Raw genomic sequence first — 144,179 nt, 5'->3', positions numbered from 1 at the left:
CTGGAGACCACTTAGGAGCTCCCCTTTCATAATAAAGGATCTGTCGTATTTACACATGTATGTACATTGCTTAAATATACCTCCTCCTGTTGTGTCAGAATCTAGGCTGAACTTCCCACATGAATAACAGTAAGTGATGTGATTCCCTCATAATTGAAATATCAATTCACGTCTTACTAAAAAATTAGTGTGATTCCTTAGCTCTGTGCCCATCTTTCTCCCTAAGAAAATCTTAGTGGTTCTGGGTGTTGGAGCAAAAGAATAACGGGGAAAGTATTTGTCTTGAACGTAGCCTTCCCAAGTTCAAACCCCAACATTCCCTGAGATGCCAGGAGTAAGTCATGAGTACAGAGCCAGGAGTACTTCTGAGCACCACTGGGTGTGGGTCCCCCACGAAAAAAGAAAATGTTAGAGGTTTATTATGGAGGAATAATGGGATGGTAGCTCAAAAGGCTAAGGGCATGCTTTGTATGATGGAGGCTGTGTTTTAATGCCTTGCATTGAAACTCTGAACATCAGAAGGAGCACCAAATCTCCCCTGTGCACTGCTAGGTAGAACCCCAAAGCCAAAAAACATGCATAAAAATAAATAAATAGAAAAATGGAGCATGAAAGTTTCAAAAATGTTGATGGATTGATAGTATTATTGTTTTGTGGAACTCCTTTTCTAAGGAAGAAAGTCAAGTAGAGAGGGGAGAGAGAGAGAGGGGGGGGGGAGGGAAGAATGGGAGGCATCTTCTTACTTGCCTGCCTACCTGCAAAAATGCAAAAATCTCCCTTCTTGCTGCTTTGGCAACAGAATGTGATGAGAGCTCTTGAGTGAACTCGATGCATGTTCACTACAACTTAGAAGCATAGATTGAAGTGCCTGTTTCTTGCAGGGACAAGACTATGGCCCAGAGGCATCTTTAAGAACTTTCATGGCCAAGAAAGAGGGCTGCAGTGGGAGAAGCCATTCTTCCAAGGCTTGTGGGGGCAATGATGTTTCTGGAAGAAAGATCCTCAGAGGAGGGGATTCCATTACACACCCCATAAGGAAGAGTCAAGAGAGACTCTCTCACAACAGAGAACGGACACCAGAAGTCCCTTACTGGGAAGGGAGAATTTTAGAGACCTGCACACCCACCCTAGTAAGACTAAGCCAGCCTTGGTCACTACCATGCACAGGGAATGAATCATTAACTCCTTGGCAATGTGGAGCAGGGCTTTCTGCTCCCTCCAACCCTGCAGACAGCCCAGAGACATCCTTGCAAAGGCATCAGCTCGAGTCCAGTTCCAGATCAGGGCAGGGGTCTTGGAGCAAGGTAAAGGAATGAGAAGCAGCACTGCCTAGATTTTTCTTTCCCTGCAAGTGTCTGAACCATAGTCAGAACCGAACTTAGAGAAGTGAGAAAATTTAAACTAGATATAAAAGGAAGTTTTTGTTTCCATCAGATGAAAGACATGTGCTGTGCTCAGGGATAACCCTTGGAGGTGTTTAGGAGACTATATGTGATGCCTGGGTTTACTACATGCAAAACACCTACCTTAGTTACTGAACTATCTCTGGCCCTCAAATACATGTGAGGGGGGGGCATTTGGGCCACACCCAGTGGCCCTCAGGGGTTAATCATGGATCTTCACTCAGAAATCACTCTTGGCAGGCTTGTGGGACCATATATGATGTCAGGGATCAAACCTGGGTAGGTTGTATACAAGGCAAACGCCCTACCTCCTGTGCTCTCTCTCCAGTCCCCAGTTAAAAACTTGTTGCTGTTACTTGTTTGAGTCACAACTGGTGGTTTTTGACACTCCTGGCTCAGTACTCGGGGATCACTTCTTTTTTTTATTAATATTTTTATTTAAAGACCATGATTACAAACATTTTGTAGTTGGATTTCAGTGATTAAAAAAAAAAAGAGAACCCCTTCACAAGTGCAACATTCCCACCACCAATGCCCCTTAACTCCCTCTTCCCCCACCCCCTGCGTGTATTCACGACAGGCATTCTGCTTCTCTCACTCACTACCATTGTGATGGTAGTTGTCAGTGTAGTTATTTCTCTAACCGCACTCACCACTCTTTGTGGAAAGCCTCTTATTGTGGGCTGGTCCTTCCAAACTGGGGACTATATGGAGTGCCGGTGACTGAATCTAGGTTGGCTCTAAGCAAGACAAATGCTCTCCCTGCTTGTACTGTCTCTCCATCCCCTCTAGTACATGTTAAAGTTTAGTCCATTTGATATATCCATTATATAAGCATTCAATATAAGCATTCAATATTGACTATGCTTACTTAAGGTGTAGGATTAGAATGTCACATGAATAGAGGACTATTTGCTTTTATTCATCCTTACTGTTTGCGTATTTTACAATAGAAAGCAATGCTAACAGGTGAGTTTTTCTAGGGTAGACCTAATGCACAGTTTGTAGCTGGACAAATTGAAGAAACACGTTTCCCTGGGGCATTTTTATCTTTCTCAGAATCCTTTCCTTCACTTTTCACTCAGTTAACTACCACTTACTTGGCCTAATCAGTAAAGACTGGGTGAAGTTCCCTGGCCATCTAGTTGGCCCCATGGGCATCAGAAGCTGGCATCTCTTCATTCAAGTGTGCATGAGAACAAATAGCACCAAAAGAAGCTCCAGGCAGTCAGTCTCCTAGAATCAGGAGTACCTCAGGCTTACAGTCCCTTTCTTAAGCTGGTAGGATGGCTGTCTGTGCTCCTGACAGGTGAACTATCAGAGTTTCTGGTATGAAGAAAACCAAGTCTAGAGAGAGCCCCATGTTTCAGCAATGCTCATTCACTCACCCATCTTTCATTCGATGCATTCTGGCACCTGCTCTGATGATGAATTAGTCTACCAGCCTAGACATAAAAAAATGTTGATCATGCCAAGGAGAGAGAAACTTTCTTACATGGCCTTTGTCCCTAAGGATTCTATTGTTGATACAATACTGGTCCTTTCATGTCATCACTGGTACATTTACTCTGTAATCTGGTCTTCACTCATCTCTGTGATAAAGTTATTCCTGCCTTCAGATTAGAATCTGAGAGCAAGTGTCTTCCGCTCACCTTGTGACTCCATCATTGAGATAGAGAAGGAATCCTACAAAGAGCATCTTCTAAGACAAGGACACAACTGAGGACCTCCAGCCTCAGAGCAACAAAAGCAAAAAACATGAGCACTTCTAAATATGCAAATCTGTTCTTCCTTTCCACAGAAAGTAAGTTTCTGTACCTCAAGATATTTACTCTTTTAGGAACAATTAATTAGAGAGCTATATTGTCCAGGCTCAGGGAGAAGCCATCTCTTCTCATGGGGACAGCTGAGAACATAGTGAAGAACATCAGACACAAAGGCTGCTTGGCTCCTATCATGGTGGATGCCATGGAAATTTTGCCTAATAGATGGGTAGGACCTAGTGACATATAAGCACTACTCTAGAGTCTCTAATGTCAGGGTCATTTCTGGCATCTGTCATTCAGTCATAAATCCAAGACAAGAGTGTCTTGGGGGGGGAGGGGTTGAGAGGCTTTTTTATGTGGGGGAGTATTGCTCAGTACTTACCCCCGGCTCTGAGCTCAGAAATCAATCCTGGTGGACTCTGAGGAGGTCGTTGAGGGATCACTCCTGCTGAACTCAGAGGAAGTCATATGGGCTACTGAGAGGTCAAATCCAAGGAATCCACATGCCAGACAAGTGCCCTGCCCACCTGTACTGTCTGTCTGGCTTGGAAGTTTCCATTTATTTTCAGGATGTTTGTGAAACTATTGGTACCTGCTTCTCTCCATGCTTCTCACGGTACACCCAGCATAAGACAAGAAAGATGCCAGAAAGTTGACCATAGAAGAGAAAGCCCAGTGAACAAATTGGGGGCATATCTAGAAGGAAGAAGGGGTTCAAAGGACAAGTTCAATTGCTTTATCTTGTTTACCTGAGTTATTACACATGATGAAATCTGTAAGGAAGTTTCTGAAGATAAGCATCCAGGCCCAGCAGTTGAGTCTAAGACATGGCACCATTTCAGGAGCTCCCTGGTTAAGCAAACTTGGGGTTTCAGAACCAGGAGCTCAAACATTTTCACCAATAAAATCCAAAGGGGAGATGCCCCAGTGCCTGGTAAAAAGGACTGAAAAGGCCTCGCCAACTGTACATTCTAAAAGAGAAACCTTTATCAAATTAAAAATCCAAGTCAGTGTGAGAATCAATGCCAAGGAGAGTCAGACATAAGAAAAATCAGGTTATGAGGCAAACATTAGGAATCAGGTCTGGCAGAAACCAAACTCATGGTCACATACTCAGTGGTAGACCCCTTAGTAAATGCAAGACAGACAGCAAAAGGACAGTGGTGAAGGAGTTCATGGAGGAAAGACTGTCTGGAAACCAATGTTTAAAAGAAAAGAATAGAGGCAAAAAACGTTGAAGCAGAGTCGACTTCTATTGAGTATTTGAAGCTGCTCCTTCAGTCAATCTAGCCTTACTCAATCTAAGAATTAAGATCTGCTGGGTTATGCCGAAGCGCTCCCCAGTCCCCCACCCCCACCCCTGGGCAGCTGTACTAGAGAGGTGGCTCATAGGATAATTAACCTGGATTTTGGAATTTGGGTATAAAGACAAAGGCAGATCCTAACATAGCTCTCTGGCTAGGATCATCACAAAGCTGCTGGGAAAGGAAGTTGCACAAGACTAAAATACAACAATTAATTAGCGATGCAAAAGAACATACTCTGAAAGGTAAGGACAGGAAGCACTCCGTAATCCTATAAATTATTCCTGTTTATTGAGTGCTAAAAGCACAAGTTCCAGACATATATAAATAATATATTTGTATAAATAATTGAAAACACAAGAAAATCACGTAAGCAGGAACCCAATCTAAATATAGCAAGGTCTGTGGCTTTAAGAAGCCTGTAAACTATGCTTCTCACAAAGTCTCATCACCTGAGCCAGGAGAAAAAAATAAAGATGAGAAATATTTTACTGTATTATATGAATCCAGCCATAGCATTTCCTTTGTTTGGTTTCTAGTTTCCATAACTGAATAAAAGGAAGAAAGAAAGAAAGAAAAAGGAAGGAAGGAAGGAAGGAAGGAAGGAAGGAAGGAAGGAAGGAAGGAAGGAAGGAAGGAAGGAAGGAAGGAAGGAAGGAAGGAAGGAAGGAAGGAAGGAAGGCAAGGAGTGGGGGAGGGGAGAGAGAGGAGTATAAATAAAAATGAGCTTTAAAATTCCTCCTAGCACTGACATCATATTATCTCTTGAAAAATTACCTGAATCTCATTAATTAGGATCCTGTTTATACCTCTGTTTCAGGATATAACTTGTCTGAGGCTGGATTTTTCTACTGCTATTGCAAAATTCCATACGGTAAATCTCTGAGTGTCCCAAACATCTCTGTTTTACGATTTATCTCTGAATTCCAACTTTACCATTTGTGATTTGACCTATCCTGAAGTAAGAACATTGGTTCTCTTGGTTTCATATCACTGAAGCTAACGTATTACTACTAGCTCTGTCCTAAAGAACATATGGTAACTGCAAACTTATTGCATGAATTGGCCAATTGTTTCTCCCTCCTTGGGACCTTAGCTTTCTTGTCTGTTTCCTCTAGAGAAAGGCTTTATGGTATGCCAAAAGCTCTGGTGTATATTAAATGAATGGGCTTTATTTTCTCTGTTATGCAAAATGCTGAATGATTTTGTGTTCCCTGGTCCTCGTTCCTCTGGTCTGATTGGTTACACTTGATGCCAGGGACAAGTTATCAAGCTACTACCAGTAGCCCTGGGTAATGAGAGAAGTCCAAGTTGGGTGCACACTGAATCAGCCAGGGTTCTTTCTCGTGTGGTTCTGTTTAGATTCAGATAGGATGGTTAAATCAGAACAAATATCATGTTTCACATAGCAACCATATGGCAGGTACATATCAGCATTTGGCAAAGTAATTATTAAATACTGGCACTTGATTAGTATAGCTATACATAGAGAGAGACTGTATATTGGTAACTATGCTATTAGATAGACTTTGAGCCTGAAAGTTTAAGTAGCTTTTCTATGGCCACATAAGAGACATCAACAAGACAAATCTGGGCCTCATCTTAATTCTTGTATTCTCACTCTATTTCTGAAATGCTTTTCAAGCAACATAGCATGGTAGTTGACCAGTCCTAAAAGAGAGTACCTGGACTTGAAATTTCTTTTATTTGAGGAATGTAGAGTTTTGCGGATTGAATGCTAAACCTCAGACTGCAAGGCATGCTCTACAACTGAGCTAGCTCACTACCCCTGAGTTCAAGCCCTTGACCTGGAATGTAATAGCTTTGAGCTCTTGTACAAGTTTCTTAACTTCTTTGAACCATTGCTTTTTCTTGTATAACAGTGCTTACTGCAAAAGGTCATGATCAAAATATTTTAATAAAAATAATAACATTTTAAGTATAACACATTTGAAGATTACCAAGGAATATATTTTGGAGCAGAAGTACCACATAAGATGTGTATAAGTGTGTGTGTGCAAGAGAGAGACAAAGATCTAGAGATGCCACATGTCTACTGTACAGTTCCAAAACTACCATGCTATCTTTTATATTTCAGGAGAAGTAACAATTTTCATTATAGTACATTCATCTTATAATGGAAAAACATAGATGAGCAGCAATAGTTCCATCCCAAACTCTTTAGAGATTAAAAAAAAAAATCAATGTTCACAGTTAAGTTTACTGTTAAACATTTCAGAGACAGATCCACAGTCTGAGCAAGACTGATCACTTCTAAACGTTATTACAATTGTTTTAGGCATTAGGAGTTAGGAAACTCTGGATAGAAAGCCGAGGAAGGCTTTCCATCAACTAATTCCATAACGTGAAACACAGTCTCCTCCCTCTGAAGAGCATGCCAGATCCTGCGGATGCAGAAGAGTGTGAGAAAAAGGACCCAAATACCTTCTCAGTGACTGGCCCCTCTTAGAAACGATCGCCCACTTCCTTTAAGTCTTTGCCTACTTGTTACCCTCTCTGATGAGGTCTTCTAATCACTCCACTTATTCCTGATTCCTTTTAACCTGCTATACTTCTTCATTTTTTATCTTATTTCATTTAATAATTAGACTTATTGTCAACTCACTAAGATGCAGATTCCTTAAGGGAAGATAAATATGTCCATTTTATTTATTTATGGTGTTGGGGCGAGGGGCTCACACCCAGTCGTACTCGGGATTTACTCTTGGCTCTGCACTCAGGAGTCATTCCTTGCAGGCTCTGAAGACAGTGTGGGATGCCAGTAATTTAACCCAGGTCAGTTGCATACAAAGAAAGTGCCCTAATCACTGTACTATATCTTTGGCTCTCATTTTGTACATTTTAAAAATTATTTAAAAAAAAACTTGACAGTAGGGGCCAGAGAGATAGCATGGAGGCAAGGTGTTCTTGCATGCAGAAGGATGGTGGTTTGAACGCCGGCATCCCATATGTTCCCCTGAGCCTGCCATGAGCAATTTCTGAGCGTAGAGCCAGAAGTGACCCCTGATCGGTGCCGGGTGTGACCCAAAAACCAAAAACCAAACAAACAAAAAGAAAACACCCTAACTTGACAGTAGAGAGTGGGGTGGGAAAAAAAACTTGACAGTAATAGTAGCTCAATAAATATTTATTGAATGATACTTTTGTTGATGGTATTGTTGACAATCTCATGATTTCTGCAGGCAAGACATTTCTTAATTCAGACAAGGATATAGCCATAAAACACAAAAAATTATCTTCAAAGGGTGAACCATTGCAGAAACATAATTCCATTGGGCAGGGACATGAATGAAAGATTACATTTATTGTATACATTTCTTGGTTGGGAGATTCTCACCTAGTGATTCAATCATAAGTCTGTTTGCATCTTCCTTATTTTCTTCTCTTCCCTGACCTTGATGGTTTTTAGTGTATTGACTTATTATCACACAAATGCCTGTTTGTATTATGCATCCACCCACCTGTGTTGCTCACTCAGAGTTATGCTTCTTTTGTTGCGGTGTTCAGCACACTCTGGCTTTAGTGCTCACTGGGGCTCCTGGGTTACTCACACACATGCTTTGCAAAGATTGTACTTCTTGGCCAGGGTCTTGTACCACAGGTATAATCTCCACTGGGCCCTTTTTAATCCCGCTCCCTTTAACTCCCTTAACATACTTGTCTGTAGTGCATCTAGAAATTGCCTATAGAACCAGGTCACAGATAGCAGAGCTGCCGGACACAAAGAGCAGAGCCATCAGAGCCATATTTAGTGAATTGGGAGATTGTGCAAGGTAAGCACTATAAGGCATAGGCAATCTAAACTATCCTGTGGGTGCCAAAGGTCTTTTCATGTTAAGTAACTGTTCAGCTAAATCACTTACATTCATCACTTCAAATCTTTCCCCTAAGAGTAACATCTCTTCACTTTGTGGTGCAGTAGTGTATGTAATATTCAGTGACTGTATCTGTCCTCAACTATAACACAACTCTTAAGGCTTGGTTGACTGGCATTTTCAATATGCCTCACTCACACAGATCCCTAATGTTTCATGTAAGGGGCAGTAATGCTGTTTCATACCAAGAGCACACCAAGTGCAACATGAAGTAGATGCTCCACTACCCATAATATTTTATGTTTATGTGGTATTTTTTGAGTCTAGCACCTTTCTTTCTTATTAAGGCCAAATTACTCATTTTACCCCATATAGCGGAAGTTCTAGTCAGCTATAATATTTTATTTATTTTTCAGAACACACTTAGAAATTTTCAGGCACTATTCCTGGTTCAGCCCTCAGGTATAACCTGTGGCAATGATTGGGCATCACAAATGGTGCCAGGAATTGAACTAAGGTCAACTGCAGTCAAATCAAGCACTTAATAGCTGTACTAATTCTCCAGTCCTATATAATAATGCCTCTAGGTTACAAGAAGGAAAAAGAGAGTAAAGAAGAAATCAAGTGTATTATAACCAGCAAAATTTTTACCCTGATTCATTCCTCCCTCTATAATTTTTTATAAACACATTCTCCTTAAATATTTTTAAATGGTTGAAGGTATAAGAACTAGAGATTTTGTGCACAATATAAAGTTTACCAGTTTAGGTGATGAAAGAGTGTATGGGAATGGTCTTTTTGGAACACTGGTATAAGAAAACAGGAACTATGGTGGTGGGTGTGGCATTAGAATGCTATAGGCATGAAAAGCATAATTAACCACATTATAAATAGTTATGCCTCAGTAAAATGATAAAAACTTTTAAATTTAATTAAATATTGAATAGTTTAAAATAAGTACAAATTAGGGCTGGAGAATTAGTACAGCTATTAAGTGCTTGACTTCACTGCAGTTGACCTTTAGTTCAATTCCTGGCACCATTTGTGATGCCCAATCATTGCCATAGGTTATACCTGAGGGCTGAACCAGGAATAGTGCCTGAAAATTTCTAAGTGTGTTCTGCAAAATAAGTAAAATAGTTATAAGTTAAGTGGCTAGCGAGATTATGCAATAGTTAAGTGCCTGACTTGGATGTGGCCCATTCTGATACTATCCCTGGAACCTCAATAGGGCCCCCCAAGCTTTACCAAGGGTATCTCCTGAGCACAGAGCCAGGAATATCCCCTGAGTACCATTGGGCATGAGCCCAAATCCTCCCTAAACAAAACATTTGCAGAATGTCATTGAATGGGAATAGTCACATATGCCCATCCAAGGAATGGATCTAAAAATCACTAGAAACACCAGAAAATATGGAGTGGTTATAAAAATAAGGAACCTTTTCCTTTGTGCAAAATCACTTATTGAATGGTGTGTTGCAAGGACCAAAATAATCACTAAAATCTCATGCAAAAGTTTCTGGTTAAAATGTATGATAAATGATATTTAGAGAAATAAATTCGCAGAAATAAAATAAAAATGCTCTGCTCCTAAAAAAAATATCCAATCCCTGCTGGCCATCATCTCTGTGATCTCCTGATCTATGACTTCTTTGTACCCAACTCCACGCTCTGACTGCAACTGTCACTGAGTCACACAGCCTGCTCTAGGCACAGAGCCAAGTTGATTACAACAACTGCTTGTGTGACAGAGAAAGGTGGTTTTCAGGGCCCGAGAAAATGGCTCACCCAACCTTCTGACTCTGGGGCATAAATTTTGTCCATCATTCACAAGATGAAAAATAAATATCCACCAAACCTAGTGTACTAAAAACCTGGAACATACATATGAATATAGAGTTCTATAATCAGGATACAGTAGAAATAGTCAGATTTCTCAGGCTCTAGCAACATGAGACAACCACATTCTTCAAAAACATAATTTCCATGAACCAAATGCACTTTCAAGCTTGTTCTTTCCCCTTCCAGAACACAATTGTGGTTTGCTCATTTTTAACTCGCAAATACCTAGTACATGTGCATTAAAAGAATTTCTTTAACTGAAGTAGCATGAAAATCATAGTAGAAATGAGAGGCAGAATTATCTATTAGGTGTTTCACTCACCCAAAAAGCTGATAACTGGGTGGGTGACATAGGAATGGTGCTGAGAAGGAGCTTTAAAATTAAAATTTCAGGCTTTAAAATTGTATTGGATCACTCAGTTTTAAATATGATTTGTTGTTGTTTTGATTTCAATTTCAAGGAAACAAAGTTGCTTATGAATTCTATTAGTCTACTCATTATATGTATTATATTATTGACACATATTATACATGTATTATATTTACTATACACTCACTATACACATATACAGATAATGTGTTATATAACACATGTATATTATTAATGTTATATGAGTTAATTTTTCTATGAATTATATGTATAATTACATGTATTATATGTATAATTCCATGAATTATAGTTAAGACATTAAAATCTTTTTATAAAGATGTGCTAATCACTTTACCCCTTGCTAATTAAGTTTCTTTTTCACTTTCCCTCGTACACCTAAAATATGATTCGGGCATTATAACTCTTCCAATCTTTAGGAAGAATTTATTCCAGGCCTTAGATGATAATACTTCTTCCCTGGTTGTTTCATCCACACAGTTCCCCTAATAAACGATTCCACTGAATGCATCGTTTGATACTTATGGGAGACTGACTGAAACAGAATTTACTGAAGCTACCAAGAAATGAATTTTCTTTACACTACACTCTGATGCTTTTCCTTTACATGTATTACCTGAACCAAACACGCCTAGCTCCCCTGTTCTCGTTCCCTCTTTACATATGAAGCTACAAAAGTCAAGTAATTCCCCAAAGCCATTACCTTATAACCTGAAAGATGAAGTGCAAAGCCAGACTCTAACCCTGTTGCTGTTCTTCCCCTTTCACAGAGGTGGAACCGCCCCCTCCAAAATAGGTGCATTTTCTTATTTAACCAGCAATTTGATGGCAAACTAAATGTACATGCCTGAAACCTGAGACTCATGCCTGAGTTTCATGCCTGAAACTCAAATGACTCTAAGGAAATCCAAAAGGAAATAGAAGATGACCTGGGCAGAAGGTGACTTTTTAGTAACCTAATGTGTAAACTATATGTGGAAGCAAAGTAGAACATGAAAAAGGAAATTCCAGGCCATAAAGAACCTGCAACTTTGAGTCATCCCCACACTTGCTCCTCCTAGAATATTCATCTCCCTGCTTTCTGTGTGTTGATGTTTTAAATCTGGGTGTTCCTTAGGACACTGTTTCCATACATTTCTGGCCACTGAAGAAACTTACCCTTCTTTTCTCTAACTTCGCTGAGATAAAGCTGAAGGTTTTCAAAAATTGGTCCCCTTAGAGATTTGTCTTCAGTTTAGTTCATTTATAGGTTTCAAATTTCTTTCTCTGTCTTAGTAGAGGATGAGGAGAGGGGACAGCTAAATTTTCTCTATACCTATTGGGCATATCCTGTTTCAGCATTATCATCAGCTCTTATAGAATAGAAAACTAAGCTTCTTGAAAATGAAATAATTTTTACAAGGCTTCTCAGTCAGTCAGAGACAAAGGTAAGTAGGATCTCTGATCAGGATCCTTCTTTTCTATTTATATCTAGCCTCTCCCACTTCGGAGGAACTTCATTTCCATCACCAAGTTCTTTCCATATCCTTTTTACCCCTTGGTTCTCCAATGGATAAAAAAATTCTCCCATAGATGAAGATAAAGTCGGTGAGAAGGTAGGAAACCTAAGATTGAGCCTTTGAGGTTATAAAATTAGAGAAAGAGAGAGAGAAGAGAGAGTGTTTGAGGGCTGCACACAGTAGTACTCAGGCTCTGTTTTCAGGGTCCACTGTCAATATTCAGGGACCATATGGAAAACCGAGGATCAAACCCCACATCAGCTGCATGTTAGGCAAGCATCCTACCTGCTGTAATCTCTCTTCAGCCCCATTTATTTTCCAGATAGCTGTGTAATCTGAAGGAACTGCCTTCACCTTCCTGGAGTGAAACTCCTTTATCTGTCAAATAAAGTTAGCAACTTTGGGTCAAGAACTAAACATGGTGATAACAGGATAAAATGAACAGAACAGTGCCTGACACAGAAAAATATGACATGATTGTGAATTTCTGTTATTAGGGAAGTTGCTGCATGAAAAGGAATAATAAATAAGGACTTTCACACTTTCTAAAACACAACATATGAGCAGTCACTGAGTGATTTGGGATAATAAAGATAAGCAGCAATGAATACCCATGGAGAATAGAGAAAATAATTATTTTAGAATTTTTAGTGTTAATATGTCGTATTGATCTTTGAGGTAAAGATTCATCTGGGAGAAAACAAATCCTGTTGTTAAAGAGAAGCTGAGGCATATTACATTTTTGTTTCTTTAGATCCTGGGCCACATTCAACTGTGTTCTGTCTCTCTACTCAATGATCACTTCCACGGGGCGGGGGGACATGTTGTGTCCAGGGGAATAGTTGTGGGGTCCAGGATCAAAACTGGTAAATTGTATGCAAGCCTTTCCTTGCTACAATATCTCCCTATTGATATTAGACCACCATATTAAAATGTTACGACTTTATTCGAAGGGCAAAAGTAGAAAACATGAACTCATGCATGAAGTCCTGGGTTTAATCCCTGGAAATGTTTTTAAATTTTTATTTCAGCAAAAGTCAAAACAAAAAGCCAGAAGTACTCAGGAATGTTCCACCCCAAGAGCTGGGGAAAAGACCTTTATAGAGACGAGGAAAGCAAAAAGGTTTGCTTTGAGTGGCTCTAGTTTAACCAAGGTTCTTATTTGGAAAAGCTATGTGAATTATTTGTGTCTGACAAACATTAGATTTTCATTCATTTTTTTGTTTGTTTTTGTTTTTGTTTTTGGGCCACATCCAGTGATGCTCGAGATTTACTCCTGCCTATGGGCTCAGAAATCACTCCTAACTTAGGGGACCATATGGGACTCCAGGGGTTTGAACCACGGTCCGTCCTAGGTTAGCGCATGCAAGACAAACACCCGACAGCTTGCACCACCACTCCAGCCCAAAGATTTCCATTCATAATGTTGAGGCATTTTAGTTTTAAGTTCTGGTTTGCTTCTATAGTTCCTACCTAAGGCATTCGGAGAGCCACTTCAGCCAACTGCTATTTGTTCAAATAATTTACACTCTGTAGATGATTTTCTTAGGATGCATATTTCTTTGGAAAAAAATGGGAACTATAGATGGACAATTATTTATGCTGGGACTGGACTAACCACCAGAGTTGATGGCTAAATGCTTTCTCTTTCCTCAGCCACCGCACATCATTCCAACACAGATATTATGAAAACTCAAAGAGAAGGCCAATCGCAAGTACCTATAGACTCAAATGTGAAACATTATCCCAAATGACTCATCTTCTTGGAAGAAAATGGTATTCTTTAATTTAGGAGGTATCTATTTCTGTATGTAGAGAGGATTACATAATTTGAAAGATTGAGGAAAAGACATTTTATAATGATGCCCATTTAAAGGAAACGCTTTTGAATAAAATAGTTTCAAATTGAGGCCTGTTTTCAGTGACCTAAAAGATTTTAAATGAGCCTTTTAAAAGCAGACTAATTGTTTGTGAGATAGACTGGCTAAGAAAAATTGTATTTTGACATAAGTCACACTCCTTTTAGCGAAATTAATACTTTTGCCATACCATACATTGAATTTGCATAAACTCAAACTTCTCTCTTACTATAAAGCTTGACATTTATCCTTAGAATAGTTTGTATGGGACCTGGAAGCTTTAGTATGTAATTGGGGTGTGTGTGTGTGAGGGGGCGTAAAATAGTGCTCCAAAGGAGTGCTCAAGGCTGTTAAGTGGCTCATCTTAGTCATACTCAGCCAACCAGATCAGACAGGTCAGAGCCAGGGCTGAGGACACAACACAGCACAGGCCCTGCATCTAGGGAGATCATGTGAGCCATACCTTTTGATGTTCAGAGGCCTCTTTGGCTAAACTCTGTGATGTTTAAGTTCCATACAGTACCTGGGACCAAACCTGGTTCTGAGCTCTGCATGTACACCTGAGAGCTGGCACTATTTCCTTAGCCCTGAAATTTCATCTTCACAACTTTCTCGGGCAATTGTACTGCACATCAAAATGTGTTTCCAAATTCTGGAAGCATGCATCTAGGTGACTGTTTAATAAAATATTAGGTAAACATAATAATATATGTGTATATATATGTATATATATATTGGTGTTTCCAGAGGAGCAGAGGCTTTACACATGCATTCAAGTCAAGTACTCAATCACTAAGTACAGAACTATTATTTAGTCATCTTGTTTCAAGCAATTCTCTCTCTCTCTCTCTCTCTCTCTCTCTCTCTCTCTCTCTCTCTCTCTCTCTCTCTCTCTCTCTCTCTCTCTCATTTGAGGAGATTTGTTTGTTCTTTGGTTTGGGACCACACCTGACAGTGCTTAGAGTCTACACTCTGCTTGGTGCTTGGGATGTTAGTTCCAGTGATGCTTGGGGCGCCATGATGTTCTGGGTATCAAATCCAGGGTTCCTGCATGTGAAACACACCCTGTGACCTACCTGCCTAGGTTTAATCTAAGTTTCCACCATTATAAAAGTATGCTGTGAGGCCGGAGCGGTGGCACAAGCAGTAAGACATCTGTCTTGTGCGCGCTAACCTAGGATTGATCACAGTTCTATCCCCTGGCGTCCCATATGGTCCCCCAAGCCTGGAGCGATTTCTGAGCGCATAGGCAGGAGTAACCCCTGAACGTCACCGGGTGTGGCCCAAAAAGAAAAAAAAATATATGCTGTGATGACCATCTTTGTAGTATGTATTTTACTTACAATGTCATTATGCTGCACATTTATTTCCATAAGATAAAATAATTTTTAAGATCGAAATGCATTTTGTCATATTTAAATAAACAGCTACATTTTGCTACCAATACTTTCTCTTTTTAAGCCGTTAAACTCACACTTTAGGATTTTTAACTTTATAATTTTTTATTGTGGGATTGGAGGGATTGATGGAAGTATAAATATTTATTCATGTTAGGGCTACAATGGCCTTTACAGCACCCACCAGTCAGTCCAGTGCCAATATCCTCCAGCATTTCCCCTCTACCTCACTCTTGGGTAACCTCCGATTTGACTATCCTTCAGACAGATTCTACAAAGGTCAATTTACAGAGATAAATTTTGTGTTAAGGTTTTTGTTGCCCACTGCCAGGATGACATTCCTGAATATTCATTCTGTGGCCAACAGTGGCTCATTCAAGAAACAGAGAAAAGATCCGGCACTTTGTCCTTCCTGGTACATCATATCTTTGCTGCTATTGTTGCTAAAAGTAGCGCTCCTGAGTGTTGGCTTCCAGGAATGCTAAGCCAGAATCCAGCCACAGGAACTCTCTCTCCCCCCTTTCTGGGAACTGACACATTTCACAGGCTGTCCCTTCAAGGGTCTGTCAAGGCATAGCTTAGTCCAGTTGTCAAGGGAACAAAGGGTAGTGGAAATGCTGCCTGCAAGATGTTTTCTCCGAGAGCAGTCAATCTGGAAACATTCTCTTCTCAAAATAAAAACGTTACTACTGACTTACATGCCCAGGTAGTGAGGAAAGAAAAGCAGGGTTGCAAAAAATGAGGCAATTCGCATATTGAAGTCATCTAAGGAGCAAAATTTATATGCTTTTCCCTCCCATTCCTCTCTCCTTAGAACAGTGGGAGATGTTTTGGCTACTAAATTAAAAAAAAAAAAAAAAAACGAAACAAAACATGGCAGCAACCCATGTGCTAGCACAGAGAGAAAAGGGTACCTTGTTTTTAAGAGAAATTAGTTGATTTAATGCATATAATTCAGTCATCTAGGATCTTGTACATATAATAAAATGTAGGGCTACTCATCTTTGAATAAAGCAAAATAAAACCATTTGCTATTATAAAAGTATATAATTTTGAAACATAGGTGGATTTTCTACTTCATTATCTCCTCTTATTTTAAGAATACAGTAAAAGTAAAAATTATAAATAATTCAATTAAGAATGTCTAGTCTTCACTATTATTTTACAAATTAAGAAACTAAGGCTGGGGCTAGAGCAGTGGTGCTAGAGGTAAGGCGTCTGTCTGCCTTGCAAGCGCTAGCCTACGACGGATTGCAGTTTGATCCCCTGGGTCCCATATTGTCTCCCCAAGCCAGAAGTGGTTTCTGAGTGCAAAGCCAGGAGTAATGCCTGAATGTCACCGAGTGTGGCCCAAAACAAGCAAGCAAACAAACAAAATAAGAAGAAGAAGAAGAAGAAGAAGAAGAAGAAGAAGAAGAAGAAGAAGAAGAAGAAGAAGAAGAAGAAGAAGAAGAAGAAGAAGAAGAAGAAGAAACTAAGGCAGAGAAGTTAAATTAACGTCATTAGGTCATTGGCTAGCAAATGGAAAGTGTAATGATGATGATATATCAAGAATAAATTTAGTGTCTACTCTTTTATTTTGTTTCCTTGTTTCCCAAAATTTACCAAATTATTTGAAATCTTTACAAATGAAGTTCCTCCCTCCAGGAAAAGTAATAAATGGGGCATTATAACACCTAGGTAAAGATGTTCATGTTTTCCTCTCCATTTACAATGTGCTTACTATATAGTGAAAACATTCCCAATTTTTTACAAAAGCCTTGTAATTAAGTGTATATCTCATGACTAGACGTCAAAAGCATTTGCTCTTATGGATTTTAGAAGTTAGTGTCATATCAACTAGCATGTAGGATGGGATGTTTTTATAGGTTTCAGTGAAGGTATTTAGGGGCAGTGATGAAAAGTACGATATTTAGAAGCAGATGATGAAACATAGGATTTCATGGTTCTAGTTACTGTTGTGAGCAACTTGAACATCTAGAATCAGGTTCGATTCACTCTGATGGCTCAGTAAAGGCCCATTGAATTAAAGATGATGAATCTTGAGAGGGAGAGATAATACTACAGGTAAAGTGCTTGACTTACATGTGGCTAATCTGGGTTCAATCCCCGGCATCGCATATGACTCCCCACACACCGTTAGGAGCAAATTCTGATTGCTGAGCCAGGAGTAACCCTTAAACATCAGTGGATGCAGCACCAAAATGAATGAATCTGATACTGAATACCTAAGATCTAGTTCTTACTTTTTCATTAGTCTTGGTCTACTCACTTTTGGAATTTTTTTTCATATTTTTTCATATTCTATTTTCATGTTCATATTCTGTTATAAGAAAAGTTAGGTCAGAGCATTTCTGTGCTAAACACAGATACTATCATCTGCAAAGCTGTTATTTAGTGGGAGACTTGCCCCCCATTTCAACTCTATCATCTCTATGATGACAACAGGGCCCCATTATGAATCGCCACATTTATAAATTCTAACGCTGCCCATGGACGATGCTTGTTCCAGACACAGGCATCTCCAAGTTAGGTCAAGATGCGTTTTTTCCAAGAAATCTCAGAAACTAGAAACAGAAAATATGAGACTTCTTTTGGTGGTTAACAGTGGCCATATATACACCCCACAACTAGTGAGTGGTAATCTTCCCAGTTTGAACTGAGCAGTGGAAATAGCCAATAGAAAGAAGGAAGAAGGCATATGAGAGTAGGAAAATAGTAACAACTTTTAAACCCACAAACCTTATCGAATTGAGGCCCAATGCATTCCTGTCCTGTGTATAACTAGATGCTGTAGATCCCTCATATGAAATGTTCCATTAAGAATTAAAATAACCACATGACTATTAAATAATCTATTAATGAAGATGAAAATGATTACAGCTAATCTAGCTGATACTTTTTAAAAATTTTTTCACCAAGGGCCACACATGTTCAGGGCTTATCTCCTGGCTCTGTGTTCAAGGCACTCTTGGCTGTCCTTGCAAGGAATTGAACTAAGGTTTGCTGTTTGCAAGACAAGTACTTGAACCCCTGTACTGACTGTATCTTCCTCTCTCCTTAATTTCTAAAAGTTGACCATTTAAAGGACTATGAAGGAGCCAGCAAGATAGCATGGAGGTTAGGCGTTTGCCTTCCATGCAGAAGGACAGTGGTTCGAATCCCGGCATCCCATATGGTCCCCCGTGCCTGCCAGGGGCGATTTCTGAGTGTAGAGCCAGGAGTAACCCCTGAGCACTGCCAGGTGTGACCCAAAAACCAAAAAAAGTAAAAATAAAAACAAAGGGCTATGAAGGCTACAGGATGGCCAGATAAGACTATCATACTTTGACAGAAAGCAATTTGCTGAACAGCCTTGAAAATATTACTTGTGCTAATGGAAGATTTCTTGGCAGGGAAGATCAAAAGAATATTTTTTTACTGGAGATATCAGAGTTAAATGATGAATCCTTTTACATATATGTAAAGGTAAGTTACACAGAAGCTGTAAAGAGTGAAAATGAATTCCCCTAATGCTATAGAAGTTAAAATATAGACAAACTCCTCTGTCATTATTCAAATTCAAATATTTGATAGTTTATCTACATAATCTTAGTAACAGGTCTAAAACTGAGTTCCATCTGCTCACAGGCTTGAAGCCAGGGAATTAGTAGGAATGAAACAGAAGAAAAAGTATAGAAACTTTAGGAACTTTCAAGTCAAACTAATAGTGACCAGTGGTCCTCAAACTATGGCCTGCAGGCCACATATTGTATTTGTATCTGTTTTGTTTCTTCATTGCAAAATAAGATATATGCAGTGTGCATAAGAATTCATTCATAAGTTTTGTTTTTACTATAGTCAGACCCTCCAATGGTCTGAGGAACAGTGAACTGGCCCCCTGTTTAAAAAGTTTGAGGACTAAACAGTAGTTTTAGAATTTGCGTTGAGATGTGATAGAAAAGTTTTTCTTTTTCTTTTTAGTTTTTGAGCCCACTGAGACACTCGAGGGTTACTCCTGGCTCTACATTCAGGAATCACCCCTAGAAGTCCTCTGAGAAGGATCACATGGGATGCCAGAGATCAAATCCAGCCAGGTTAGCTATGTGCAAGGCCAGTGCCCTTCCGGCTCTTAAATCTCTCTGGCTCAAAGTTTTACATTTTCTCTGGATGATCCAGTAATACTGAAGGATTACTATTAAAAAGAAGACCTATGAGGCCAAAGACGGTGGCACAGCGGTAGGTCCCCCAAACCAGGAGCAATGTCTGAGCGCAGAGCCAGGAGTAATACCAGGTATGGCCCACAAACCCCCCCAAAAAATTTAAATAGAATAAAAAGAAAACCCGGGGAGGAAATATATGTATATTTATTTACATCAATATTTATTTATTTTTACATATGTTTATATTTCCTTGGGACTTGCAAGAAAAAAATTCAGTCAGATAGCAGGAAGCTTCTGTTCTTGTTCTGCTGGACTCTGCCTTGCCACATTAAAATTTTATCTTAATGATAAAGAAAGAGGAAGAGTCCTCTTCCTTTCTTATTTTTTATGCACTACTCTCAAGGATAAGAGTTTTATCACAACTTCTGTTGTGTTACTTTTAGCTTTTAAATGCTGGTCTAGACTGGACTGGTATCTAACACTGATTTGATAAGAAGCTATTTCTAAGGGAGTCTTTAAAAATGGGTAGGTTTCCTTTTTGGATGCAAACAACGAAGACTTAACTCCATCATACTGGGGGTCTATAAAGACAATGAAAAATCCCAGGGATTATGTAAAATGATAACCCATTGAGATAAAGTGTTAGAACTTTCATTTTAACTTGTTTTTTATCTATAAAAGTTTGTTTTGGACTGTTTTACAATGGATGTTAATTTGTTTACTTTATTCATTTAATTTTTACATTGGCTTCCTTTGTGATTGTGATTTTTAAAATCACCAATAAGGAATATTCTTTTCTTTGATCTGAGGAATAAGGCTAATCAGGTCAACAAAAGCATATTGTATAAACAATGCTAGACTTAAAGATCATGAATTCATATTCTCAGTTTGGGGCAAATACTTTTACATTTTTTAGCCATTAATGTTCACACTTGATATATGGGTGTATCAGGCATACTTGGAAAAATATACAAAGGGTTGTATAGGATATCTGATACATAAATAAAAATTTGAATAGCAGGGCCAAGGAAAAAGTACAGGAGGAAGGTGCTTGTTATGTGTAAGGCAACCCTGATTTGACCTTTGGCATTGTGTATTGTTCCCCAAAATACTTAGGGGTAACCAGAGTGAGCACAGAGCCAGGAGTAAGCCTACACATTTAAATAGCAGGTAAATCTCAAATATATTATTAAGATCAAGCACCTCTTAGTATCTCTATTGATGTAATGTTATACTATATTTTAATAAACACATTTTTAAAAAATTCAAAAGTTTATAAAGTAAGTTTTCTTTCTTTTTATTTTTTGGGTTTTGGGCCACACCTGGCAGCACTCAGGAGTTACTCCTAGCTCTGCACTCCTAAATTACTCCTCGAAGGCTAGGAGAATCAGATGGGATACCGGGAATCAAACTCAGGTCTATCCCAGGTTGGTCATGTAAAAGGAAAATGCCCAACTGCTGTGCTATCACTCAGACCCCAAAAGTAAATTTTCTTTTCTTTTTTTTGTTTTTGGTCACACCTGGCAGTGCTCAGGGGTTACTCCTGGCTCTACGCTCAGAAATCGCTCCTGGCAGGCTCAGGGGATCTGATGGATTCGAACCACCATCCTTCTGCATGCAAGGCAAATGCCCCACCTCCATGCCCCAAAAGTAAAGAAGATTTCATTTAAGTATTCTGTCCAGTAGGATTACAATAATTCTTCAGGCAATTTTACAAAGTATACATTTTCTTTCTATAGTCCTGATCTGAGCAGTTTCATTTCAGTTCATTACTTTATAAAGAAACAGGCAAATAATATCAGTCACAAAATTCTTTTGCAAAATAGTCTATGAGCAAAGGTAGAAAATCCTGGCAAGAAATTATACCCAATTGTTTTGGCTTTATACAACTTTGGTTTAGTTTTCATGAATGGCTTGTCCATACGCCAGACAGGAAAGTGCTGGAAGAGAAAAGTAGAGTTTGGTTGCAGTTGTTTTTGTGTTTTTGTTAGGGCTCCAATTTCTCTACTTTTATAGACCTTTCATCTGTCCAGCATTGCTTTATCAGATAGGTGTTTTCAAGTTTGATGCTGTTAATATTTTGATGCAGATAGTTCCTTGTTTAGAACTGACTTGGTAATATCCCTGGCCTCCACTCTCTAAAGTGGATCCTGTGACATCACCTCTCACTCCTACCTCCACCTCCACCACTCCAAGGTTTGACAATTGAAAAGGTCTCAGAAGGACAAATTTGCCCCTAGTAACAACCACTGTCAGAATCAGCATCACTCTCTTCATACTGTGCTCAAGATGAAGTGAGTCTAGTGATTTAGGAAAACTTAAAATCCAAATAAAAATTTGCCATGTCCTTCTAATTATTAATGGCTCACTTAAAAAATATAAATGGCCCACTTTGCAAATCTCCACCCAACAGACTTCTATTATTGTCTGCAGGCACACATTAGACCAAGGAACCAAGGCCACTTTTTGTTTTTTGTAAAAATAAAGTGCAGGAGTTGGAGCGGTGGTGCAAGTGGTAGGGTGTTTTGCCTTGCATTCACTAACCTAGGACAGACTGCAGTTCGATCCCGCCCGGCTTTCCACACAATCCACCAAGCCAGGAGTGATTTCTGAGTGCAGAGCCAGGAGTAACCTCTGAGTGTCACCAGGTGTGGCCCCAAAACCATGTATGGCTGTGGGTGTGGGATGGGTGGCTAGGTCAAGCACTAGCTACTATGAATACCAAACTCACAGTGTCACTGCTGTTGAGCTAAGCAAGTCTCATTGAGGTGACTGCTGAGTTGGTGGTCTGAGAAGGGCCAAAGTTAGTTTCCCTCATTTCTTCCCTATTTTCTTCCTTTCTTTAAGTTTTTCTTTTTTGTATATATATTTTTTGGTTTTTTGGGCCACACCCATTTGATGCTAAGGGGTTACTCCTGGCTAAGCGCTCAGAAATTGCCCCTGGCTTTGGGGGGACCATATGGGACTCCAGGGGATCGAACCATGGTCCTTCCTTGGCTAGCACTTGCAAGGCAGACACCTTACCTCTAGCGCCATCTCTCCCGCCCTTCTTTAAGTTTTTCTTTATTTTTTTTTCTTTCCTCTTATTCCTTCTTTTCTTTTCTTATCTGTGTTCTACTTCCTACAGTTCCTTCCACTCTTTCAGTCAAACAGCAATATGGCTATGAATGGGGCCCTGGAGTCTAATGGCTTGAGTCAGATCTCTGCCATTTTCTTGCTCTGAAACCTGCCAAAGCAAATTATTAACCATACAGGCTTTTATTTCCTTACTATTAAACAGAAATATGGAGTTAGTATCTCTCACGATGAAATAGTGTTAACCATGAAAAGCCAATGGAGCAGTCTGGTAGGCAATAAATACTCATAAATGATTGATCATCTTCATGTCTTCCACCAGCAAAGACTAAGTACCATAATCTTACACAAAAGATTTCAGCCACTTTTGACTATTTGTATTTATTGAAAGGGTGCTTATTATTTTAGGGACCTAAGAAAGGACAGGCAGGTACCTGTCTCAGCACTTCTGAAAACAATGCTGATTTTACTGATCATCTTTGTGCTGGTTAACTATGCTGGGGGCAATACAATGTACTTTAGATAGTAACAGAGCTTAAGTAGTTCCATTGAATTTTTCTTAAATATGTGTCATTAACTGCTAGTCTGAACACACTATTTGTAGTGTTTCTGTATGCCTAGAGAAAAAATAACAACTTTTACATTGCTCAGGACTACTCTTAGTGTTTTACGTCAGGGTATTTCACTGGCGGGTACTTGGGGGACCATGTAGAACTGGGTATTGAATTTGAGCTTCCGGAATACAAAGCATGTACGCTTGCTCTGTGAGCTGTGCTTCTAGCCTGCCAGAAGAAGGAATTTTAAAAATTACATAAATAAAAGTAGAATATCAAATACAGAAAAGATAATCCTTAAAATCTTTTCTAAATAATTCTTTTGTTTGTTTGTTTGGGGGCAAAACTAACATGAGATACCAAGGATCAAATCAAGGTTGGCTGCAAATGCCCTGTCTGCTGTCCGATTACTACAGACCCCAATCATCACATTTTTGTCATGTTTTTGTTTATTTTTGGTCATACCTAATGATGCTCAGGGTTACTCCCAGCCTTGCACTAAGGAATTACTTCTGGTGGCTTTCAGAGGGATTATATGGAGTGTCAGGGATTGAATCTGGGCACATGCCAGGCATGTGTACCATACTATAACTCCGGCTCTTCTTTTTTTTTTTTTGGTCTTTGGGCCACACCTGGTAACCCCAAGGGTTACTCCTGGCTACATACTCAGAAACTGCTCCTGGCAATGGGGACCATATGGGACACTGGGGATCGAACCAGATTCATCCTGGACTGGAGCGTGCAAGGCAAACACCTTACCGCTGTGCTATTGTTCTGGCCCTGGCTCTTTATTTTTTAATCTATATTTTTATCTATTATTTTCTTAGAAAAGACAGTGAACCTCTGATAATTGCTTATTTAGTGTTTTCTCAATAATTTGCAGCTCAGGGCACAACTAAAGAAATTGAGGCCAAAGCTTAGTGAAAAATATGAATTCATAGAAGAGGAAGCATGAATAAATTTAAACTGATCAATCAGGGAAATAATAAAACAGTGAGATACTGTGTGGGGGAGGGGATTATACTGGCAAAACTTAAACAAGTTTATTCATCTCCAACCTTGGTGAAGATATAAAGGAAAGGGCACTGGTGAAGAGATTGGTGTTGGAACACTGTATGCCTGAAAATCATGTATTCATACATGATTGTATATGTCACTTTATAATTTACAGTGACACCATAAAAAATAATACAAATAAAACAAGAAAATAAGTCTTCCATGCCTACAAACAATTCATGCTTAGATATGAATTATTTTGTTATACTGAAATTATTTTCATTTTAAATATATATAACAAATTGCATTCATTTAATTATTTTTCTCTGTTCACTTTGTCATTGTTATCAAGGGGATGTTTCACTCTTGGTTGCTCATGGCTGACCCGGGATGGACCTGGGTTGGATCCCCAGCATTCCATAGAGTCCCCTGAGCATGCTAGGAGCGATTTCTGAGTGCAGAGCCAAGAGTAACACCTGAGTACCACTGGATGTGGCCCCAAATCAAAACAAAACAAAACAAAAAAACAAAAAACAACCCCCCAAACAAAGCATTGCTGCTGAAATAGATTTGGCATGTGGGGTAGTGCCAGGATCTAACTCATAACATTAATCATCAAAGAAGGCTCTACAACTGGGTTTTCCTGGACCCTAAACTTGTTGTTCTGAGTTACATATGATGTTTCACATGGTTTCCTTCAAATTTGGGAGAGGCAACAGGCAACTTCCATCAGTCAATGTTGTTGAGGGAACAAAAGTGGATGTTTTAGAAAGATAAAAGAAATGTAGAAAGCAGGGCCTTAGTTTTCTTACTTTGATGGTCAGAATCTATATGAGGAACCTAAGAAGCTTTATGGAATAAAACACTATATATACATATATATACATATACACATATATATCTCATGTAACAAAAGACATGTATGTATGTATGTATGTATGTATGTGTGTGTGTATATATATATAAAACGCAATGGGAGATCCAGCAAAAATTATGCTGGAATGGATGAGAATAAAAGCAGCAAAGATGGCCTTGAGCATACAAAAAAGCAAACGCAGAAATATCTTGAGCTAGAAATCAAAACAGTACATTCTGTAAAAGATTATTTTCCTTAGAGTATTTACATGCAAAAGGGACTTGCACAACAAATAAATGCCAAAAAGCATAATTGAAAACAAACCAACCAGTTACACAAGTATGCAATAGGTGTTGGTGAAAGAAATAATATATTTATATAGGCTGAGGGATGAGGATTGTCTGGGAGGGCTTCCCTATGAGGGGTTTCATTTTATTTTAGCCTTATTGTAAAAAAGTATACAACAAAAGAATTGATTCTCCTAGTGTTGTTAGTCTCTTCGGAGGTTGAATTCTTACAAATAAACATAATTGTTAGCACAGATTTTTTTCTATTTACACTCTTCTTGAACACATTAGTGAAGTGATTTTCTAGGGTGGTTTTTCTTTTCATTGTTCTTTTGTCTCACAATAATGTTTTATATTCACTTGCCTATTATCTATCAGAACTCTGTGAAGCAATACTCACTTTATTGTATAGCATTTGATGATTTTTTTTTATGTTTTTGGGTGACATCCCATGATTCTCCTAGCTCTGTGCTTGAGGATCATACTGGCAGTGTTTGGGGTACCATATGTAGTGGCAGGTACTGAACCCATGTTAGCCACATGCAAGGCAAGTACCTTACCCAGTGTACTATCTTGTGGTCACTCCTGTTTATAAGTCTTATCACAGCCATAGTAATTTACCAGTCTATACCTTCGTTAGACAATAAATTCCTTGAAGTCAATGAATCTTGAATCTGATTTAATCTTTAGTACTAACCAAATAATTATGTAAATACTATCTTCCTAGTACAATTTTTTTTTACAAACTTCTCAAATAAGGGGTTTTTTTGAGTGTTGACCCTAATGTGCTCTAATGAATTCTATTGGTATTTACTTGAAACTTTTTACCCTTTAATGAGTACTTGTTGTTGTTGTTGTTGTTATTGTTGATTTATTTCTGGCGACGCCTGTGGTAGGAAGAGGGAAATGCTATTCGATGTCAGGGGTTACTCCTGTGACCAAGTGTCCCCAGGAATCAAAGCTGGGATTCCAGCATGCAAAACTGAGCTCCAGTTTACTGATGTATTTTTTGACTCTTCATGACTACTTTTGGTCTTACAAAAGATCACTATCAGAAGTGAAAATAGAAGTGAAGAAATAAAACCCCTAAGATATGGTCATTATAGAAGTAAATCACTTCATTTGATTTCCAAAGCACTCTGATTTTACAAATACATAAAAAGTTAAAAAAAAAAGCAAATAATGCATAAGCTGAATTTATTATTTTTGGGGTGGCACGTTACTGATTTTTATTTATTTATTTTAATATCTTTATTTAAACATGTTTACAAACATGATTATAGTTGAATTTCAGTCATAAAAAGAACACCCTCCTTTCACCAGTGCAACATTCCCATCACTAATACCCCTATCTCCCTCCCCACCTTGGGAAAAATCTCTATCTTTAGATATCTGAATATTGAAGAGCTTCAGCAATACATTCAAAATGTAAATGAAGTTATATTTTTAGAGGAAGAAATAAATAACATTTGTTAAGTACCTATCATTCATTTCACCTTTCAAATTATTATATACGTGACTGAATTGAATTGAATTTCATAAACATTTGGAAACTATGGATAATTAATACACACTAAATAAATATATAGTTAATATAAGTTAATAAGAAGATAGCTCGGGGTCCTGTGACCAATACCTGGTTAGATACCCCTACTGCCATCACCACTTTATTCAACACCCCAGCACTGAGGCTGAAGCAACAGCACAGCAGGCAAGGGGCTTGCCTTGCACGCGGCCAGCCTGGCTTCGATCCCTGGTATCCCATATGGTCCCCTGAGCACACTAGAAGTGATTTCCTGAGCGCAGAGCCAGGAGCAACCCCTGACCGCCAACAGGTGTGGCCTATACGCAACAACGATGACCACAAAACACCCAGCATTGCCGGCGGCAGGCCTGGAGACCCTGGCCTGGAGTAACTGCCAGGGCTGTCTTGCTCCCAGTACTGCAGGCCCTAGCGATGAGCTGCATATCTGAATCTGAGAGAGAAGCCTTTGGGCCCCTGAGCACCATTTGGGAGGTATCCTCCACTGTCTCTACCCCGAAAGAATAGTGTTACGGAAAACGAAGAGTGACTAGGTCCTGAGAGAGAGTATCGGCAATTGCCTTGTCTTGCCTTGACGTGGCTGACCCACCTTAGATCCCCAGGTCCCTATGGTCCTCTGAGCAATGCGAGGAGTGATTCCGGAGTGCAGAGCCAGAAGTAACCCCTGTGTATTGCTGAGTGTGACCCGGTAAATAAAACAAACAAACAAACAAAAAGTTACTGTATTTTGAAGATGTAGATGAGCAAGGAATATAGGATTTAGAAAGCAATTTTATTGTTCCCCATCCATTCTAAAGAGCTACATGGAAAAAAACATGTTGAAAAAAGTAAGACAAGGAAGAGAGATGGAGCAAGTCCTTGAACAACAGCTTGTCTGAGACGCAGAAGGAAGCAGGCCTGGTATGATGCAATCAAGGAAGGACATTTTAAATAAACAAAGATTGGCTAAGACCCAAAAGACAGTGAGGGTGTGAAGTATTTTAGGGCTTTCTATTGAGGGTTATATTCAACTGTGTATAAAGGCAAGTTTGTGTGTAAGGATTTGATGTCTTAAGGAGGAAAAAAAAAATGCATTTCTTTCCAGTGATATACTGGCCTTTCTGGTGAGGACTGAGCTCTAAGTTTCAATGACTTAAACTATGGTTTTACTATTTAATTTTGAGACAACAGTTGTTTCATTTGAAGAAGGGGGACCCCCAGAGGGGAGAAATCTGGCGAAGCGAGGGGCTGAAAGTGGGGTTTGGGATGCAGGCCATGGAACCCAGAGTCTCTCACAGGCAAGAAAAGTGCTGGGCCACTGACTCCCTGGCCTTCAAACAGAATTAGTTTCCAAAGACATTCAAATGGACACATTTGGGGAATGCTAATAAAATTAGTAAAACAACAGCAGTTATTTTTATTACTTGTCAAGTAAATACTTGACAATGCATGCAACATCTTGTATTATCTAAATGTTTTCTTTTGGCTTTCTATGTCTCCCTATCAATACTATAAAGGGTTTTTGTTTTCTTTTGTTTTGGGGTGGGTGGGTGGGTGGGGGCAATGGGACTACCAGGTAGTGATCCTCAGGGATCACTCCTGCTGATGCTTGGGAAACCACATAGGTGTCAGGAATCAAACCAGATCAAACCTTGTGCGTCAGCCAGCCACATGCAAAGCAAGCACCCTACTCACTGTTCTATCTTTCTGGCCACTTAAACAGCCTTCTAATATCCATAGTTTTGTTTGTAAAATCATATACTACATCTAAAAAGACTTGAAAACTCGTAAAAAAAATAATAAAAGGACTTGAAAACTAAAGGAAATTTTTGTTTATTTTGGGGCAACACTCAGCAGCACTGCTGGCTCTGCACCCAGAAATGACCCCTAGCAGGCTAGGGGGACCATATAGTATGCCAGGGATTGAGTCCATCTCAGCTACACACAAGGCAAATGCTCTACCAGGTATAGTATCGCTCCAGACCCTAAAGAAAACATTTAAATAATACATGTTGTATATAAATGCTGGGTTATATATGTTGTTTGATTTTGAGGTCATGGTAAAGCAAACAGAAGTTTGAGCAAATGCACAATTTTAAAAATCCCTAAGTGGATTGTATATTTTTATAAATGCCTACTAAACTGTCATAAAGTCCAATGAAAGTGCTGCTTTGCAGAGTGGAGGGAAATAGAATCTTCAATAAGACAGTTGGAAGGAAGAAGAAATATTTTTAGGGAGGAAGGAAGATAATAGAAAGAAGAGGGGAAAAGGAAGGGGGAAGACATAGGGGTGGGGTGGGGTGGGGAGGAAAGTGATACCCTTGGCCCAGTCCTGGAAAATGATCCCAGGACTGCAAACAGTAGTAGGCTTTATGTAGAAATGGGCAGAAATGAAGTGCTGAGTGGTGAAAAGCAAAGACAGAAAAGGCAAAAAGGAAAAGGGAAGGTAAAGGACTAGCAATGATGGGAAGACCTATTTCTCTAGTCAGGGTTAGGAATGGTCCCTTGCTATGAATTCGAGAGAAAGAGATGATTTGCAGCAGAGCTTCTTAAACTTTAATACTCCAGTGAATCACTTGGGGATCTTGTTAAAGTGAAGATTCTAACTCAATAGAGCTGGGGCCAGCCCAGGCATCTGCATTCAGTCCCCAGGTGAAGCTATGCAGCTCTGATGAGCAAAGATTCACAGCATTAAACATGAGCACTTATCCTATTTCTATTAAACAAACAAATGAATTAGTGCTTCCCAATATAGATGACTTCTGTGGTTTTATCAAAGACATCAATGATTAAATTCGCCTCCTTTTCACCCTCTCAGCAATTTGAGAGCATGCCATTGGTAGACTTACATGAAGGACACGGCAACTCTTTCTGATGCTTATAGCAACGGATGCATGTTAAACTGCTCAAAAGAACTTTCTGATATCACTGAAATGCCCGATCTGGACAGTCTCAATGGTGACCACCAACCATCTGTGGCTGTAGAGCTCTTGAAATCTGACCAGCAGAAATGAGGGAGTAAATTTTTAACTAGTGGCTGTGATGATTATCAAAGTTGCTAGCCTCATTAAAAGACAATGAGATGCTTTTTGTCTCCTGATGAAAGTGCTCTCCCTGACAGGGCTCTGGAAATAACTGTCAATTTACAATAGAGGCTCAAGAGGTATCCAGATTATTCTAAGATCTCATGTCATAAGGTGCTTGCCATACCTGAGGCCTACAGAAAGTAACTGATAACAGTAAGTGTGGGGTTTCTGCCAACTCATCATCCATAGTAATCTCTCACAGCCCATATGGCAAAGTTCTATACAACAATAACACACACACACACACACACACACACACACATACCTTTGAAGCAGATTAGATATTAAACTCCAGTAATGTCCTCACTAATTTGTAAACTATGACAAGTCACCTAACCTCTCCAGCATTCAGTTCCTAATTTCTCAAAACTGGGGTTGATGGTAATACCAGGAGGGAAGATGTTAGGTTTCTAAAGGCATCATAAATTGTAGAGCCTACTACTATTATGCATCACTTAAAAAGAAATCAAGTTCTGCACTTCAAACAAAACCTAAGAAATCGTTTAGACTTTTTTTTTTGTTTTTGTTTTTTTGTTTTTGGGCCACACCCGGCAGTGCTCAGGGGTTACTCCTGGCTGTCTGCTCAGAAATAGCTCCTGGCAGGCATGGGGGACCATATGGGACACCGGGATTCGAACCAACCACCTTTGGTCCTGGATCAGCTGCTTGCAAGGCAAACGCCGCTGTGCTATCTCTCCGGGCCCTCGTTTAGACTTTTGGACTGAATTTATATTTCATGTTCATGGATTTGGATCTCTTTGGATTTAGATTTCAGTGATTTGTATTTGCTGTAAGGAAACATAATCTTCAAAAAAGAAGTATGTCAAAACCATTTGGTAGAAAAATGGTCAGGGCTAGGTGCTTTATTTAGTAGTTTGGGGGAGCTGGTAAGCATCCTCCCTGCTAAGATTATACTGAAAATAAAGGAAATGGCAGACTGCTCATTTCCCTTGTACTTGTTGTAATCTTGTGGAAACTTCCTGTAAAAGGCAGTTATAGCATTAAAAGTAAACTGATTTCACACTCACCGGATACTACCAGACCAACAATGGCAGTCCTCTGGGAGAAAAATAAAATCGCATACTTATCCTTTAGACTCTGTATTAGCTTAGAAGAACATGGAAATCCCAGAGTTGGAGCCCAGACTTCTGCCAGAGGCAAGGAAACTATTTAGAAACCTGGTTACCATTTAGTAGTTCCTCTGAGAGGCAGAGCTCATTAGCCAAGGGGCTGGTTGCACTCAAAACAAAACAAAACAAAAATCCATTAAAGTACAGCATGAAAAAATAGAGCCCCTTTTGATCTTTTCACAGATTAGTCACAGTTTCAAGATATATAATTTTTCATAAACCTCTGCTAAGGGGTAATGTTCAGATTCATTTTAGCCATAGAAGAGTGTCCATGGATTTTACATGCTATCAGAACTTCAATTATTATCATGGCTGTCTCCTCTTTGGGCTTTGCAAATACTTAGAAATACCTGTTGAGGGTTTATTAACATAGCAGCATGTATGAAATGCTGAACTGAGGTTGTGTTCAAGTCCCAACAGGAAAGGAAACTGGAGAGACCCGATTTCCATCACAATGTCAGTCATTACAGCTTCATTATTATATATGAGCACAAGGATCTGGGTAATATTTCACCCAAGAAGCTTCCATTACCGTCATTCTTTGAAGATATTGTGAATTTGGCTCCAAACCACTGTAATACAGTGAATATTGCAATAAATTGAGTCACATGACTTTTCTCTTTCCTGGTGCCTTTAAAAGTTGTTTAAACAATACTATAAGTCTATTAAGCATGGAGTAACCTTCTGTTAAAAAATGCACATAGCTTGGGGCTGGAATTATAGTATAGCTGGTAGGGTATTTGCCTTGCATGTGGCCAACCCAGATTTGATCCACAGTACCCTATACTGTCTTCCCAAGTCCACCAGGAGTGATCCCTAAACATCACCAGGTGTGGCAAAAAAAAAAAAAAAAAAAAAAAAAACTAAAACAAAATGAAACTTTATTTTTTGTTAAAAAATGTTAACCATCACTTGAGCCTTTCACAAATGATATGTGTTCCCCCCCCCCAGGAGGTTTTTTTAAAAAAATTAATGCAAAATCTGTTAAGTAAATTAAAAGCAAAGCACAAAAAATGAGGAATGCCTATGTTTACAACTGCTGCTTAAGAAAAGGACACCAAACTTAAAACATGATTTTAAGCTGCATCAAACTTAACTGGAAAAACAAAAATAAATCCACTAGAGGTTTATTAGCAAACAAACACTTAACTGAAGTACAAAATAGGAAAGTCAAAATTTTGCAAAAAGTGAGAGGATGAATTCTGAATTCATAATTTAGATCACTGTGGACTGAGTGGTTTAGAAAAAAAGGGTAAGCCTTGAGCTGATACGTTGAAGTAATGGCAGTTGGACTTGGACACGCCCCTTGGATACCCCCACTGTAATGACAGTTGAACCTAGGCACGCCCCCTTTCACGCTAGGTTTAAAACGAAAAACTTGGACAGTTGAGGGGGCAGGATAGTGACCAGAGCAACGCCTGCTGGCTTGCAAGGGGCCAGAGATAAAGCATCAGAGAGATGCTGCCTGCTTTGTGTCTATCCCTCTTTCTTTCTCTCTTGAATTTGGACATTCACTATGGGGTGTTCTTTGTGAGTTCAGGTCTGATCCCCACTTGGAGACCAGAAAAACACTCTTGGATCTTTTCAGCTCAGATGATACTGATGGCCCTTGATTTAATGGTGGTTTGACATGAGTTTCTGGGCTTTGTGATGGTGCAAAAATGGCATACGTCAGGTAAAACAACTTCAAATTTTGATCTTCTCCTGGGTAGTTTTTTTTTTTTTTTTTTTTAATGATGTGACCAGTGACCTAGAGTCCCTGCATCAGTATTTAGATTATAAGGATAAACAAATGATACTCAAGACTATTTTTTACTTTCAGTCAATAAGTCATGTGGCGTCTGATTTTGCCTACCATACGCTAATGAAAGTATTCTCGGGTAATTGAGGTTTAACTACTATGCCTAATAGGTTAGATGTATTTAAATGCTCTTTTAATGATACAACTTACAACAGGCTTATCAGGACATGGCCTGTCATAAACTGAGGAAGATCTGTATTGGCAATTACTTAGCAATAGTGTTTCTGGTCAAGACATGTTGTTAAACCACTCTGCTCAATTCCTAAATCAAAGGACAGTTTTATCAGCTATTGTGGCCAGTTTTCTTCTGGAAGAACCCCGAGAAAACACAACTGAGCAAATATAAGTGTCTCCTGCCCTGCTGACCCTGATGTAACCATAGGATCTATGTTGATTAGTACTTAGTGGCAGTTATCCTATGAAGTGGAGTTGGAATGCAAGCTGAAAATGTGAATTGTAATTTCCTTTTTACATAGACAATCAAAAAATCTGTTTGTTTGGCTTTGTTTTCGGACCAGACCTGCCTTGTGGTGCCTGGGGGGGTCAATCCTGGTGGTATTCAGGATACCTTGTGATACTAAGGATCAATTCAGGCCTCCCACACAGCAGAACATGTACTTTAAGTCATCTCCCCCATCTTAAATCTCACTGGATCCACCCTTGGCCATTACCTACCCAGAAACTAATTTTTTTTTTGTATTTGCAGTTACTTAGATTCCAATTAGAGAAGTGTTTGGAGAGATTATAGTCCCCGAGTGCAGTAGATCTAAATATTTTTATTATTGAATAATTAAAATGTATAAACAAGGTGGGGCCTGAGCAATAGCACAGCGGTAGGGTATTTGCCTTGCAGGCAGCTGACCCAGGACAGACCTGTCATTTATATAATATACTATATATTATATATACATATATTTTTATAAGTATATATACATATACATATATACACATATATTGTATATATGTGTATATATTATAATATGTATATTATTATACATATATAGTATATACATGAGGTAATATGTATATATTATCCATATATAGTATAGATATTAGATAAAGACTTTGCTCATTATTAATACACAACCAGTCTTGAGTCATCTGTATCCCCATGCACTCCTAAATGCTCCACAATCCACTGAATGATTTTGAATCAAACTTCAGGTATCATAGCATTTAAATTGCAAATAATTTATGATATATTTCTGTAAGATGAAGATCTAAGTGGGCCAGAAAGACAATACAGGGGGAAAGACACTTTGCCTTGCACACAGCTGGTTCTGCTTTGATCTTTAGCACCACATATGGTCCTGAGCCGAGTGATCCTTAAGCACAGAACCAGGAGGAAACTTAAGTACAGCTGATGTGCTCACAGCCCAACCCCTGCACAATAAAAAAAAAAAAAAAAAAGGGACCGGAGCGATAGCATAGCAGCAGGACGTTTGCCTTGCAAGCGGCCGACCGTGATGGACATGGGTTCAGTTCCGGGCATCCCATATGGTCCCCTGAGCCTGCCAAGATCTATTTCTGAGCGCCAGGAGTCACCCTTGAGCGTCACTGGGTGTGGTCCAAAAACCAAAACATAAATAAAACACTTAAACGCAATCATAACACCAATCCTTAAAAATACTATCATCAGTCTTCAGTTACTGCTGTTTCCTTACTCAAATTAAAAAATATTTGTTCAACTCGGGATCCAAATAATATTTTTTACATATTGCATTTGTTTGCTGAATCTTTTTCAGTTTTTTTTTATTTTTGTTGTTTGCATTTGTATCTTTTGTGTGCACAGAGCACTGTTTAGAAGTGAAGTCTGGAAGTGCTCAGTGGGCTGCGTGTGATAATGGAGATTTGAATCCAAGTTAGTCATGTACAAGGCCTTAACCCCTGTACTATCTCTTTGGCCCCTTTTCCTTTTGTTTTTAGGGGGTCTCCCAAGCAGTACTCCTTGCCTCCAAGTGATTCTCAGGTGTGAGGACAATGCTGTTCAGTCTCATGTGGTGCTGGGGACCACAACGGAGTTGGCTGCATGCAAGTTGTATGCTTTACCTCTGAACTATCTGACTCTCTGGGATCCTGTGATGGACTAGATAAGGTCTATCTGGAGGTCTGGCTAACTGTTTACACGCTAGAAGACTTTAGGACTGTAAGCTCCATTACAGGACCATTTCTGATTTTTCCAGAATAAATCCCTCACCAGAGCAAAGACAATTTTTAAAAATTAAAAAACTTTAAAATATCAAATTTTAAAATATTTAAAAATGTAAAACTCTTCCTTGTACTGGTGAGGCCTGCTATTCAATTCTGATCTGATAGTCACATGTCCTTGGACTTCAGAATGGCTGGATGTGGACTAAGTGTCACTGGCCAGGGTTATTTACTCACCAGATTTAAATTGTTAGGCCTTGACCACAGTAAGTAGATCCCAGGCTCCAGAGCAGAGCCGGAGAGACTCCTCCCCAAGAATGGGAAAGCTCAGGGAGAACTATTAATGCACACACAAAAAAGGAGGGGACAGAAGTTACCTGAGTCTTGCATGGGTCAAAGGTAATGAAAGCTTAGTTATGGACTTGGGAACAAACAAAAAACACTCATTTAGGTTGTTGATCATATCTTGTTTCTTGAGGTAAAAGCCATTTGTGTAACTGAGACTTGCAAGATGGCTCCCATATTTGTTCCCAAAGCCTGTAATTGATCGTTTTATTGTTTTGTTTTTTGGGGTCACACCCATTTGATGCTCAGGGGTTACTCCTGGCTATGCGATCAGAAATTGCCCTTGGCTTGAGGGGGACCATATGGGACGCTGGGAGATAGAACCGAGGTCTGTCCTAGGCTAGCGCTTGCAAGGCAGATGCCTTACCTCTAGCGCCACCTCCCCGGCCCTGTAATTGAAAACTGTACGGATGCACTTTAGCCTCAAAGAGAGGCAAATCTTCAAAAGGAAAAGTAGCCTTTGCAAGCTATCCAAGTTTCCTTTCTCTAGCTTAATCATAATTCTGAGAGCTATCACTTACTGATGTTTTCCTAAAGGCCAGGCCAGAGAATCTATTCTAGACACTTGTAAGTAAAATGAGTATGGCCAGAGCACAGCGAGTAGGGTACCTGCTTTCCATGCGGCTGACTGGTTGGCTCCCCAGCGTCCCCTATGGTTGCCCGAGCCTGCCCGCAGTGATTCCTGAGAACCACTGGGTGTGACCCCCAAGTCCAAAAATAATAAATAAATTAAAAAAAATGGCACATAAAATAAAGTTCTTTGTTAAATGGAGGATCCAGAGAAGACTACCACCTTGTCATGGAGTTTATGATCCTTTCCATTTTATGAAGCCAGTTAGAACTTGGATTTATTGTTATGAAACTTGTAAATTCATTCCCATAATATTGCAAATTGGTCTAGTCTAGTACACACACATCAAGAATAAGGGAACTTAAGGGCTGGAGAGAGAGAGCACAGCACAGCGGGAGGGCGTGTCTTGCCTGCAGCTGATCCAGGACAGTGGTTCAAATCCTGGCATCCCATATGGCGATTTCAGAGCGCAGAGCCAGGAGAGCCCCTGAGCACTGCTAGGTGTGACCCCCTTCCCCCACAAAAAGAATGAGGGAACTTGATTTAAATGTGAATAGCCAAGGCAGTGATAGGAGTATGGAAAGGCTGCCAGGACTCAGTTACAGGGTCACAGGTCTCGGGTAAGACCCAGTGCAGGTGCCCTCCTCTCTGGAAACTGCCCTCTCCCCTGAGTCAGGTCTGTGTGTGCTACCGGTGACAGGACTTAAGAATTAGGGAAAGGCAGAAGGGAAACTGGGAACACTGGTGGTAGCAATGTGCGGCGGTGAAGGGATGGTTGGGTACTGGACACAGTATGACTGAAACTTGAACGACTTTGTAATTGTGTGTATCTTGATGATTCAAGAAAAGAATTGACGGAGGGGCCAGAGAGAGAGCCCGGCGGTAGGGCGCTTGCCTTGCACACGGCCAATCCAGGGCGGACGGTGGCTGGAATGCCGGCGTCCCATAGGGTCGGTCCCTCGAGCCGGCCAGGGGTGATTTCTGAGTGCAGAGCCGTGAGTAACCCCTGAGCGCCACCGGGTGTACCCCCCCCCCCCAAGAGAGATGTCAAATGGAAATCTCGAAAACCGACAGGTGGGTTTTCTTTCTGTTTTGCAAGCGCACTCATTTCGCTCGACGATGTATCTGCTCAAGCGTTCGTAAGTCCATGTTGTGTGCACGTCGAGTCTAGTCCCGACATTCTGCCGCTTTCTGGAGACGCGCGGCGGCAGAGAAGTCGTGGCTTGCTCTTCCACTTGCCACCTCCCCTTCTCAGGGAGAGGGCGGGCGACCTTCGGTGCCGGGCATCCAACCCAGCTCGGCAGCCTGGAGGCGAGCGTCCGACGCGCGTTAGGGCTCGAGCCCGAGACGGTCCGCACGCCGGCTCGCTCCGTCCAACCTGAGGAGGAAGACGAGGACAGCGGGCGCAGAGCTTGGCAGACGCTGGAGGACACTTGGGAGCACGGCCCGACTGGCTGCGAGTTCGCGTCCTCGCCGGAGGCCGGAGAGTCGAAGGGGCAGAGCCAGAAGCGGCCCCGGCCCGAGACCCCGCTGGCCAGAGACCCGGCAGGTGCCCGCGGCCGGACAGGCTCCGACGCGGCGCCCACGCGACAGCTGCCGGGCGCCCGCCTGGCCCCTCCGCTGGCTTCGGCGCCTCGGATCCTCGCGCGGGGCCACGCAACTGGCTCGCTCGCTCGCAGCGGGAACCTCGAAGGGAGCCGGCTCCGTTCCCAAGCCCGCGGGCTCGCGGGGAACAAGGCCCCGCCGCGTCGCCCACCAGCGGCGGCAGCCCGGGCGTTCCGACGCTCGCTCGCACCACACGCACGCACCGCACCGCACCGCACCGCATCGCATCGCGCAGCCACCGAGCCTGCAGCCGGGGCCTGCGGCGGTGCGACTGCGGAGACGGCGGGCGGAGCTCTCCGGCGGTCTCCGTCGGCGCCCCACGGGGCCCAACGCCGGCTCCTGCCAGGCCCTTTCTTCGCCGTGCGGGGACACACACACAGACACACGCAGACACACACACAGACACACACAGACACACACAGACACGCAGACACACACACACACACACACACACACACACACACACAGTCCGCAGCGGTCTTAAGCTCTTGTCTCGCACAGAGCCCCTCGGAGCCTCCGTTCCAGAGACCCCGACGGCCCCCGGCCGGGAACGGCGCTGGGGGGAGTCGGGAATCGAACCCCGCAAACCCGCCACTCTGCAGCCTCCGCCCCCGTCCCGAGCCGAGCCCCAAGTCGGCCGCGCGCGCACGCGCAACGCACACGCGCGCACTCGCGCTCGCACAGACACACGCGCGTCCGGCCCGCCGTGCGTGCCGCGGCCGCGTATCCCTCCGCCCGCCCGTCCGTCGGTCCGTCCGCGCGCTTCGCCCACTCGGCGGCTGGACCCCGCGCGCCGGAGTCGGCCGGCCGGGGCCGGAGGGCGGGGCGAGGGCGGAGGGGCGTGCCGGGGCGTGGCCAGGCGGGGGGCGGGAGGAGAGGGCGGGACTACTTTCCCGAGGCTGGCTGTGCGGCGCCCTCGGCTCGCAGTGATCCGCCCGCCACGGAGGCCGCCGCGTCGGGTCGCCTCGCACCGTGTCCTCCGGGCTCGGCTCGTCCGGCCCCGTGTCGCCGGCGTCGGCCTTCGCGGCCCTCCCTGCCGCGGCCCCGCCGGTCGGGACTACTTCCCGCGGGCGCCCGGGCCGGGCCTTGGCGGCGGCGGCGGCGGAAGGAGCGAGCGGGCGGGCGGGCGGGCGGCGCGAGCGTTTCCGCCGCCCCCTCTCGCCTCGCCTCGCCTCGCCTCGCCTCGCCGCGCCGCGCCGCGCCGCGCCTCCCTGGCCTCGCCTCCTCCGGCGGCCTGAGACGGACCGCGGGGACCGAGGCTGACCCGGCGCGGCCGCGCTGCTCCGAGAGGCTCGCTCCGCGGTTCGGCCCTCTCGCCCCGAGGGCGTGCCTCCGCCGGACTGAGCGGCCCGCAGGCCGGGTCGGGCCGGCCCCGCGCGGGCCATGGTGGGCCGGGCGCCCGCGGGAGCGCGCCGCCGCGGACACACTCGCAGCCGCAGCCGCAGCCGCCCCGCCGCCTCGCCGCCGCGTCCCTGAGCCGAGGCCGACGCCGAGCCGGACCGTCGCCCGCGCCTTCGCCCCTGGAAGCCCGCGCGCCCCCGTCCCTGCGCTCCTCCGGCCGGCGAGGCGAGGCGAGGCGACGCGACGCGACTCTCCAGGACGCTGCCGTCGCCGCGGGCCCCGGGCCGGCGGGGCAGCCCGGCCGCCGGGGGGGCGCCGCTCCGGGGGAGGCCGCGGCCACCATGGTGAGGCCCCTGCGCCGCCGTCCTCGCGCCCCCCCCGGCCGCCGCCCGCGCCCTCCGCCGCTCGGCGCGCCCGCCGCCGCCGCCGCTCCGTCTCCGTGTCCGTCTCCCGCTCGCGTCGCCCTGAGCCGCGGGAAAGATGAGCGACGACGCGGCCGCTCCTGACAACGAGTAAGTCGGCCAGGGACCCCGCGCCCCGCATCGCGGCCCCGCTCTGCCGGACGCAGGACGGGCGGCCTCCGGCGAGCTCGCGCGGCTGCACAGCCGGGGCATCCTGGGCTCGCTCGAGCCGCGCTCTGCTCCAGCCCCGCGCCCCATCGCGGTGGGTGTCGGTGAGGCTGGGGTGCGAGGGCCGCGGCGTGCGCGCCCCGGAGACGGAGCCGCTGCGGCCGGCTCGGGAAGGAAGCGCTCGGCCTCCGCTGGCTCGCTTGTTTGTTTACGTCTTGCGCTCCGAGCGCCCGGGGCACCACACACCCGGGGTGCCGCCTCCTTCCTTCCTTCCGAGCCTTTCCTGCCCCGTCCGTCTCTCTGTCTCTGTCTCTGTGTGTGTCTCTTTCTCCCCCCAGCTCCGAGGGCGAGGGGGGCCCTCCCGCCGCAGCCGACCGCACTGGCATCCCGCCCCGATGAGTCAGGGCTCCGCAGCGCCCCCTTCCCACTGGGGACCCGCTCGGCGGCTGCCTTGGTCCTGGGGCTCGGGAGCGCTCGTGCTTCCAGCCTTCCGTCGTACGAGGCGCCCCCCGCCACACACACACACGCGCGCGCGCGCTTTCCTGGGGCGTGGGGCTGCCGAGCCGGACGCGGCCCCCTTCCCCGCTGCGAGCTCCCCCGGCCCGCTCTCGCCTCCCGCGGCCTCCATTCATGAGCCGGCGGCTTGGCGCGTGTGTGTGCGCGTATGCGCGCCGTCCTGCTTCGGGAGCGCGCCTCCACGTGACGGGCGCGCACGCAGAGAAGTGGAGGTTCCGTCCGTCCGTCCGCCCGTCCCGGGGTCCGAGAGGGAGCGCCGAGCGAGTGGGCTGCTTCGCCCCGGCCCGCACTCCTTGCCACGCCAGGATGTGGCGCTCCCCTCCGCGCCGCGCCGTTCTCCGAGCCGGACCCAGGGTCCGCGGCTCTGGGAGATGCCTCGGCCCGGCGCCCTGGGGAGCGGGTGTGGGAGAAGGCGAAGGAGGAGAAACAGAAGGCGAAGGCAGGCGGCCGGGCCGGGCCGGGCGGCGGCGGCAGTGGCGGTGCTGTGGGCCGCGGGGCCGCCATGTTCCTTCTCGGTTTTGTGAATCGCTCTCATTTGCATAGCGCACGCTCCATTCACAAAACGATAATTACGCCGCCCGTCACCTGGGCCGCGGCGGAAAGAGGCCGGGCGGGGGCGGGCCGAGCCGCTCCCCGGGCCCGGGTCCCCTCGGAGGGGAGGCCGGCCTCGCACGCCCAGGCGCGGCAGCACCCACAGCCGCGGCCCCCGCCGCCGCCGCCGCCGCCACCTCGGCCCGGCCGCCGCGAGCTGACACAGCCCTTGTGTGGGAAACTGCCGTCGGGAGGTGCCGGCGCCACGTGACCGCCTCCATTCATAAAATACCTGGCCGGCCATTCACAGGCGGCGCCACCGCCGCCGCCTCCCGCCTGCGCGAAGCTTCAGACCTCTCGCAGGGGGAGAAAGACCCAGAAGTAGCTCAGGTAACGCCGCCTTAGGGAGAAAACACGCTCCGTGAGGAAAGGCGCTCGAGGCAGAAGCCAGCCTCAACAGTCCTCAAAGAATCCAGTTCGAGGCTGAGCTCCTGGCCTGGATGGAGGAAGGCCGCGAGGAAGAAAAGCCAATGAGGGACTGGACTCCCACGAGGGAGGGGATCCTTTCCCAGTGGCCTGCTTGTGTTGTACTCCTGCGAGTTGGGGGGCTGCTGTCGCGCCAGTGGGTGATACAGCTGTTTGTTCCACGAATAGAAAAGAAAGTGACTGCGACCCGTATTTTAAGACCCCCCCCAAATAATTGATATTTGGAGCATTGAAGGATTATTTTTAAGCTTTATAAAAATAACAGTTGTCTTTTAAAAAAAAATTAGGGACAGCTCTGGGAAATTCTTTCCGCTCAGACTCAGAATTTCAAGATCACACATTTATCCTATTTCTAAGTTATTTTCTCGAACATTTCTTATGCTTATGTACGGCAAGAATAACAGCTTTTAATATAGACTTAGGAGCTGCTCACTCTTGAGGTTTTACTTAAACATTTTTTGAATATCAGAAAGTGATATTTTATCTGATATTGAAGTTTATTAGAACTAATGGTTCATTAACTAAATCACAGGGAATTTTCTGATGTTTTTATTCCAGTAATTTATATCTTTAAGAGGTAACATTTGGAAATGGCAATTTATTCTATAAATCATATATTAATGAGAAGCTAGTGATATATTATACTGGGCGTTCTTAAAACTTTAGCAGAGTGTAAAGCTGCCTTATAATAAAGACTTAATTTGACTATATGTTTTTTGGGTTTTGGGTCACACCCGGCGGTGCTCTGGGGTCACTCCTGGCTGTCTGCTCAGAAATAGCTCCTGGCAGGCATGGGGGACCATATGGGACACCGGGATTCGAACCAACCACCTTTGGTCCTGGAACGGCTGCTTGCAAGGCAAACGCCACTGTGCTATCTCTCCGGGCCCAATATATATTTTTGTGGGTATTTTTTTTTTATTGTTGTTTGTTTTACTTAAAAAGCCAATATATAGGATTTTATACTACAGACTTGTCACTTTTTTTTCCATCTCTTTAGACCTTTTAAAATAAAAGTAAAAATCACTGTATTGGGGGGGGTGTTTCTAAGTAGCTTTTTTGGTAAATTCTTGTAAAAGCTTCGGAAACCTCACTTTGAAATCCTCCTGTGTCATCTATTATGTGAAATTAAGAGTCCTGGGTTGATAAATACATGTGCGTGTATTTAATCAAGAATTATGCTTTTCTTCTTTCTTTTTTCTCCTTTCTTTTCTACTATCAGTAGAAACCACCCTACAAGTGTCCATGGAAAAAAAGTTCCTCCATCTACAAGTAATGAATGGTTCATTTCAGATAGTGTGCAAAATTGACTGAAGTAAATTAAATAACATGATTTGTATTTCTACTGCTTAGATAAAAAAAATCCTATATTTTATGTGTTATCAAACTTTTGCTATGATGTTGATGAATCCTCTTTATTAGTTTTTTTTTTTTTTTTTTTTTTTTTTGGTTTTTCGGGCCACACCTGTTTGATGCTCAGGGGTTACTCCTGGCTAAGTGCTCAGAAATCCCCTAGCTTGGGGGGACCAGATGGGACGCGGAGGGGGGGGTTATCTAACCGCGGTCCTTCCTTGGCTAGCGCTTGCAAGGCAGACAGACACCTTACCTCTAGCGCCACCTCGCCAGCTCCCTCTATTTAGGTTTTTATTGTGTGTTCATGTACTGTGGTAAATGCTTCTTTGCGCGTGTAGGAAAAAACATAGTTTATACTATGTGTATACATGTATTCCCAACAGACTGGAATTGCATAGTAATCACATCAGAGCTTAGTATATTGTTTCCTGAGTCATGCAGTGTAGAAGAGCATGCTTTTTAATCACATGGTTTTCAGTGTATAACATACTTTAAGGCTTATCAGTTGGATATTATTCTAAACTATGTTGCTTTTGTTCTGATCAATTTGATCTTTACCCAAATTTTTAATTTTTCTTGAGATACTCTCTAGGAGTGGATTTTAAGCTGAGGAATAGATAGATTGGAGTTCAAAGAGGTGCCAATTTTTTTTTGTCCCCCAATTCACAATACAGACCAGGCAAAGGGCCTGGGTTGAGGTGTATATGGGGTGCATTTACTATACCTCCTCTTTCTATACAGTCAGTGTAAAGAACAGCCTGTGGTAAGAATTGGGAGGCCTTATCTTTTCTTTATTTTTTTAAAATTTTTTATATATATATACATATATATATATATATATGTATGTATATATATAAAATCCTTCACTAGTGGAGGTGCCAATTTTAAGTTACGTTCTTTCTGCTAAATTGTCTTAGTGTATGAGAGTGCTTCTGCCTTAGATATCCAGTTCTCTGGGGAAAAGGTTTTACCAGTTGAGGCATATAAAATCCAAATTTTTAAAATCCAGATAAATTGATTTTCAGCAAAACAAATTGGTTGTTTCAGGCAAGGAGACTTAAAATAAAATTACAGTGATTCTTTTGCAGCCGATCTGTTTAATCTTACCAACTTTTATGGTAGAAGATAAAGAACATTGAACTTGGAATTAGGTGATGCGTTTTGCCCTAGTGCTTAGTGATTCTGTGATTTCAGGCATGTGGCTACTATCTCTTGGATCTCAGTTTGTTCACTTGTAAATCAAGAAATTGAGCTAAGGGGCCGGCAAGGTGGCGCTAGAGGTAAGGTGTCTGCCTTGCAAGCGCTAGTCAAGGAAAGCGGTTCGATCCCCAGGCGTCCCATATAGTCCCCCAAGCCAGGGGCGATTTCTGAGCGCTTAGCCGGAGTAACCCCTGAGCATCAAACGGGTGTGGCCCCAAAAACCAAAAAACAACAAAAAAAAGAAATTGTGCTAAACGTTGTTGTGGACCCTGTTCTGTTAATTACTCTAAAATAACTGTCATGGCATTTGCAACTTATTAGGTTTGCAGTATACATGTGTTAATTGATTACTGTATTGTAATAGATTGCCATTTCTGACATGTTTAAGGCACTGAAAGATTTGAGATCTTGTAGGATAAAGTAAAAACATGAATTTTGAATAAAACAAATTTGGAAATGGCACATTTATATCTAATTTTGGCCTAATAGATACATACCGTTGATAAATATATCACACAAAGGGACAACATTGTGTTACCCTTTTTTTGGGGGGGTGTCTTTAAGTCATCCGTGATGTTGCGCTGTTATTATGTAGTGCTACGAATCAGGCTGTGGCCTGCCATGTGCAAGGCAGGTGACTTAACCCTGTATGTACTAGGTATCTCTTTGGCCCTGTAAAAGGTCTTGAAAACAACTTAAACACCTAACAATAATAAATAAAACCTGGCCTCTGATTGGATGAATGAGCAAAAGATTATTGGTCCTACATGCCAAAACTTGCTTCGTTTTTAAAGAAATATACTAACAAGTTAATCCGTGCTTCATTTATTGGCTAAAAACAAGTACTTTTTATTTGGTTATTTATGCAAATCCTATACATCTTAACACTAGTGCATGATTAAACATTTAATTAAAAAGCTAATGATGCAGTTGGGGCCAGAGAGATAGCATGGAGGTAGGGCGTTTGCCTTGCATGCAGAAGGATGGTGGTTCGAATCCCTGCATCCCATATGGTTCCCCGAGCCTGCCAGGAGCGATTTCTGAGCGTACAGCCAGGAGTAACTCCTGAGCGCTGCCGGTTGTGACCCCAAAACAAAACAAAAAAAGTTAAAGCAGTTAATGACATCTTTCATTCAACATTTTGATTTCGGGCACTGTTTATACCTTTTATTTTTGTTTTCGGAGGTGCTCAGGGTTTACTCTGCACCCCTGGCAGACTCACGAGACCATTTGGGAATCTAACCAGGTCCATCCTGGGTTGGCCACGTGCAAGGCCAACACTCTACCGTTGTGCTATTGCTCCAGCCCCCTGCATTTCATTTTAAAGTTGTTACGTGTAGTGGTACTTAGAATAACAGCATATTATAGAAAACACCTTTGTTTAAATGGGGGGAGAGAGCATTTTAGGAACTAGGATATTAGTGAGGAGAAGGGAAGAAACTGAGTGGAAGAGGAGAAAGACAAATATGAAACGAAGGGGACTGGGCCAAGAGTTCGTTCCCAGGTGCATTGGTGGTGGTTAGAAAGGACAGAGCTAGGGGCTGGATTCATAGCCTCTACGGAGGATAGGGTTGTTTGCCTTGCGAGGGGCGGACCCAGGTTCGGTCCCAGTATCCCACGTGGTTCCTTGAGCACCATCAGGTGTGGCCCAAAGCAAAAACAAGAGCAACAAAACAACAGAACTAAATATCCAAGCAAAGTCAACAAGAATCAAATCATGAGACCCAAGCTTTGACAAACCAAAATTGGAAACAGGCCTGTTATGCTCTCAGGCGGAGGTGAGGTGAGGCTCTGGGAACATGGATGGAGGGAGGTTGACACTGATGGTGGGATTGGTCCTGAAACATTGTCCATCTAAAACCCAACTATGAATAACTTCGTAAATCACAGTGATTTAAATACATTTAATAAAAGTTTTCATATGTAGATATTAAAGGAAATAAGACCATTATATATATGCTCAAGAGGTATAATCTCTGCCCATAATATGAAATTAGAGTAAATGTTCACAATTTATAAGTTTACGGTAGAAGTTTCTTAAATACACTATTATTTCTGCTTCTTAGAGTTTTAGACTTCTTACATTTTCAAACAAAGCTATTGGTTGACTGACTGATGAAAGTTCTATATTCCTAAGGGCTCTCTTGATGCTTCTGAAATCCATTTATACTATACCATTTCTGTCACTCGTAAATAAATGTAGGATTGATTGGTAGAAATTATATGGTATTTGAGGAATTTTTGAATTATCTTGAAAGATGTTTTTCTATAGTTAGAATGCAAAGTATTTAGAGCAAGAGTAATTTGAATTAAAATTTAATTAAGGTTTCATAATTTCATTTCTAAATCTTATCTATATAACAGGTGTTATTACTATTATTAGTTTATAGGCACATCCAGCAGTGCTCACTACCTGGTTCTGCATTCTGGGATCATTTCTTGTTGTGCTAGGGGTAGGATGGGGGAGGTGACAGACATATGGGATGCTGGGGATTGAACCTTGGTTGTCCGTGTGCAAGGCAAGCACCCTGCCTGCTGTGGTTTTGTTCTCGCCCCCAATATAACAGGTATTGTTCAGAGATCATTCTGACTTGGAATAAATTGTCTTCCTGGTAACATTTACTATTTCAGTTGCTATTGCATATGATTAGCCATATCTAATAATGTGTATTTCACAAATAACAGGTTCTATTATTAGCTTCTCTGTTGTATCCTAGAATAAGGTTTATTAATGGTTTCTCTGAGTACCACTGGTATGGCCCCAAAACAACAGAAAAAGGTCAGCAATATAGAGGTTCGTCTTGTTAGGCTGATATCAAGAGTTGAGTAAGAACGAACCTGAGCCAGCACCAATGTATTGAAAGCAGATAAATGTGTAGTGAGTGATTTACAGTGGGAGTATGAATGTTGACGTCTATCTCTGTCTCTACAACAATGCAATTAAAGAACAGGTATAAAGGTTTTGGTATTAGAAGATAAAGAAGAGGTTGAGGGGAATCAGAAAAGGGCTTTCTTAGGAGGAGCTGAATACTTGAAATACATTGCGGATTTATCAGAGGCAAGGGATGATGTTAGGGATTAGGAAGCTGAAGAGAAGATAGACATGTGAGTAAATTACCCAGATTTGTATTTTATTGAAGACTTTCAAGTTTTATGAGAGGCTGCATTGGTCGGCTGATGCTGCAGGGTTTTATCAAAATAACTGTTTTATTTTTTGACAGGTTTATGTATTCTTTGAGTACTACAATTTATTGTAGCTAGAATGCCTTGTAAAATCAAAATTTATCAATTAATTTTCTGTAGTTACTCTGTGCCCACAATTAATATCCTACAGCTACTGCTATCTATAGCATTAAGTCTGGTAAGCCATGTGTCTGTCTTTGTGCTTGATTCTCGACTTGTAAAACCAGGAGAATGTGCCCCTACTTTACAGGATTTTTGAAATTAATGTACCCTCCTTTTTTCTTGGTAGCAGTTTTTGATTAGAGATAAGGGAATATTAAAAAGAATTTTGAGTCTTTGACATGAAAGGTACTATATTCATAAAGTCCAGCTCTTGTTTCATTTAGCGTGAAGATAGGGTTACTTTTTAAAAAGGATTATTGACAAAAGAAAATTTGGTTTTCGGTTAAAAGTCAAAAAGCATCTTTTCAGAAAAACTTAAACGTACATTTTACAGATCAGTATTTTGAACATCTTTGATGTTTAAGTTTAAAGACAAGAGAGTTACATAATCTGTAACATGTTGAGTTACTGAAGACTGAGACTTACTGAATTATTGTTTTGTTTAACTTCTATTATTATTTATGTACAAAAGCATATTCTCAGAGCTTATTAAAGCAATTTTAATCTGAGCACATTTTGGAAGTGCAAGTACATTTGACCCATTTCCTTCATTTCAAATCTTACATGAAATGCAAGCACCTACTTTGAGGGGTGTTCGCAACATCCAGCAGTGCCCAGGGCTTACTCCTGGCTCTATGCTCCATCATCACTGCTGGTGTTCCTCGGGTGATCTTGATGGTGCTGTGTTAAGGATTAAACTGAGATTGGCCAGTAAGGCAGGTGCCTTAACCCCTACAGTATCCTTGCTCTGTGGTAGAGGGGCTGTACTTCCTGCAAAGTATTCCCTTTAGCCTTTTGAACTATCTTTTGTTTGTTTGGGGACCACACCCACCTGTGGTCTGAGCTTACTCCTGGCCCTGTGCTCAAGCATCACTGTTTACAGAGGGCCCTGGAGTCATGTGGTGCATTATGCAAGGCAAGCACCATACCACTTGTACTACTTCCTCCTTATACCCCCACAAATCTTTCTTAAGATGATGTTGTCTGGGTTGGAATAAAAGTGATTTTTAAAAATAGTTAAAGGTATTTACATTCTGGAGCAATAGTACAGTGAGTAGGTGCTTGCCTTACACATGTTTGACTTGAGTTTCTATCCCTGACATCCCTTATGGTCCCTGAACTTGCCAGAAGTGATTCTTGAGTTCCTGGCCAGAAGTAACCCCTGAACACCACTACCCTATAAAAAAAAATTAAAGGTTTTTTTTTTATAGTAACTTAAAATAGAGTATAGTATTAATAACTAAAATGTATTAAGCATTTTGCTGTACATGAAATATAAATTATTGCATAATTTTTCTAAAGCAAATTACATTTAACACTCATTGCAAAAAGAAACAATCTTTGGTACACAGAACTCTACTGAATGTTATTTTGGTGCATACATTCAAATTGGTCTCTGGATAAACTTCTGTTCTTTTACTTAAACTTAACTTATTTATGTGCCAGACACTATTGTAAATCTTTGCATGAATTATGAAGTTAATTTACTTCTATAATCTTGTTAGTGTTACCACTAATATAAACAAGGGCAATAAGTTGTCTTGAAGTTAAGTTAGGAAATGACAAATTGGGAACTCAAACATAAGATTAGTTTAGTCTCTTAAATGATGTGTATATTTTTTTTTCCGGGTACTCATTTGCATATATGTCATTTTCCTGCTTCCAATCTCTTGATCATTATGAACTCTTGATCATTAAGTGTTGCCAATTATTTGTCTTCCTTTAAAAAGACACCGTATAAAACCTCAGTTTTCTCATCCTAGAATGAGGAAGGTAGCTTATTAGATCAGTATTTATCATGACTCTCTTCCCAGCCTTGTTTCCTTCCTTTGGCCCTCTTCACCTTCCAAGCCTACTGGTTGGCCCTCTCTGGTCTTATGCCATCATAGTCCCTCATTTACACAGCTATCACTGCTGGGCTCCTTGGAATATTCTTGGGACCCTTAGAGGACCCTATGGCCCCCAATTGACAAACACTGGCTTAGATCATTTTTAGCGTTTTGGGCATTTCATTGTATAAGTCTGTGTATTTTTAGGTAGACTATTTTAAATGTAGAATACTCTTGAGTGAACTTGAATTGTATACTTGTCTCCTTATGCTTGTGTGTATTTCTTTTGTTTGTTTTGGGGGCACTGCACTGAGCAGAGCTTAGGCTTAGGCTTGTTCCTGGCTCTGTGTTCAGGAAACAGTCCTGGTGCTGGGGAGGGGGTCTATATCTGGTTCTAGTCAGTGTCATGTGAATCAAGTACCTTATCTGCTGAACTATCTCTGTGCATACCTATACATCTTTTTTTGGGGGGGTGGGCATACTCTGCAATGCTCATGGCTTACTCCTCACAGGCTTGGGAACCATATGGCATGCTGAGATTGAACCCAGAACCTGGGTTGACCATGTGCAAGGCAAGCGCCCTACTCGCTGTGCTATCATTCTGGCCCCAGCCCCTGTACATCTTTAGAAAATAAATGATTTCTTTAACATGACTAGGTAATATGCTTGAAGAAGTTCTGTTTTACCTAAATTTGCTGTAATATAGCTCAGATGTTTTAGAAAAGGTACTATTTTTTTAAAGATAGTTATTTAAAAATTCTTGTGATAGGTGAGAATTATTTAATAATCACTGAATGATAGCACTAGGCACAGTAATAAATACCTAATTATTCATAGATCATTTCAAAGTAGGGTGTTATTTAAACCTCAAGTGTTTAAAAGTATTTACATCCTGTAAAGAGATTGTTTGAGTTTGTTTCACCAGGAAATGCCTCTTTAATACATAGTCATTATGTGTTTACTTTACTTTTTAGTGGTAGTTAAATCTTTTTGAGCAGTGGCCCAGAAGGATCAATCACACATGGCTTTGGAACAGTGTCTTGAGAAAAGCAGCCAAACACACGGGAGATCAGGATGTTGCAGCATCTCTTATTAGTCAGATTGGGTCCATTTCTGAATTTTATGTGGCTTTTAGCTTTGGCATAGTCATTGTTGATACCAAATGAAATAGTTACAACAAATATTATGTGCTAGAGAAAGCGAGAATTAATTTTATTAGCAATAATTTTTTTAAGTGGACCCATTCTTTTATTACTGTTGTGGTGGTGTATGTTGGTGATAACTTGGGTTTTCATACACATCGGTCATGTTCACCTTAGATGATATCACAGTTGTGATGCTCACTGAGGTCTGCGTTCCTTGATGCTTGCACTCATCCTCCTGGAGTTGGGTGACACACTCTTACCTGAAGCATGCATGGTTGTGGTGTTAACCCAGAATGGGGTTGCAGTGCTTGTACTGCTATGATTCTTGTGTGTCCTTTTATTTGTGCTTGGTGAGGTTGTCATGCTACCTTTCTATAGTGCTTACTCAGATCTACTCATAACGTAGCCAGTGTTCGGTTGCTAGGTGTAGAGTCAGGGATCACAGGTATGAGAGCTGCCTTGATGGCACTAGAGCATGTGGACACGGGGGATTTGCACTTGTGACAGAAGCTTGCAAGGCAGGAACCTATAACCCTCCCTGCCTAGTAGCAGATGGGTTCAAACCCAGACTAGATGTTTGGAATGAACCAGGGGTCTTAGAAATTTGATTCAGATGTCTAACCTGAGGATTTGGTGAACATGTATTCTTCACACCTTGCAGGAGCTTTTGAGTTCATTCTGCCTGGGCGTAAGAATTAAACTCTGTTACTAGTTTTGTGATTTTTTTTTTTTTTTAACTTTTGTTAAGGTCTGTAAAAGCAAAGATAATAGGAAGCTGGCAAGATAGTACAGTGCACATAAGGTATTTGCTTGCAGGCAACTGACCAGGGTCTTGCTTGTGGCCAATCAAAGGAGTTTGATCTCTGGCACCACATACAGTCAAAATAAAAAGAAGTTTTTACCTATTTTGGAAGATTATTTTTAGGATTAAGTGTAATTTATGTAAGCATTAAATTGTGTACATAGCAAGTCCTGAAGTGTCAGCCTCCTATTACTATTATTGTTCAGTCCATACTCTATTATTTCAGTATACTATACTGTATAATCATAAGCTATTCATGTATAAAGTAGTTATTCTCTGGAAAAAACATTAAGTGTTCTTGCCTTGGAGTAAACAGTGAGTAATATATTATATTCATGGTGAACTTCCTGGGATCGTTTTACAGGTATTAAATATTTCATGAAATAAAATGACTTTAGAATGGGAAAAACTTAAGTAGCTTCTTGATTCAATTTTTTTCAAATGAAGGTACTAAATTCTGGTTGAATTAAGCTATTTCCCTGGTTATGAGTTCCATTGTGTTGGTCTCAATGGGAACTTTGGCTTCACAACTGTTAATTCAGTGTTCTTCTCACTGCCAATATTTTTCCCACATTATGACCGTAGAAACCCAGTCTATGAAATAAAAACTGATCAGACACGAATACCAAACCCAAAGTCAACGACAAAAGAGTCGACACCCTGTCTACAACAAGCTGTACAAGGGGGGAACAGTTGCACTAGCATTACGGGAGTAAAGGGGGGAGATGTGGGTTGCTTGCTGGGAAGGAATAGAAGTGGAGGGAGGACAACACTGGTGGTGGGAATGTCCCTCACTCATTGTCACTATGGGCCTCAAATATTACTGTGAAAGATTTGTAATTCACTTTGATCACAATAAAAATTCACACACACACAAAAAAAAAAACACCCAAAGAAATCCAGTCTATATTAAGGAAAATTATATCCTCCCCCCCCCAAGAATCATACGTGCCAATAACCACTGATTTCTGAACTATTGCCAATATAATTTTGAAAAGAAATACCTAATTTGCTCTTCTTTAAAGGAGGTGAATGGAATAATAATGTCACTAAGTATATCTTAGGGTCCAATGGATTAGATAGTATGTATATGGTTAAGATACTTGTCTTGCAGGCTAACCTGGGATAGATCTCTGGCACCGTGTATGCAAGCACTAACAGGGATAGTAAAAGTCTTGAGCACAGCTGAATAGGCCCCTTCCTCAAATTAAAAATGCTTCCATTAATCTGAGCAGCAGGTTAATAAAACTTTATCTAAATGCATTATTCACATTTTCATTGTAGCCATAAAGGTCTTGGTAAGAGTTTTTCATCTGAGTAATTGGTTTGGTAAAATTCAATTAATTTTATTTTATTCACTCTTCGTTACTGTTGTAGAGATGTTTTTGTAGGTGATGCTTGACATCTGATTTGTGTTTGACATCGGGGGTTACAAGAGCTACGGTGGTGCTTCTCAGGGCATCACTTAATTGCTGGGGATTCTGTCTAGGGCCATGAACATGCAAGGCATAAGCTCTACTTCTAATAGCCACACTCCAGCTTCACAAAAGGTTTTAACTAAAATACAAGTTTCAGAGCTTTGTGTTTAAGTTTTACTTAATTTTTGTGAAGTGGATAAGATCTGGGACACTTTTACATTGTAGAAGTTCTGTTGTTTCGGCGCATTGTTTAGGACACTTAACTTTTGATCCATTATGTTCTTATATTATATAATTATATATATAATTCTTTTTTTTTTTTTTTTTTTGGTTTTTGGGCCACACCCGGCAGTGCTCAGGGGTTACTCCTGGCTGTCTGCTCAGAAATAGCTCCTGGCAGGCACAGGGGACCATATGGGACATCGGGATTCGAACCAACCACCTTAGGTCCTGCACCGGCTGCTTGCAGGGCAAACACCGCTGTGCTATCTCTCCGGCCCCTATTTGAGATGTTTGTTGCATTTTGTGTTGTCCCATTGAGCTCTTAGTCTGTTCTTTTGTTTATATTACTCTGATGGTTTTAATAATAGTAACTTTGAAATGGAGTAGTGTAATTTCTCCTGCCTCTATTTCTTTTTTCTTTCAGAGTAACTAACTGTAGAATTGGTGGGTAACATGAAGACTAGGTAGAGAGGGAAGAAGAGGGTTTTTTATTTGTTTTGAAAAACATGGATGTTGGAACTGTCATATATCATCTGAGTCTAATACTGATACTTTCTGTAAGTTTGCTTTTTGCATTTTGTTATACCTGCTGGTTTTTACTTGATAAACTAGGCAATGGTGTAGTTGATTAAAAATTTGCTATAAATAGGTAGATAAAATTTCTATAAATAAAATAAACTTTTAGTAATACTTATTAGTTAAGTGGAGAAAGTCGTATTTTCCTTCCAGTTTTATTGGTAATTGGTGAACATTGTTTATATTTGATGTTTCTGTGTAGATACACTTGTGAAGTAAAGTCTTGATCTAAAGAATAAATAGATCAGGAAAAACAGCGCCAGCTTTTTAAAATTAAGAATTAAAAAATAAGAATTTGTTAGCAAATTTCAAGCATATTATATATGATTATTAATTATAATCATACAGTTCTTGAACTTGTTTTTAGGTCTGAGTCTTTTGGTGAGCCCCTTGTCTCTGGTCTATAGCTCTTAAGTGTTTTTCCTTGCCACTCTCCACTAGGTGAGGCTGAAGATTGAAGGGCTGTAATTAGGTACTAACCTTTTCCAACACAAGTAAGGCCTCTGATAAAATCCCAGCTTATGTTCTGGTTAAAAAATTCTCTAGAGGACAAACTGTTTAAGGAAACAGTGCTCTATTATATTTCAAATTTTTCCTTTTCCTCTGATAATTGTTGTGAGAACTTCATAGAGTTTTCAGAGGTAAGGCTCACAAAAGTGTGAGACAATTTGATGACTAGGTTCCTTTGAAGTGTTTATTTCAAAAGTCATTCACACAGGGTAGCAAATGCTTTGTCAGTTCCTAGTTCCTAGTACCTTTTCTTACCCTGGCAGGAAATAATTCCTGCCCAGCTGTTTTCTGTTCTAACTAGTTTTGATTTCCTTTGTTGACATAACCTATCTCAACAATTTTGGGAACAGTAATTTGCTTTGTGACTTCTCTTACCATCAATGATAGAATTTTTTTAATGTTTCGGTTTATTCAGCTTTTACTTGTTAATGTGAATTGGTGACAACCAATTTTATTGCATGTTGATAGGGAAATAATTCTTATTTTTCCTCTTAAAAGTAATCCACGAGGAAAATGTTAATCAGTATTTGTACTAATTTTTTCTTTCCTTTTTCTTCAGTAAGTTTGCCGTGGTTTTGTTTTTGTTTGTTTACTCTTTAGTATTCCTGTCTAATTATACAGAAATACCTCAGTGTTTCACTTTGGGATGTGGTAATTATTGAGTTTCAAATAGAGATGACCAAGTTAAATATCTTTCTGGTATTTCTTTTTTAAGAATATTATTGCAAATTACCATTCAAGCTGATAGAGCTTTCCTAAACAGTATGGGCATTACTAATATAATTCCCTTTTAGTATTTGAATCTTCGTGGGTGTAAACTAGGTAAAAATATTGTACAATTTTGGGCCAGAGTGATAGCACTGCAGATAGGATGCTTACATTGCAGATGGATGACTCAGGTTCAATCCCTGGCATCCCATACAGTCCCCTAAGCCTGCCAACAGTAATATCTAAGTGCAGAGCCAGGCGTAATGCCTGATGCCAGTTGCGGCCCCCACGCCAAAAACCAAAAAAAAAAAAAAAAAAAGATCATTTTATTAAGTTTATTACGCACAAGGTTCAGCTTATCTATTCCATTTTTGCTCATAGTAACAGATCTTGATGGAAGCAGGAGTAAAAGACTACAACCCGTTGGACTGCTAGCCTATGTGCATCAACCTTTTGATCCCTGACACCACACATAATCCCCATGGCAGCCAGGTATAGTCCCTGATTGCCGAGCCAGGGAGCATAGCTGGGTGTTAACCAAAAAATTAAAACAAACCAAAAAACAGACCCTTATTATTGCTAATTGTATTGTCTAAACCAGAGGTTCTCAAATTTATTTGGCTTACCTCTCATTTACAGAAAAAAAAAGTCACTTAGCACTCTTCTGGAAATCAACCCTTTTAAGCTAACAAACAGAACCACCATCACCCCATCACACCTGAGGCCACTTGCACTCCCTCAATTAATTGGGAGGTGATAGTGGAGCACAATGATAAAATGTTGTGAACTTGTTTGTTTTGTTTTGTTTCCTCTGGGAGGGGGATCAAACCCAGCAGCGCTCAAGGATTACTGGCTCTGCGCACAGAAATCCCTCTAGCAGGCACCGGTTCACCATATGGAATGCTGAGATTCGAACTACTGTCCACCCTGATCTGCCGCGCGCGCAAGGCAGACATTCTACCATTGTGCTATCTCTCCGGCCCCTGTAGTAAACTTTTTAGAAAAGAAATGGGTAAACTTCTTTCTTTGTTTGTTTGGTTTTTTTTTTTTTCGGGCCACACCCGTTTGATGCTCAGGGGTTACTCCTGGCTAAGCGCTCAGAAATTGCCCCTGGCTTTGGGGGACCATATGGGATGCCAGGGGATCGAACCGCGGTCTCTATCTTTCCTTGGCTAGCGCTTGCAAGGCAGATACCTGACCTTTAGTGCCACCTCGCCGGCCCCAGAAATGGGTAAACTTCTTGAGAGAGATGACCTTTGCATAAAGTCTTCTTACATTAGAAAAAGTATTTGCCTTATTTTACTTTACTGCTTCTCTTTATTCAGCCTCTAGCTCTTTTATAATTCTAAGTGCATTTGTTTCCTGGAAGTACTTCAGATTCGAGATGTTCTTTGAAATTGAGAAAGGTTCCATTCCTTGGTTTTCTTTCTTGGATTATAAAATTCTCTTTGCTCTTGAATTGTCAAAACTGGTTTTTCCTTAGAGTTGCTTCTGTAGTCTCTTAATATTTCCCAACTAGACAGAATTATCTGACCAAATGCCTTTGTTGTAAAAGAAGAGAGGAAACAAGAGAATGAGAGTAGAGGGGGCTGGGAAATGGAAATGTCTTACTCTAATCTTGTTTCAAACCAAAATTGCATAAAACATTGAGTGTCCTTGTGAGAATCATAGATCAGGCATACTAATATGTTGAGAAGAATACTGAGGCATGTCTACTGTTACGTTTCTGCAGCTGTTTCATATGTATTGAAAGCAGTATCTCAGGCATCATTCTGCTTGATAATGTAGTGGCTATAAACTGGGTAAGATTCCTGCTCATTTGAAACAAATACTATTCATGAGAGATACTAGAAATCTATAGAACTGGAGCCGAGAGATAGCATGGAGGGAAGACGTTTGCCTTTCATGCAGAAGGTCATCAGTTTGAATCCCGGCGTCCATATGGTCCCTGTGCCTGCCAGGAGCAATTTCTGAGCATGGAGCCAGGAGGAACCCCTGAGCGCTGCCGGGGTGACCCAAAAACCACACATGCACATGCACACACACACGCACGCACGCAAAATCTATAGAACTAAGCAAATGATGTGTTTTAGGTAGTGGGCAAGAAAATCATGGAAAACTAAAGTGAGGAATACAATGTAAGCATGGAGGGAAGCTGGATTTTGGAGTTACTTGAGATACTTTGGAAAGAGGATTGGTTTAACTGATTCTAATAGTATGTCAGGAAAGATTCAAGCTAAGGAATCAGCAAGTGTTGAAACTTTGGAATGGAAATGAATTGTGTATTAGTGGAAAGATGCTGTTGTGATTACAGATAAGTATACTAGGAGAAGGTTGTCTTGTAAAGGAGAGAGATTGAACCTTTTTTGTGACGATTGTGTTTTTATGTTCTTGGTTTTTTTTTTTATGAAACTTAATCTTTAAAGTTATATGAAACACCTTCAATATGGAATAGAGTCCTCAGTTTTTTCTTAATTTTCATCACCCTGACACTTGTAAGAATGGTTCTGATTTGGAACATTTACAGTTTCTTCAATGAGGTTCTTTTTTTGTTCGTTAGTTTTGGTTTTGGTTTTTAGGTCACACCCAGTGATGCTGGGGGTGGGGGTTACTCCTAGCTATGTGCTCAGAATCGCCCCTTGCTTGGGGGGGGGGGGGTCGGGGACCATATGGGACACCCGGGGGATCTGTCCTAGGTTAGGGAGCGCAAGGCAAATGCATTACCACTTACGCCACCGCTCCTGCCCCTTCATGAGGTTCTTTTATTTTCTATGGGAATGCTGTTATTAAAAACTTGAAAAAGACATATGGCTCATATACATCTATTTGAACATTTCATGAAAGTGAAATATCTTTATAGATAAAAGACTCAACAATTTAAGCATGATATATTACAAATTTGGTCTTGTATCGATTAAATTTTAAAGTAGATCTTAAAATGATTCGGTGAATGAGATTCTTCAGAAATAAGTGTGGAGGTGCAACTGTTAAGGAATGATTTCTTAATAGTACAAGAAGATTAAGAGCTTTTTTCAAATTTGGAAAGTGTTAAGTTTCTATAGTGCCAATTCCTAGGAACTATTTTTTTATAGACTACAATTTTATCATCTGTTTCACACACTTTTATTTTATGAAAAACTCCCAGAGGAGGAAATTTCTGGAGTATTTCCCAGATAAGAACAGCTACATTCACTCTTACTTAAAAAATCTGCAAAGTTGTTTATAATATCTAGAGTCTGATGATTAAAGGAGCTTCATAATTGTTTCCTCCATATTCTAGTTAAGATCACTCAAATTCATAGCCATTACAGTAATGAAATTGATTTTTTGTACTGTAACTACCACTTTATAATTGTGCCCATGGTCATTGGGTTATTGCATTTTCCAGATAGTTTCCATTTGTCTTCATTATTCATATTTGCTGTGGGGATCTGTTGGGTTAAACTGGTGGTGTGGTATTCATTCAGTCAGTGGTGATGGTTGAGCCCTCCAAGCTCACTTTTTTAAAAACATTTTTTTTTAATTTAGTTAAAGAACCATGATTTACAAAAGTATTGGTAATTGTTTAGGCATATAATATTTCAACTCTAATTCTACCACTAGAGTCAACTCCCATCACTAATGCTCCCATGCTCCTTCATCCCTCACCCCTACCCAAACTTTGCCTGCCCTCTTGACGGATACATTACAAAGGTTGGTAATTGCAATTTAGAGTTTCAGTGTTGTTGGGTCTGTTCTTGGGGTTTATACAACTTTTTTTCCATCACCAATATAACAAAAGCCTTGACTCCTGTTCCCCCATTACTTCTTTTCTTACCTTCCTTCTTCCTTCCCACCTTGGTTTGCTTCCTTAACTGTTCTTCTCCTTAAGCTCTGGGATCAAGGACGATCTAGGCCTTGATCTTTCCTACGTTACATTTCTTCATCCAGTTATTTTATAGACCATAGATAAATGAAATTATTCTGTGTTTGTTTCTTTTTCTGGCTTACTTCACTTAACATGATATCTTGAATTTCCAACTAGGTTTTAGTAAATTGAGTGATTCCATCATTCCTTTCCAGTTGCATAGTATTCCATTGTGCACATATTCCACATCTTCATAATCCATTCATCTGTGGAGTTGGACATCGGGGTGGATTCCATATCTTAGCTATTGTATGAAGAGCAGCGATGAATAATGGCAGGCATAGGTCTTTTTGATTGGATTTTTTTTGTACTGGGGGAAAATACCCAAAAAGTGAAATTCTTATGTATAGAGTTATTACATCCCATTATCTCTGTCCCTTTGTTATCACTAGTCACTAGTTCATTCCACTCCTATTTCTTTATATTTAAGTTTTGTAATCTAAGGCCAGAGATTTCCATTATTCTTTTCCTTTGTTCTGTCTCCATTTCACAAATGATGAAAATTATGTTCTTTTTCCTCCTTTGACATATTTTGCTTAATACCATTCTATTTCTATCCATGATGTAGTGAACTGCATGATTTCATCTTAAGAGTGCATTGTATTCCACTGTATATGTGTGTGTGTGTGTATGTATATATATATATATATATACACACACACACCACATTTTTTCCTTCATCTGTTGTTGGACATTGGGTTATTGTTTCCATAACTTGTCTATTAAGTGCTGCAGTGAACATGGGTGTGCAATACTCTTTTAAAATTAATATTTTGAGAGTGAATGACAAGAGGTGGAATCATTGTGTTATGTGGAGTTTTACTTTTATTTTTCAGGAAATGTCCACACTTGAACATTGTATGACTGTAATTCAATCATGAACAACTTTATCCTTGGAAGATGATCAGGGATCATCAGTAACTCCCTAATGAATGCTATAAATGCTACATACATTTACTTAGGAGGAGAAAACATTATAGCCCCTAAAAGTCACTGTAAGAATTAAAGTGGTTTTGTTTTATTTGTTGGAGGGGCCTCCAATTCAGTCATTGAACTCAGAATTTTAAAATACCTGATAGCACAGTTGAGACCAGTATTCTGGTCTTGATTTTACTAAATGATTTTATAATTTTATATGATTTGTGATTCCTTATTTTACTATATTAAAAGACAATGGGAAACATGAGTAATTGATTGATTGCTATCTTAAAATTTTCCCCCCGACTCTGGGAATATGACTTAAGTGAGGTGCTGGGTTCTAACCTTAGCACCAAATACTCCTCTTCCCTGCCCTGTACTGTTGACTTTTCCTGACCAAAAGAGTAAGTTAGTGTCCATAAAACATTAGTATTATTGTTCACATTCTATATTCAATATTCTGACGTGATAGTAAAATTTATTTATAGTCAATTCTTCAAACAGAGCTAAAAACTTGAATGATGAAACCTTGGCATCAGTGCTGGTAATTAAGAAAAACATTGGGATTGACAGTGGTAATGCCAGAGGAAGCTGTCTAGCAACATATGGAATGGTTTGATTGAAAGGGGTAGCTCCTGTTTAGTTGTTCTCCTGATTGTATCTTTATTTCTTATTCTCCTTTGAAGAATTTCCCAAAATCTTTAATAAGTGCTTTTGAGGCCTAATGTATATATGATACAGTGCAGAGAGCTCTTACCTTAAATGTGGTTGGCCTGGATTTGATTCCAGTCACCCCATATTGGCACTACATGCCCTGTCAGGAGTGATTCCTGAGCACAGTTAATTGTGGAGGTCCCACCCAAATGCTTTAGTCCTATAAGGAGTAGGTAGAAGAACTGCTGATTCTTAGTTAAGGAGAGTAAATAATCACCACTAAAAATTCTAATAGGGAACTTTCTCCTAGGTTGTTTACAAAGCCATCATAAATTCAGAAAACAGATTTAGACAATTGGAGAATATAGAATTATAGAATTATATAGAATTGTATAATATAGGGGCCGGGCGGTGGCGCAAGAGGTAAGGTGCCTGCCTTGCCTGCACTAGCCTTGGACGGACCACAGTTCGATCCCCCGGCGACCCATATGGTCCCCCAAGCCAGGAGCAACTTCTGAGCGCATAGCCAGGAGTAACCCCTGAGCATTACCGGGTGTGGCCCAAAAACCAAAAAAGAAAAAAAAAAAAAGAATTGTATAATATAAAATTACAGCATCTTAATTTTAAGAGAGAGCAGACAGGCAGTTATCTAGCTGGGAGAGGACTGAGAATACATATGTTAAGAGAGTTTTATAAAAGGACTTTTACCAGGCTGCCCATTTGGGACATACTTAGTTGCTAGGGTGTTGGTGGGGCTGCATTCCTTCTGGAGGGTTTAGGGAAGAATTTATATACTTTTCCATTACTTAGAGGTTTCCTGTGCTCCTTATCTCATGACCCTCCCTTCCCACAGTGCTCAGGAGAATGGCAACCTCCCGCCATTCTCAGCCACTAACTAGCTGGCAGACTCTCTGTAAGGACCTGAGGATTCAGCTGTTTGAGCCAAGAGATCACTGAGGTGGTGCTAGAAGACCAGCTGGCACCAGAGATTGAGCTGGGGTTGGCCAATGCCAACCCTGAACATGGCCAAAGACATACGTGTAACCCCTTCGTAGATTCCCTCTGCTCCTCCCCATCTTTAAAACTAGGCTATAGAACATTCCTCTCCTCACTCCATTAATTCATCTTATACTGCATTTTTGGAATATTATTTAACATTTTATAACCTTTGTAATGTGTGATTTGACATATTTCAGTTCTATAAATGAAATAATTTTCTAATTTATTTGAGGTTTATGTAAACCACATGTAGCCAGAATTTAGGCAACTCATTTACAAGAACATACCATTTTAATATGTATAGATTGGATATGGATGTATCTTTTTTTTCAGTAGGGTGTTTAGAAGTTACCAGGACTACATCCAGCAGTACATGGGGTACAGGTTTATAACATGCTCGGCATGTGCACTTGAACTGTCTCCTCAATCCCTACGCTGGGATCAAAAGCTAAACGATACTGAGAAATGCAGTAAGTAACCTCAGGTCCCCTTCCAGAATTGATAATGTGCAGCTTTAATTTGAGGTGAGGGGATTAAAAGGTGGCCAGGGAAACAGACTGGAGAGCTATGCCTTTGGGAGTATGGGCTGCTGCTCTTTCTAGCACTTCAGGTCCCCTGAGCATCTCTTTAAAGAGTGACCCCAGAGTGCCAAGCTAAAACAGTTGTCCCTGACTGAGTTGAGTGTGGCCTACAAATTTAAAAAAATTACATGTAAGCAAAACAAATGCTCAGTGATCTCACTCTTGTAAATATAAACAAAACAGTAAAGTAACAGAAAAAAATTCAAAGTTAACCCTTAGATTAAGAAGACCACAGAACTGAGGTTACCGGAGCGGGGAATTGAAGGGTAGTGGCTTGGTTCGTGACAGTGGTAGAGGGATTTTTTTCCCCAGTGATGGTTTTCATGTTGTGACAACTTTAGAAGAGCTGTTGGGAAAAGTACTCCTAAAACATTTGAATGATATAAAATAGGTATGTGTGGGGTTTTACCCAAAAGTTACCGGCACAGATCATAACAGATAAAATCATGTATGGCCATGATTAAATGAAAAATGTTTATAGCGCATACGTCTGGCATAGCTACCAGTTAATATTAAAAAACTTTATGCTGATCAGCTAAAAGATGATAAATCTCCTTGAGCATTACAGTTGTGTGAAAAAATGAAACAGGCACTGGAGAGACACAGTAGACTTGGAATAACTGCAAAGGATATTAGAACCTACAAGAGTGCAGAGAAATTTCAAATGAAGGCCATTCATTTTAAGACAAGGATATATGGCATGTTAAGTTTTAATGCTGAGAAATATTTTTGCTTATATGAAGGTTTTAAAGTGAAAATGTAACCATTTGCTCACAATATGCAAAGTTAATTTTATAATTATTCTGTATTATATTTTAAAACTGCTCTACAGATACATGCTGTGATATGGCTGAGTTAAAGCTACTCTTTTATTCTCTTCCCTTTAATGTTAGTGAAACCCAGGTTGAAAAATATAAAGTTTATGGTAATTTAGGATTTCAAATAATTTAGGAGATTGTACAAGGATGTTTGTCTTGCACATGGCTGACCTGGGTTCACTTCCTGGCATCCATATAGTCTCCCGAGCATGCTGGAGTTACCCCTGAGTTTTGCTGGGTGTGGTACAAGCCACTCTCACACAGTTACGTAGTTTAGAACACTTGCTTCCAGGGCTGTGGCACTGGTAGATAAATGCTGCAGCTCCAACTCCCAGCTCCTCAGTTTTTTGACTCCAGGTTCCCAAAAGTTCTTCCGACTCCAACTCCTCAACTCCGACTCCACAGCCCTGCGTGCTGTATACTTCTGACCCATCAACCTCTTTCTTCATCCAGATTAGAAATCAGACTGTTTCAGGGTCAGAAATAGCACAGCGGTAGGGCATTTGCCTTGCATGCAGCCAACCCAGAAAGCACCTGGGTTTGATTCCCTTCATCCTATATGGCCCTCTGAGCCTGCCAGGAGTGCAGAGCCAAGTTACTCTGAGAGCCACTGGGTGTGACCCAAAAACAGAAAAAGGGGGGGGGGGAGGGGGAGGAGGAAAAGAAATGTCTGTTCCTCTCTGTTCATTATCATCACCTTACTCCAGTCTAACATTACATCTCATCTGATATTTCTGCTAGTTAATTCCTCTGAGTGAATTTATATGGTGGATATAATTGCTTAAATAACATAAAAAATAGGGAGTTAAGATGCAAGTAGATGTTGAGCAAACTTAAGGTAACCAGAGTATTTTAAATTCCATTAAAATGAAACTAGACCAAACATGTGTTTATTATGTCTTCCCTTCTCAAAGGGAAGTCATATAGATATTTAGTTTGAAGTATTTCATAAAATGATATTAGAAAGTTAATTATTGGAAGATAAGATTTTTGTTTTAGCTAAATAACTCTGAATAATTGCCTTTCATCTATGTATGTTAAAAGATACTCAGCTAAGTATATTAAAGAAATTGCTGAGTTTTTGACAGCAGAAATGTTGGCATGCATAGCTGTTTCCTCTGTGTGAGAGTGGTTTATTATTTTAAATAAAAAGCACGATTTTCCCCTTCACTTTAAAGTCCTTTTGTCCTATGAAGGTTTCTTGGCCATACCCAGCAGTGCTCAGGGCTTAGTCCTGGCTTTGCATTCACTCTTGTTTCTCGGGAGACCATCTGGCGTACTGTGTATGGACCTTGGGTTTGCCATAGACAAGGCAACTGCCCTACCTTCTATATACTATAGCACTAACCCCCCCCCCAAACTTTTTATATGGAATAAAGCTATAATATTAAAATGATAATTTTCTAATTAAAATTACTTTTATAAATATGAGCTACAAGATAATGATTTTAAAGCAGGGGTCTCAAACTCAATTTACCTGGGGACCGCAGGAGGCAAAGTCGGGGTGATCCTTGAGTGCAAAGTCAGTGGTAAGCCTTGAACATTGGGGTGTGTGACCCAAACAACTAAAACAAAACAAAAGAAAGATTCCTCTAGGGCAGGGCCACAAAATGTTGTACGTAGGGCTGCAAATGGCCCGTAGGCTCCTAGTTTGAGACCCCTGTTTTAAAGGGAGTTGTGAAGAAGAGTAGCTCAGGCCCCCTGAGTTCTATCATAGCACTGCATGACTCTGAGCACTGTTTAATGTGACCCTGGTGTTCTTCAGAATAGGCAATTAGTACAGCATTTCCAGACCTAACTATAGAACTGTCAAGCTAGATCTGCAGGACTTGTATTGCCAGAAGTGATCTTGAATTTGAACACTGCTGTGTACCTTTGTCTTACACCCTTCACCTGTAGCCCCCATAGCTATTGGGGCTTATATGTATTTTCTATCAATCTTACCTCTTTCAACCTAATATTTATAATCATGTGTACAGCTCCTGTGACAAAAATCTCAAGTTGAAGACTGGAAAAATTAGAAAGAATGAGTCTTTAAAGTAGTTACTATTATTTTACTTTTAAAATTATTTTAGGCATTGCGACTTAAAGTACTGTTAATGATAGGATTTATGCATAATACATTCCAGCACCATACCTTTCACGAGTGTCTGCTTTCATCACTGTCTTTGTGCCTCCTTTTCCCCATCCTATAATCGCCCACTTCCTAACCGGGTTGTAATCAAGAAACTTTTTTGCTTTTCTGATTCTACATGCTTTGAATGACCAGGATGACTTTTTTTTTTTTTTTTTTTTTTAAGTTTTTAGAATATATGTGACAGTAGCTTTCTCCTGGCTCTCTACTCAGGGATAACACCTATGGGTCTTGTAGGAGACCAAAGGGAGCGCTGAGGATTGAACCCTGGTTGGTTTTGCAAGACAAGCGCCCTACCACTGTACTCTAACCCCAGGAAGATGGTTTTTTTTTTTCTATTTTCTGTTTATTAAAGATTTCTACAATTTTCTCAAGGATACATCATCTGGTAAATTGCTTAGCTAAAAAAAAAAATCCAGCTGATGAAAGTTGGATTCTAGACTCCTGACTCAGCCACAGGATAGCTTTAAAAGTTCACAGTTCTAGGGGGCCGGGCGGTGGCGCTGGAGGTAAGGTGCCTGCCTTACCTGCGCTAGCCTAGGAGACAGACCGCGGTTCGATCCCCCGGCGTCCCATATGGTCCCCCAAGCCAGGAGCGACTTCTGAGCGCATATAGCCAGGAGTAACCCCTGACCGTCACCGGGTGTGGCCCAAAAACACACAAAAAAAAAAAAGAAAAGTTCACAGTTCTAACGGCCAGAGAGATAGCATGGAGGTAAGGCATTTGCCTTTCATGCAGAAGGTCGTTTGTTCGAATCCCAGCATCCCAAGCCTGCCAGGAGCGATTTCTGAGCAAGGAGCCAGGAGTAACTCCTGAGCGCTGCCGGGTGTGGGACCCCCCCCCCCCCAAAAAAAAAAAGTTCACAGTTCTGGGCCTGAAAGATGGTATAGCAGATAGGTGCTTGCCTTGCACAGGGCTGCCCCTTTTGTCAGGTCTATGACCACAATTAGGAGTAAGCACAACTAGGTGTTATCACCACCCTCCCAATTTATAGAGAAAAGTAGTTTATAAAACATGTATTAAGAAACTAAGTGACAGCTCAATAATTGAAATCTTGTGTCAGGAATACTTAAAAATGCAGAATTTATGACAAAAAATAGGATAATAAGTAATCAAAAGACCTGAAAAGAAAAGGACATAAAAATGATCAATAAGTCATAAAGATGATCAATATCTCTTCCCAGAGCAATGACTATTAAATCATGTTTGGTTACCTATGTATATTCATATGATTGCTAAACTATCAGTTGTATTCCTAGGTAACTAAGTGAAAACATCAGTTTATAAAGATCTTATACATGAATTATCTGTGTAACCTTGTTTCTTAAAAGGCAGGAACTAGAAGCATTATACATTCTACCCTTGTGGGAACAAAGTAAATATGATTTTGTTCAGTGAGAAAGGAATGAACTATTGCTGCAAGAAAGTAATGAGGAAAGAAGTTGGGCAAGCATGTACAAATCATACTAGATTTTTTTTCTTTGAAGTCCCATAATAGACAAAACATATTTATGTTAGAAATCAGACTTGTGGGGCCAGAGAGGATAGCACAGCGGTAAGACGTTTGCCTTAGACGCAGAAGGACGGTGGTTCGAATCTCGGCAAACCGTATGGTCCCCCGAGCCTGCCAGGAGCAATTTCTGAGCATAGAGCCAGAAGTAACCCCTGAGCACTGCCGGGTGTGACCCAACCCCCCCCCCCCCAAAAAAAAAAAGAAATCAGACTTGTTATTTAATGGGAAGAAAGCTTGAGGAAATTTTCTGGAATTCAGAAAATATGTTATTTATGCAGATGTATGCTACATTTGTCAAAGTTGCAAATTTTGCATAAAAATTTTTTTACCAAAATTAACAAGCTGATTTTCAAATACACTGTTATTGTATGAAATGTTCCTTTAATACTACAGTACAGACAAAGCAAGGGGGAGACTTTATGACAGCTGGTATTCTAACATAATATAAAAAGACACTTAACTATCACAGTTTAACATAGAACCTCAACTGATATCCAGAATAACCAAGATAAATTTGTTACCGATACTGTCTAAATTTCTAAGACATCAGCAAGACACACTACTTTAAAAAAAAAAAGAACATCACTAAGTATTTTCAGGTTTTAGAACTAAAGCTCTTAGAAGTCAGTTCTAGAATATACTAGTATCTGAATTATTTCACATATATTTATGGCTAATGTTGAGAAATGGTTCAGATTGCAAACAAGATATAGTTTCTTATAAATAGTGTGCAAAAAAGTCATGAAAGGTGCTTGTAGATCAATTTGGTAAGTTTTGAAGACAGTGTATTTGTAGTTCACATGATTCAGATTTCCAGTTTGTAAGAACAAAAACTGGAGTCTGAGAAAGCATGTTTATCTTAGCATTTTATTTATGTTTGAGAAGAGTTAGAACTAGAGGTTTCACACTTATATAGCAGTTATTTCTCCTATTTCTGTTGATGTATTTACATAAATTTGATGAGTATCCTATGTAGTTTGACATTGCTTATATTTAGTATGATTCATAACTTGTTTTATGACAGTCACACTGCTTGCTCTGTTTAAACAGCGAATTAAAAAATAAATTTTTGTCCTTTACAGTGAGATTAGCCTTTCAATTAGAAGTTAGCCTGTTAAAGTTAGTTAATGGTTTTTGACCACTTTCATGTAGGCTACTTTCTGTGGAAGTAGCAATTTAGTTACCACACATTAACTAATGTGGTCTGGTTTCTCAAATGAGATTGATGGCTTGCCTGGTTTTCGTTTATGGAAAACTAATTTGTAATCTATCTTTGCATCTATTTTAGTAATAGTTATGCACAAGTACGAGCTGTGGTGATGACTCGGGATGACTCAAGCGGTGGATGGTTACCACTTGGAGGGAGTGGACTAAGCTGTGTCACCGTCTTCAAAGTCCCCCCTCAGGAAGAGAATGGCTGTGCTGACTTTTATATCCGTGGAGAACGTCTCAGGGACAAAATGGTAAGGAATAATGCATTTATTGCTATAGTTTTCAGTTTTCTTTAAAATGAATTATCCATTCAAAATTATGATTACTGTATACTATTTAGAGAATTGATTTTTGTCCAGGAGCAGTTAGTGCTAGAGCTATTTTCTATATTAAATTAGTTAAAATGTGCTAGTTTCTTTGCAACTGAGATTGACATATATGGAGACATGCAAAAGAAGACTTTCCCAGTTAGATATAATATAAAAACATTCATGAATGCCCCCTTATTAAAGCAGGTATACTCTGCTTCTCCTCTTCCTACTATATCTTAGATTAAAGATTTTCAAACAACTTCACAAGCCAAATCCAGTCCAGACACTTGCATTTGTATGGGCCAAGAGTTGAGAATGCTTTTTACATCTTTTAATAGAAAAAAAGAATTTTGTGACATGTGAAAATTATTTCACATTCAAATTCAAATGATTTTTGACACATGAAAATTATTTGAAATTCAAATTAAAGTATTTGTATAAATTCAATTTTATTGGAACATTGCCAAACTCATTCATTTTTATTACTGCTTTTCATATTACAATGACAAAAATCGCAGTTGCAGTGGAGACCATGATCTTATTTGGCCACTTAAAGGAATCTTGTCCTAGACTCCTGTTTTCTTAAGTTCTTTCTCTTTATTTCCTATTATATAATCTAAACTCCTAATGCTGCCTCGTGTCTGTCTAGTTTAGTTTTTGTCAGATAAGATTTTACACATGCATATTTTAAAATTTGGATCTAACCTTTAATAATGTCAGGTGCGTTTTCCATATGAAGGCTTGTAGTCTATTTGTGAACTCAATTTCAACTCGCATATGTCTGAGAAGCAAAAAGGAACATATACTTAGAAGCAAAGTGAGAATTGAAGTGCCAACATTTCTAAGATGCTTAAACAGTTAAAATGTCCTTTAATATTTATTTTGTGAGCCTTTTTAGTATCTGTAATTTTATTTATATGGAAAGTAAGTTTTCAATTTAAAAATATTAGATTATTAACACTTAACCTTCCTTTAGCTCTTTTCTATGCTTCATCTTTCTTATTTATTTGTTTGCTTTAAACTAGTACCATTATGTTCTTTCATCATTGATTTGTACTGGCATATCTAAAAAAAAAACAGAAAAAAACAAAATTTGCGTCTTAATATTCCTTGAGTAGTTCAGTCATTTCTGCCAGACAGTTCCAGCTTGTATCTTAGGCTCATCAGCATTATTTTAGCTTACATCTTTGTCTCTTACTTGATTGTTATGTATTTCATAATACACTTTACATCCCCTTTCATTAAATTCTTAAGTAACCTGTAGCCACTCATACCTAAGTTCAATTTTTTCTCCAGTTATTGACTTCATTGGCTTTCTAAATATTTTTTCACAAATATTTGCTATATTGGAATTACATTATAAACTGAGCATACTATGCTTTTGACTGGTATTATTCTAATGAATCAACAGCTATTTGAGTGTTATCTATATGCTAGTAGACTTCATGTAAAAGTCTTATGCTGCCAAAACAAAACAGACTTTAGACTAAACAACAGAAATTTATTTTTACTCTTCTAGAGGCAGGGAAGTGTATGATTTAGATGCTGAGTGATAACGTTTTTGGATTTCATCTTGGATTGCAGAAAATTCCAATTCTGCTTCCTGTTGAATTCCATTTGTTTTATTTTTATGTGGATCTCATATTTTAAGATTATTTCAGTAGTATATATGGCTTAATATCTTCTATTGTTCATATCTAATTTGCTAAAGTCATTTTCTTCACTCTATTTTGGGGGGGCTAGATACAGTTTTTGCTCTTTGTTTCACATCTCTATAGACAATTTACCCTCATTTTCCTCATTTAGGTACATTCACTTAAATTTTTTCTTGCTTAACCGAAAAGATTTTTGTGACTCTTGAAAAATTTAATATTATCTTTATTTAAGCACCAGGATTACAAACGTATTTGTAGTTGGCTTTCAATCATAAAAAAAGAATACCTCCCATTACCAGTGCATCCTTCCCACCACCAGTGCCCCTCATCTCCTTCCTCCCCCACCTCCTGCCTGTATTCGAGACAGGCATTCTATTTCTATGAATCACTACCATTGTCATAATAGTTGTTAGTGCAGTTATTTCTCTAACTGCACTTACCACTTTTTGTGGTAAACTTTATGTTGTGGGATGATCCTTCTAGCCCTATTGTCTCTGGTTATTATTACAAGAATGTCTTTTATTTTTCTTAAATCTCACAGATGAGTGAGACTATTCTGTGTTTCTCTCCCTCTGATTTACTTCACTCAGCATAATAGTTTCCATGTCCATCCATGTATAAGAAAATTTTGACTTCATTTTTCCTGAAGGCTGCATAGTAAATATGTACACTCTGTTGTGTATATGTACGACAGTTTCTTTAGCCATTCATCTGCTGTTGGGCATCTGTGTTGTTTCCAGATTCTGGCAATTATAAATAGAGTTGCAATGCATATAGGCATGCAGAAGGCATTTTTGTATTATGTTTTTGTTTCCTAGGGATCATATGGGAGGGAGCTCAATTTCCAGGTTTTTTTTTTTTTTTGTTTGGTTTGTTTTTGTTTTGCTTTTGGGTCACACCTGGCAGTGCTCAGGGGTTACTCATGGCTCTACACTCAGAAATCGCTCCTGGAAAGCTTAGGGAACCATATGGGATGCCGGGATTTGAACCACCATCCTTCTGCATGGAAAGCAAATTCCCTACCTTCATGCTATCTCTCCGTCCCCACTTTTCAATTTTTTTGAGGACTCTCCACATTATTTTTATAAAGGCTGGACTAGACGGCATTCCCACCAGCCGTGAATGAGAATTTCTTTCTCCCCACATCCTGTCAGTATTGATTGTTCTTGTTCTTTATGACGTGCAGTCTGTGGTGTGAGAAAGGTATCTCATTGTTATTTCATTTGCAGCTGCCTTATGAGTAGTGACATGGAGCATTTTTACATGTGCCTTTGGCCATTTGTATTTTTTTCTTTGAGGAAAGTGTCTGTTCATTTCTTCTCCCCATTTTTGGATGGGGTTAGATATTTTTGTCTTGTCAAGTTTTCTTAATACCAGGCCCGGAGAGATAGCACAGCGGCGTTTGCCTTGCAAGCAGCCGATCCAGGACCAAAGGTGATTGGTTCGAATCCCAGTGTCCCATATGGTCCCCTGTGCCTGCCAGGAGCTATTTCTGAGCAGACAGCCAGGAGTAACTCCTAAGCAACGCCGGGTGTGGCCCAAAAACCAAAAGAAAAAAAAAGTTTTCTTAATACCTTGTATATCTTAGGTCAGAGGTGGCAAACACGCGGCTCTCAAGCAGCACTTGGCTCCGGGCCAAAATGAATGCGGCTCTTTTACCTCTTATCATTATTTTGTATACATTGGTTCTTTGCCAAGTTTGGATTTTGTTCTGCTGCTTCTGAGGAGGGACCTCTGAGGAGAGTTCTCCGAGCACATCATCCCATCTCCCATCCCTCAGAAACAACTTGAACAGGCCATCGAGCGGGGGACCCATGTGCCACATGTTGTGTCACATCTTGCCGTTAGTTCTTAATGTGGAAGACGCAGCACACCCTCACCATCACTGCAGGATTTTGAACCTCACTCAAAATGGCAAAATGCAATATGTGTTTAATATATTATTGTCAAAATTAGATGCTTTTGTGTGAGTGTTTGTCTGTTTTGGCAGGACACTGCATGGTGTGGCTCTCTGACTCTCACAGTTTAAAATTTTGGCTTTTTATGTCGAACTTGTTCGCCACCTTGTCTGATATATAATGGGTAAATAGTTGTTCCCATTTTGTCTGTGGCCTTTGTATCTTAGTCACTATTTCCGGAATATAGGTAAGGTATATAGATAAAGTATATAGAAGAACATGTAGGTAAAACACTTCATGACATTGAGACCAAAGGCATCTTTAAGGAGGAAACACCACTTCCAAAGAAGTGGAAGCAGAGATAAACAAATAGAAAAGAAGGTGTAGAAAGCCTGTATAGAGTACAGGCCAGTGTGTAACTTGGGATATTGGTAATGGGAATGTTGTTCTGGTGAAGGGTTTAAAAAAAAGTTAATTAAAAACAAACAAAAAACAATTGGGACTGTATTAAACTGAGAAGCTTCTGCACCTCAAAGGAAAAAATTTCTTTTTATTAAGATACTGTGATTTACAAACTAATTCATAGTTGTTTCAGGCATACAGTGTTCCGATATCAATTCCACCACATTTACATTCATCAATACCAGGGTTTCCCTTCTACTTCCCCCCATACCTGCTAGACAGGCAAAACGTTGTGGGGTAGGGTATAGCTAGCAATACTCAGTGATCATTTTTGGTGGGCTTTGAGGACTATATGAGGTGCTGGGGGTAGAACTGGTGTCAGCCACATGCAAGACTTACAACCTGCTTGGTAACTATTTCTGCATCCCCATATGGTCACTTTTGTTGTTTTGGGGCCACCCTCATTGGCGCTCAGGTTACTCCTGACTCTGCACTCAGAAATTACTTAGTGGGGGACCGTGTGGAATGCTGGAGATTGAACCCAGGTAAGCTGCATGTAAAGCAAGCACCCTACCCATTGTGCTATCTTTCTTGCCTCACATTTTTAAGTTTCAATTTTTTTTGTTATTTATAATTTTTATTTTGATCAAAGTGGCTTACATGTCTTTCAAAAATATGGAACACTTCACGAATTTGCGTGTCATCCTTGTGCAGGGGCCATGCTACTCTTCTCTGTATCGTTCCAATTTTAGTATATGTGCTGCCAAAGCGACCACCATATTTTTAAGTTTTTATGTTGGTATAGGATCTCATGCTGATAGTTTTACTCTGTGGTGTAGATATATACATATATCATACTGTACCATCAATGTCTGTTACTGATATCTTTTAGAGCTCGTTCATTCATTTTATGACACTAGTCAAAACTTGTAGAATAATATCAAATAATATTAATTCATTTATTTCTCTTTATTTTAACAGAAATTTGCAGATAAGATTTTAGTTGTCATTTTGAGATCTTTTATCATGTGTTCTTGGGACCCTTATATGTCCTTACCAGAATTTTATTTAGGAAGCCAAAGAGCAAGCCTGAACTTCATATGTGTCAAACATGCACTCTACCAGAAAGTTATAACCTCAGTTTGTATGCTTATTTTTCTGAAATTTGTTTTGCATGTTTCATAGTTGTTTATTTGTAATAAATGTAGCTAACTTATTAATTGGTATTATAAGGAATAATATAAAGAGATTTTTTTTTAACTTTTTCTTACATCTCAGTGGGTATAGTTCACAAAATTATAAAACAGGATGTTAGAGCTAAGAGAAGAGTACAGGGATCAAGGCTTTTATCATTTAAAGAAAAGGCTCTTTGGAACAGGCAGGGTGCTTCCCAACCTGGTTGAATCCCCAGCACCCCATGTGGTTCCAAAGCACAGCCAGGAGTAAGATTGAGTCCTGAGTTTGACCCCTCCCCCCAAAATAGGATATTGGAGTAATAAAAAACATTAGGTTTGTCTTTTTTGGTTCAACATAATTTTCTTGAGTTTAGCATTTACAATAGTTTAAAAGGAAACTTGGAAGTTCCTTAGAAATTAACCAGTATGTATGATGAATCTTGTTTCTGAGATTCTTGTCAGCTTTTTGAGTTGTAACTATTTTTTATTTCTGTTACTACTCTAGGTATGTAGTAAGGGTTTATTTTAGTTGTAATTTATAATTCCTTAATACTAAAAGATGTTGAATATCTTCCTGGGCTTGTTTGTACCTTCTTTTATGTGTAAATTCTCTCTCTTTGCTTTTTGGGGTTTTTTGTTTGTTTGTTTTGGTTACTTTTTTGAGATTCCTTCTTCTCAGAATGAGTTTGTAAATATTTCCCCAGTTTGTAGAATCTTTTTTTGTCCCCTTCATAGGAAACAAACTGAACAAAAGGTACAAGTTTTGATAGTAAAATTATCTTTTATGGATTACAGTTGGTGTTATGTGCAATAATTCATTAGCTTTAGGTTCTTAATACACTTTTTATATCCTGAACATATTAATTTAAAAGTATCTTTATAAAGAACAGATCCAGCAGTGCTTAGAGGACCATATGGTGCCAGAGATGGAACTCTGTGCCTAACACATGCTTTGCCATGTGCTCTGCCACACATCACATCCTTGATTATGTCCTGAAAGTATTATAGTTCTATATATTTACATATGTGGTCCATCTATTTTGAGTTGATTATTACATAAGTGCTTAATTTCACCTATGAGTGTTTTCTGGCATCATTTGTTAAAAAAGAAAACTTGGATTTTTCAGTAGACTACTTGTGAAGTCGATGTAGTTCTTGTGAAAAGTCAGTTGAACCAATTTGTCAGTCCTCCATTTTCAGTTTGTATTTTTGTTCACATTATATCCAGTGAAATCCTTCATTCCTAAAATTGGTGGTTTATATCATCTATTGTTGTTGCAGTGATGCAAGAGGTAGGTGTGATGGTACTGGTGTTCCCATATATGTCACATTAGGGATTCAGTAATGCAGGGCTTGCGTATCATGGATTGAACTTGGCCTTATATGTGCATTATAGCACTCTACTACTGAGCCATATTTCTGGGTCCTAGTTCGTAACTTTTAATAATAGCACTCTTCATAGAGATTGATTAGTTTAATTTGTTTTTTGTTTCACTTTCTCTCAACCTCTTTAATTTTTGGATTGCTGTTTCTTCTTTCCCCTTACTTTGTGTTGATTTTGCTATTTCTCTAGTTTCTTGAGATAGAAACTTTATTCATTTGAGATTTTCCTCACTCTGTTGTCCATAGCCTGCAGAGCTTCAATTTACCATAATTTGAACTTAAGGTTTAACCTTATATATTAAATTCAAACCATTACTTTGGTTTACTTAAATCAAAGGCATAAGATCTCCAGCTATCATTATTTTAGGATTTTTTTTATTTTAGAATATTTTTGTGTTTTCAAGTGGTTATAGTATGTGTAAATATTGCTCTGTAAATCGACTAATATTTCATGGTTGTTATATCCTTAGGTCATTGAAATTGGTTTCCTCAAAATTAAAAGAACCCCCTTTTCCATGTTACTTAGTCCCAAATGAAGCAAAAGAGAATTTTTTTAAGTCAATGTAGACTTGAATTTATGGGGAGTTTGTTTGTTTCTTTTTCTTTCTTTCTTTCTCTCCTTTCTTTCTCTCCTTTCTTTCTTTCTTTCTTTCTTTCTTTCTTTCTTTCTTTCTTTCTTTCTTTCTTTCTTTCTTTCTTTCTTTCTTTCTTTCTTTCTTTCTTTCTTTCTTTCTTTCTTTCTTTCTTTCTTTCTTTCTTTCTTTCTTTTTCTCTCTTTCTTTCTTTCTTTTTCTCTCTTTCTTTTCCTTCCTTCCTTCCTTCCTTCCTTCCTCCCTCCCTCCCTCCCTCCCTCCCCCCTCCCCCCTTCCTTCCTTCCTCCCTCCCTCCCTCTTCCCTCCCCCCTCCCCCCCTCCCTCCCCCTTCCTCCCCCTCCCTCCCTCCCTCCCTCCCTCCCTCCCTCCCTCCCTTCCTTCCTTCCTTCCTTCCTTCCTTCCTTCCTTCCTTCCTTCCTTCCTTCCTTCCTTCCTTCCTTCCTTCCTTCCTTTTTGGTTTTGGGTCACACCTGTCAGTGCTCAGGGGTTACTCCTGGCTCTATGCTCAGAAATCACCCCTGGAAGGTACAGGGAACCATATGCGATGTTGGGATTCGAACCACCATCCTTCTGCATGAAAGGCAAATGCTTTACCTCCATGCTATCTCTCCAGCCACTTATGGGAACTTTCTTTTATGACTACACATCTCTAATGTTTTTCTATTTTCAATCAATTGTGGTAAGTTATATAATTTTTCTTAAAACATCAGCAGTTTAACTTAGGTTTTTTAATATATAATAATAATTTTATTTAAACACCACAATTACAAACATGTTTGTAGTTGGGTTTAGTTATAAAATAAGAACATCCCTTCACCAGTGCAACATTCCCACCATCAATGCCCCCATCTCTCCTCCCCCATCCCCCTGTCTGTATTCAAGACGGACATTCTGTTTCTCTCACTCATTACCATTGTCATGATGGTTGTTAGCGTAGTTATTTCTCTAACTGCACTCACCACTCTTTGTGGTAAGCTTCATATCATGGGCTGGTCTTTCCAGTTTTTATTTTTTAATTAACCATTTTATTGTATTTCTTTTATCACTTCAGTTAGGTCTACAGTTTTGACCCTCTTTGATTTTATTTCATTCTTTTTTACTTTAAAAAAAATCATAGGTCTTTGCTAAGAACCTGTTTGAAGCAATAGTAAAGAAATTCTGCCTGATTTTCTCCAGGTTTACTAAAACTTAGTATATTTTATTAGTCTCCATTCCCCGATGAACACGCACATACTCATCTTGCACACTTGCACAAACATTTGTTTTTGAACAATTAGAAAGTAGTTGCCTTCTTCTTACTTTATATTCCTTAATATGTTGGTGTATTTATTTTAAAAATAGGATATTTTCTTACATCATTGATGTATAATTATTCTACCTATATATACATTTTAACATTTCAGTACTTTTATAGTTCATATCTCAGAATTGTCAGCTGTCTTACAGACTAGAATGTCTTTCGTTTTTATCAGTATAAGATCATACAACATTTACCTGTCTCTTTTGTATTTTATTGTGATGCTGGAGATCAAACACAGAGACTGACACATGCAAGGTGGTGTGTGACCGACCACCAAGTGGCAGGCAAAACCATACCCTCTTTTTATATGTTGTATTCTGAAGTAGTTGCTCAGCATAAATGTATTTAGAGAATCTTGATTCCTTTTCTCCCTCTTTTCTTTTTTGTCTAAACAGCTATAAATTGAGGATCACTTCCATTTCCATTCTGTTCGGGAAGGGCTTCCAAACAGTCTTGGGGGGACCCAAGGACCATTCCCTGCGAAAAGAGCCACTATTCAGTGCCAGGACTCGGTAGTGCTAGGGACCACCAAGACTACTGTGATGGTGCTTAGATGTCTCAGGCAGCCATACCATGCATGAAGATTGACTGAGGTCGCAGTGGTCCTCAAACTATGGCCTGCGGGCCACATATTGTCTTTGTATCTGTTTTGTTTCTTCATTGCAAAATAAGATATATGCAGTGTGCATAAGAATTCGTTCATAAGTTTTTTTTTTTACTATAGTCAGACCCTCCAATGGTCTGAGGGACAGTGAACTGGCCCCCTGTTGAAAAAGTTGGAGGACCTCTGGTAGAGCATGCCATGCTTGTGCTCTAGTCCTTTTGAATTATTCCATAATTTCTCGGGTTACTTTAAAAAAATCCTAAAATCATTCAGCTCAGAGCGCAGTACTAAATAGAAAATTTTATTTTATTAATGAACATTAAGATAGACATATAACATCGCAATAAAAAACAGGTGTGTTTAATAACAATACATTTGGGAGGGGACTTGATCCCTGGCAGTCATGGCTGCTAATTCTCAGGCAACTGGACTGGGACTATTTGAATGCTTAGACCCTTTGGTGCTAGTAGCTACTACCAGCAGTGCTGGTTGGGTGAGGAGATTCCATGCATGCCAGGGATCCAACCAAGAGTCCATGTAGTAAGTTCATGTATGTACCATCTCTAGCCAGACTATCAGTATAATTTTATGTTTTTTATAGGATATCTTTCCTTTATTAAAAAAAAAACTACCAGCTTTTATATTGTTCAGAAATTTGTTTATTCATCTATTGGTTTTGGGCTCACACCTGGCAGTGCTAAGTGGTTACTCCTGGCTTAGGAATTATCTTGGTGGGGCTTGGAGGGACTATATGACCTTTGCACCTCGGTTGGCTGTGTGCAAAGCAAGCACCTTACTTGCTTGCTTTACTATCACTTCAGCCTCTGAGCTATAATTTTATTTTTAATTATCAAAGGCTACATTTTTACTTAAAGAGATCATCAAAAATTTTTTTTTCAAGTCCCAAGTTTCCCGTTTCTTTCTTTCTTTCTTTCTTTCTTTCTTTCTTTCTTTCTTTCTTTCTTTCTTTCTTTCTTTCTTTCTTTCTTTCTTTCTTTCTTTCTTTCTTTCTTTCTCTCTCTCTCTCTCTCTCTCTCTCTCTCTCTCTCTCTCTCTCTCTCTCTCTCTCTCTCTCTCTCTCTCTCTTTCTTTCTATTTATGGTTTTTGGGTTTTTTTTGGGCCACACCCGATGGTGCTCAGGGGTTACTCCTGGCTGTTTGCTCAGAAATAGCTCCTGGCAGGCACAGGGGACCATATGGGACACCGGGATTCGAACCAACCACCTTTGGTCCTGGATTGGCTGCTTGCAAGGCAAATGCCGCTGTGCTATCTTTCCGGGCCCTCCCATTTATTTCTTACGTGACTTTGGACAACTTTTTAACCTACGAAGAAATTATTTTTATTGCAGTTGAAGAAAAGATGAATTTCACAGTTTTGTCTTTCTCAAACTTTCTTTTTTTTTTTTATTTAAACAACTTTATTACATACATAATTCCATATAAATTTGAAATAATATAGTCAGGAGTCACTTTGGACTTTCATATTTTTGGGGGTATAAAAACTTATTTATTGATTTAATATTTCCTTCATTATTTCTTATTGTATTTAGTTGGTTTCTGTAGTATCTTTCTTTAGAGAATATTTGATTAATGACTTTTTAATTACCCTGGAGATTGCATAAGGTATCCTAAGGTTTTAACAACTTAATTATACTGTACAACTTACGTTTAATCTAATGAAAGAACTCTGCCATAGTTACTCATTTTGTTATTAATGTAATAAATTACATTTAAATATTGTATACTTTGGAGATGTAGATTTATAGATACATTATAGACTTAGTATTTTTATGGTTTATCTTTAAATATTATGATTTAAAAAAGTGAAGTTACCAGACAAAATCAAAATATAATTTTGAACTCTGGAGATCATATGGTAAGAAAGGCACTTTTCTTGCACAAAACTGACCTAAGTTTGATCCCCAATACCACTGAGCACGGCCAAGGGGAATCTCTGCAGACAGAGCTAGGAATACACTGAAAACCTTCGAGTGTGTCCTCTGAACTAAATTATGGTGATGATAATAGCAGTACTGATAATAAGAGCTTGTACATTTTCCCATTTATTGCATATAAATTTCTCATTTTATGAGAGGTTGTTTTTGTTTTTTTGGGGGGGGGGGTTTTGGGTCACACCGGCAGTGCTCAGGAATCACTCCTGGGGTACTCAGGGTACCAAATGGGATGCCGGGATTCGAACCAATGGCCTTCTGCATGAAAGGCAAACACCTTACCTCCATGCTTCTCTCCGGCCCCATGAGAGATCTTTCTAACTTGATATGGCATATATGGCATTGAGTTACCATTTAGTAGGCTTTCATTTCAAACTAAAGCATTTTTTGTTTTGTTTTGCTTTGGGGCCACACTCGGCAGTGCTCAGGACTTAGTTCTAGTTTAAAGCTCAAGATCACTCCTGTCAAGCTTGGAAGCCCTTACAGGGTGCTAGGGATTGGACCTGGGTCAGCCCCATGCAAGGTAGATGCTCTGCCTGCTGTATAATTGGTCTGACACCACTCCAGCAATTTTTTAGTCTTAGTTTGAATTACCTTTCTCAGCATTTAGTATTTTGTTTGAAAAAAATCTTAATTTATAGCATGTTTTTTGAGAAAGATCTCTTTATTGTGGAGGTAGTGACACCTTCATACGTAAGATGAATGAAGCTAAACTAAAATGCCACAGAACTGTAAATTTATTTTTCGATAGCTATATCATAGTAAGTTTGTAAGTTTAAAAAATAATACCTTGAATAGTACTATATTAAAAATTAGGATTAATATGAAATAGATAAATTCTTTAAGTATAGACTTTAGTAAGTGAGCAGAGGAAAATTGAGAAAATCTATATGGGTATGCATTTATCTTAAAATATAGAATTAGTATAGTGAAAATTGCTGAGGGACTAAACATGGGTCTGACATTGTTGAGGAGCATGGGAAGGAGGGAAGCAGCATAGAACTTAATAATTTATAAGAATTCTTTAATAATTTTTTGTTCTCTGGATTGGGTATGTGGCTTGGTAGTAGAGCACTTTCCTTGTTTTGTATGCTATCCTGGGTTTGATTCCCATTACCTCTACGCAAGATTACTTTTGCTTTTAAGGAATTCTGATTTAGTTATTGACATAGTGGGCCAAAGTCTTCTTATGTTTTTATTGAGATATCATGATTTGTAGTACTGTTAATTACATTTTCATGTATATCTTGTTCCAACACTCCTCTGCTCAAAGCCCACACCATTGTTTGTAGGACCCTTCCTAGTTCCTCTCTCAGGTAATAAGCTCAGTTGTGAAACAATATCCAGTTGTGATGCCTTTGGCCTTTGTTGTTCCCTTGCTATGTTTCTTTCGTGTCCCACGTATGAGATAATTTTTCATGGGGGAGAAAGGGGTGCCTTACTCTACGGGCTCTGACTTAGGGATCAGTCCTGGTGGGATTCAAGGGACTAAATATGCCACCAGGGATCAAACCCAGGTCAGCCACATAAAGGCAAAAGCCCTACTTGCTGTACTATTGTACTGGCCTGAATATCACTTAAAAAAAAAAATTATGGATGGGGTCGGCGAGGTGGCGCTAGAGGTAAGGTGTCTGCCTTGCAAGCACTAGCCAAGGAAAGGACCATGGTTCAATCCCCTGGCGTCCCATATGGTCCCCCCTGAGCATCAAATGGGTGTGGCCTGAAAAAACAAAAACAAACAAAGAAAAAAAAGATTCTGGAGTGGTGACCTGACCACTGACCACAGAAATTATGAATAAAGTTAAACTGAAATTCTACAAAATCATTAAGTTGATTTAAATACACACACACACACACACACACACACACACACACACACACACACACACACACACACGTCTTTTGGGGTCTACACCAGCGGTGATAAGGGGTCACTCCTGACTCTGTGCTCAGAAATTGCTTCTGGCTTGGGGGACCATATAGGATTCTGTGAATCAAACCTTCGCCCGTCCTGGGTCAGCCACGTGCAAGGCAAATGCCCTATCATTGTATCATTGTGCTACCACTCCGGCCCCTAAAAGTATTTTTCAAAAACTGCTTCCTTCCTTTCTCCTTTCCTTCTTCCCTCCCTCTCTGTCTCCCTTCCTTTCTTTTTCTTTCATTAGTTTTCTTCTTTTTTTCTTTTAAACTATCTTTCTCTTAATATAAGTATGTAAAATCTTAAGTGGTAAGCATAATGATCCAAATGCACTAAAATATTATGAAGGCAATTTTTCACATAAATAATTTTATAGGTGTGAAAAGTTTTTTTTTTAACTGAATGAAAATTAAGGAAAATCTGAATAGGCCTAAAGTGGTTTTTTTGTTTTTGTTTTTTTTTTAATATGAAACACTTCACGAATTTGCGTGTCATCCTTGTGCAGGGGCCATGCTAATCTTCTCTGTATCGTTCAATTTTAGTATATGTGTTGCCGAAGCGAGCACGAGTGTTGTTGTTTTTTTTTTATATATGTCCTAAAAAGACAGTGTTGCCTTTATGTTAGAAAATATTATATTGTAGTAATAGACAATGTGAAAGATGTGCTTCACATACTACTGACTCTTACTATCTGGTACCTCATATAGTCTCCCAAGTACTTCCAGGAGAAGTAATCTTGAGTGAGAGTCAGGAGTAAACCTAGAATTTATTCCAAAACAAAAGTAAAATTAGTGTACTAATTACAAAACAAAACTAACTTAAAGTAAAATCAGTATACTAATGATATTTTTATGTAATACCAGGCATAGAACTCAATTCTGTTTTGTCTTTCCCCATTTCTATTTCATTTGTTTGTTTGTTTGTTTTTATTGTGGTCACCCTTGATGTTGGTGCTTTGACTCAGTAGTACCAGGCATGGGTTTATTGTGATACTGGGAATTGAACTCCAGGCACCACCCTCACATGGTAGGCATATGCTTCACTACTTTGCTATCTTTCTGACTCTCTTCAAACTTTTTTAAAAGAAGTTGATAGATTAGAATTGTTATCCAGGGCCCGGAGAGATAGCACAGCGGTGTTTGCCTTGCAAGCAGCCGATCCAGGACCAAAGGTGGTTGGTTCGAATCCCGGTGTCCCATATGGTCCCCCGTGCCTGCCAGGAGCTATTTCTGAGCAGACAGCCAGGAGTAACCCCTGAGCACTGCCGGGTGTGACCCAAAAACAAAAAAAAAAAAACTAAAAAAAAAAAAAAAAAAAAAAGAATTGTTATCCAAAATACATATTATTTTTTTCACTTTATATAGATGTTAAAAAGACTGTGATAATCTGTAGTACCAATTTTAACTTAACTGATCTTTTAAATTTAATTGTAACCATATAAAAATGGGAGCCAGAGAGATAGCATGAGGTAGGGCGTTTGCCTTTCATGCAGAAGGTCATTGGTTCAAATCCCGGCATCTCATATGGTCCCTAGTGCTGCCGGGTGTGACCCAAAAACCAAAAAAAAAAAAACAAACATAAAAATGATTGTTTTGAGAGGCCAGCGCACTGACCCAGAGCGTAAGGCATTTGCCTTGCCCACGCTAGCTTAGGATGGACCTGCGGTTCAATCGCCCTGCAAGTCCCATATGGTCCCCTAAGCCAGGAGCGATTTTTGAGCGCATAGCCAGGAGTAAACCCTGAGTGTCACCGGGTGTGGCCCAAAAACAAACAAAATGATTCTTTTAACAAATCGTTCATTTGTGAAAGTGTTGTAGCTATGTATTAGTTTATAAAAGCCTTAAATACATGCTAATTCTATGTGTAGTATCATCAAAGAACTGATAAGATCTTTTTGGGCAATTTAGCAGTCAGTCCTGCTAAATTAGCCACTTGATTGAAATAAGTTTACTTATTTCAGAATGAACAGGACTGTCAAAATTCATTATATTCAATAATGCTGGTTAAATTTTAATAGCTCTTGGGAAGAGGGGTTACAAAGAGTGATTATTTGTAGCCTCCACATATTTCTACCATGACTGATTGCAATTTTTATGTCATGTTTGTATATGAAAATAGGAAGAAGAGAGCAGTAGTAATTAATCATTATTTAGTATTTCCAGCATATTATTGATAGACAAGGAACCCATGAGAAAGAGAGTTACTTTTCAATAAAATAATTAAGAATTGATTAGTGATGGAGGGGAGTGTCCTCTTGGATGACTGAAACCCAACTACAATCATATTTGTAACCAAGGTGTTTAAATAAAATATTATTTAAAAAAAGAATTGATGTTTACAATATTCTTTTGTTTGTAACTTATCAGATGATAAGATTATATAATTTAGTGGGGATTTTTTGTTTTTGTTTTGTTTTTTGCTTTTCGGCCACACCTGGTGATACTCAGGACTTCTATCTGGTCTGCGCTCAGATACCGCTTTTGGCTTGGGGGACCATATGGGATGCTGGGGGATTGAATTTGGTCCATCCTAGGTTAGCGCATACAAGGCAAACTCCCTACCACTTGAGCCATCACTTCGGCCCCAATAATTTGGTTTTTATAAAATGATTGGCAGTTAAAATGTTATAAATGCTGTGAAACAAAATTTCTAGATTGAGGAAAATAGATTGAAGATTTCTTTAGTATTACCCCAAATTCACAAAACTTGAATGCCTGTCTCGAATATAGGCAAGGAGTGGGGGAGAAAGAAGATGGGGGGAATTAGTGGTGGAAAGATTGCACTGGTGGGGCCGGGCGGTGGCGCTAAAGGTAAGGTGCCTGCCTTGCCTGCGCTAACCTTGGATGGACCGTGGTTTGATCCCCCGGCGTCCCATATGGTCCCTCAAGCCAGGAGCAACTTCTGAGCACATAGCCAGGAGTAACCCCTGAGTGTTACCAGGTGTGGCCCAAAAACCAAAAAAAAAAAAAAAAAGATTGCACTGGTGAAGGAGGTGTTCTTTTTATGACTAAAACCCAACTGCAAATATGTTTGTAATCATGATGCTTAAAAAACCAGTTCACTACTTTTATGTAATTTATAGTGCATAATGCAACTTTTTTGGCTGTATTACTGTCTTGCAGTTTTTTGCTACTGTTATTTTAAGGTTTCTATTGCAGGCTATATTACAATATCACATTAGGTTTTTTAAATTCCTAGGGCCACACCTAGAAGTAGTAGGAACTGCCATGTGGTTGGTCAGGGATTAATTAAGTACTTACTGGGCATTTACTCTACTTTTAAGCTGTCTATCTCCCTAAATCCAAGTTTTGTCTTTTCTTTTTTCTTTCTTTTTTTAAATATGGGATGCTTCACGAATTTGCATGTCATCCTTGCGCAGGGACCATGCTAATCTTCTCTGTATTGTTCCAATTTTAGTATATTGCTGCCAAAGCGATCATGGTTTTGTCTTTTCTATTGCAGTTTTTTCCTTTTCACATTACTGTTTTTGTTTTGTTCCAGCTTTATTTTCACTTTCTTTGGAGTAGCTTAAGACCTCTTTAAAGTGTTTAGCGTTAGGTATTTCTTTCAGTGGCCAGTGCTTTATCTTTTGATATTCAGTTGAACACTGTATTTGAACCGTATAATGTGTTAACTCTGAAATGTAGATTTTTTTTATTTCCAGAGCTTGTGAATCTTTTTTATTTGTTTCCTATTGTTGTAGACTGTCTATGCCAGTGAACTGCCCGAATTGTAAACTTTAATCTTTTTTTTTGACCCTTCCTCTGGGCTTGTATAGTCTCTTGCTAATTGACCCTTTGTAAGTAGTTGGCTTTTGTTTTATTTTTGTTTTGTAACCAGAGCTGGCTATGTTCACGGATCACTCCTGTCAGGGTTTGGGGCGCCATATTGGTATGCCTGTTATCAAACCCAAATTGATGGCATGCAAGACAAGATGGCACTATGCTATGTACTGACTACCCAGCCCCTGTAGTTACTCTTTTATGATCTGACATTTCATGTCTTTTCCCCCAAAAAAAGGTGAATGGCCCATTAATATTTTGAAGATTACTTTATTCTCATGAAAATCTTAAAACGGGTGTAGGTACAGCAATGACTGCCTTCCTCTTTGTCTTTTCCTTTGTAGTCAGAGATAGCATGGATCAGAGGACAGCTCCCAAATATATCAACCATAACTCCATTAAAAGCTGTGTTAAGGTTTAATGTGGTACAGCTATTTGCCAAAGTGCCTGGGAATATGGGATGGTAGCTATGCTTTGCTAATAGTTAAAATTGACTGAAATTAACCCCAATTTGCTGTAGTGTCTTTCTGTGGAAGTTACAAGCCTTTCATAACTTCAGAATTTCAATATAGTTTAGGTTTATACAAATACTGGTAGTGTACTTGTTTTCTGGGCGAAAAGAGGTTGTAAGAGAGACATTTCTGGTATTTTTTTTCTACCATCTTCCCAGAGTCCCCTATATTCCATTTTAGTTTTTATGTTGAATGCTTAAATGATATATACTTAAATAACAGTATTTCCTCATTATGCGGAGATCTTGCTACTTCATAAAAGCATTCAACAGAAAAACTAAAGTGGAATCTTGAGGCCCTAACTTAGACCCTTCTTTTCAAAAGAAAAAATTTACATAATATCTATTTTCTAATCTATTTAGTAGCAACAATAGAATGTATGTGATTTATGTATAGTTATTTTTGATTTTTAACCTTTGGCAGGTGGTTTTGGAATGTATGCTTAAAATAGACCTCATTTACAATAAGGTCACTCCAACATTTCACCACTGGAAGATTGGTGACAAGAAATTTGGCCTTACCTTTCAAAGTCCTGCAGATGCTAGGGCTTTTGATAGAGGTATTCGAAGAGCTATGGAGGACCTTTCTCAAGGTAGGATTTTTTTTATTATTCTTAATTTGTTTTTCAGTTATATATAGTGAATTGAGACAAACCAGCTTTTATAGTTAAACCTTGACAGTTCACTGTTGATGAAGATAAAATAATGGACTTTGGGGTCTATTCTGTTTGCCCACATCACAGTCTGTACCAAGTCCATACTGTCTATACTGTCCTTTAGGTCCGTCAACAGTACCTTAAGATAATTCAGATGGGACTAGAGTGGTAGCACAGCAGGTAGGATGCTTGCTTGCCTTACATGAAGCAAACTTTAGTTCAATCCCTGGCATCCCGCCTGGTCTCTGAGCCAGCCAGGAATAATCCCTGAGCACTACTGGATATGTCCCCAAAAGGAATGATGATAATTCAGACATTATTTTAAAAAGAGTTGGGAGATGTGGGGAGCAATCAAATCCCAATAAGAGATGATGTGCATGTGCGTGTCTTAAAGCAATTATACATCTTTCATAATGATAGAAAATTTTCAGAGCAAGTAAATTCTAATTAATCTGTCACAGCACTCTTAATCTCATCTGATTGTATTTTTGAATATTAGTAGACAACCCCAATCACATTTTTAGATCTTGTCAGTTAAGATTATAAACATTAAATATTATATATAATTATATATGCTTATTATTTTATATGTAATTATATGACATATAATATTATAAATATGTAGATTCTAAGGGAAGAAAATATTCATATGTAAGACTGCTCCTAATCAAGTAACTAAAAATATATCATGTTAAAATGTATTTGAACTGGGGCAGGAGTAATATCACAGCAATAGGGCGTTTGCCTTGCACGCGACCAACCTGGGATGGACCTTGGGTTGATTCTCGGCATCCCATATGGTCACTGGGAGCGATTTCTGAGGGCAGAGCCAGGAATAATCCTTGGGTGCCAGGTTTGGCCAAAAATTAAAAAATCTTTGGAACTTTTCTCTCTCTCTCTCTCTCTCTCTTTTTTTTTAATTCTTTTTCTTTCTTAAGGGGTTTGATTCCACTTAGCTGTGCTCAGGGATCTTTGCTCAGGCACCACTCCTGTTGGGCTCAGGGGACCATATGTATTTATGAGGATCGAACCAGGTTGTTATTTTAAAGTACTATAATTTGATAAAAAATAATGCTTAATTAAATTTTTAAATTAAAATTTTTCCCCATAAAATGATAGCAGTCATTTTAATATCTACTATAAGAAGAACCCATTAATTCTCCTGAGGTGACTTTTCTCAGGCATTGGCTTCACATTTGAATTACTTGGGTTGCTTTTGAAAAATAAAAATAACGGGTCTCTTCACTTGATCACTTAAATCAAGCTCTCCAGGGAATGAAATTTACAAACTCCCAGGAAGCTCAGATGTGTTAAGAAGTACTGTCCTAGTGAAGATTATATTATTCAAATTGAAGTAGACTGGGTGTCGTAGAAGGTGAACACAAATCTTCACATTCTCTAGCTGTATTTACGATTCTCAGACCACTGTAAGAAACAAAAATTTGTGCTCGCTTTGGCAGCACATATACTAAAATTGGAACGATACAGAGAAGATTAGCATGGCCCCTGCGCAAGGATGACACGCAAATTTGTGAAGCGTTCCATATTTAAAAAAAAAAAAGAAACAAAAATTTAGCGACTTGTGTTTCCTTATTCTTCACCCCCCAGAAATTTACATGATTTATTTTTAAACTATATACTTTGGGATCAGAATACTTCTGAAAGTTTCTCAGATACCAACTAATGTTGAAGATTTTTTGTTTTGAAGAAAAAGCCATTATCTGTGCCTGCTGAAATTAGATGAATTATTTAAAATTTTTAATTTTAAGCCTGTATTCATGTTCCCACAAAGAGTATTTCTTTAACTAGGATCCAAATTAATTGAGTTTATAAAATTTTAAGACAGTTTATAAGGTACTTAACAACTCTTATTAGCCAGTCTGAATAGATGGCAGTATCTAACCTGTAAATTTTTTGTTGTTTTTGTTTTGGGGCCACACCCAGTGATGCTTAGAGGTTACTCCTGGCTATGCCTCAGAAATCACTCTTGGCTTGGGGACTATTTGGACCGGGAAACCATACTGTGGTCCATCCTAGGCTAGTGTGGGGAAAGCAGACGCCTTTTACACACCGCTTCAGCCCCTGTTTTAAAATTATTTTGTTTTTTAGCTTTATTAGGAGCTTTATTATGAGTTAAAATTATTTTAACTTTCTATAATGAGAATGACGTATGCAGCTTTTTCCAAAGGGCAGAATCCTCTCACCTCCACTTTAGCATCTTTCACAGGTAGCATAAACTCAAGAATCTGGTAGAGTGAATCTCTTGTTAGTTTAGTGGGCACTAGAGGCCCTCTTTGACACCATAAAATCTATATAGAAACTTTGATGTGCAGGTGAGTAGCAGTAAATTAACTATTAATAATATTGGATAAGCTCATTTTATTTCTTCCCAACGCATTTCAAAGTCTAGTTCTGGGTAGTACGTAATTACTGTATTCTGATTCCGAGTAGTGAGAAAAACAGATAGCATGTGAGTATTGTCTGAGCATCAAATAGTGTGGTACGTACAGTTTTCCTAACAGTTTTAAATACTTGGGTGGAAAATTAAACTTGAGGATGATACATATTTAGAAAGAAAAAGTTTTGAGTAATAGAAATTTACCTGTAGAAGATAAAAGCAGGGGGCCGGGTGGTGGCGCTAAAGGTAAGGTGCCTGCCTTGCCTGCGCTAGCCTTGGACGGACCGCGGTTCGATCCCCCGGTGTCCCATATGGTCCCCCAAGGCAGGAGCAACTTCTGAGCACATAGCCAGGAGTAACCCCTGAGCATTACCGGGTGTGGCCCAAAAACCAAAAAAAAAAAAAAAAAAAAAAAAAAGAAGATAAAAGCATTCACTGAATTTTCTATTCTGAGAAAACAAGTATAAATGGCCAACATCTGGCCAGGTACCAGGCAGGCAAGAATGATATCTTAACAGTTTTCTAAACTAGTACAATAAAATAGTGTATAGTACTAAGATCTAATATTAAAATTCTATACTGCATTAATTTTTAATTAACTTTTCTTAGGATGCCCTGCATTAAAAAATGAAGCTGAAGGAGCAGAAGATGATTTACCAGTAAGTAATTTGGCTTAAAATGGGAATTACTGGCCTTAAGTAGACAAAGCAAAATACCCCTCCACCTTTCTTTCCTTTTTCATCGTTGTTATGATACTTGGATGGGGAGAGGGAGTCACAAAATTGGTTGCAAAAGTGATTTACACAGGATTTTAAAATATTTCTGTTGGGGGGAAGGTAACTTTTGTCCCCTGATATGTGTTGTCTATTTTTTGTTGGTTGTTGGTTTTTGATTTAGGGGCATGCCTGGTGACGCTCAGGGGTTATTCCTGGCTCTGCATTCAGAAATTATTCTGGCAGGCTCAGGGGAACCATTTGGGATGCCGGGGATGCCCTATCCACCATGCTATCACTCTGGCCCCTGTGCAATGTACTCAGTGAGTTACTTCTTAACCTTGACCAGCAGACCTCCAAGCATAGGTCACAAAAGACCCTGTAATTTCTTGGATCCATTTTGAAGAATGCCACTCCCTGCATGTCCTAAGGACACTTGGGCAACTATGTCAGTATTCCCATGTGTTGAGAGCTAGCAAAGCAAGTAGGAAACTTGCCTTGACACAGCCGACAAGAGCTCTGTCCCTGATACCACATCTGATCGCTGGGTCTGCCAGCTGTGATAAGCTTTCTTAGAAACATGCTGTTCACTCTTGATGAGCCTTTAAATGACTCTTAACATTTAGGTTATGTCTTTTGTCTTTTGGGCCACACCCAGCAGCGCTCAGGGGTTACTCCTGGTTCAGTACCATATGGGATGCGGAGATCGAACCCACATTTGTCCTGGGTCAGCCACTTGCAAGGCAAATGCCCTACCCCTGTGCTACCACTTTGGCCCCAGCTTATGTCTTGATTGCAACCTCCAGTGATAATGTAAATGAGAAACATCCAGTTAACCTGGTCCTTGAACTGTGACCCTCAAGAAGTAATAAAAGAATAAAACTTATTATTTAAGTCACTAAATTGGGGTCATTTGTTACAAATACAAATCTTGGTACCTAAAAATGTGATACTGTCATAAATACTTTAAGATAGAAGTGATTTTGAATTTGGCCAGTATATTGATGCTGTAATTTTAAAGGTAACAATTAGGAAACTGCTAGAGTTTAAATGAAAGTGAAAATTAAGTTTTGGGGGAGGAAGGAATGGCAGCATAACTATTTTAGAACTGAGAAAGGGAATCTTTGTTACAGAGTTGCTGAAAGTTTAGCAATACTGTCATTTATAGTATTGTAGGAAGTAGAAAATGTTCCCAATGATAGCTTTATAACCTAGCTAAGAAAAACTAGGTGATTGGGGCCAGAGAGAAAGCACAGCAGTAGGGCGTTTGCCTTACACTCGCTGACCTGAGAAGGACCTGGGTTCGAATTCCAGCATCCCATATGGTCCCTCGAGCCTGCCAGGAGCGATTTCTGAGCACAGCCAGGAGTAGCCCCTGAGTGCTGCTGGGTGTGACCCAAAAACAAAACTTCTAGATTCAAGCTATTGCAGATTTCTTCAATTTGCTTATGGTCCACTCTAGGCTCTAAGCCCTTGTATATTCTGCCTCAATATATTAACTATACTAGAATTAGGAAATTGGCTTCTGGATAAAGATAAAGTCAAGTGTGTTAATTTTACATTCTTTGTTGAGACCGGTATATCTCTACTTCTTTCTGGACATAGCCCCCTTTTTAACCTGGTTTTCTTTTTGTGTCAGGAGTAATCCCTGAGTTCAACAGGTGTGTCCCCTTCCCGCCCAAAAAAATGAAGTTGTATTCTTTTTCTATTTTTACCAAACTTTTAAAAGAATCGGCTCATACTTCTATTTCTTCCATACTATTGTATCACTTATAAAACTGTTCCATTGAGGTGCTTTTTACTGTATATTATTGGGAGGGTCTACAGAGAAATAAATAGTATAGGTAAGGTGTTTGTTTGCTTGTATATCTGTTGAAGCTCCAAAATAGTAGATACTCCCCCAGTCACTGCTGGAAGTGATCCTTTCATAGAGCGAGGAGTAACCTGAGTACAACCAGGTGTGACACACACACAAAAAGAAAAATGCTATGTTATTAATGTCTTTAGACAAAAGTCATACACAGGTAAAAAATATTTAACTCAAGAACTATCCTTAAACTAGCCAAAAGTAACAGAATAAGAGACAGTTGTCAAATTGGTGATTTTGGTGTGTTTGTAGAATTATTTGTATTTTTTTCCTATGCTTGACAATTTTGAGAATACAATTACAAATATTCAAACATAATTGCTTAAACAAACACAGTTTCAAACATTTAGTCCAAAATTTTTTACAGCATATCAAGCATTAAAAAAATTGTTTATCTCGGGCTGGACCAATATAGTACAGTAGGTAAGGGTGTTTTTGCCTTGCACCCAGCTAACCCAAGTTCAGTCTCCATCATCTTCTCTGTTCCCCTCCTAAGCACTACCAGGTGTGGCGTTAATACAAAAATAAAAATATTTAAAATACTATATCATGCTAAAATAAACTAATACTATAATGAAAATCTCACTTGTTTGATATGACCCAGTCACATTTTCAAACATTCTTGATATGCAGCTATAAATATGAAGTTATTGAGCAATATGCAGATGTTTTCTTGATTATTTCTTGGGAGTCATTCATTAAAAATGCTTGCTTATTAACAGTACAATTTTTTTCTGCCATAGATGGTGAAAGATAAAATCAAAACATTTTATTGTCTCTAAAGCTGTTTGAGATTGTTTTACCCTGGTATTTTTTTTCCCTCTAAAAATAGTTATAGTCATCTTGGAAAAAGAAAAATAATCTCTTAGCAACCATAGGCTAATGATTATACCAACTCCTGGTGGTTAAGCAGATTTCCATGGTTCATTAAATGTTGTGGGTTGATTTATAAATGAGCCTATGCCAACACAGTAATAAAAACATTAAAAGTGGGTACACATCACCATTACTGTACTTTTTCTAAAGCTAGAAATCATACAGATATTTGTAGGGTTTTTTTTTTTTTTTTTTTATTGGGTGGGGGGCACATCTGGAGATGCTCAGGACTTATTCCTGGCTCTGTACTCTGGGATCATGCCTGGCAGTTTTCAGGGGACAAAATGGTATACTGTAAGCATACTACTCTCTGTACTCTCTCTGGCCCCTTATGCACATTTTTCATTGATTACAATCCAGTATGAATTACTTGTTTGACAGCTATAATGCTTTCATTATTCATCCAAATAAAAAGAGATTAGATTTTGCCTAGAAAGATGTTTTTTTCCTAATTTTATATTTATTTTGACATGGCTTACAGATATGTTTGGGGAGTTCATTCTTAGTGGAAATAGGTAGTTGTACATACTGATTTGCTAAGTACTTTTTAGAGTGAAAAAACTACATATAGGGCTGGAGAGATAGCATGGAGGTTAAGGCGTTTTTGCCTTGCATGCAGAAGGTCAGTAGTTCGAATCCCCGCATTCCGTATGGTCCCCTGAGCCTGCCAGGAGCGATTTCTGAGCATAGAGCCAGGAGTAATCCCTGAGCGCTGCCGAGTGTGACCCCCCCTACCCCCCCCCAAAAAAAATCATATATAAAGGGTACTTTTGTATTTATGTATATAAACATATACATAAATTATGTATTTTTTAATTGCTTGGCAGTTAATGAACTTGAAACTCTTTCTGTTAGGCAATTGAAGAAGATTCTTCCAGTTCTCTCGTGAAAGATCACCTTTTTCAGCAAGACACAGTTATTACCAGTGAGCCTTTTAGAAGCTCCAGACCTCCCTTTGAAGATTTGAATGCTAGAAGAGTCTATCTACAAAGCCAAGCCAATCAGGTAAGAAGATAAAAGCTTTCTGGTTTATTCATATGTATACAACTTATATACATTTAAAAAAAGTCCCAAGTAGCATAGCATCCAATAAAAATTCATTGAACAAAAGAAAAAAAAAGAATGATAAAAATACCATCTTTGGAGTTAGAGAGATTGATCGTACAGCAGGTGGGGTGCTTGCATTGCAAATAGTGTACCTGGTTTTGATCCCTGTCATCCCATATTGTCCTCTGAACTATGTTAGGAGTGCAGAGCCCAGAGTAAGTCCTGAGCACCACTGGTTGTGGCAAAAAATGAAAAGAAATCACCAAACTAGATAAATAGATCACCTGGGAAGATGGGTGTTTTTACTTCTTCTCTTTTCTTCCTATTCCTAGTTTTGTCCTCCAGTTTGGGGAATTTGATCAATTTAGGCTCAACAATCCGTTCAAACTAATTTAAGGAAATTTCGGTGCTATATTAGCACTTATCCTTTATTTTACGATTGAATTTGGTTAAGCCCTTTTATATCTGGAAAAATAGATTCCTCCTCTTTCCCTTCCCTCCTTTCACACATGATACCCATAAACATGTATCCCTGTTTTTCTTTTCTTTTTTTTTTTTTTTTTTTTGGGTTTTTGGTTTTTGGGCCATACCCAGTGATGCTCAGGAGTTACTCCTGGCTGTCTGCTCAGAAATAGGTCCTGGCAGACACAGGGGACCATATGGGACACCGGGATTCGAACCAACCCCCTTTGGTCCTGGATCAGCTGCTTGCAAGGCAAATGCCGCTGTGCTATCTCTCCGGGCCCCTTGTTTTTCTTTAGACATCTGTTGAGTCTGTATGTGCATGGTTTAAACTCTTCATCTGATATCAGTGACATAATATTGTGACTGTCAGAATATCAGCTTCAGACCTGATACTATAGGTCTACATAACATCCCAGCCTAGATCTAATTGACTAAACCAATTCTGTTTTCTTACGAGAAGGAATAACGCTGGAGTGATAACAACAGCGGTAAGGGTTAGGGTGATATCTTGCATGTGGCTGGTGCTTTTGATGCCCAACACTCCCTGGCATTGGTTTGATGCCCATACATGGCCCCTTAAGCCCTGCCAGGAATGATTCGTAAGTGCAGAGCAAAGAGTAAGCCCTGAGCCCTGCCATATGTGCTCTTACCCCTATCCCTTTCCAAGTAATTTGTCTTTAACTTTACGGGAAGTGTGAGTTTTATATATACATATTTATTTATATATACGGATATTCAACTTGACACACACACACACACTATTTTGTGCATTCTGGTATAATAGGATGAATTATTTTGGCAGAAGATAAAAAGAATATGCACTCCACACTTGATATGGACACTTTTGGATGAATCTCGTTTTGAACTATCTTAGAAATAGTCGGTGCATTTATTTAATGTCAAGTGCCAGAACCTGGTTTAATCAGAGTTGTAGCTGGTTGAGAAAGATGTACATGACTAAGAATCACAGTTTTCAGTAAGTAGATGCTTCTTTTTGCTTTGTATAAATTGGTTCTCTGTACACTCATTTCCCATTTCTACACACACTTGTTCTTCCTTTTGCATATTAGAATCAAAATAGGCACTAGGGAAAAATTATTTCCCATATTGCTTTGACAGTGAATGACTTTGAGAGTTTTAGATGCAGGCAAATGTAGTGTAAATCCTGGGTTTTTCTTTTTTGGGGGGAAAGATAAATGAGTGCAGTGAATAAATGTGAAATAATGGTGAGACAGGATTCTACAGAAATATGCTTTGGAAAAGCCTCTGAGGTTGGTATTTAAAAAGATATGAGGTGAGGGTACATTCTTGAGAGTCCTTTTCCACATGTGGTCGTTAGGGAGTCTGAATGCTATTTGGCCAACTTGACCAGTAGATCAGTGCTGGGGACCAAGAAATGTGGTGCTGTAGTGCTGGGAACCCAGGTTTTTTACACCAGCAATAATCAGGAACCTCCAAGGCCACATTCAATGATGCACAGGGACCTCCAAGGCTACAAATAGCAATGTTGGGAGGCCATAATCGTCAGGGCACAATGCCTTCCTTGTATGCATACCTCATAGCCCCTTTACTATCATGAGTGATATTTGAGTACAAAACAGCCATATGAAAATTTAGACCAAAAGTAAAATAAGAAGCATAATATTTTAGTAAAACAGAAAGACCAGTGTAGTTATAGTTCAGTAATAGTGGGACATAATTAAAATAATTTTAATCTGTAACAAAGATTTCCTGTGTAATGTGAGATTATTATTATGACTTCTGTTGGGAATTGGACAGAATATCATCATCTATAGAATTATGACCAATTTAGAAGACTATACTAAAATATCGGTGATTTGAATAAGAAGAAATGATGGGGGACCAGAGTCATAACACAGCAGGTAGGGAGTTGACCTGTCATGCAGCCAACCTAGGTTTGATCCCCTGCATCCCATATTGTCCCCAAGCTTGCCAGGAGTAACCTCTGTGGGCTGCCAGGTATGGTCAAAAGATAAAAGAAGAAATTATGAGAAATTTTAAATAATGGGATAAATTCTAGACCTATAGTCAACTGGATGTGGACTATTTAAAGAGGAATTAGGATAGAAATTTTAGTTGAAATCTAAGTTGTGCAAGGTTGATTATGTTATGATAGAGAAGACGAGGAAAGACTATTCCCCAATCACCAATTTAGTACTACTTCCTTCTCTAGTTATAATGTACAGAGAAAGTCATTTGTCTACTATTCAAATAGTAAATACATATATGTTGGCTGGCTGCCAATATTTTAGAACATGTATTGTCTTTTTGGCTCTGTGCTCAGGTCTCATACCTGTTAGCACCTGGGGGATCCTTGTAAGGTGTTGGAATTGAACTCAGTTAATGCATGTGAAGGCAAATTCTGTGCTATCTCTTCAGCCCATATCTTAGACTAAATAAGGTGTGTCATAATTATCTAGTGACTCTAAAAGATACAACTTGAGCCAACAGCAGATAAAAATGTGATAAAAATAGATAAGAAAAAAAAATAAAAGCAGTACTTTGAAAAGTAAGGTTAGTTTTTGTACCTCACCAATCATTGCTTAGGCATTACTCCTGGGTCTGCTTTGATTTTCTCCTACCAGTGCTGGGGACCATGCTTTAGTGGGGATAAATTCCTTCCCTACTGAATGCCTCCATTTGAAGCATATACACAGGCCCGTTGAATTATATTAGAAATTTAGAAATTGAGGCTAAAATTATGATAAATATTTCTTAGCAAGCAACTGGACTTAAAAAGACAAATTCCTAAACTTTTGTAGATTAGGAAGTTGGCGGTACTAAAATTTAAAGAAAAGCAGCTATTTAAGGAAATCAAATACTTAAAAAAAACTTTTTTCTAGCCTATTTTTTTGGTAAAGCCTTAGAATTTAATGTTCCTGTCTAGAGTACAGGTTTGAGTGGAGTGGGGAGGAGAGAGATTTGGGACATTGGTGGTGGGAATGTTGCACTGGTAAAGGGGATATTCATTACATGACTGAAACCCAACTACAACATATTTGTAATCAAGGTGTTTAAATAAAGATATTAATTTTAAAATAATGAATGCAGTTATGGGAAACACAACTATTATCAGATATAAACGTTAAGAAACTTGGCCTAGGAGCTACAGCTATTTTTTTCAGTGTGCCAAAGACTGAAATAAAAGTGGTTTGATTATTTAAAAAAAGAGGGGCTGGCGCGGTGACAGTAGAGGTAAGATGTCTGCCTTGCCGGGTGTGCCCCCCCCCCAAAAAAAAAAAAACTATAAAAAAATGTCTTTTAGGGCCGGGCGGTGGCGCTGGAGGTAAGGTGCCTGCCTGCCTTGCCTGCGCTAGCCTAGGATGGACCGAGGTTCAATCCCCGGGCGTCCCATATGGTCCCCCAAGAAGCCAGGAGCAACTTCCTTTTTTTTTTTTTTTTTTTTTTTTTTGGTTTTTGGGCCACACCCGGTGACGCTCAGGGGTTATTCCTGGCTATGCGCTCAGAAGTCGCTCCTGGCTTGGGGGACCATATGGGAAACCGGGGGGATCGAACCGCGGTCCATCCAAGGCTAGCGCAGGCAAGGCAGGCACCTTACCTCTAGCGCCACCGCCCGGCCCCGCCAGGAGCAACTTCTGAGCGCATAGCCAGGAGTAACCCCTGAGCGTCACAGGGTGTGGCCCAAAAACCAAAAAAAAAAAAAAAAAATGTCTTTTAATGTGGAGGAGTCAAAGGGATTATTGGTTAACTAAAAAGTTTTTTGTTTTTTGTTTGGTTTTGTCACCGCACCTGTAATCAGAGTTTATTTCTGCTCTGGACTGAGGCATTACTCTTGGTGGACTCAGGGGAGCCATATTGGGATGTTGGGGATTGAACCTGTCTTGCTTTGCCAAATGCAAAGCAAGCACTCCCACCATTGCTCTGTCCCTAAAAATAATTTTTTAAGAAATTAGTTTAGGGCCGGGCGGTGGCACTAAAGGTAAGGTGCCTGCCTTGCCTGCGCTAGCCTTGGACGGACCGCGGTTCGATCCCCCGGTGTCCCATATGGTCCCCCAAGCCAGGAGCGACTTCTGAGCACATAGCCAGGAGTAACCCCTGAGCGTTACTGGGTGTGGCCCAAAAACCAAAAAAAAAAAAAAAAAAAAAGAAATTAGTTTAATGACTTGAAATAGACAGACATAAATGCTGAAGAAATAGGTGTATATACTACTAATTTTTATTGCCGTTGCTTGTGTTACTATGTCTTCTGGTGGTGGTGATTTAACTATATAAAGTAAATCAGGAAGGCTAACTGGCATGTTTGACCTCTTGACTTTTAAAGTTCTAAAAGAACAGCTAAATGAGTTCCTCACATGAAGGACATGTGAAAGATCAGATTCTTTTGGTTCTATTGTTTCTGCCATTGGCCTCATCTCATAGGTTTTGCACATACATGTTACCATGTGCAGAGGTACACTCATGAGCTTGCCTGTTTTCAGGGGTAAAGTGCGCTAATTTGTCTGAATTGTTGAAGTGTTGATCTGGCTTATGGTGAAAGCTTCAAGAGTTTGCTCTATAAACTATTAATTTTCTTCTAAGAATAAGGCAGTCGTTAGCATTTACCTGTTTGTGATTGTACTGGATTGCAGACTCAGTATGACATAGTTAAATAAGCTCGAGTTACCTTTTGAACTGTTTATGATCCCAGAGGGGAAGAAAGGGAAGGTTCCCTGGCCAGAATAATTAATTAAAGATTGTAATTTCTTAAGCCTCCAGGAAATGTGGGGTCACTTAAGAAAACAAGACACAGCAAGAGTCACAATGACAGCCTGAATTCTATGTAGAATCCTGTGTTAGGGGCTGGAGGTGTTACAGATTTTCCTTGTTGAACATTGCTGCTTATTAAAAGTGACCAGGCTTTTAATAAGGAAAAGTAATTTCCTTTTAATTCAGGAACTTGACTACTCAGAAAGCAGTAATTTCACAATCCTCCAAAAATCTGTGTCACTCTTAAAGCAGTGTTGGTGCTTAGATTCAGGCTTCACTAGTTAGATTGTTATATTTAAGCTCTTTAGAAGTTCTATTAAATGAAGGAAAACCTTTCTTGAGAGATGTGCTTTTTTAGTTTTGTCTTTGTGTTTATAGTACCTACATTCAATAAATTGGATACTTAAATTTCACTAAAAACAATTTTAAGTGATGTCCTAAGTAGGAAAATACGGATTTTAATTATTAATTGAAATCAAAATTTACTTTTGTATACATATTTTATAGTCTTTTCACTTTCACATAGCCATTTTTCAAATATTCTAGTTTGTCATCTTTTAATTAGGGTTTTTTTTTCCTTTTTAAAAGATTAGATTCCCATGTCTTGATTAGTGTTCATCTTGCTTTGTCAGACAAATCATTGGTTTTCCCCGTATATCAGAATTGAAGATAACATTGATTCGTGTTATTCCCCTCACCCCCTGCAGTATGTGTTATATTAAAAAGTGTGTATGCAATAGCACAATGAATCCTGCAAGTATTTTAGCCAATGTTTTTCATTATTGTCTACGGAAAGGAAAAAGATACTGAAAGTAACAGTCATTTATATTTTTTAGAATCATTCTAAGTACATGTGGGAGAATAAGGGTGAGGATAGTGACTTTCATTCTAATACTTATTTTTAATAGCTATTGAACTGTTCTTTTTTGTTTTAATGATTCCACTTGTAAAATTGTCTTAGAGAAATTAAGAAGATTGTTTATAGTGCACAGTTCTCACCACCAGTATCCCGAGTTTTCCTCTGACCCTCCCTTATGCACTCTTCTGGCATATCTTTATCTAAGTTATTATCAATGAGAAATTCATACAGCCATTAAGAATTTGGCAAGTTATGAGGCTAGTACCTGTTGAATTATTGGAATTCCAATATTATTAGAATGATATTTTCACCTCTTTTTCTTTTTTCCCCTTAGTTGAATTTAAAATGTTCCCATGGTAGGCCCAGCTATTTAATACAGAGGTTAAGGCCCTTGCTTTGCATACGACTGCAACTGATAAAGTAGTTGAACTCCCAGCACAGCATACGGTCTTCTGAGTCCTGCCCTGGCAAGGTGTGGCAAAATAAATAAATAATAACAAAATAAAATGTTCCCGTGATAAGTAGCCAGCTTTGAATTTTATAAAACCTGACGGTTATGGTTGACTATTTTTACAGTAGTTAGTGATTAATAAATGTAATATATATTGTTTAAAGCACTTTACTAATACAACTCAAAATTTTCACATCAGCTATGACAGCCTCATTTTGAGAATAAGATTTAGTTTAGGCATGTATATTGGGTTTTTTGTTTTGTTTTCAGCTTCGCCAGGATTTACAACACTGTTTTAACATCACACTTTTCTTCATGCATTTCAGTACCACACCAAACGCCACAGTTGGTTTCTTTCCCCAGTGTCTTAGGACCCCTCCTTTTTTAGACATTTTTCTATCTTCTGCTGTTTCTAGAGATTTCTTTCACCTCGTTTTGGAGATCTTTATACTCTTTCCACAGCTGCTGTTATTCTGCTACTCGGACTTGCTATTGAGTTTTTATATCTCCTCCCATACTCTTCATTTCTAATTGTAGTTTTTCATTTAATCTCATTCTTGCTAGTGTTCTACTGGCTACCTGTGCCATCATTTCTTTAAGCTAATCAAACATCCTCACCAAAATATCAGTAAAGTTTGCAGATCTAGTTGGTCTTGATTGAGTCTTCTGTGTTTTTATTCATTGACTTTGGTGGGCTCCTGTGTCTTCTCTTCCCCAAAGAGTCTGTAGTGTTCCTGCTGTGCTGGATGTGAATCTGTGCTGTCACTCTCCCAGGGACATTAAGCTAGGACTTGGTCATTCTCTTTTCTGCCAGTCATCACTTAGTGATAGGAAGTATAACTGTAAGCCGTATGAAATGTGATGAGTAGAGCTGTCATCTGGCCATGTGTGCAGCCATGCACTTCAGGAGATGTGGCAACAGGCTGTTTAATATGGCGGAGATCCAGTGTAGAGGCTACCAGAATCTAGTCAGAAGGGAGGGGAATCTGTCTAGTTCCAACAGGTCTCAGAGATGTCATCCAGGAGCTCTCAGCTTGTAAAGGTGAGAAAGCAAGCAGAGGTCCTATTTTTAATTTTTATAAGAAAGCCTCACAGATATAATAAGGAAAATTTGTGGTCCAGTTTTACTTTTGAACAAAATTATAATAAGAGTAAAGTCTAAGTGTAATTTGCATCCTCCTCCCTTGGGATTTTGGAATTTCAAAATAATCCACTCAGTCATGTTTGCTCATAAGTTTCTATGTCTGAACAATACTTAGTTTAAAACTGTTCAAATACAAATTATGTTTCAACATCTTGTGGCACAAAGAAAAATTCATTCCATGGGAGGAAGTCACATCCTGAACTAAGTTACTGATTCATATAGTTCATAAAGGGAAGTTTGAGTGCATGGTGAATGTTAATCAAAGTTATAGTAAATTCATATCATCCCAGGCCCTGGAAATTTATTCATTTTATCATTTCTGACCAAGAAAGTAAAGTAAATGGTGAGTTTGAAGTGAAAAAAATAACTAAACTTCCCCCAAAATTAGTGATACTGGTGGGGTGATTATAAATTACATTCACTTTGTAGAAATAGTCCAAAAAACTTGAGGGGTAAACCATTTGTTAAACAACTCAGCATGGGGATGTTGAACATGGTTTCTTGAATCTGAATTTCAATTTCTTTACAGTTGATACAATATTATTTCCAAGGCTGACAGAAACAAGTATTCTATACATTTGTATAACTAGACATGCAGTTACATACTTGTTGATAATTAAATACCGGCGTATAAGACGACCCTTCAACCCATGAAAAACTTCCTAAAAGTCTTAAAAGTAAGAGGGGGTGCGGATCACTTGTCCCTGAAGCTGGAACAAGTTTCAGCATGCCGTATACCAGCATATAATATGACTCCTGACTTTTAGGAAGTTTTTCATGGGTTGAGGGGTCGTCTTATACGCCAGCAAATACGGTAGGTGATCTTTTCAGTTCATTAGATGGTAGATTGAAGTGTTCTCTCTTTCAAAGCTATGTAGATGTAGACATTAGATAAATATTGCAGATACTTTCAAACAAGAACAGTGCACTTTCTTGCAGCTTAGTATTCTTTGTGTTGTAAACCATTTGGATGTCAACAAAAAGTCTCACAGGTTTTTTTGTACTTTTTTTCCCACGGTACAAAATTTGACTCGTCTTATAGATCAAAAATCCTATTTTGTCAGAATATCAAATTGGATTCATATTCCAGAGACCAAACTCAAGAAATTAAAATGTATAAAATCACTATATAAAGTTTAAGTCTTTATGTATTACTGTTAACATCTTGTTTAGTACATTTTCCTCACAAGATACTTTATATTGTGAAGCCAAAGCTAGCATCATGAATATAGGTTTGAGAGTATTAAATTAATTGGATGGTTGGTGATATTTGACTACAAATATAAATAGTTTGGTGGATCCTCTACAATAGAGGAATAATAATAGCCTTATGAGAAGGCCTAGTCCAAGAAATGTGAATGGTATGGTATGGTGTGGTATGGTATGAGAAGTTCTTGACTAAGTAAGTACTATGAGGGTGGTGCTGTAGTAGGTACATAGGATGTTGAACATAGAGCAGATTTGCATCACATTGCAACCTAAGCTTAGGGAACCCTGAATTGATTGCCTTAGAGAAAGAGATTGAAGCTCATTTTAAAGATGAGACACTAGATCTTCTAAGGGTAATTTTCTTTGCATAGGTCCTTCACCTCTCCTTATGTTGACCTCAGCTACGCTATGTTAGATATTCGTTTTTCCTTGGCACAAATGTGATTGGGATTGCTTTCTTATGTCCATTTCTTCTCATAATTTGTGTATAAGAAGGCCATTGATTTTTGCTTGTTATTTTTTTAGCCTGCCACTTTGATATATGAATCTATTGTTTCTTGAAGCTTTTTGGTGGTCGTTAGGGTTTTCTGCAGTATTTTTTGTTTTTGTTTTTGGGCCACACCCAGCGGTGCTCAGGGGTTCCTCCTGGCTATCTGCTCAGAAATAGCTCCTGGCAGGCACGGGGGACCATATGGGACACCGGGATTCGAACCAACCACCTTAGGTCCTGAATCGGCACTGTTTGACCTTCTTGATGAGATGTTGTATCCTATTTGTTAGGATTTTGTTGAGGATCTTTGCAGCTGTGTTCATCAGGTATATTGGTCTGTAGTTTTCTTTCTGTGCAGCATCTCTGTCTGCTTTTGGTATCAAGGTGATGTTAGCTTCGCAAAAACTATTTGGAAGTGGTTTTGTTTCTTCAGTTTCCTGGAAGAGCCTGAAAAGGATTGGTAGTAGGTCCTCTTGAAAAGTTGGAAAGAGGGGCCGGGCGGTGGCGCTAAAGGTAAGGTGCCTGCCTGGCCTGTGCTTGGATGGACCACGGTTCGATCCCCCGGTGTCCCATATGGTCCCCCAAGCCAGGAGCAACTTCTGAGCACATAGCCAGGAGTAACCCCTGAGCATTACCGGGTGTGGCCCAAAAACCAAAAAAAAAAAAAAAGAAAGAAAAGTTGGAAAGAATTCATTAGTGAATCCTTCTGGGCTTGGGCTTTTGTTTAAGGAAGACTTTTGATTACCATTTTAATTTCCTCAATAGTAATAGGTCTGTTTAGATAAGCTTAGATCATCCTGTTTCAACCATTGAAGATTTTTATATAAGAGTCCAAGAATTTTGTTTGTTTGTTTCTTTGGCCACACCCAGTGACACTCTGGTTACTCCTGGCTATGCACTCAGAAATCGCTCCTGGCTTCGGGGACCATATGGAACGTGGGGGGGAGGGTCGAGCCTCTGTCTAGGTTAGCACTTGTAAGACAGACTCCCTACCGCTTGTGTCACCACACCAGCCCCTCCCCCTTCTCACTTCTAATTCAGTTTATGAAGTTTCTCTCACTTTCTTTGAGTTTTATTAATGCTTTATCAATCTTGTTTATCTTCTCAAAGAACCAACTTTTGCTGTCATTGATTTATTTTTCAGATTGTTTTTTGGATTTCCACTTAATTGATTTCTATTCTAAACTTGGTTATTTTTTCTGCCTACATATTTTTGGTTTATTTTGTTGATCATTTTCTAATTTTATATTCTGTGTCATTAAGTTATTTATGTAGGCCCCATCTTCCTTCATGATATATGCTTGCAAAGTTATAAATTTTTCTCTTAGTAACACTTTGGCTTTTGGGGCCACACTTCGTGATGGTCGGGGGTGAAATTGCTCCTGGCTTGGGGACCACCTGGGATGCCAGGAATCAAAGCACGGTCTGTCCAAAGTCAACCTTGTGCAAGGCAAACGCCCTACCACTGCGCCATCACTCCGGCCCCTGATTCATCTTCTTGGATATCAATAGCCCTGTTTAAGTTGTCTTATTTCTTGTGAGCTTTAGGGGATTGTGACTTTTAAGGAATTCATCCAGTTCTTCTGGGTCATTGAAGCTGTTCATTTAAAGAGCCAGCTTGTTTCATTAATACTATTTACTTTATTTCTCATGTTAATTATTACTCTGATTCTTACTTTATTTCCATTCAAAGGAAATTGATATTTTATTTTTCCTCGATATACACAATCATAACTTCTTTTACTTTATCCTAGAAAGAGATTTGTTTTTTCTTGATCTATTTATTTTGTTGATTCCTGTGATTGTTTGGTTTGTTATAATTAAGCGGTTATCCCAATGGCCTCTTATCTACCCATGCCCCCCTATATCACCTCCTGCCCACTACTGCCCCCAAATCTAGTGTTCTTGGTTTGTTTCCTGGTAATTAGAATTTATTATCAAGTTATATCATTTATTATTTTCCTGTATAGCACAAATGAACAGGACCGTCTGATACTTCACCCTCTGACTAATATTGTCAGCACAATACTTAAGAGTTCTACCCAGCTTGCAGCAAACTATGATTTCATGTATTCTTGCAAGTGCATAATACTCATTGCATATATATGTATATATTTACCTACACACACATACTCTCTCTCTCTCTCTCTCTCTCTCTCTCTCTCTCTCTCTCTCTCTCTCTTTCTCTCTCTCTCTCTCTCCAACTCCTTCATCCATTGTGATTTGATATAGGATTGCTGCCTCTCCGCTTCTCTCCTTCCTGGTTTGACAACATCCGGTTGTGCTTAAGGCTTATTCTTGCTTTGTGCAAAGGGATCCACTCCTGGCTGCATTTATAGAACCATATGGGGTCCAGGGGATTGAATTGGTTTCAGCCATGTGCAAAGAAAATGCCTACTACTTCTCTGACTGACTCTTAATATTTTTGGAACAAAACTTATGGCTCCAGTTTTTGTTTTGTTTTTTATCAGTTAAAAATAATGAAAGTTGGTGAGCATTAGTAGTTTTTTCCTTCTCTCCTTAAGAACATCACATCTGGTTGGCAGAAGTTATTTCCCTTCCACCAGTTCCAATAGGTTCTGGTAACATGTAGCAGCAGGTCAGGATCTGAGAGTCTTTTCTAAAGTTGGACTTTGTCAAGAACAGAATGCTGGGCTTCCCTTCCTCACTACCCCCTCCCTGTCTTTCTTCCATATCGGGGAAAACTGAGCATGCATGGTCCAAGTGTAGGGAGCCTGGACTCTGCAAACAAAATGAAATTTAAAAATAACAGAATGCTGGGGCTAGAATAAGTGCAGCGGGTAGGGCACTTGGCCTTGCATCCCAGTAATCCTGGTCCTATCCCTGATATCCCCTATGGTTCCTGGAACACTGCTCAGAGTAATTCCTGAGTGCAGAGCCAGAAATAATTCCTGAACATTGCTAGTTTTGCTCCCCCCCCCCAAGAAAAAAAACAACTTTTTTTTTTTAAGGCAGACTTCTTGGCCATATTTAAAAATTAAAAAAAATATATCCTTCCCCTGTTTGAGTCTTCTAGGATTTTTCTGATATTTACTATGGAACATGATCACACTTTTAACAATTAAACTCATAGACTTTGGAGGCTCATCTATTACGGAACCCTGTAATGATTCCCACTCATAAGTTTCTGCTCTGGTAGATTTATGCTGTCTCTCACTCTTTCTCTCTCTCTCACTCTTTCTCACTCTCTCCCTTCCTCCTCCACTCTCCCCTTCCCTCCTTCTCATATTCTCACTCACTCATTGTCAAATATAAGCCTCTGCTCTTGTAAACTTGCTTTTCCTCCCCCCCATTTATTTTTTGTTTGTTCTGACAGGAACAACTTTAAAACTTCTTGTATGTAGAACCTAGAAGTCAAAAGTCTACTACTTTTTTTTATTAAAATTTAAGTTGTAAGGGAAAAATCTTAAGTTAATGCTTTTTATTAAACCATTTTTAAGATGTCCACTGCCATAAGTTTAAGTTTTGGAATACGCAGCATATACAGTTTTATTACAAGTAAGCTTTATTTTCTTCTCAATTGTTTGTTTTGTATTTTAGATAACATTCAGTCATCCAGGCCTAGACATTCAGAGCAGAAGTATAGAATATGCACAGCAGCAGATATCTAAGGAATGTGGAAGTCTAAAGTCCCAAAATAGGGTAAGTAATCTTTGTTTGTCTTCTTATGAAATGTAACTAACACAAAAAAATCTTCATTTGTAAAAAAAAATTCTCCATATAGTTGAGTTTTATTAGAAAAAAATGCAGTGTATAAATCTGCTAACATGTATAATCATGAACTTTATTAGCTTAAATGTCATCCATATTTCTGTTTGAGTCACTTGCCACTGTTTATTACTAGATAGGACTAATGGTCATTGTATGTTGTTAATTACCGTATTTTTTGTACCATAAGATGCACTTTTCCCCCAAAAGATGGGGGGATATATCTGTGCATCTTATGGACCGAATGCCGCCTGGAGCTGAAGCCTGCGTATAGGGGAGGAGAGTAGATACCAAGCACTTGACATCCATGGTGTTATGCCCCTTTATTGCACAGACATACTAGATAGTACAAGCAATCAGGTTAACAGACTTTCACCATCATATATAGAGCTTTCATTTATGACTATTTGCTGCTGCAACTTTTGTTTATATTAACAAGAAAGTATTTAAAAGATTTTTTTCTGATGTAAGAAAAAGAGTTAGGTAAATGTGTTTAGCCAGCTATGGACCGGTGTACTGTAAATATACTTCAGCCTCGCAGGCTGGTTGTTCCCAGCTACAGTCTCCTGATTGTGTCTCTTGTTGCATTTATTAAATAGAGTATATACTCGAGTATAAGCTTATACTCGGTCTGTCAAATACACGTAGTCTCCCGTTGTCTTCTGCCATCTGCTGGAGGAGATGGTGCTTCAGCTCCATCCACAAGTCGTGGCTGAGCTGAAGAGAGTAGTTGTGGCTGAGCTGAAGAGGTAGGCGGCTGAACTGAACTGGATGCCACTGAACTATTTAACCCACAATATTCAATGGCACATTTAATTAAGTGAAAAACCCATGTAAGGCAGTAAAGTCGTCTCAATAAATGTTTGTAAGTCCTAAATCCTTGTAATTAGGGGTTTTGGAGTATAAGGATTCAGGATTTTTAACCATTTATTTACAATGCTTTACTGTCTTAAATGGTTTATTTACTTTATTAAAGTTGTCATTGAATACTGAGGGTTAATGTGGTATCTTACTGGTATACAGTATATCAAACAATTATGCATTGTAAGTGTAATCACGTATTTATTTACTTATCTATTATTTCCTCAATTACTATAATTGTTATGGGTAGATATTTTTATTTTTGAAATTAAACCTATGTGCATCTTAGGGCCAGGTGCTCATAGAGTGAAAAATTAGGTCATTTATTTATAACGAGGAGGGCAGATGGGGATTGTTTAGGGGTGACTCCTGGCTCTGTGCTCAAGGATCATTTCTGGCATGTTTGGGGAACCAACTGATTTTGGTAATCGAGCCTAAGGTAGGCCACATGCCAGGCAGGGTGCTATCTCTCAGCCCCATTGTTTATTTAATGAAGTTCTTCCTTTAGCCCAGACCTGCGATGATTAGTTTTTAAGTTTTTATTTGTTTTATGTGTAGATGTGGTGCCAGTAATCAAACTCAGAATAAGATATGCAGAATAAGCACTATACCTCTGAGCTGCTGACCAGGCCCTAAAATTTTTCACTCACTTATATACTCTTAGTTCCAAATATCTGATAAACAGCTCACCCTGGATCAGGTGTTTACTTAAAGTATCAGCATCTAAAAACAGGGCCTCTGAGATATAGTTATGACTAGTAGAATTCAACTTAATGTTATAGTGTGGGTGAAACCAAAAAATCTACTTTGTTCCTTAACTTTAAGAAGACAACCTAGCAATAAGGTTTGAGAGAAGAAAAGGGAAAGGGTATTTTAAGAGATTTAGAATAGCCAAGGTGTCAGTGCTTACATTTTTATATTTTCCAGGAATCTTAAGTATTTATATTTATATAATTGTATTCTATATGATAATATACATATATTACATATATCTAAATTTAAAGAGTCCTTTCTGATAAGAATATCAGTCAGTTTTAAGAGCTGTATTTTAACTTAAAGGTATGATTATTATCTCTAAATATAGTTATATTTTAAGCTAAAGCCTCAACATGTGAATTGGGAGGGAGAGAGTTCATTCCATAACATTTCACTCTCTGATTTACTCTTCTCATTTACAAAGAGTCAAGAATAATCTTTGTGGGCCAGAGAGATAGCAGCAGCAGCACTCAGTCATCTGTTCAACTTTTATGTGACAGAGGAGGCGCTCTGTCTCTCTCTAGCTGTCCTATTAATCACTGTACCTCAGCCAGCTGCTCTTGGAGGAGCCCCCTCTTCCTGCTCTCCATGTCTAAATGTTTGATGACAAATAGCCTTATGTTTATAAGTGTCAGTTTTCCAGCTAAGTACATGGATGCTATAAGCATTTGAATTAAAATTTCTATATTGAAATCAAATCTTATATTTTTTTCCCCAATTGTCCCTCCTCCCCACCCCACACAGGCCTGTACTCTAGACAGGCTTTCTACTTCCCTCATTCAGTCACATTTTGTTATAATAGTTCTCAGTATAATTATTTCTGTGACTGCACCCAACAATCTCTGTGGTGAGCTTCATGTCGGGAGCTGGACTCTCCAATCCTCCTGTTTTGTCTCTTAGAATCATTACATAAATGTTTTACAGTTTTCTCAAAACCCATAGATGAGTGAGACCATTCTGTGTTTATCTCTCTCCCTTTGACTTATTTCACTCAGTATAATAGATTCCATATACGTACATGTATAGGAAAATTTCATGACTTCATCTCTTCTGACGGCTGACTAATATTTCATTGTATATATGTACCATAGTTTCTTTAGCCATTCATCTAGGCTGTTTCTAGAGTCTGGCAATTGTAAACAACGCTGCAATGAATATAGGTGTGAGGAAGGAATTTTTGTATTGTATTTTTGTGTTCCTAGGATATATCCCTAGGAGTGGTATAACTGGATCATATGGGAGCTCAACTTTCAGCTTTTGGAGAAATCTCCTTATCGCTTTCCACAAAGGTTGGACTAGACGGCATTCCCACCAGCACTGCTTGTTCTTATTCTTTGTGATGTGCGCCAATCTCTGTGGTGTGAGATGGTACCTCATAGTTGTTTTGATTTGCATCTCCCTGATGACTAGTGATGTGGAGAATTTTTTCATGTGCCTTTTAGCCATTTGTATTTCTTTTTTGTTAAAGTGTCCGTTCATTTCTTCTCCCATTTTTTGATGGAGTTAGATGATTTTTTTTTCTTGTAAAGTTCTGTCAGTGCCTTGTATATTTTGGATATTAACCCTTTATCTGATGGGTATTGGGTGAATAGTTTCTCCCACTCAGTGGGTGGCTCTTGTATTCTGGACATTATTTCCTTTGAGGTCCTTTAAGCGTCTCAGCTTAATATAGTCCCATCTGTTCATTTCTACTTTCACTTATTTAGAGAGTGCTGTTTCCTCCTTAAAGATGCCTTTAGTCAAATAAATAAATAAATAAATAAATAAACAAATAAACAAAAGATGCCTTTAGTCTCAAATGTCATGGAGCATTTCACCTACATTTTGTTCTATATACTTTATGGTTTCAGTTCTGATATCTAGATCTTTAATCCATTTGGATTTTACCTTTGTACATGATGTTAGCTGGAGGTCTAAGTTGCTTTTTTACAACTGGCTAGCCAGTTGTGCCAACACCACTTATTGAAGAGGCCTTCCCTGTTCCATTTAGGATTTCTTGCTCCTTTATCAAAAATTAGGTGACAGTATGTCTGGGGAACACTCTCCAAGTACTCAAGCCTATTCCACTGATCTAAGGGTCTGTCTTTATTCCACTACCATGCTGTTTTGATAACTATTGCTTTGTAATACAGTTTAAAGTTGGGGAAGTAATACCTCCCATATTGTTACATTTTTTAATTTCCATTTGATGTGTGCCAAAAGAGAGGTAGTCTTTTATGGTGAATATAGCCCAAACTGTATATTTTCATAGGAAAAGCAGGGGGTCGTCTTATATGCCGGAAAATATTGGAATTCCTGAGTGCAGAGCCAGGAGTACCTGAGCCCTGCCAGGTAGCTCGACCCTCCATCCGCTCTCACCCACCCTACCCCACCCCCAAAAAAGATGAATAATTTTTGGTTTGATAAACTGGCTATTAGTTCTGAGACTTTGGGTTTCCTGTCTCCAATTGGAGAAAGTAACTCAATTCTGTGGAACTGAGAGAAAGCAGCCTCAATTTTGGAGTCATAAGACACTTAATTGGATCAATGAATCTCCATGATTGTCCAAACAAACTTTAGGTATTCTTTTTAGAACATGCTTTCTGAATTTTTGCTATATGGATAAATTGAAAATTTTACAATTCAAGCAAGTTCTGATGTCTTTTTGCACAGAAATTGCCACTTTAATTTATTTTCTCACATTTTACTGCAAGGAGTTCGGAGAGACCAACTTGTGCCTTCAACACTTTTCAGTCTTTTGGTAAATATCCAAGTCCATTACAAATTCTTTTATTGTCTGGTGCCTCACCAGAGCATTTTTTGTGTTCATATTTCCATTAGTATTCTCTTTTGGGGTGGGAAGGAGCCTCACACCTAGTAGTGCTTAGGGTTACTCCTGACTCTGTGGTTGGGGATCGCTTCTGTGATCATCTGGAGATCATCCAACTACTAAGTCTTTTCTTTCTAGGCTGTTTTTACCTTGGAACTCAAAAACTTTACTACTGAGTCTGTAACAATACTCAGATGTTTAGGTATTTGTTATAGCAATATTCCCCTTTCTGTCAAAATCTTCACAGTCAGGGTTGTCTGGATAAGATGTGTGATATAAAATATTAAGAATAGAATATATTATAATTATAGATAACATGATGTATTATAATGTATAATGCATTATATAATAATATATATAAACAAAGAAAGATTGACTTATACACTAGTGGGGAAATTTATGCCCTCTACCTACAGTGAGGCTGGCAGTTTTGGGCGGGGGTGGTTCATATCTGGTGGCACTCAGGTTACTCCTGGCAGGCTCAGGAGACCATATGGATGCCAGGAACCAAACCAGAGCCGTCCTGGGTTGGCTGCATGCAAATCAAACACCCTACCACTGTGCTGTCTCTCCAGCCCTAAGACTGGCAGTCTTATAACTCATAATAGCATGCAAAATTTAAACTTAGTTAAGTTACATAACCTTTTCTATCAGTCATTATTCTCTGAGGTCTCCAACTAATTGGATGAGGTTCACCCACGTCACTCATAGGCTTCCAGTTTAAATGTCAATCTCATCCAAGAAATACCTTCATTTAAATAATTGAGAATGATGTTTAATCAAGTGTCTGGCACTGTGGCTCTGTTGAGCTGACACATAAAATTAACCTATATTGAAATATCTATTTCCTTCTATCCTAGGTTCCTTTGAAATCCATCCGGCATGTCAGCTTTCAAGATGAGGATGAAATTGTCAGAATAAACCCTCGAGATATCTTAATACGTCGATATGCAGACTACAGGCATCCTGACATGTGGAAAAATGACTTGGAGAGAGATGATATTGACTCCCCTATTCAGTTTTCTAAACCAGACAGTAAAAAATCAGACTATATGTACTCTTGTGGGGATGAGACTAAGTTAAGTTCACTCAAAGACTCTGTTGTATTTAAGACACAGCCTTCCTCATTAAAATTTAAGAAATCAAAACGAAGAAAAGAAGATGGTGAACGTTCTCGCTGCATATACTGCCAAGAAAGATTTAATCATGAAGAAAATGGCAGGGGGAAATGTCAGGATGCTCCAGACCCTATTAAAAGATGCATATATCAAGTTAGTTGCATGCTCTGTGCAGAGAGCATGCTGTATCATTGTATGTCAGACTCAGAGGGAGACTTTTCTGATCCCTGTTCATGTGACACTAGCGAGGACAAATTCTGCTTACGATGGTTAGCCCTAGTAGCTTTGTCTTTCATTGTACCATGTATGTGCTGCTATGTTCCTTTGAGAATGTGCCACCGGTGTGGTGAGGCTTGTGGATGCTGTGGTGGGAAACATAAAGCCGCTGGATGAAAGGATTCGGTGCTTTAAATGAGCTCAAATCTGTTTCCAGGAATTAGTTGACTTGGGTTTGTAGAAGCTTTTGGCAAGCACTATGAAATCTTGCCTACTATCATTGGGGCCACAGCAGGCAGCAGCAGAACTAGACTGTTCTTGGCATTTTACAAATGCTCATCATGCCTAACTTTTACCGTTAAGTCACGGCATGTCTTGTTACAGGTCATAAAGAGTATTTACAAAAGGAAACCATTTCTGGTTTTTGGCTATAAAATTGAACATAAAATATGATCCAATTAAAAGGGATTAATTTTTGGTGTTTTGTATATTTATGCATTAGGTGATGGGCCTTTTAAAGGTTTGAATTCATTAGGACATCAACTAAAAGTGCACTAGGGACAGTTGATTTCAGTCTAAGAAAAGTTAACACTTGGGAGTTAAAAGGAATACAAGTGCAACTAAATCATTTATTAGTTGTTTTTGAAAGCAGTTTTATGTATAAAATAACAAATGATTATTTAACTAAATATAGGGTACGAATTACTGCATATTAAACTTTTCTTCTCCTTCCTAATTCAGAAGTAGATGTACATATATCTACTGTCACATTCCATTTCATGTTCAATATTTTACTCATCTAGTTAACATTTTTGTTTTATGTGAATGATTTGATACTTTTATTCTCATTTCTTTTTCACTACGTTTATATTGTGTTATGTCTGTACATTCTGGTAATCTTAAATCCTTAAGAATATTCTAATAGCTTTGAGTGACCAACTTTTTTTTTAAGCACAGATGTAATTGTAATTGTCTAATGTTTCGGTGGGAATGTAACACTTATTTTTATATAAAAAGAGACTGAGTAAACATAGAAAAAAAAGTGAGGTTTTTGAGGCTTTTATTTTTGTGTGTGTGGTATTCAACCAGCAAGTTGTTTTCTTTCAGAGTTTCCTCCTTCAAAAAATCTTAACTGCATTTACAAATGTTTTACAAGGCAAAAAGTGTAACTGGATAGTTAGTATAAAACAGACTCTGAGATCTCCCTTTATCATTGTGCTAAGTCAGAATATGTTCAGCTGTATTACTAACTTTTAGCTTGATCCTCAAGTTTATTATACACATAATTTCTCAGTTGTGTTTTGTTTAAACTGGCCATAAGCAAAATTATTTTATGCTAAGGTATGTGTTAAACTCTCCCGCTAAGTATTCAGTCCAACATTGTACTCAGAAATCTTTCTTTTAGAAAGCATTTTTACTGGATGTTTTATTTACAAAGTAGTTGGATCAAGTTCCAACAGATTGCTTAAAAAACTGTAGGATCTTGTTTTCTTTCCTTTTACATTAAAACTCTAACTAAGTAATAAGGAGTTCTTTAAGAACATTCCCGTAGAGGGATATGGTTGAAAAGTGTGCCTTTTTTTTAATGGCTTGATGTGTCAGATGATTAAAAAAAAAATCACACTACCATTTTCTATGCAGTTTTTAAATGTCATTTATGTATCTTTTTTTAAACATGTCACACTTAGGCTTCTCTTAGTTCTCTTCTTTTGCCCCAGATCAATCAACACAATGTATATAATAACACTATGTCTGTAAAATACTTTTTTTAAAAATAAAAAACATTTATATTTATATGACAGCTTGAACTGACAACATTGTGTATATAGATCATCTTGAAGTATTATTTCACATTGAAAAGAAGAAAAATATATTGATAACTATAGATGTTATGAAGAAGAGGTTATTTCTAGTTTTGTACTAAAAAATCAATTAATTGGATGAACTAAATCCAAAACAGGACATTGTAGCACCAATTTTAAATTTATTTTTACTGTTTATATATTTGGGTGCTGCTACAGCAGATGATCTTCATCCCTGAAGTTTTCGGCTAAACTTGGTTTTCTAGAATAGACTGTTAACTTTAAAAATTACTTTTTATTGATGAAATGCAAATACTGGTTTTCCTTGTGAATGACTTCATATTTGTAAGTGCTGAGTTTATAATTCAGGTTTGAGCAAGGTGTGAATAACTGAAGAAAATAACTTGCTGGCTATATAGGAAAATGCTGTGGAAATGAATTGTATATATTTCTGGGAAGAACAAATTTAATCATTTCTTCTGTTAAGCACTAATCAGTATAGTGCTACTCCTGGTTCTGTACTGTATTTTATATGCAACATATGCTTTAATATTTTAATGTTTGTGCATTAATATTTTCAATTTGTTTAACCACTTTGCTGCTAAGGTTTTGCTGTTCCGTGCCCATTTTTCCCCTTTATAATTTTAAACAAGCTTCTTCATTAAAAACTATGGTGATGAAATGTTTTTTTCTTTCACCTTGGATCTTTATAGTTAACACCCTGTCTTCAAGTCCAACTAGAAGACTGCTGACTGATATGAATAATGAAAAGTTTCTCTTGAGTACATGAGTATTCATACATGAAAAAATAGGATAATTTAAATGCCTCATTTTAAACATGTCTGTAGGTACATTCAAAACCATCCATTTTCTTGTTCTGCATACAGACTTGGCACTGCTAATTGGCTTTTCTTCTAAAGCCTTTTAATCTGATAATATAAGCAAATGGCTAAACAAGACTTCTTAGGCATTGGAAATTTAGGAAATGATGTGATTTAGATGATATTACAAGAAGGATTTTGCTGCAGTGAGATGGTTTGTTTTGAATTGATGGTTCTTTAATAACCATCCCAATTTCTCATCATGAAGGGAAATCATTTAATTTCTCAAGAGATAAGAGGTACGGAACTTCAGCATCCCCTGCTGGATCACTTGTAGACCAGAGGCACGAGATGGTGATGGAGTCTGACAGGGTTCATCACTACTATCAGTTAAGGGCTATTTAAGTGATGGCTATCTCCAAACCAAGAAAGGTGGAATAAGAAATATCTTGAACTGCAAAGTGAATCTAGTCTGTCTTGTTAATTATACGAAGATTTTAAGCACTTTTTTTAACTTCCTGTTTTGAAATATTTATTGATCTTTGGAACTAAGTTGAATTTAACAGATGTGCTAAAACATTTATAGAACCAACTTTTAACTCAGAAAAGCCATTAGTGAAATAGTATTACTTTTCCTCCCGTTATCAGCCAAGGAGAATTTTTGAAAAATAAACACCTATATTTCATTATAATAGCTTCAGAAAGAGTGTGTGAACGCGTGCGTGTCTCTGGGGTATTGTTGGGGAAGGGGTTAAGATTTAAAGGGGAAAACATGAAACTACCTATTTTCATTGGGGTTGAGCAGTGCCTAAAATGAACTTTTGAAATAATGCAAATGCACTTTTTAATTCGTATGTATATGAATACTATTCAATATTCTAAGGCTAAAGTTTTGCTGTCTCTTCTTTCCTTCTCTTTCCAGTCAGTGCCACAGAGGTAAAATTTCTTGGTATCCATTTAAGTAAGCTTTGAAATTAAGGTTTTGTCATTTCACTTTAGAGAAGAATAAAAATAAGGGTTTTGTTTGTTTTTTTTTTAGCTCAAGTACATATTAAACAAGTATAGCTTTCACTCATTAAAAAAAAAAAAAACCTGATAATTTGGGGCCAGAGTGATAGTACAGCAGGTAGGGCACTTGCCTTACACACAGCTGACCTGGGTTCTATCCTCGTCATCCCATTTGGTCCCCTGATCCTCCCAGGAGTGATTCCTGAGCATAGAGCCAGGAGTAACACCTGATCACTGCCAGGTGCGGCCCAAAATTTAAAAAAAAATTTTTTGTTTTCCAGAAAACAAAAAAATACCTAATTTGATGTCCAAAAAGCATTAGAAACTTGCAATTATTGTTGCATTAATTTTTTGGCCTATAAAAACCATTTTGCAATGATTGAGATATAAAGCAGAAAGATTACAACTGAAGATAATTTATATAAGCCACATTAAAAGTTTTGAGGTATTAAGATAACCTAGCAGCCAGGTGGTATTAAAACTTAACATGCTTTGATACACTGATAAATGTTGCCACTGTTCCTGAAAGTTCCTTAAATGCGTAAGTCAGTTGTTTAAAATTTTTTCAATAGTAATCTAATGGAAAAGCCTTTGTATAAGATTTACATAGATTTTTGTGAACATTACCAATGTGTCATTTCATCCGCTTTCTATTCTTGACCTGAAAGTGCCTCACTTGTATATTTCCATTATAATCTTGACTGCATTTTTCTGATAAGCAATGAAAATTTGTTTAACTCATGTCATTGTATTTCCTTAGATACTAGTTGACTAGCTTGACAGTTTGGGGTATTTAATGTAAAGCATATATAAGTTTGTAACTTTTTGTTACATCATACCTATGTAATTGGACATATCATGATATAAGATTTGTTTTAATTACCTGATTAAACCTATCATGAAATACAGAAGGGCCTATTTTACTCTTCTAGAGCTTAAGAATCACATTGAATATTAGAGAAAGTGGTCACGGAAGTGGAAGTTTAGTCATATAAGGTACCCAATGGAAAAGTCATGTAGTTTATAGGCATCGATGTTTGCATCCTAATGTTTTTATAATCTGTTACCCATTGGTTTGGGGCAATGTTAGCTAAATCCAAATTAATTGATTAATGAGTGGGAACTTTTGTTTGTGAACCATACCGTTCCTTACGGGTTATTCCTGGCTGTGCAATCAGCAATCACTTCTCAGTGCCTTCAATGGAGCACTCTTATCTCCCCATATAGAGGGCCATATGGAATTCTATAAGCCTTAGCCTCACTACTGTTACTCCTGCCCAGATAGGGACAATTTTTTCATCCAAGTTTCATAGTTTAAGCAAAAATAACGTAAGTGAAAGATTATTAGGCTGAAACTCGGGTTTACAGGCTTTGGAGTACTGTTTTAATTTTGTCATGTTCAGTTTACCTAAAAGCAGGAATTGTTTATGAATTACCACCCAAGCTTATTTACATGTTTTCAGAAATTTCTTCATAGCAAGTTAAAAGCCACATGTAGGTATAATAGTTTTTACAACAGAAACGAACTAGGGTTCCATTTTGGCTGTTAGAATAGTGCCATACATATAGTGGTCCCTAGAGAAGAGAACATTAATAATTTTTTAAAAATGGGTTCAATGTTTAAAATTCACTACTTAAGATTGCCGTTTCTCGGGGCCGAAGAGATAGCCTGAAGGTAGGGTGTTTGCCTTGCCTGCAGAAGGATGGTGGTTCAAATTCTGGCATCCCATATGGTCCCTGGAGCAGCCAGGAGTGATTTCTGAGTATAGAGCCTGGAGTAAATACTGAGCACAGCTGGGTGTGACCCAAAAACCGGAAAAACAAATAAATAAAAAGACCTGCACTTTAAAAAAAAAAAAAAAAAGATTGCAGTTCCAGGTATATCCATGGATTGATGGTCAAAAGGGGGAGGGGGGGGGAGTGGGACCAGAGAGAAAATAAAGCAAGTCAGATTCTTGCACATGGTTGACCCAGATTGACCCCAACTGGCATCCCATATGGTTCTGGAGCTCACCAGGAGTGGTCCCTAAGTGCAGAGCCAGGAATTAAGCCTGAGTGACCCAAAGCAAAAAAAAAATATATATATATATATATATATATATATATATATTCAAATTTTTTCTATTATAATGTATTTGAATGATTATGCTTGCTCTTTGAAGCTCATGTTCTCTCGAATATATACTCTCCCTACTTCCCATCTAAGTAAGTTTTGTTTAGAAAAACTCTTGCTTCATTAAAAAAAATTGTAAATATTGTGTAAGCTGAAGAATTTTAATTTTAAAGGAGGTTTTTGTTTTGTTTTTTGCCATACTCCATGGCTCTCGGGTTACTCTGGCTCTGCACTCAAATTGCTTCTGGCTCAAGGGACCATATCAGATGTTGGGAATCAAGCCTGCATCTGTCCTGGGTTGGCCATTGTGCTCCCACTCTGGCCCCTGAAGAAATTCTTACTTCCCATACCCTTTATAAATTTTGGACCTATTTGTCTCTCACTGGGTTCTAAGTGTCCAGAGAATGGCTGTGGGAATCACTAAAACTGGAAGAATAAATGTTTGGAGAGTTACCTAAAAAGGAAAGCACTCCTGTGCATTCTTTGAATCCCTGAGACCCAGGTTTGATTCCTGGTACTCGGGATCCCATCAGCCACAAAGGCCAGTGCCTAGAGCACCTACTAGGTGCGAACGCAAAATAAAAAAGTTGAGAATAGAGGCCGGTGAGGTGGCGCTAGAGGTAAGGTGTCTGCCTTGCAAGCGCTAGCCAAGAAAGGACCTCGGTTCAATCCCCGGCGTCCCATATGGTCCCCCCAAGCCAGGGGCAATTTTTGAGTGCTTAGCCAGGAGTGTGCCCCCCCCCAAAAAAAATAGTTGAGAATAAAGTAGTGGGACAGCATCAGCATTTTAGTGTCAGGGTGACAGCATGATTCAGAATGCTGAGGTTAATTCCCCCTGTTCCCTCAGTCTCAGTTACTTGTTTTTTAAAATGTGGGCTTAGGAAGGAACTATTTGGGCCACATATAGTGCTAGGGGGTGGGAAGGGCTTCTGCACTGTGCTTGGGCATTAGTTCCAAGAGATGGTCACAAACAAATGAACAAAAACAATCGTCTTCCACGAAGTAAAAGAACTGCAGCTATATTTGTGCCAGGAAGTTAGCTCATCAGGTTGAGTTCACGAAAGTGGCTCTGCATTCAGGAGGCCGACATTCAGTCTTTAGCTCCAGATGATAGGCAAGAATGATCTTCCAGTAAAGAGCCATGAGTAGCACCTATTCACGACAATCCCAAAAAGAGACGGGCTCTTCAGATTGACATTTAAAATGGCAATATCTCAGCTGGAGTGATAGCACAGTGGTAGGGCATGACCCAGAACTGACCTCAGATCCCTGGTGTCCCATATATTCCCCCAAAGCCAGGGACGATTTCTGAGCCCATAGTCAAGAGTAACCTCTGAGCATCACCGGATGTGGCCCCCAAAACAACAAAGAATTACTTTTAAAAAATAGATTACTATACTGTCAGCACAGTACGCCCAACTAGGGAATTACAAACAACTTGAACTATAAAACAAACTACAGGAATGACCAATCAATCAACTCTTTGTTTTTCCTGAAGACCCAAATCTTTGGTTTTGGTTTCTGTTTGGTTTTGCGGCCATACCCAGAGGCACTCGTGTTACTCCTGGCTCTGCATTTAGAAATTACATTTGGTAGGTTCAAGGGGCCATATGGAATGGTGGGCATTGAACCCAAGTTGACCATGTGCAAGGTAAACCCTCTGTGCTATTGCTTCAGCCCCAGCCAAACCCTTCTTTAAATTAATAGGAACTTTTTGATTTATTTATATCAGATGGTAGTTTTCTGAGAGCTTTAGTGAGTCAATTATTGAAAATTTTTGGAATGTTTGTGAAAATATTGTAAATCAGTCACTAATGCCATAATCAAATTGTCCATATTCTGAGGTTTTTGTTGCTTTTTACTGTTCATTTTTCCCAAAATGATTTTGTATTTATGTATAGAAACAGCTAGTACCGTAATGAAACTTTCTTCCCCTTCCTCATTCAAAAATCACATCTGCAGGCAAATCCAATTACTTTTAAAGGATATTGGGGAGCTGTACTATTTTTATTAATATCTTTAAACACCTTGATTACAAATATGATTGTGTTTGGTTTTCAGTCATGTAAAGAACACCCCCCCTTCACCAATGCAACATTCCCACCACCAACATCCTAAATCTTCCTCCTCCCCACCTCTACCCCCATCTATACTAGAGACAGGCTTTCTACTTCCCTCATTCATTCACATTGTTATGATAGTTCTCAGTGTAGTTATTTCTCTAACTGCACTCATCACTCTTTGTGGTGAGTGTCATGTCATGAGCTGGATCTTCCAGCCCTCCTCTATTTTCTCTCTTAAGAATTGCAAAAATGTCTTATTTTCTTAAAACCCACAGATGAGTGAGACTATTCTGTGTCTATCTCTCTCCTTCTGATTTATTTCACTCAGCATAATAGATTCCATGAACATCCATGTATAAGAAAATTTCATGACTTTATCTCTCCTGACAGCTGCATAGTATTCCATTGTGTATATTATATTAAACTTTAAAAATATGTTTAAAAATATGGAATGCTTTACGAAGTTTGCATGTCATTCTTGCACAGGGGTCATGCTAATCTCTGTATCATTCCAATTTTAGTATGTGTGCTGCCAAAGTGAGCACAGGTATACCATTTTATAGTCAGGGAAGGCCTCGAAAATAGTGGAAAAGAGGAGCCCAGTGTTTGGTTTTTGTTTGGGGGAGATGCTTTTGTTTGTTGGTTTGGTTTGATTGTTAGGCCACACCAGGCAATGCTCAGAAGTTACTCCTGGTTTTGCTCTCATAATGGAGGTGGAATGAGCTTGGAGGGAGGAAATCCAGAGTTCTGTTTTAGTCTAATTAGAAATAGTAGAGGACTTTGTTGAAAGATCAATGCAGTGGAAGTTAGAACGAACGTTGATGTAATACAACACAGTATCTGAAACCAGTTCTCTCTCTCTCTTTCTCTCTCTCTCTCCCTCTCTCTCTCTCCCTCCCTCCGTCCCTCCCACCTCACCTCACCTCACCTCCTGAATAAAAATCTCCAAGTAGAACCCTACTGACATAATTCAGATCACCTGTGATACTAATGGTCTAACCTGGTTCAGCCACTCTCAAAGCAAATGTCTTACTGTTGTACTATTGCCCCAGCCCCAAGAAACCCCCAGATTTAATTGAAAAATCAAATGCAAAGGCTAGATGAATGGCACTTGACTTGTATGACTGTATCAGCTTAGAAAAGTGATAAAGTTACAGAGATAAAATAGCTGTTGTCATCTCTGGAAGACTTTATGTCATTGAAAGGAGTATAATGATATTCTGTGGGTGATAGGGTTCTACTAGGAGATTTTATTCAGGAGGTGAGGTGGGAGGGAGGGAGGGAGGGAGAGAGAGAGAGAGAGAGAGAGAGAGAGAGAGAGAGAGAGAGAGAGAGAGAGAGAGAGAGAGAGAGAACTGGTTTCAGATACTGTGTTGTATTACATCAACGTTCATTCTAACTTCCACTGCATTGATCTTTCAACAAAGTCCTCTACTACTTCTAATTAGGTTAAAACAGAACTCTGGATTTCCTCCCTCCAAGCTCATTCCACCTCCAGTCTGCTTCATTTGAAGAAATGCTTGTTATCTACTCAGTTTCTCAAGTAAATAATTCTCCTTTGGGATGGATTGAGAGTACATTGGGTCTCCTAAACTGTGATTAGGTGATCCTTGGACCCAACCCAGCAGTTCCTACCAGCTAGGGCTGGTGGTTCAATGCTTATTGCCACTGTGTTAGGTGACTATCTGGGTCACCCAAACAGTGTTTTGGATCTTCCAGGGCCACAATTGTCTGTGCTCAGTAGACAAGTGGTTCTGAGAATCTAACTGGGTCAGCTCTGTGTCCTTTAACCCTGTGCCATCTTTCTATGCTCCTACGAATTAGTCTTTTTGTGAATCCATATAATCTTCAAAAGACTAAAACAGATTTTAAGTGGGCATAGATCTCTTCAAGCATCTCACTGCTGTTATCAATCTAGACTTCAATGATTTCTTGCCTACACTTCTGCATTTACTCTTATCATTCCCAAGCCCTGTTTGTTGAATGCATTGCCTTATTTCCTTATATTTATTGTATATAAGGCAACATTTACTTATGTTTGTTGAATACATTTTTTATTATTATAGTTTCAGAATCAGGTTTTTATTTCTCAAATTAGCAGATACTTTTCATACGCTGTTCATTTTCTTTCCACTTTTAAGCAGGAATGATGACAGAGAACTTGATATTTGTATGGCTCTCAACAACCAGGCACTATGTCATATTCACTCATTATTTAATTCCTTAGTAACTTGAATTGGTATGATTATTCCCACCTCACACATGAGGACACTGAGGACATGCTTAGATTTAATAGAGTCATCACATTTTTTAAGAAGGATCCAAGCTACAATTCAAACCCATGTCTTTCTTTCATTTGGCCTCTAGGAGTGTTCTTTATGATACCTCCAAAAATCCGTTTTCTTATTTCATTCCTTTATTACATTTCTCTCTCTTGGCATTATTATGCTCACTGACCTATTATTACCTACAAATGACACTCAAGTAAGACTAGATTTTCAAAGCAATTTGTGTAGGATTAGCCCTATAATTTTCATCAGTATCAAACCATTTAAAGATATTAAGACTGCTTTGAAGATTTTTTAAAAAGGGAGTAACTAGGAGGTCAGCTTGAGCTTCTGTAGCATGTTTTTTGCAATGCCTTACACTTGGACAAAGAGATCTTTATTGGCTTCCATGAAATGGAGCAGCATTAAGTCTGCTGTGTTTAGTAAATGCTGGTACCATTCATGTAATTTAATCTACAATTGATTAAAATCATGTCTATTTATGATGACCTGTTTAATCCATTGGTGCTTTCAGGATCCTGCAATGCCAGGGTATAAGCTCAGGACTCCCTCATGAACTCCAGCTTTTTGATCCCAGTCCTAATCTTTGTGTACATTAATAAATTTATTAATCTTAAAATAATTTTAAGCACTTCCTAAAAGAAAACAATTTTCTTTAATAGCACTTTTTTTCTTAGGCCTATCCTCCACCTCTTAATTTTTAAAATGAATAAGCCTAATAATACATGACAGTAGTTTTTGTTTTGTTCATAAGGTCATCTCTATAGTACTTGGGACCACCAGAGCCACAGCCTGCAGTGTTTGGAGTTAATTGTGTAGGCATGCACTGCTGGGGATCCATCTTGGGCCTGCTGCCTGTTAGGCACTGTTTTGTTTTTTAAAAATTTATTTTAAATCTCCTCTTTATTATTCTACTCCCAGATCATCTGAATTACAAATTATAATAGAACATTTAATCAATAGTAAGATCTTTTCAGGGTTGAAGCAATAATACAGGGAGTAGAGAACTTGCCTTGTACATGGCCAACCAAGGTTTGATCCTCGGGATCCCAGATGCTCTCCCAATCTCTGCCAAGAGGGATCCTTGAGAGCATAGCCCTTAATTAGCATTACTGGCTGTGCCTCATTCCCCACCAAAAAGAGCCTTGGACCATTTAAATTCACCTGCAAGAAACCTAAGATACTTGTATGGACTCTGAAGGCCCTTCAGATATAAAATAACTTTATTGTTTTGATTGGGAACCATACATTGGGCAGTGCTCAGGTTTAATACAGGCTAGTCACTCCCAGCAGTGCTTGAGGCAGGAGTGAGGGACAAGTGGGGAATGTTTGGTTCTGGAGACTAACTAGGGGTTAAAGCAGGGATTTCAAACTCGATTTACCTGGGGGCTGCAGGAGGCAAAGTCGGGGTGAGACAGGGCCACATAAGGGATTTCACAAAAAAAAGTCCTCAAACGTCATTATTAACAGTTTTAATTATTTCTTCTGAACATGAATAGAACATTGAGTGAAGATTATAAACAGTTCTTCTGAACATGGCATCTTTTGCCTATTCCTTGCTGCCAGAGACTTGACAGCGCTTCTTCTCACAAATCTGAACCACATTTGGCTTTAGAGAGGAAGCAGTTGAGACCCTCAGTATGGCTTGAAGATGATCATCATTAAGTCTAGACCTGTACTTTGACTTATTGAAGTTCATTGTGGACAAATTTGTGCTCCCAAAAAGACACATGGTGCGCTTGAACATTCGGGAAAGCTCAGGGAAGCTGGGGGGCAATTCTCTCAAAATTGCCCATGCATGTCTGCTTTCCACTAATCTCCCTGAACTTGGCTTTGAGATCAGAGTTGCATTGCAGGTCAATGAGCTCCATTTGAAGCACAGGAGGGGCATCTTGTGCATCAAAGGAAAAGGGGTCCACAAAAATTTGGAAAGTGGCTCTGTGCCTTTTGAAGTCTGCACATCTGTAATCAAATTCCTTCCCTAGCTTAAAAATAGCATCAACATATTTCTCATCACTGAATGGTATGCCTGCATCCACAAGTTCCTTGCATGCTGGGAAATGGCAAAGGTTTGTCTGAGAGCTGGGATTTCCATAATACAAATTTTGTGGAGAATGCTCTCACATTGTCATAGGCAGCACTGATAAGCTGCCCCGGGCCTTGTAACATCTTGTTTAGTGCATTCAGCTTATGTGTGATGTCAACAAGAAAAGCTAAGTCCATGAGCCATTTGTGATCACTCAACTCAGAAACAGCATTCCCATCCTTCTCCATGAAGGCTTTCACTTCTTCTCTCAACTCAAAAAAATTTTTCAGGACATTTCCCCTGCTGAGCCAACGTACCTCGGTAAAATAGAGCACATCTCCATATTCTGACTCCTTTTCCTCTAAAAAAGCACGGAGCCTCCCTGGATCTGATTTGGTTGATGCATTTCACAACAACAGACATCACACTGTCACACGGCAGGCATTTACTGCAAAGGGCCTGCTGATGGATAATGCAGTGATGAGCAATGGCCTTCTCTACACCCTCCTCTTCAAGTTTTTTTTTAACAAGTTCCACCAGTCCATTTTTCCTCCCTATCATCGATGGCGCTCCATTGGTTATTATTCCAACAAACCTCTTCCATGGCAAATCTGCATTCTCAAGGGCATCACAGAGATGCTGAAATATCTCATTAGCGGTGGTCTGGCCATGCATTGGAATTATTGTGAGCAGCTCTTCTGTCAATTCAAAATTGCAATCAACACCACAGACATAAATTGTGAGCTGCGCAGTGTCTGTTATATCTGTGCCCTCATCAAGAGCAACTGAGTATGCATCAAAACATTTGGCTTTCTCACACAATTGATGATAAATGTCACTTGACATGTCAGAAATGCACTCTGCCACAGTGTTCGCAGAAAGGCTGATTTTGCTAAACTGATCTTTCTTTTCCAGACAGATAATACTTGCAGCCTGTAACATGCATTTTTTTTTAACAAACTCTCCTTCTGTGAATGGTTTTCTTGCCTTAGCAATCATCTCACTAACCATGTAACTAGCTTTGACTGATGCAACATTCTCTTTGGTTGCTTTCTTGAAGAAATCTTGTTGCCTCATTAGACATGCTTTAAGACTGGCAACCCTCTTGGCTCTCTCATTTCCTTGATATTTTGCACATTCCTCAGCACTCTTAGTTGAATAATGGCATTTCAAGTTGTATTCCTTGTGCACTGCAACTTTCTCTGAGCAAATAAGACATGTGGGGATGCCCCTGTGCTCAACAAAGAAATACTGAGTCTCCCACTTTTCCTGAAATTGTCTGTGCTCGTCATCAATCTTTCTCTTCACTGCAGGCTTTGATGAAGTCATGATTAAGGTATGACAAAATCTAACTCTGTAATAAACTTCTCTCCCTTCTCTCCCTTAGGCCTCCGATAATACAAGGGACAACGGGCAGGAGTAGTGGAAATGACGTCTGTGCTAGACACAAAGTATTCGCAATAAAAAATCGCATTAGTAAGAAAAATATCGCAAAAAATCGCATTAAACATCTGCATACCCCAAACAGAACTGCTCGGGGTATGCAAATGTTTAATGCGATTTTTTCTTACTACTGTGATTTTTATTGCGATTATTCGGTAAACGAATAATCACGAATACTACTATATTTGAAGGCCGGCCATGGGCCACAAAATGTTGTATGGAGGGCCGCAAGTTTGACACCCCTGGGTTAAAGCAACTGCCTCACTCCCTGCATTCTCTCTTTAGTCCAAAAGAATAAGGTGCTTTTACAGGATAAATACTGGTTATAGATTGCTGCAGAATTCCTCGCTGTAGGTTGCCACAATAAGCTGCAAGTCCGCCTGCTGCTTGGCTGCTGCTCCGCTGCCAGGGCTGCAAGTTGCAGAGGCTCAAGGCTGCCAGGCCGGGTGCTGCAAGACTTGCAGGGGCCAATGGGACCCGGTGCTGGTTGTGGCCAAGAGCCCACCCAGGACAACAACTTGTAGCAACCGCCCACCTGGGACCGAGAGAAATAGAGAAAAAGAAACCTATCAGCATATTAAACAATCAGCTTCATAACAATAGCCCCATAACAAGTAGAGCTCTGAGGTGCAGAAGCTTCTCAGCTTAATATATTACCATCTGTTTATCTCTGCTTCCACTTGTTTGGAGAGTGCAGTTTCCTCCTTGAAGATGCCTTTAGTCTCAAGGTCATGGAGTGTTTTACCTACATGTTGTTCTATATACTTTATGGTTTCAGGCCTGATATCAAGGTATTTAATCCATTTGGATTTTACCTTCGTAACATGTTAGCTGGGGATCTGAGTTTGCTTTTTTTTTAAACACCTTGATTACAAACATGATTGTGGTTGGGTTTCAGTCATGTAAAGAACAACCCCCATCACCAGTGCAACATTCTCATCAACAATGTCCCAAATCTCCCTCCTCCCCACCCCACCCCCAACTGTACTCTAGACAGGCTTTCTATTTCTCTCATACATTTTCATTGTTAGGATAGTTCTCAATGTAGTTATTTCTCTAACTAAACTCATCACTCTTTGTGGTGAGGTTCATGAAGTGAGCTGTAACTTCCAGCCCTCTTTTTTGTCAGAGACAAATTTTCAGAGACAAAAGAGAGGAGGGCTGAGTTTGCTTTTATGTAAGTAGCTAACTGTAAAAGTTTTTATGTTCCTGTAAAAGTATGTTATATAAGTGGATAACCACTTACATAAAAACAAGTGCCAACACCACTTGTTGAAGAGCCTTTCCTTGCTCCATTTTGGATTTCTTGCCCTTTTATCCAAAATTAGTTGATTGTATGTCTGGAGAACAGTCTCTGAATACTCAAGTCTATTCCACTGATCTGAGGATCTGTCTTTATTGCTGTTTAATAACTATTGCTTTGCAATACAGTTTAAAATTAAGGAAAGTAATGCCTCCCATATTCCTTTTTGCTAGGATTGTGTGTAAGCTATTTGTGGGTATTTATTATTCCAAATGAATTTCAGGAATATTTGACCTACTTCTTTGATGAATGTCATGGGTATCTTTAGAGGGATTGCATTAAATCTTTACAATGCTTAGGGAGTATTGCCATTTTAATGATATTAATTCTGCCAATCCATGAGCAGGGTATGTGTCTCCATTTCCTTGTGTTCTCTCTTTCGTGAAGCAGTCTTTTGTAGTTTTCTTTGTATAGGGCCTTCACCTCTTTAGTTAAGTGGACTCCAGGATATTTGAGTTTATGTGGCACTAATGTTAATAGGATTGTTTTTTAATGTCCATTTCTTCTCTATCATTATTGCATGTTAATTTTGTAGCCTGCCACTTTGCTATATGAATCTATTGTTTCTAGAAGCTTTGTGGCAGAGTCTTTAGGGTTTTCTAAATATAGTATCATGTCACGCCTGGAGAGATAGCACAGTGGTGTTTGCCTTGCAAGCAGCCGATCCAGGACCAAAGGTGGTTGGTTCGAATCCCGGTGTCCCATATGGTCCCCTGTACCTGCCAGGAGCTGTTTCTGAGCAGACAACCAGGAGTAACTCCTGAGCACCGCTGGGTATGGCCCAAAAACCAAAAACAAACAAACAAACAAAAACATAGTATCATGTCATCTGCAAACAATAAGAGCTTAAGTTCTTTTCCTATATGGATGCTCTTGATATCTTTTTCTTGCCTAGTCACTAGGGCAAGTACTTCCAGTACTATGTTGAATAGGAGTGATGAGAGAGGGCAGCCTTGTCTTGTACCAGATTTTAGAGAAAAGGTTTAGTGCCTAGGATACACTATTCACCCACAGAATGGGAGAAACTATTTGCTCAATCAGATAAAGTGCTAATATAAAAAATATACAATGTACTCTGACAGAACTTAACAAGAGAAAAAAATCTAGCCGCGTTTGCCTTGCATGCAGAAGGTTGGTGGTTCGAATCCCGGCATCCCATCTGGTTCCCCGAGCCTGCCAGGAGCGATTTCTAAGTGTAGAGCCAGGAGTAATCCCTGAGCACTGCCGGGTGTGACCAAAAAAAAAAACAAAAAAAAAAACAAAAAAATAAACAAAAAAAAACAAACAAAAAAAGAAAATGTAAATACTATTAGAATCATCCTGCTAAATGAGATTTGTGGTTCAAAGATAGACTATAAAAATTAAACTTCCTGGGGGCCGGCACAGTGGCGCTAGAGGTAAGGTGTCTGCCTTGCCAGCGCTAGCCTAGGACAGACTGCGGTTCAATCCCCTGGCATCCCATATAGTCCCCCAAGCCAGGAACGACTTCTGAGCGCATAGCCAGGAGTAACCCCTGAGCGTCACCGGGTGTGGCCCAAAAATCAAAAAAAGAAAAAAATTAAACTTCCTTAGACCATAATAATAATAAAAATAACAAATATCAGACATCATTATCAATACTTGCTAAAAATTTTCCAGCTCCAAATTCTAATATTAAAAAATAACTCTTAACACTAATGAACTACTAAAAAGCCCACTATGAGGTTAGATTAATAAAATTAAACTAATGAAAGTACTAAAAAAAAAAGTAAAAATATAGTTGAGCTTAATAAACTAGAAAATATACAATATAGGAGATCACAGAGTCAATGTTGATTTTTAAAAAACGAATAAAATTGATAACCCCCTGACAAGATTGGATCAAATAAAGAACAAATAAACATGTAATGTTTTTATATCCAACAAAAATATATTTGAAAAACAAGGGCAAAATATAAACTTCTTTGTATAAATGAAAACTTAAAAAAAAAAACAAGTGAACCACACTGCAATAAATGAAAGAAGTCAACTTTTAGCTAGAATAAAAATGATCTAGATGAAAATCTGTTCTATATATAAAACACCACAAAATAGTAACAACATGATTGAATAAATCCTTTATTTGTATTTAAATTTTAAAGGATATTGACCATTCAATCAAAAATAAAAAGAATAGCATGTTGAAATAAAATGTATGATAACAGCATAAAATCTGAGAGGTGAGAAATGGAACTATAGGATATGTAGACTGGGTAAAAAAACTTTATCACTTTTGGGGTGATGAGGATTGAACCTGATTTGGCTTCATGCAAGGATACTGAGGATTCTACTCACTTGTACTATTGCTCTGACCCAAAACTTTTTGAAAGTAGACTATGCCCACCCTATAAAGAAATGCACAGAAGACCAGACCTGGAGAGAGCTGCTCTAGTGTCCTGCCTCTTCCTACCCCAAACACTATAAACCCCAACTCAGAACTGCAAAACTAAGTCTTTAAGTCTTTGCTAAATTCTAGACCCAAAGAAACCATTGGCAATGATAAAGATCGCAATTGCTCTAAACGACTGCATTCTGGAATCATCTATTACATAGGAATAGGTAACTAAAACCCTACCAAGATTCTGCTTAACTCATTTTTGTTCCCTCTGAATCCAATTTGTATTTCATTGTGTTATTTATTGTTTTTCTTCCTACTCCTTCCCCTGAAAGGGTATCTTACATTCACTTCTTATTGTAGCTTCCTTAGGTAGAATACCTTATATATACACTTGTTCATGCCTTTGCTTGAATTGACTGTATATTGGCTTGGATGATTGGAAATATGGGTGATTCCTACGAAAAACATTTATGGGAAGTCTTCCATTTTCTTTGTCCTGAGAACAGTGAATTTCCTAGATGGGCTGTGTTTAATCTATGCTCAAGTCCTAGTTCTGTGCTTAAAGTATTGCCTGGTGTTTCTCAGATAGTCTATGATGCCAGGAATCTAATCTGGACAGAGGGATGCAAGAAAGCAACTAAAGCTCTGTACTACCTCACCAGCTCTTGTTTCTATTCTTTAAGATGGCCTAGGGGCCCTTCACTGATCTCATCTTCTTCCATTGCTTGAAAATCTTTTCTCAGTAGTTCCTTGTTCTGAATCCTTTTCATATGCCTGGAATGCTCTTGATTGTCAAATCATATGCAACTACAGTGGAAAGCCTGGTCCTTTATTAATAGAATAATTTACTCCCCAGGAGTCTCTTCTAGTACCTTCCATGAAACTTATTTACTGGTCAATGGCTCTCAGTCTTTGTAAACTGATATTTGCTTACAGTAACTATACACCCCTGGAAACGGAGGATGTCTTTTCTGTTTTTTGTTTGTTTTTAGCAACATCCAGCTAAGTTCAGGGCTTACTCCTGACTCTGCTCAGAGAGGTACTCTGGGAACCATATAGGGTGCTAGGGATGGAACCTGGTGAGCCACAGGCAAAGCAAGCACCCTACCCACTATACTACTCCAACCCCCTTTTCCATGTTTTTATCAAGTCTCTAGACCCTAACATAAAGTTAAATACTGAGACTCTCAAAGAATGTTTAGTAAATGGGTAATGTGAGGCAGATGGAGGCCTCAAGGTGAGTGAAAGGATTTCAGTTTGGTTCAAGCCTATATTTAGAGCTTTCTCTTGTCTTGCCTGCAGACCAAACAGATTCAGGGGCTTGAAGGAGAAAGGAGTTACCAGGTTCCTGTGAAGATTTTTGTGATCCCAAAAGTTTGGGGAATGAATGTAGATATAAGAAGTTTAGTTGTTTTTTGTTTGTTGTTTTTTGGCCTGCACCTAGCAGTGCTCAGGGGTTACTCCTGGTTCTGCACTCAGGAATCACTCCTGGCAGGTGTGGAGACCCTATGAGATGCCAGGGATCAAACCCAGGTTGGCCATGAGCAAGGCAAGTGCCTTACCTGCTATACTATCTCTGTGATCCACGCTGGATTTTTTGAGTATTTATTGTTTGTTGTTTGTTTGCTTGCTTGCCAATTTAGTTGGTTTGGGAGCCATACTTGCCCTTGTGCTCAGGGCTTACTCCTGGCTCTAGGCTCAGGAATCACTCCTGGTGGTACCAGGAAACATAGGCTATGCTGGGGATTAACTCTAGGTTAACTTCCTGAAGACAAATGACATAAATTCACCACAATAACTCTTGTTCTTATCTTTCTTATCTTTCTTCAGTAATTTTTTTGACCTTAAATTCCCCAACCAGTAAAAAAAACTTGATTTATAGTAACACCCTAAATATAGTAACACCGTCTAATAGCCAACCTGAGTCACTTCCAGAGCACACCCTTGTGGTTCATGGTTCACCTCACCTGGTTTCCTATCAGAGTTGTAGGGGTGATTTCTAAGAGAGGTAAGTTAAAATGGCCTTGTGGCACCACAGAGATAGTAGATAAGATGCTCATCTTGCACCTGCAGGAGATGCTAGTTCACTCCCTGGCACCCCATTCGATCCAACGCTGATAGGAATGGCACAAACTTCCTCCCCTCAGAATAGCCTACCAGGGAGGGACTTGAGTGAGGAACTGATCTGTGTTGTCCCTCTGTGCCTATGGATTGATATGGACTTTTGCTCAGTAGAATAGGTTGTCATGTTAGCATGACAAGGACATGCTTAGGTGAGTCTCTGGTTTTCCATGAACCTCTTTTCCATGCATACATGCAACAAATTCTCAAATTCAAGTAACGGTGGTCAAGCACTAGTTGGATGTGTAGTTGTTTTACTTGACAGTAGGCCCAGCTCTTTGGACCTCAAAAGAGTAAGTGGTTTGCAAGGAATGGAGAGCTAATGTTCCCTAAAACCTGAATGCATTTCTAAGATTTCATAATAGATCTAGCAGCTGAAAGTTTTTGATGCCATGCCCAGAAATATGCGCCACAATTAGATGGAGACTGAATGCAGCAGTCTTCAAGGACCAGCAGGAAACTGATGAGATTTTGGTAAGATGAAATAAATGCTGAATGATGTAAACTGCTTTGAAAAGGTTGGTGCATTTTATATAAAGTCTTGTTTATCATAAGGAAAGAAGCAACACGTTCAGTAGTGCCCTGTCTCCTTAACCAAACTGGTCATTATAATAACCCACAAAATGGTATCCCACAGAAAAAGAAGACAGGTACAAATAGGTCCTGTCAAGACCTAGTTTAAAATAGTTTAAAATAGTATATGATCTCCAGTAGACTCCCAGGATATCCCAGGGACACAGGTGAAAATCATGTATAGGGGACCAACTAGTAAGACAGGGGCCACAGAAGGAAACAAGGAAAAAAGATAGTCATGGTCAGAATAAGGTTGAGAAACAATAGTATGGGAAAAGAATGATCTTCACGTTACGTTCCTTTGCCTTTTCCTGACTGCAGGTATTGGTAACTGCTTCAACAAGTGACCAATCTGAAAACTGGAAAGAGCCTCTGGGTCTACCACCTCTGCATTCATTCCCTTTCTGGGGGGCCACTCATCGCGGATCCTCCTTGTCCTGAGCTGCCACCATGTCAGACCTGTATTTCAGCATTAAACATTTCAGTCCACATTTCATCTCAGTACCCAGTGCCCAGTCTCATCTCTTCATCTTTTCCCTTAAAGTTTGGCCAAGTGCCTCCCTGCTCAGGTTCCTTCTGTGATTTTTACCATTGACCACAGAACATCTGTATAAGCCCTTAATAGAGTTTTGTGAACTTCCAGCCTATACCACGCTTTCTTTCTGTCTAAGCTCCCTCCCTCTCTTTTGCCCCAGGACCTTTGTTCACGAATGGTCTGGTGTAGTCGAACACATTAAGCACATATCCAGTTTAAACACACAGAGCACACACCCTGCTTTCCCCAATCCCCTCTACCCTGTTTTCCCTAAGCCCCTAAACACAGGAGCACGCACACTGTTTTAATTCCCTCTCCATCCTACCTGGTTGGCTGACACAGTTTATACCCTACTCTCCCCTAATATAAATATCTCTTTCCCACCTAAAATAAAGTGAGTTATTCCTGCAAAGTGGCTTGTGGATGCTTCTTTGTGAGTACTCTACTCACTCGGGATCTGAACTCACCAGTGACATCTATGCTCCAGGCTGACCAGCTCTCATGCATTCCCCTTCTGACTAACTTGTGCTTACCAGGAGCTCATTACCAAAGTTTTGGCCTGGACTCCTTAACTGGTTATGCCTATTATAGTTCAATGTACACACAATGATTTTTTTTGACTCCATCAACTATAATCCTTATGAGACTGTTACAAAACAATGTATTGAATCATCTTGAACGGACATTAGAAAGGAAATGGACCTAGGTAAATATCATCTCCAATAAGATTTTGTACTGAGGACACAGGTAGAAAACCAGGATAAAAGCTACCTGCTCTCAGGCCTCCGCCATGCCAAAGGCCTTCTTAACCAGGCCTAGGGGGGGTGCGGGACTTGGGTGACCCCAGCACCCCTCTACAGCCTTGCTCCAGATCTCCAGGGCTTCCCCGGGCCACATGCCTGGGCAAGCCAGCAAGGTGGGTCCCTCGGCGAAGCTTGAAGGTTACCCTAGGCTTAACTTGTGGGTTGCACTAAAGCAGTCACTGATAATCTCTTACCAGTCCATATTTTCAAAATACATTAATAGTACACAAGATACATTAATATTACTCACTATCATTGAATTATGTTTTTGTTTATGCAGAATGTCCATTTTGTACTCTGCCCTTTTGCACACCCCTACAAAAGATCATTTTTCTCTTTAACTCTCTTACTCCCTATCATCATTACTCCACATTTACCCTTTTTAACTTAAGTACTGCAGAGTCCTAAGTCACAGACCAAAGTGGTGCCCTGGAGTTAACACCCCCCCCAACTATTCCAAAAGGCATAAAATGGACACGTATGTCTTTTCAACATTTTATGTGTGTTTTCTTTGATGGCTATAACTCTTGCTGAATATTTTCTTATACACTGACGATTCCCCCCCCCTTTTTTTTTTTATCTTTTCTTCTCTTTGTGAACTGTTCAATAGGGAATTTGGTGAAAGAGTCCCTCAGTTTAATGTTTATGTTTGAAGCAAGTCATGGGTATTGTTGGACGTGTTCTTACGCCCCCATATACTCTGATAGTGCTACGTGGCTTTATTTCTTGTTTGCATAGGCACATTAAAATGGGAAAATACTATACATACAAATAAGTTCTTATCTGATAGAGATGGGAACACACAAATCTTGTAGTGCAATGGGACCTTACACCCTGAACATTGACATAATGACCTGGTACAGGCCCCAGAAGAATGGGCATTCTCCAATCACCCCTGATCTAGGGAAGACATCTATGAAACATCCAAGGTTGTCTATAACATCACCTAGAGGCAATCCTCTACCAGGGAAGACCCTACCGCTGCTCTGACATCGACCTACTCAAAAGAGACTTCCCTTAACACTGAGAAGACTTAACAACAATAATGACCTGCTTACTGGACAGGGCTTTCTGTATTGCCCCTTAATTGTGAGGTGAAACTAGAGGATACTCCACACCAGCCTGACTTCAATGTAGGATGTGCAGATTCCAGGATCTTTAATACAGAAACCTGATGCCAACAATAGAGACTGCGTGAAAAATAAAACTGTATTGGCACTACAGACAAAGACTTGGATTGAACAAACTAGTTTGCCTGGAGCCTAGAGTTGGTCTTATGCCGGGAAACTTCAGGGGTAGGGTCTCCTTGTATGTAGAACAAGGCTTTTCCTTTCCATGTCCCCTATATTTTGGTGGGCCTATGCAAACAATATCTGCCACTCTAACACCGTTTTTACTGTGCTCCTTTGACTCTAACCCTTAAAAAAAAAAACCTCTTAAACTTTTGATGTTAAGTTAAACTAATAAGCATGTGCATGAAAATATAAAAAATAGTATGCCTTCAATGTTTAAGGAGTCACATAAATGTCATGGCTTTAGATTGCTTTGTGTACTGCTAAGAAATGTTATAATGTACTACAATCTGGGGACTTGTGGACAAAGTAATTGTACATGGGTTCTGCCTTATTTTTCTTAATGTTCTCTGACAGTAAGTTCAATATTTAGGCGTCAGCAAGGGGATTTCTTCTGAGAACTCTGTTTATGGTTGATTGTCCTTCCACTGTAACTTTACCTTGTCCTTTTTGTATCATTGTTCTCATAATTAAAAATAAAAAAAAAGCTGCCTGCTCTCATCTTGTAGTGGGGTGGTTACTAGTTGTGATCAGGGGCTTTTTCTGCCTCTGAGTTCAGGCAGACCCCTGGAGGTGCAGTCCAGGAATCAAACTGAGGTTGACTACATGCAAGATACATGCTTTCCCCTGGACCAGGTCTCACTTTTTTCTTTCTCTCCCTCCCTCCCTCCCTCCCTCCCTCCCTCCCTCCCTCCCTCCCTCCCTCCCTCCCTCCCTCCCTTCCTTCCTTCCTTCCTTTTTTGGTTTTTGGGTGCTCAGGGGCTACTCCTGGCTGGCTGCTCAGAAATAGCTCGTGGCAGGCACGGGGGACCATATGGGACACTGGGATTCGAACCAACCACCTTTGGTCCTGGATCGGCTGCTTGCAAGGCAAACACCGCTGTGCTATCTTTCTGGGCCCCTCTTTCTTTCTTTCTTTCTCTTTCTTCTTTCTTTCTTTCTTTCTTTCTTTCTTTCTTTCTTTCTTTCTTTCTTTCTTTCTTTCTTTCTTTCTTTCTTTCTTTCTTTCTTTCTTTCTTTCTTTCTTTCTTTCTTTCTTTTTTCTTTCTTTCTTCTCTCTTTCTTTCTTTCATTATTTCTTTCTCTTTCTTTCTTTTTTTCTTTCATTCTTTCTCTTTCTTTCTTTCTTTCTTTCTTTCTTTCTCTTTCTTTCTTTCTTTCTTTCTTTCTTTCTTTCTTTCTTTTTTTCTTTCTTTTCTTTTTTTTTTTTTTTTTGGTTTTTGGGCCACACCCAGTAACGCTCAGGGGTTACTCCTGGCTATGCGCTCAGAAGTTGCTCCTGGCTTGGGGGACCATATGGGACACCGGGGGATCGAACCGCGGTCCGTCCAAGGCTAGTGCAGGCAAGGCAGGCACCTTACCTTTAGCGCCACCGCCCGGCCCCAGCGGCACTTGGGCTTACTTCTGGCTCTGCACTCAGAAATCACTCCTGGCAGGCTCGGGGTACCACATGGAATGTTGGGATCAAACCTGAGTCTGTCCCGGCTCAGCTGCATGCAAAGCAAATGTCCTGTCTGCTATGCTATCTCTCCAGTTTCTTATTTCCAGCTTCCCTCTGCAGTAGCAGCCTCCTCAAGTCCTTCCCTGTGAGTTTGTAGTCATCGTTTGCATGTCCATCACCTAAGAAACTAGGAGCATTATACTTACCTTTTTTCAATTAGCAAATAGTGTTGTGCTTTGCCCTCTTTTTTAGATTCTCCCCAACATACTCCCACGCCATCTCGGTTTTCCTTGGTGACAGTAGCTACTGGCAAGGGAGCTCAAGTCATTTTTCACTGGTTTACTGATAACTTAGTGGGGAGTCGATGCTGAAACGAGAAAGGGGGAAGTGAAATATTGAAGATGAGGTTAGCTGGTCCTGCTTCTTCTGGGCTCTGGGCTGGTTCTGATGGTTGGTCTGTCCAATTGGAGAACATGGTGTGAATGGAAAGCTAAGGGCCCTTCTCGTTCTGAGAGCCTAAAGAAAGAAAACCCAGGTGATCATAAACAATGGAAGTATAACTGAGAGTGCCGAGAATAGAAATGGGATAACCTCAGTTTTATCTAGGTAATAGCAGCCCTTTCCTCATCATCCTGAAAGAAATGGTGAAAAGGGGCTTAAAGTTGGTCTTTTTTGTGTGGTTGAACCCAGAAGGTCCAGCACGAATGGTTCCTTTTACACACAGTGGTTCTAGTCCTAGTATGGATGAGAAAGACACTGTTAACTTCTCGGTCTCCTTGAGGATAGCACTGAAACAGTTCTTTGTTGTTTTTTTTTTTTAATATATAATGTTTTTGGTTTTGGTTTTGGTTTTTGGGTCACACCTGGCAGCGCTCAGGGGCTACTCCTGGCTCCACGCTCAGAAATTGTTCCTAGCAGGCTTGGGGAACCATATGGGATGCCAGGATCCAAACCAATGACCTTCTGCATGCAAGGCAAAAACGCCTTACCTCATGCTATCTCTCCGGCCCATTAATATATAATGTTCTTAAACTTGATTGATTGGTTTTTGGCTCATACCCAGCAGCACTCAGAGTTTACTCCTGGCTCTTCACTTAGAAATCGCTCCTGGCAGGCTGAGGAATCATATGGGATGCCAGGAATTGAAACAGATCCCTCCTGGGTAGGCCGCAGGGCAAACATCCTACCTCTGTGCTATCTTTTCAGCCCCTGAAACATTCCTTTTTTTTTTTTTTTGGTTTTTGGGTCACACCCGGCAGCGCTCAGGGGTTACTCCTCACTCTATGCTCAGAAATCGCCCCTGGCAGGCACAGGGGACCATACGGGATGCAGGGATTCGAACCACCATCCTTCTGCATGAAAGGCAAATGCCTTACCTCCATGCTATCTTTCCGGCCACGAAACATTCCCTTTTATCTCTAGAAATGGTACCAGCTGATTTTTATTTCTGGCAGTGCTCAGGACTACTCCTAGTTGCTACTTTCACACCCAGTATGGTGTTCAGGAGCTATTCCTGAAAGTGTATGGGGGAACCAGACTCCACTCTCCCCCCCCCCCCACACACACACACAAAGCTCTTTGAGCCATCTATCTTCCTAGCTTTCTATTTTTCCTCAAACTCTTGGGTTAGTCTCTTTATTAGTTTCTCCTTTTTGGCCATTGTTAGATGGTGTCTTGGAGTTTAGGCCTCAGCCCTTTTGCTCTTTTCCTCTGAAAACATGGCTTTCACTTCTCTATTAACTGAAGAGCTTCTAAGTGTATGTGTTTATGTTGGACCTTTCCCTGACTCCCAGCCTTGCATAGCTAAAAAAAACCCCAACATCTCCATTTGAATATAGGTTTTCCCCCAAAGTTTGTCTCTCATGTCCTTCCTGTTCTGGGTCCTGTTCTTTGCAGCATCACCAGCTGCTATGTCTTTTGGCATCCAGTTGGAAGGCATTGGCTGAAGCTAGGAAGGCAGGAAGAGAATAAAGTTGGTGCATGCATTTAGTGTTTTCTACACCATAAAGAATGATTCCCAAAAGATAAATGATTCCCAAAAAGATAAATTGAATGATTCCCAAAAGAATGATTCCCAAAAGATAAATGATTCCCAAAAAGATAAATTGAATCCCATTCTTCTGTCCCCCCTTTTGGGGGAGACTTTGATAATAATATCCGACGTGAATAATCAACGAATGCAAAAGATTAGGGGGCCAAAGGTTCAGCAAGGAAAGTCTTTTGTCAGTTGCAGCCAGCTCCAAAAAGCAAACCGAACCAGCAGTCAGTTCTGGCAAAAGAGCTCCCTATGCCTCCCCAACAAGCTTTTTATTTCATTCCTTAATCACCCCCACCTGGAAAATCCAGGTGGGATGACAGGCAAAAACAATATTACAACAATTACTCAACAATTCCCCCTTTTTTGTAAGCAAACAATAATAGTATACAATACAATACAATACAATAATAATATACAATACAATACAACACTACATAATTACAAATACAAAACTTTAATGAAATATTAAATACTATAAAATTAAAAACATTAATTTCAATTAATTAAAAACATTTAGTTACACTAATCATAAATTAAATATACTTTAAAAGATTTTAGTCATAAAAAAATACAAATATATAAGTTAAATTTTTTTTTACTAGGTTCAAAATTACTCTCAAAAAATAAGGAGTATAGAACTCCTAAAAGTCCAATCAAAGACATTTGATGAATCAGGAAAGACGAGTTGTAACTTGATATAGAACACAGCACTGGAACAGTTAATGATGTATTCCTCAGTTCGATATCAGGAGGCTTGCAATTGTGATGAGATTCCTACAAATAAAACGTTAAGAACTAGGAAGAAAAGGGGAATTATGAGAAATAATAAATTAAGGCATAAAGTGTCAGGAAAAGAAAACTATAAACAAAAATTAGAAAACTGATAAACATGCAAATACATACTATACAAAATTATGGGAATAACACTCATTTATAATCGCCAAAAATATCTATTAGACAGGAATCAAAATAAAGCCAAAGAAAAATTTGAATTGAATCAAAAAAAGAAAAAAAGAAAAAACACTTTGAAAATATAATAATGAAAAAACTGTTTAAATGAATATTTCAAAATAACAAAAAATTATAGTAACAAAAAAAAATTTAAATCAAAGTCGAGTGAATCTAGATGATCAAGAATTTCATATACACCATAACCATAACATTCTATAATGCAAATATGAAACAATAAATATATTATAATCAGTCATCAATAATGAGCACTGTGAACAGAGTCTACCCAAAATTATGGTTATATCAAAACTATAATTATACCTTCCTCTCAAAATCTATGTTGAGAGCAATAAAACACTGATGTTACAATGAAAAGTCAAAAGTTGCCAAATGAACATATATCAATACACAATCATAAAGCAACATTAACATGATTAAGTATCTTTCTTTCATATAGGTCTTAAGTAACATCAATATATTGCAAAATCTTCTAATTAATAGTGACCTAAAACAATACTGAAATTAAGGCATAAATACATCATACAAACAACCACAATGGGGATTCATCGTATTCATTCCTATTAAGCAATCATACCTAAAAAATGACCAGTAAAACATCAATGATAATCAACAAATAAAGGAAATGATCATTAAGTATTCATAGTAGATCTCTGAGAAATATAAAACAAGATATATGCTGCTGTAGATTTTACCGATGCAATAGGGATCTTCTTGATCTTCTTATCATCAAAATTGATCCAATACTGTTCTGTGGCAATTTTACAATATGAAGTACAATGTCCATAATGAACTTGACCAAAATGATTTGATACTGATGATAAATTATATTTTTCAATCTTGTTATTATCTTCTTGAGTGAATTCTGCTAAATTAAGGTCTTCCAAAGGAAAATCCACATAAGTGTATAATTTTTTAATCTGTTTTCCATCAAAAGCAAAACGTTTCAAATGAATTATCAATACGGGAGGTATTTTCCATAAATATGTTTTCTTTGAAAAATCTCTTTTAGTATTGCAATTATTACAGTGAATTCTATTGTTATCTCTCAAATCTTCTTCTTTAAAAAATTCAACAAGGCATTCCTGTAAAGTACATTTATCTGCAGACTTGACAGCCAGGGACAACTGAACAAATGTTTCATAAACCTCAGACTTTTGGTAACATGTAAGACACTGTAGTATAGATTTAAACTGTCCTTGAAAGGTATCATAGATAATAGATTTGCAAACTCTAAATTGTTCATATTTATCATTGTCTATGAAGTGTACAGTTTCATCTGTTATTGAATTTTTAAGCAAATCTTGATGTAGTCCTTCTATAAGAAACATTAATAATTCGTGAGGATCCTGTTGGTTGTGTCCAGCAAATTGGTCATTGAGTAAACTTACTGTTGCTTTGAAACTTTCAGGATTGAAATACTTATGGCATCCATTTCCCATGATTTTGATAAGATGACCAAATTCATCTGCTAATTTACCTTTATGTCCCTTTGGATTTTCTCTGTTAATATCTTTTTTATAATAATCTTGATAAAAATACTGAGTCAAGTCTGTAATATTATACAAGCATTGCAATATTGAATTCATGTAACATGAGTTACCCAAATTTTGTAATCCAGTGAAAACAGGTTTCCGTTTTTCTGTTTGTAGTCCAGACTGTAAGGATTTTTCACTTTTGTCAGATTCACTGAGAATATGAGGTATGAAAGTTGATCCTTCACTTACTTTCCCAGTCACCTCAGCAGCACCACAACTGTCAATATCTTGAGCACTCTGTACTTGATGTGGGGAGGAGTCTATAGTCCCAGCAACCTGACCTTGATCATCAGTGCCAGTCCGATTTCTAACGAGACGCAAGGGGACCCAAAATTTCTTAGGAGGGTTGTCATTTGTAGAAACATAAGCATAACCCCTCCCTCTCAAGAGGAGATAACCAGCAATCCATTTTTTATCCTCTTTTATCCAAATTGGAATATTTGTTGTTTCTTGTCTCTGATTATCTTCTTTAAAATGCTTTTCCCCTGCTGTATAGCTCTCTCCCTGAGGTAAATTTAGATAATTTAATGTAATGAGAGTCAAAGATAACAGCTCCATTGGCATCAAACCTCTTTTTCTATTCTTTTGCAATTGAGTTTTCAGAGTTCTATGGGCTCTTTCCACAATTGCCTGTCCTTGACAATTGTGGGGAATTCCTTTAAGATGTTTTATCTGCCATTCATTACAAAAAAATTCAAAAGTTTTACTTATATAAGAAGGTCCATTATCAGTCTTAATAGAATACGGAATACCCATAACAGAAAAACATTGTAAAAGAAAACTGCAAACTGCCTTAGATTTTTGAGAAGACATAGGAATTGCCCAAATAAATCGAGAATATGTATCCACTACCACATGAAGGTATGGTTTTTTGGGAAATAAGTCTGTTTGAGTTACATCCATTTGCCACAATTCGTTAGACTGCAAGCCTCTTGGATTTGCTCCTGCTATATGAGTCTTTTGTGCTAGCGGGGCACATATGTTACATCTTTTTATAATTTCTCTCGCTTGCCTCCATGGAATTTGATAATTTACATGTAAACGACGAGCATTTGTGTGTAAGGCTGAATGTTCCTCTACAGGTGATTTAAATATAGGCATTGCCAACAAATCAGCAGTTTTATTTCCTTGAGCCATTGGCCCTGGAAGGCCTGAATGAGCTCTAATATGTGTGATGAAAATAGGTTCAGTTCTTTTTTGAATAATGTGTTGTAACTTTTTTAATAAATTCTGTATAATAGGACTATGAGAATTGAGGGAGGCAGTGGCTATCACCGGGCATAAATTTACAACATATAAAGAATCAGAAACGACATTCATGGCTTCAGATACATTTTCTAATAGATAAATTAACGTTGCTAATTCAACTTTCTGTGCAGACTTATATTTGGTTTCTATTGTTATGTTTATATTTTCTCCGGTTATTCCACCCCGTCCCCCACTTGATCCATCTACATAAAAAACTTTTGCATTGGGAATAGGAGAATCCCTCACAATTGAAGAGATAACAAACTGAGTCTTTTTCAAAAAGTCCCAGGTCTTTCCTTTTGGATAATGAGAAGAAATCTCTCCTGTAAAATCTGAGAGAGCCCTTTGTAGAGATTCATTAAGAGGCAATATTGACTCAATTTCCTTTTTTGGTATTGGCAATACTATTATATCTGGATCAAAACCTAACAAAGATATTGATCTGAGTCTTGCTTTGATAATCAATTCTGAGATTAGTTGCAGGTAAGATATCACAGACTGAGGCTGTTTGTTATGTAAATACACCCATTCCAAAGGACCAGCCTGTTGCATTAAAGCCGCAGTAGGTGTTTCTTTTGTAGGGAAAATTAATAAAAATACCTTCTCTCCAGGGATAAATCTTAAGAGAAATGATTTTTGCAGTCTGTTCAAAAAAATGTCCAATTCATTTTTAGCAGCTTGTGTTAAATTTCTGGGACTATCTAATGCAGGATTACCTTCCAAAGTTTTAAACAGATTAAACAGCTCTGCATTTGAGATTCCTAGTGCTGGGCGGAGCCAATTTACATCACCCAAAAGTTTCTGAAAGTCATTAAGCGTTTTAAGGTTCTCTTTTTTTATGGAAAGTTTTTGAGGACGTATTGATGTTCTGTCCAAAATAAAGCCCAAGTATTGATATGGTGGCATGGTCTGTATTTTTTCTAAAGCTATTTTCAGTCCTGCCATTTGCAAACAATTGATCACATAAGCATATAATTTCTGTAAATCTGTTTCCTTATTCATTGTAATTAAAATATCATCGGTGTAATGATAAATTATAGCTTGGGGAAATCTTTCACGAGCAGGGCTCAAAATTTTGTCCACAAAATATTGACACATAGTTGGTGAATTTAGCATGCCCTGAGGGAGAACAGTCCATTGAAAACGCCTGCAAGGGTGAGTATTATTAATAGAAGGAACTGAGAATGCAAAACGGTGTTTATCATCTGGGTGAATAGGAATATGATAGAAGCAGTCTTTTAGGTCAATTATAATTAGTGGCCATTCCTTAGGGATTACTACAGGTGATGGTAAACCTGTCTGTAATTTTCCCATAGGTACCATAGATAAATTCACAGCTCTCAGATCCATTAACAATCTCCATTTACCAGATTTCTTTTTTATGGTAAATACAGGTGAATTCCATTGAGAAAACGAAGGCTCAATATGTCCTAATTTTAGCTGTTCTTCCACTAATTCTGTCAGCACCTTTAATTTATCAGTTTTAAGGGGCCACTGGCCTATCCAAATTGGTTCATCAGATTTCCATTTTATTTTTATTGGTGCTGGGGTTTTACTGGCAGTGGCCCCTACCAAAAATTTTGGGTTTTTAATTCAGAAGAAGGTTCAGGCTCACCTTGAGCTAATGGAATATGGAATTCTGCCTTCCATTGTTTATGCAAATCACGGCCCCACAGGGATGGTGAGAATGGGCCCACATGAGGTCTGATTATAGCCTTTTGATTTTCTGGGCCATAAAATACCATGGTTCTTGTGCTTAACAAGCAAGAACTCAGGCCTCCTATTCCTTTTAACGAATATGGAATTTCTTGCAGAGACCAATTTTTTGGCCATTCTTTATCAGAAATTACAGTGACCTGAGCACCTGTGTCTATCATGCCATTAAAGACTTGCCCTTCTATATTAAGTTTAATCATTGGATTTTCATCTTTACATTTAGTAATCAAAGCCACTAATGGGTTTTTGGCAGCCCCTGGATCTGTGCTTCCAAAACCTCCAGTTCTTATCTTATCTGAAGTCCCAAATTTAACATAAGGTATTATTACTATTTGGGCAATTGTCTCCCCTTTTTTGAAAGTCCAAGTAACAGGCACATTGATAACTACAATAATTTCCCCCTTTGAGTCTGAATCAATAACACCTGTGATTACTGATATACCTTTTACATTAAGGGAACTTCTGCCCAGAATCAAACCCATTGTATCTGGGGGTGGTGGTCCCACTATGCCTGTGTGTAGCATATAAGGGCATTCTCCTGGATAAATTGTAATGTCCACTGGGCAAGTTATATCAAGCCCAGCACTGCCCACAGTGGCATGTGTTAATTCACTGATTGAAATTAATCTTCTTGGGCTGGGCTGGGGAGAATTATGGTTTGATGACTTTGCCCCTGATTTGTAAGGGCCTGGGGATTGGCCCTGTAGCCGTTTCCCTGTTTTTTAATTGTAGATCCTGGAGGAACTGAATTTAACAAAAGATGGCAATTCCTTTTAATATGCCCTTGTTTTCCACAATGGTAACAAGAAAATTGTCTTCTAGGGTTTGTATTAAAAGTTCTTCCTATGTTATTACTATGGGGATTTCCAGATCTACAGTCTTTCGCCCAGTGGTAACCCTTATTACATTTTGGGCAGAGACCTGGTTTTCGGGCAAGTTTTTGTCCCCTTTGGTAAAGAGGTATATTTCCTTTAGTAATTGCAAAGGTTTGCACCTGATCTGAATTTACTAATGAATGGGGTATATCATAAACATTCCTACATGCATATAAAAATCCATTTAAATCAGCTTTTTCCTGCAATGGAGCCAATACCAATTTGCAAGCTGAATTAGCATTATGATAAGCCAAACATTTTTCTAGAAATTTCCTCACCTCATCATTTTTAACTTGTATTTTTAAAGCATCTTTGAGTTTAGCCACAAATTCTACATAAGGCTCTTGGGGACCTTGGATGATTCTTAAAAAGGTTCCCTCACCAGTACTGTTAGTATCAATTCTTTCCCATGCAGATAATGCAATGTCTTTAATTATTTTTGAGATTTCCTTTGGTAAAGCTGCTTGTGTCTGTATATCTGAATATTGATTTTCTCCCATTAATAATTCATATGAGAGATTAACCCCTGCCACTCGTTTTTTGGTTTCATCTGGACTATATAGTTTGGATTTCACACCCTCTGCATATAACATTTCCCATTCAGTTCGCTGTTTAGATGGCAGACATATTTCAGCAAGTTTTTTAAAGTCATGCAGAGTCCAAATTGATTTTCGACACCACATGCTTAGCACCTCCTGACAATATGGAGAGGTAGCCCCATATTCTTTACATGCTTTCTTAAACCGTTCCACATCCTCCATTTCAAGAGGTTCATAATTTGAAACATATACTGTTTGAAATGGAGTTGAGGCTGGATTAGCAGAAGTACCTTGCACAGGACTCTGATGCCTGAGGTGTGGAATACTAGAATGTGGTTCATTGTCTGAGTTGGCATTAACATGTGAGTCCATACTGTGAACAGAATCAGGACTCTCTTGTGGACTTAGCACTGGAGGCTGATCATCAGTGTCAAGATCTTGATTTGGATTATGAGTATCTAAATTACGTGTCTGAGTTGATTTTTTACCGGCAATTTTTTTTGCTGCCAGTGTCAGATTTATCAGCCTCTATCTTAGTCTGAATTTTCGTAGGAAAAATTTTTTTATTGTCCATACTGGTCATCACTTTACAATTTCCACATTGTCTATTTCCTAACCACCAGCCAATGACTATGCATATGGTAGTCATATTAGCCAACACAGAAATTCCACAAACTATGACTAATGGAGAC

The 144,179-nt window shown here is 39.3% G+C and overlaps 1 protein-coding gene and 6 non-coding genes across 7 annotated transcripts; 2 read left to right on the top strand and 5 right to left on the bottom strand.

The window, feature by feature from the left end:
• The first annotated feature begins 39,151 nt into the window (after positions 1 to 39,151).
• On the top strand, positions 39,152 to 111,134 carry SPRED1 (sprouty related EVH1 domain containing 1). Its single transcript, XM_049790036.1, has 7 exons — positions 39,152 to 39,265; positions 66,777 to 66,951; positions 84,609 to 84,777; positions 87,848 to 87,897; positions 91,550 to 91,699; positions 104,649 to 104,750; positions 110,103 to 111,134. Exons 1-7 carry the CDS (start codon positions 39,234 to 39,236, stop codon positions 110,751 to 110,753), a joined length of 1,329 nt encoding a protein of 442 aa, XP_049645993.1. The 5' UTR covers positions 39,152 to 39,233; the 3' UTR covers positions 110,754 to 111,134.
• Positions 42,858 to 42,988, bottom strand: LOC126033308 (small nucleolar RNA SNORA51). The gene has a single exon (XR_007504415.1). It is a non-coding gene; the product is annotated as a small nucleolar RNA SNORA51 (small nucleolar RNA).
• LOC126032965 (U6 spliceosomal RNA) lies at positions 71,636 to 71,742 on the bottom strand. Its single transcript, XR_007504123.1, has one exon. It is a non-coding gene; the product is annotated as a U6 spliceosomal RNA (small nuclear RNA).
• LOC126033048 (U6 spliceosomal RNA) lies at positions 80,352 to 80,457 on the bottom strand. The gene has a single exon (XR_007504205.1). It is a non-coding gene; the product is annotated as a U6 spliceosomal RNA (small nuclear RNA).
• LOC126033056 (U6 spliceosomal RNA) lies at positions 83,226 to 83,330 on the bottom strand. Its single transcript, XR_007504213.1, has one exon. It is a non-coding gene; the product is annotated as a U6 spliceosomal RNA (small nuclear RNA).
• Positions 86,285 to 86,391, top strand: LOC126032924 (U6 spliceosomal RNA). The gene has a single exon (XR_007504083.1). It is a non-coding gene; the product is annotated as a U6 spliceosomal RNA (small nuclear RNA).
• Positions 111,135 to 118,823: 7,689 nt separating the features above from the next.
• On the bottom strand, positions 118,824 to 118,928 carry LOC126033132 (U6 spliceosomal RNA). The gene has a single exon (XR_007504285.1). It is a non-coding gene; the product is annotated as a U6 spliceosomal RNA (small nuclear RNA).
• Positions 118,929 to 144,179: the final 25,251 nt, after the last annotated feature.

Source organism: Suncus etruscus, chromosome 16 (genome assembly GCF_024139225.1).
Source record: "Suncus etruscus isolate mSunEtr1 chromosome 16, mSunEtr1.pri.cur, whole genome shotgun sequence".
NCBI classification, from domain to species: domain Eukaryota; kingdom Metazoa; phylum Chordata; class Mammalia; order Eulipotyphla; family Soricidae; genus Suncus; species Suncus etruscus.
This window is presented reverse-complemented; position numbering and strand designations above follow the sequence as displayed.

What these genes read in the sequence shown, in the direction of transcription:
- SPRED1 (XM_049790036.1), top strand. Translation starts at nt 39,234, where the DNA reads ATGAGCGACGACGCGGCCGCTCCTGACAACGA. An exon ending in AACGTCTCAGGGACAAAATG is followed by an intron (nt 66,952 to 84,608) that starts GTAAGGAATAAT and finishes AACCTTTGGCAG; the next exon opens with GTGGTTTTGGAATGTATGCT. An exon ending in GAGCAGAAGATGATTTACCA is followed by an intron (nt 87,898 to 91,549) that starts GTAAGTAATTTG and finishes TCTTTCTGTTAG; the next exon opens with GCAATTGAAGAAGATTCTTC.